This window comes from Neoarius graeffei, chromosome 7 (assembly GCF_027579695.1).
Source record: "Neoarius graeffei isolate fNeoGra1 chromosome 7, fNeoGra1.pri, whole genome shotgun sequence".
Classification (NCBI taxonomy): domain Eukaryota; kingdom Metazoa; phylum Chordata; class Actinopteri; order Siluriformes; family Ariidae; genus Neoarius; species Neoarius graeffei.
In genome coordinates this window covers 61,043,035-61,183,984 of record NC_083575.1, presented here as the reverse complement: position 1 = coordinate 61,183,984, position 140,950 = coordinate 61,043,035, and the positions used below count along the sequence as shown (strand labels likewise).

At 41.3% G+C, this 140,950-nt stretch overlaps 8 protein-coding genes across 18 annotated transcripts in view; 4 read left to right on the top strand and 4 right to left on the bottom strand.

Annotated features, from left to right (window-relative positions):
• The first annotated feature begins 19,817 nt into the window (after window positions 1-19,817).
• On the top strand, window positions 19,818-26,878 carry tmx1 (thioredoxin-related transmembrane protein 1). Its single transcript, XM_060924983.1, has 8 exons — window positions 19,818-20,092; window positions 22,664-22,779; window positions 22,870-22,915; window positions 23,189-23,317; window positions 23,840-23,885; window positions 24,520-24,621; window positions 25,770-25,833; window positions 25,942-26,878. The coding sequence occupies exons 1-8, from the start codon at window positions 19,818-19,820 to the stop codon at window positions 26,124-26,126; spliced, it is 963 nt and encodes a 320-aa protein (XP_060780966.1). The 3' UTR covers window positions 26,127-26,878.
• A 5,881-nt stretch (window positions 26,879-32,759) lies between these two features.
• On the bottom strand, window positions 32,760-37,381 carry LOC132888717 (interferon-inducible GTPase 5-like). Its single transcript, XM_060924794.1, has 3 exons — window positions 37,193-37,381; window positions 33,951-34,506; window positions 32,760-33,841 (listed from the first exon to the last, which is right to left on the bottom strand). Exons 2-3 carry the CDS (start codon window positions 34,504-34,506, stop codon window positions 33,213-33,215), a joined length of 1,185 nt encoding a protein of 394 aa, XP_060780777.1. The 5' UTR covers window positions 37,193-37,381; the 3' UTR covers window positions 32,760-33,212.
• Window positions 37,382-50,747: 13,366 nt separating this feature from the next.
• Window positions 50,748-67,424, top strand: LOC132888716 (uncharacterized). Of its 2 annotated transcripts, none has more exons than XM_060924793.1 (5): window positions 50,748-51,471; window positions 64,523-65,552; window positions 66,048-66,143; window positions 66,251-66,364; window positions 67,101-67,424. In XM_060924793.1, exons 1-5 carry the CDS (start codon window positions 51,332-51,334, stop codon window positions 67,404-67,406), a joined length of 1,686 nt encoding a protein of 561 aa, XP_060780776.1. In that variant the 5' UTR covers window positions 50,748-51,331; the 3' UTR covers window positions 67,407-67,424. The 2 variants fall into 2 exon arrangements, with proteins under 2 accessions (XP_060780776.1, XP_060780775.1); XM_060924792.1 differs by having other exon boundaries at window positions 65,988-66,143.
• LOC132888512 (uncharacterized) lies at window positions 53,421-59,962 on the bottom strand. The gene is made up of 4 exons (XM_060924535.1): window positions 59,050-59,962; window positions 55,304-58,921; window positions 54,737-55,213; window positions 53,421-53,440 (listed from the first exon to the last, which is right to left on the bottom strand). Exons 1-4 carry the CDS (start codon window positions 59,960-59,962, stop codon window positions 53,421-53,423), a joined length of 5,028 nt encoding a protein of 1,675 aa, XP_060780518.1.
• A 5,811-nt stretch (window positions 67,425-73,235) lies between the features above and the next one.
• Window positions 73,236-79,751, bottom strand: LOC132888715 (interferon-inducible GTPase 5-like). Of its 2 annotated transcripts, none has more exons than XM_060924790.1 (3): window positions 79,573-79,751; window positions 76,371-76,929; window positions 73,236-76,261 (listed from the first exon to the last, which is right to left on the bottom strand). In XM_060924790.1, exons 2-3 carry the CDS (start codon window positions 76,927-76,929, stop codon window positions 75,633-75,635), a joined length of 1,188 nt encoding a protein of 395 aa, XP_060780773.1. In that variant the 5' UTR covers window positions 79,573-79,751; the 3' UTR covers window positions 73,236-75,632. The 2 variants fall into 2 exon arrangements, with proteins under 2 accessions (XP_060780773.1, XP_060780774.1); XM_060924791.1 differs by lacking the exon at window positions 79,573-79,751 and adding an exon at window positions 77,494-77,603.
• A 10,966-nt stretch (window positions 79,752-90,717) lies between these two features.
• On the top strand, window positions 90,718-100,969 carry LOC132889552 (uncharacterized). Of its 4 annotated transcripts, none has more exons than XM_060926189.1 (8): window positions 90,718-90,932; window positions 94,598-94,719; window positions 96,728-96,921; window positions 97,452-97,560; window positions 98,536-98,577; window positions 99,109-99,575; window positions 99,905-100,064; window positions 100,729-100,969. In XM_060926189.1, the coding sequence occupies exons 2-6, from the start codon at window positions 94,658-94,660 to the stop codon at window positions 99,368-99,370; spliced, it is 669 nt and encodes a 222-aa protein (XP_060782172.1). In that variant the 5' UTR covers window positions 90,718-90,932; window positions 94,598-94,657; the 3' UTR covers window positions 99,371-99,575; window positions 99,905-100,064; window positions 100,729-100,969. The 4 variants fall into 4 exon arrangements, with proteins under 4 accessions (XP_060782172.1, XP_060782170.1, XP_060782169.1 ...); XM_060926186.1 differs by lacking the exon at window positions 90,718-90,932 and adding an exon at window positions 90,943-92,760; XM_060926188.1 differs by lacking the exons at window positions 90,718-90,932; window positions 98,536-98,577 and adding an exon at window positions 90,943-92,760.
• Window positions 100,970-107,846: 6,877 nt separating this feature from the next.
• On the bottom strand, window positions 107,847-119,025 carry LOC132889551 (interferon-inducible GTPase 5-like). Of its 2 annotated transcripts, XM_060926185.1 has the most exons (4): window positions 118,692-119,025; window positions 110,997-111,140; window positions 109,875-110,433; window positions 107,847-109,765 (listed from the first exon to the last, which is right to left on the bottom strand). In XM_060926185.1, exons 3-4 carry the CDS (start codon window positions 110,431-110,433, stop codon window positions 109,137-109,139), a joined length of 1,188 nt encoding a protein of 395 aa, XP_060782168.1. In that variant the 5' UTR covers window positions 110,997-111,140; window positions 118,692-119,025; the 3' UTR covers window positions 107,847-109,136. The 2 variants fall into 2 exon arrangements, with proteins under 2 accessions (XP_060782168.1, XP_060782167.1); XM_060926184.1 differs by lacking the exon at window positions 110,997-111,140.
• A 14,707-nt stretch (window positions 119,026-133,732) lies between these two features.
• LOC132889550 (uncharacterized) overlaps window positions 133,733-140,950 on the top strand; it is a 7,883-nt gene continuing 665 nt past the window's right edge. Inside the window, exons 1-5 of one of the 5 annotated variants that reach the window (XM_060926183.1) lie at window positions 133,816-134,637; window positions 138,030-139,060; window positions 139,556-139,651; window positions 139,759-139,866; window positions 140,609-140,950. The exon at window positions 140,609-140,950 is cut by the window's right edge and continues 665 nt beyond it. In XM_060926183.1, coding sequence (XP_060782166.1) covers window positions 138,884-139,060; window positions 139,556-139,651; window positions 139,759-139,866; window positions 140,609-140,914 — 687 coding nt within the window. In that variant the 5' untranslated portion in view covers window positions 133,816-134,637; window positions 138,030-138,883 and the 3' untranslated portion in view covers window positions 140,915-140,950. The other 4 variants (XM_060926182.1, XM_060926181.1, XM_060926179.1 and 1 more) reach the window with 4 other exon arrangements.

The following is a 140,950-nucleotide window of genomic DNA, read 5'->3' as shown; positions in this document are numbered from 1 at the left end:
GTGTGTGTGTGTGTGTGTGTGTGCGCGCTTGAAGGATAAATAATGCAGTGTTTGGTTGGAGAATGGTTTTAAATTATTTAGAAAATATACTGGGAATCATGTGAGTGTTTTCAAAGAGGCGTGTGTGTGTGCGTGCGTGTGTGTGTGTGTGTGTGTGTGTGTGTGTGTGTGTGTGTGTGTGTGTGTGTGTGTGTTTTATGCAGTGTGGAAAGCATGTTGGGAATGTGCTTCTCTCTAATGTCTGAGCCTGTAGAGGGATTCCTGGATAATTAACTGCTTAATAATTTTTATTCTGATGGTGGAAAAATGGGTCAGTGAACTACTGCTCCAGCATGTGACCTGAAGTCCAGGAAGCTCTTCCTACCTGTACTTCTTAAAATCACTCACACCTGCTGCATTTTGGCTGATATATACACATGCACATTTATGTGATTCTTCCCAAGGTGCACTGGAAGCACTGGGAAATTTATAAATGCAGAAATTTTGATTTGTATGTTGACATAACTTGGGCATTCCAAAAGTACCTGTACTAGTCTAATAGTCTCTGTGAAAGCATTATGAACAACTTTTATCTCACACTCTATTGCAAAAGGTACTAAACACTACCTTTTAATGTACAAAACTTGGCACTGGGAGGGTGTTTTGAACTTGTAGTTACATGGGAAAGTGAGCTCAGTTAAGCTACCTGTGGACCACTGTTGTATCTCTGGGGATAAATTTACATTGTTTGGTCCTTGGAGAAGAAAAATGTGCCTACACCATACCGTTTATTCTGAATTAGTGATTAGAACATATATACCACACACACCACCAAACTCACACTATACTTATTTTACTGAAATTCTTCCATCACTTCCTTCCATTAAACATACAACCCCGATTCCAAAAAAGTTGGGACAAAGTACAAATTGTAAATAAAAACGGAATGCAATAATTTACATATCTCAAAAACTGATATTGTATTCACAATAGAACATAGACAACATATCAAACGTCAAAAGTGAGACATTTTGAAATTTCATGCCAAATATTGGCTCATTTGAAATTTCATGACAGCAACACATCTCAAAAAAGTTGGGACAGGGGCAATAAGAGGCTGGAAAAGTTAAAGGTACAAAAAAGGAACAGCTGGAGGACCAAATTGCAACTCATTAGGTCAATTGGCAATAGGTCATTAACATGACTGGGTATAAAAAGAACATCTTGGAGTGGCAGAGGCTCTCAGAAGTAAAGATGGGAAGAGGATCACCAATCCCCCTAATTCTGCACCAACAAATAGTGTAGCAATATCAGAAATGAGTTCGACAGTGTAAAATTGCAAAGAGTTTGAACGTATCATCATGTCTGTGAAGATTCTCAATCATCCAGGTCATAGTAAACTGTGGGTGGTAGAAAAGGGCAACTGGACTTGCTTGAAGATTCTTGAAAACGTTTCACCTCTCGTCCAAAAGGCTTCCTCAGTTCTGTCTGACTAATAGGGAGTATCAGATATTTATCCTCTCCTGGCTCAGAATCAGAATCAGAATTCTGATGACCAGCTCATCTAAGGTGTCACTGAGGCATCATGAGGCATCATGCATCCAGCGACCCACACCAACATGATGCCTCAGTGACACCTTAGATGAGCTGGTCATCAGAATTCTGATTCTGATTCTGAGCCAGGAGAGGATAAATATCTGATACTCCCTATTAGTCAGACAGAACTGAGGAAGCCTTTTGGACGAGAGGTGAAACGTTTTCAAGAATCTTCAAGCAAGTCCAGTTGCCCTTTTCTACCACCCACAGTTAACGTATCATCATCTACAGTGCATAATATCATCAAAAGATTCAGAGAATCTGGAAGAATCTCTCTGCGTAAGGGTCAAGGCCGGAAAACCATACTGGGTGCCCGTGATCTTCGGGCCCTTAGACGGCACTGCATCACATACAGGCATGCTTCTGTATTGGAAATCACAAAATGGGCTCAGGAATATTTCCAGAGAACATTATCTGTGAACACAATTCACCGTGCCATCCGCCGTTGCCAGCTAAAACTCTATAGTTCAAAGAAGAAGCCGTATCTAAACATGATCCAGAAGCACAGACGTCTTCTCTGGGCCAAGGCTCATTTCAAATGGACTGTGGCAAAGTGGAAAACTGTTCTGTGGTCAGACGAATCAAAATTTGAAGTTCTTTATGGAAATCAGGGACGCCGTGTCATTCGGACTAAAGAGGAGAAGGACGACCCAAGTTGTTATCAGCGCTCAGTTCAGAAGCCTGCATCTCTGATGGTATGGGGTTGCATTAGTGCATGTGGCATGGGCAGCTTACACATCTGGAAAGACACCATCAATGCTGAAAGGTATATCCAGGTTCTAGAGCAACATATGCTCCCATCCAGACGACGTCTCTTTCAGGGAAGACCTTGCATTTTCCAACATGACAATGCCAAACCACATACTGCATCAATTACAGCATCATGGCTGCATAGAAGAAGGGTCCGGGTACTGAACTGGCCAGCCTGCAGTCCAGATCTTTCACCCATAGAAAACATTTGGCGCATCATAAAACGGAAGATATGACAAAAAAGACCTAAGACAGTTGAGCAACTAGAATCCTACATTAGACAAGTATGAGTTAACATCCCTATCCCTAAACTTGAGCAACTTGTCTCCTCAGTCCCCAGACGTTTACAGACTGTTGTAAAGAGAAAAGGGGATGTCTCACAGTGGTAAACATGGCCTTGTCCCAACTTTTTTGAGATGTGTTGTTGTCATGAAATTTAAAATCACCTAATCTTTCTCTTTAAATGATACATTTTCTCAGTTTAAACATTTGATATGTCATCTATGTTCTATTCTGAATAAAATATGGAATGTTGAAACTTCCACATCATTGCATTCCGTTTTTATTTACAATTTGTACTTTGTCCCAACTTTTTTGGAATCGGGGTTGTATCTTTGGAGGCACCATATTTGCCTAATACACAGTTACTCTTCTCCCTAGTCTAGTTTCAATTTACAGGTGGGAGCTTTTCTATTTTGCATAATTGTGGAGGGTTTTCTAAACAGAAGGCTGTCTTCTAGCCGGCAAGTAATTACTGGTTCAATGTTGCAACCTCCAGGACCAGAATTATACATCCCTGGTGTAGAGGAATCAGGCAAATGAAAATAAATGGAGCATGATAGAGTGTGCGGTTAGAAATGTTTTGCTGTTTTGTTGAGCAAATACACAGTATGCAGCAGCATACAATTTGACCCTCCAGCACATCTTTTTTTTTAAACTTATTTTAGCTGTACAGATGCAAGCATGTTTACTGGAGAACAGCAGTTTAATTTGAATAAGAAGGCAGAAGGTTCAGTTATCTTTGCACACTTTCTTTCTTCCTTCCTCTCTGTCTGTCCTTCTACACATGCACACCCATGAACACATGAGTGCTTTACAGCATTTAAAAAAAAAATCCTGTTTGTCTTTGTGTCAGTCATTTTAGCAGATTGGCCACTCAAAACATAGCATGTTTACTGCATGTAAATGCATATGATTTCAGTAAATGGCAGTGTAAGCTTATGATCCTCTGCATTTAACATGAAGCTGTGCTCTTATTATTGTGAGCTACACACATACACAAAGTAGTTGGACTATTCCTATTACACACTATATATATGAATATAGTGAACTATGCATATAGTAAGCTATAGTAAACATTTAATAGTTTTATTGATCTGCTATAGTAAACATTTAATAGTTTTATTGATCTAGTAACTAATATACTGGTGCATAATAATCAAATATACCATGCACTGAGAGGATCCGGTTGAAATTATGGATTCTCTGAAGTGACTGGCATCGTACTATCTTGGGAGGGGCACAGCCCCAAAGAAAATGCCAGTCACCGAAGAGATTCCATAATTACTGGTGCCTCTCAGTGCACAGTATATTTGTTTTATATCCCTTGGCATAAACTCACTGGAGGCAGCCATGTTTGTTGTTTACGTCGGCGCAACCTTTGAGCTGCGCATATGCAATGTACCATGCTGTCGCCTACTTTATTAGGCATGATTGTGATATGTAGATCTACACACACAGAAATGCTCGCAGAGCCACAGCTGTGACTCCAGTCAGCTGTATACCTTGAAATTGTGATGTCAGTTCATGGTATATCCAGGATATACCGTGACTGACACACACCATAACCATTTTTTTTTTTGACATCATGAGATACATTGTTTAATCAATGGTGGAACTATTTTATGTCATGTAAGCCATCCCATCCTTGGCCAATCCCTGCATGGAAATTTTTTGACGAGAGATATAATGACTGATATACTGTGCATCACTCATACTGTAGTTCTTAGTGAAATCCTGAGTGAAAATCTCAACCTAAATTTAGACTAATAAAGAACTCCATTCTCAGGGTTGCTGAGAGTAAGAGATTAGCATTGGTTTTATTCCAATCATGCCATTCTAAATTAGCAAATAATAAATTCAGCTATTTAACTAATGACCATATCCCAAAAGGAATTCACTGAGAGATGTCGGTTGATAAATTAAATAAATGAGGTTGAGAGTAAATTGGGCTGAGTAGCCTGACTCTGAAAGCTTTTCCCACAAAATGGTCTCATGGTTATGAATTCAAATCCCTGCACTGGACAAGTGTTGAACCCTTGAACCCTTAATCAACCCTTAATCCCAAAATTGCTCATTTGTATCTTGCCTCAATTGTATGTCACTTTGAATATAAGCATAACTATAAATAAAATGTAAATTTGCATAATATGGCACAGGAAAGCACAAATGCCAATCTTTAATGGCATGCTTAAGAAGTGTTGCCCCCCCCGAGTCTAATACTGAATACTGAAATATTAATACTGAAATACTGAAATACTAATACTAAAAAGCAAATTATGGAGAGCACTGAGAAAATCAGTGTCTGCAGTCTTTTATCTCTTGGTGAGCTACACTGATGTAGAGAATTGGATTTCCAGGTTAGAAACTCCCTTATGGAAAATGCTTCAAAACACAAAAACCCATAACTAACAGCCACCTGTATTATTATCTCATCTCTATTATTATTATTATTATTATTATTATTATTATTATTATGTTTTTAATTCTTAAAATCTATACTGAACTGAAATCTTCAGGTGAAATTACCTCCATTCTCATGGAAAAACAGTGAATTGTAATTACTGCTGATGTTCCTTATAAACCATGGAACACAGAAGTGCATTACTGAAATTCTCATTACATTTCCTCGCTACATTTTTCACAACTCCCATGAATTTAGTATTGTTTTGCACATAAATGTATACAGCATTGTACTGTGTTACAATCACATGTCCTGTAATTTGTATATTTGCAGCTGTATATTGTATATACCCAGTAATGTCTAATAGATGAGAGGGCAAAATTATGTTTAGATAATATGTGCATAGTCTATCTACATTTAGTTTGCACTTTGAGGTAAAAAATTTTAGAGTAAACAATTCACCTTGTTTGTATTCATTACACACTTATTGATTGTATTTTAGCACTGTCGCCTCACAGCAAGAAGGTCCTGGGTTCGAGCCCAGCGGCCAGCGAGGGCCTTTCTGTGTGGAGTTTGCATGTTCTCCCTGTGTCTGCGTGGGTTTCCTCTGGGTGCTCCGGTTTCCCCCACAGTCAAAAGACATGCAGGTTAGGTTAACTGGTGGCTCTAAATTGACCGTAGGTGTGAATGTGAGTGTGAATGGTTGTCTGTGTCTATGTGTCAGCCCTGCGATGACCTGGAGACTTGTCCAGGGTGTACCCCGCCTCTCGCCCATAGTCAGCTGGGATAGTCTCCAGCTTGCCTGCGACCCTGTAGGACAGGATAAGCGGCTGCAGATAATGGATGGATGATTGTATTTTATGTGCTGCTTCTCAGTTCTGTTGCTGATGTGTTACAGATGCAACATGGGCTGAAAATTAGCCCATATGGAAAGACAAATCTAGAGTGCATGACAGATTTAATAAATGTACAGTCTGGGCTACAGAGAAATCAGCCTCAGCCTAGCTTCTTCATATATTTTGGAGTATTTTGTGATGTGCTCGGTTTCACAAAAATCCAAAATAATCTGTGTTTAGATGATAATAATACAGTGTAATGATATAGTGTATTTGTGGAACTGACATTTCTCAGTTTTGGCAAATAAATGATTCTGAAAGAGTTGCTTCAGAACCAGGTGGACTTCTGTACTGATCAAAAACCTGGAACACACATTTCAACAGGGAAACACTCTTTTGGAAAAGGCTTCTGTGTGTTAGGTTTAACAATACTCCACAACTCCTTTGTGAACAACATACAGTACCAGCCAAAAGTTTTGGACACACCTTCTAATTCAATGGTTTTTCTTTCTTCTTTCTTTTCATCCAGACTGTTTCCAGCCACAAGTCCAAAAGCCAGAGTCTGTCATGGTAAAGAGTTGTGTTAATGCCCTTGATAAAGGTAACTTACACTTCTGTGATGGCAGCATTAATGCGGAAAGATACACTGAGGTTTTGGAGCAACATATTCTGCCTTCAAGACAACATCTTTTCCAAGCATATTTCAACAAGATAATGCAAAATCACATTTTTCCACATATTACAATGGAACAGCTGCAGCAGGAGAAGGTGTCTGTCCCCTCTGTTCTCAATAGAGAATGTGTGCTGAATTTTGAAATGAAAAACATGACAGTGATGACCCTGTACTGTTGCACAACTTAAGACCTGTTTGCAGGAAAAATGGGACAAAATAACACCTCAGTGTATCTTTCCACATTAATGCTGCCAACACAGAATAACATTTCATCATTTGGTGTCTTCAGTCCCTAAACATCTTTTAAGAGTTGTGAGAAGGAATGGCAACATTACTAAGTGGTAAATGCTTTACTGTCCCAACTTTTTGTGTTGCAAGACTCAAAATTGAAATGTGTCTATTTTGAAAAAAAAAAGAGGTAAAACATCAAACAGCATGAGATATTGTTTTGAGTGCAATGTAGGTCAAAGATTATGGACAAGTCATTATGTTCAGTTTTAATTTCAGTTTCAATATCCTATCCCAACTTTTTGCATTGGGGTTGTGTGAGTATATATATATATATATATATATATATATATATATATATATATATATATGGCACTTGTATTTTTCATATTAACTACATCTGGGACACTGGATAACGTAATGCTCAATATCCTCACTTGTGAGGATATTGATGAATTGTTTTGATAAATTTGTGTAATTTTTGTTTGTGAATGTGTCTATATAATAAAAAGAACATCATACATTGGCTTGAAGATATGAAGTTTATTTTCTTGTGTTTGCTGTGCTCACTTGTGAAATATATTCACCATTCGAAGATAAACTTCATATCTTCATGCCATCATGTAATAGTCTCTCTCTCTCTCTCTCTCTCTCTCTCTCTCATATATATATAAAAAAATACAAAATTATATATATATATATATATATATATATATATATATATATATATATATATATATATATATATATATATAAAATTTTGTATTTTTTTCTATCCACATTCACTGGATATGAGCAATCACATGCTCTGATTGGCTACTCTACTAGTAGGCTATCAGCTCATACTAGTGCATCTCAAAAAATTAGAATATTGTGAAAAAGTTCAATATTTTCCATCAGTTATTTAAGAAAGTGAAAATGTTATATATTATAGACTCATTACACATCAACTAAAATCTTTCAAGCGTTTTTCTATTTTAATTTTAATTAGTATGGCATACAGTACAAAAACATAAAAAAACCTTCTCAAAATATTAGAATATTTCATTTCGAGTTTGAGTAAAACAGTATGAACACAGTGTATCTCTCGGTCTAGTTCAGTACACACAACCACAATCATGGGGAAGACTGCTGACTTGACTGTTGTCCAGAAGATGATCACTGATGCCCTCCACAAGGAGGGTAAGCCACAAAAGGTCATTGCTGAAAAGGGTGGCTGGAAAAGGTGCACAAGCAACAGGGATGGCCGCATTCACCTTGTTTGTATTCATTACACACTTATTGATTGTATTTTAGCACTGTCGCCTCACAGCAAGAAGGTCCGGGTTCAAGCCCTGTGGCTGGCAAGGGCCTTTCTGTGTGGAGTTTGCATGTTCTCCCCGTGTCCACGTGGGTTTCCTCCGGGTGCTCCAGTTTCCCCCACAGTCCAAAGATATGCAGGTTAGGTTAACTGGTGACTCTAAATTGACCGTAGGTGTGAATGTGAGCGTGAATGGTTGTCTGTGTCTATGTGTCAGCCCTGTGATGACCTGGCGACTTGTCCAGGGTGTACCCCGCCTTTCGCTCGTAGTCAGCTGGGATAGGCTCCAGCTTGCCTGCGACCCTGTAGAACAGGATAAAGCGGCTAGAGATAATGAGATGAGATTACTCCCTCTTTCAATTCCATTTTTTAACTCACAGTAGACCTAATACGTCATCATAGAAACCAGCAACCAAAAGTGGAGCAAGAGCAGATAAAGTTTGCTGGTGTTGTAACAGGGGTGTCCATTCCACCTACTGCAGTCTTTATTTCAGCTAAAAGTAACACCTGATCCAAATGATTCAGGTCCCCATCTCTATAAAAGAACATGACTGTAGGGTTAAAGCCAATCCTACATTGAGGGCACATATTTAACCCTAAGGTAAGATGAGCGTTTCATAATGTATTGTTTTCTAAAGACATCACTTACTGAATATTTTATATTTTCCAGGTGCACCTAATCCAGCTCAGTAGATAATCATGCACACCTTTATGATCTAGATGAGGTGTGTCATAAATTGAATTGATCATTGTCAGTGGATCCTTGTTTGTTGCTATATATGTCCAGATATACTTCCTTTACATAGGCAGTTATGTAAAACAATCTCATAATCCCATATCATGATACAATACCATGAATCAACAGAAGCAGCTTATTCACAAAGCCTCTGAGAGGTACATGTGGGTGACAAAGCACTGAGATGCAGTTACTTTAGTATGAATGGTTTATTTCTGTTTGCTTTTAGAGAATGCCTGATACTGAGAGAAGACAGTCCCTTGCATAACCATTAATGTGTGTGTGTGTGGGTGTGTGTCTGTCACAGGGAGAGAGAGAGAGGGAGAAAGTGATTAGAGGGAGTGAGTGGTTTCTCTGCCCACTTCTTCCTATTCACGCTGTCTCCATAGTTCCGGCGTTTTCTCTCCTCCTACCCATATCCTGTGAAACAAGCGTCTGTCCTACGTCAGTCAGCTTTTTTCTCTGTATTTCATTGCGCTCCAAATATGGCCATAGTTGAACAGATACAGATACTTAGTACATATATCATTTATTCACTATGTTCACCTAAATCTTTACTCTCCAGTAATTGCAGTTTAAGGAGATAAAACCCAAAAACATTAATTCTAAAAGAAAACCAATGATTCGTGCTTAAACTCATTAATCTTGGTCATATTCTTATTATTTCATTCAACGTGTGCTTCATTTGTTAGATTACATCACACATCACATCACATTATCTCTAGCCGCTTTATCCTTCTACAGGGTCGCAAGCAAGCTGGAGCCTATCCCAGCTGACTACGGGCGAAAGGCGGGGTACACCCTGGACAAGTCGCCAGGTCATCACAGGGCTGACACATAGACACAGACAACCATTCACACTCACATTCACACCTACGGTCAATTTAGAGTCACCAGTTAACCTAACCTGCATGTCTTTGGACTGTGGGGGAAACCGGAGCACCCGGAGGAAACCCACGCGGACACGGGGAGAACATGCAAACTCCGCACAGAAAGGCCCTCGCCGGCCCCGGGGCTCGAACCCAGGACCTTCTTGCTGTGAGGCGACAGCGCTAACCACTACACCACCGTGCCGCCCTTGTTAGATTATATTCTGATTATTTTTTTCTCTAAAAGCATTTGTTTTTATGTAGTTTAAAGCATTTACTCTCCCATGTTACACAAAGTAGATTCTTCACACTCTCACACTGTTTCGTATTAAAGCAAGGAAGGAAAGTCAGACACAAGAAAGCAAAACACATTAGCAAAGAAAGATTATGCAGCGCGAGGTCTCATGTCTGATCCAGTTTCTGTCGGTGACCCTCTGCCCCAACTGAGCAAGCACACTTTGCATTTTCTCTGCAGAAATGCAGTCTAGTTCCAGCTTGTGCTTTCTTTTTAGCATCATTGTGGCATTTACAGTGGCATGTAAAAGTTTGGGCACCCTTGCTGAAAATGTCTGTTACTGTGAATAGTTAAGTGAGCAGAAGATGAACTGATCACCAAAAGGCATAAAGGTAAAGACGACACATTTCTTTTCAGCATTTTATGCGAGATTTGTGTATTATTTTTGTTTTGTACAACTGAAGAGTGAAAAAGGAAAAGGAACACCATGCGAAAGTTTGGGCATCCTAATACATTTGAGTTCTCAGGTAACTTTTACCAAGGCTCCAGACCTTAAGTAGCTTATTGAGCTGTGGCTTGTTCAAATTCTCCCTTAGGAAAGGTCAGATGATGCAGATTTCAAAGCTGTATAAATTCTCTGACTCCTCAAACTTGTCCCTAAAATCAACAGCCATGGGCTCCTCTAAGCAACTCCCTCGCATTCTGAATAATGAAATAATTGATGCTCACAAAGCAGGAGAAGGCTACAAGAACGTAGCAAAGTGTTTTCAGGTAGCTGTTTCCTCAGATTGTAATGTTATTAAGAAATGGCAGTTAACAGAAACAGTGGAGCTCAAGGTGAGGTCTGGAAGATGAAGAAAACTTTCTGAAAGAACTGCTCGTTGGATTGCTAGAAAGGCAAATAAAAAACCCTGTTTGACTGCAAAAGACCTTCAGAAAGATTTAGCAGACGCTGGAGTGGTGGGTGCACTGTTCTACTATGCAGCGACACCTGAACAAATACAACCCCGATTCCAAAAAAGTTGGGACAAAGTACAAATTGTAAATAAAAACAGAATGCAATAATTTACAAATCTCAAAAACTGATATTGTATTCACAATAGAACATAGACAACATATCAAATGTCGAAAGTGAGACATTTTGAAATTTCATGCCAAATATTGGCTCATTTGAAATTTCATGACAGCAACACATCTCAAAAAAGTTGGGACAGGGACAATAAGAGGCTGGAAAAGTAAAAGGTACAAAAAAGGAACAGCTGGAGGACCAAACTACAACTCATTAGGTCAACTGGCAATAGGTCATTAACATGACTGGGTATAAAAAGAGCATCTTGGAGTGGCAGCGGCTCTCAGAAGTAAAGATGGGAAGAGGATCGGCAATCCCTCTAATTCTGCGCTGACAAATAGTGGAGCAATATCAGAAAGGAGTTCGACAGTGTAAAATTGCAAAGAGTTTGAACATATCACCATGTACAGTGCATAATATCATCAAAAGATTCAGAGAATCTGGAAGAATCTGTGCGTAAGGGTCAGTGCCGTCTAAAGGCCAATTTATGCTGACAATGCAGTCCTCGCAGATGGCGTCTGCGTAGCCCCCCCACCTTCGCAGATGCTCTGCCCTCACCTCCCAAAAATTGTGACCACCGCAGAAGCCTCGCAGACAGCGTCGCAGACAAGAGGGCTCTGATTGGTCCACTCTACATCCGCTGTACACGCACTTCCGCTTCCCTACTTTCCCGGTTTGTTTTGTTTTCATGACCGCCATTTTTAAAAAGACGAGCGAAGATGGAGCAGCACGAAGAGCGGTTGATTGAGGAAGTACGTACATCTATACGACTCCAGTTCTAGTCATTATAAGTAACCAGAGGATAAACACTCCACTAACCACACCCACCAACTACTCCTAGCGATTTCGTGACTTCGCGCCCCCTTGCGTTGTGGCGATGAATAACATCGCGCACGCCTATTCCTCCCCGCTCAACGATAAATTACAACTGTCTGCGAAAAGCTATCTGCGAAAGCCTTGTCGGAAGAGCATGCAGAGGCCCTAAGGGCCCGTGATCTTCGGGCCCTTAGACGGCACTGCATCACATACAGGCATGCTTCTGTATTGGAAATCACAAAATGGGCTCAGGAATATTTCCAGAGAACATTATCTGTGAACACAATTCACCGTGCCATCCGCCGTTGCCAGCTAAAACTCTATAGTTCAAAGAAGAAGCCGTATCTAAACATGATCCAGAAGGGCAGACGTCTTCTCTGGGCCAAGGCTCATTTAAAATGGACTGTGGCAAAGTGGAAAACTGTTCTGTGGTCAGACGAATCAAAATTTGAAGTTCTTTATGGAAATCAGGGATGCCGTGTCATTCGGACTAAAGAGGAGAAGGACGACCCAAGTTCTTATCAGCACTCAGTTCAGAAGCCTGCATCTCTGATGGTATGGGGTTGCATTAGTGCATGTGGCATGGGCAGCTTACACATCTGGAAAGACACCATCAATGCTGAAAGGTATATCCAGGTTGTAGAGCAACATATGCTCCCATCCAGACGACGTCTCTTTCAGGGAAGACCTTGCATTTTCCAACATGACAATGCCAAACCACATACTGCATCTATTACAGCATCATGGCTGCGTAGAAGAAGGGTCCGGGTACTGAACTGGCCAGTCTGCAGTCCAGATCTTTCACCCATAGAAAACATTTGGCGCATCATAAAACGGAAGATACGACAAAAAAGACCTAAGACAGTTGAGCAACTAGAATCCTACATTAGACAAGAATGGGTTAACATTCCTATCCCTAAACTTGAGCAACTTATCTCCTCAGTCCCCAGATGTTTACAGACTGTTGTAAAGAGAAAAAGGGATGTCTCACAGTGGTAAACATGGCCTTGTCCCAACTTTTTTGAGATGTGTTGTTGTCATGAAATTTAAAATCACCTAATCTTTCTCTTTAAATGATACATTTTCTCAGTTTAAACATTTGATATGTCATCTATGTTCTATTCTGAATAAAATATGGAATTTTTAAACTTCCACATCATTGCATTCCGTTTTTATTTACAATTTGTACTTTGTCCCAACTTTTTTGGAATCGGGGTTGTATGACCTTCATAGGAGAGTCATCAGAAGAAAACCTTTCCTGTGTCCTAGCCACAAAATTCAGCATCTGAAGTTTGCAAATGAACATCTAAATAAGCCTGATGCATTTTGGAAACAAGTCCTGTGGACTGATGAAATCAAAATAGAACTTTTGGGCCACAATGTGCAAAGGTATGTTTGGAGAAAAAATAGTGCCAAATTCCAGGAAAAGAACACCTCTCCAACTCTGAAGCATGGGTGTGGATCGATCATGCTTTGGGGTTGTGTTGCAGCCAGTGGCACAGGGCACATTTCATTGATTGAGGGAAGCATGGATTCGAATAAATACCAGCAAACTCTGGAAGCAAACATCACACCATCTGTAAAAAAGTTGAAGTTAAAAAGAGGATGGGTCCTACAATAAGGCGATGATCCAAAACACACCTCAAAATCTACAATGGAATACTGTACCTCAAGAGGCACAAGCTGAAGGTTTTGCCCTGGCCCTCTCAGTCCCCTGACCTAAACATCATTGAAGATCTGTGGATAGATCTCAAAAGAGCAATGCATGCAAGACAGCCCAAGAAACTTGTAGAACTGGAAGCCTTTTGCAAGGATGAATGCGCGAAAATTCCCCAAGTAAGAACTGAAAGATTATTAGCTGGCTACAAAAAGTGTTTCCAAGCTGTGATACTTGCCAAAGGGGGTGTTACTAAGTACTGACCATGCCAGGTGCCCAAACTTTTGCTTCAGGTCCTTTTCATTTTTTGGTATTTTACACCTGTGAATGATGGAAATAAAAATGTAATCTTGTGGAAAATATTAAAGAAATGTGTCATCTTTACCCTTATGCCTTTTGGTGATCAGTTCATGTTCTGCTCACTTAACTATTCACAGTAACCAACATTTTCAGAAAGGGTGCCCAAACTTTTGCATGCCACTGTATATGCTACAAAATGAGGCATACTTATTTAAAAACTGGTAAATCTGGCAAAATACTTGTAAAACCAGCAAAACTTTCTTTAGTAATGTAAACAGAGAATATAAACAGCTGAGTTGCTCAAAGAGCCCACTACCTGACGTCATCGCATACGTCACCACCGCAGGAAGCCCATCTGGCATTTTAAAGAAAATGTATTTTTCTCGAACACTATTTGGTCTCTGAAAATGGAGGGTTGATTTTTGAAATCTGTGACTACTTTTCTTTAAAATAAGTCTGAAAATAAATCCGCTGGAGGATCCCTTTAATAAACACCCCACACATATGCACACACACTGGCAGACAGAGCTTCAAATGATCTTATCACTCACGCAAGGTTTGTGCAGATACTGACGGTGCTTGACATCAATAATGTTTAATCATTAAGTGTGTGTGTATGTGTGTGGGACATATACAGTACAAAACAGAAGTTTGGACACACCTTGTAATTCAACTGTTTTTCTGTATTTTTATTAATTAAAAGACATTTTATGTCTTAAAGTAATGGTGGATGTTGTTTCTCTTAGTTGAGCGATTCTTGACATAATATGGATTACAACAGTTGAGGAATAGGGCTATTTAGTGTACTTTTATTATTTACTATTTACTGTTTGAGCTCAAACGCATTAAGAAGGCAAGAAATTGCGCTAATTAACTTTTGACGAGGCACACCTGTTAACTGAAACGCATTCCAGGTGACTCATACAGCCTGGTTCTTCTCAGCAGGTTTCAAGTCACCATCTTAAACTCTCTAACGCCACCAAGATAATGCCAATAGTGTGCAAAGTGTCATCAGGGTAAACACTGGCTACTTTGAAGAATCTAAAATATGAAACATTTTGTAACACTCTTTTTATTTACCACTTAATTCCATTTATTTATTTCGCGGTCCAAATCCTGTGCTCTGATTGGCTGGCGAGCGGGTCCGTATCCTACGGTATGGACCCCAGTTCCGGACCTCTGGCGACTCGCTCGTTCACAACAACAACAAACATAGCAGCATTTTTTGTCAACATTTATCTTTTTTATAAGATTTATTTATAAGACTATCAAAATCTTATACATTTTTGCCAGCATTTCTCAGGAGAATAGCATTAATTTTACAGCATGGATAGCGATAACGGCAGTGTTCACAGCGAAAGCGAGTTTTACTACCCTGAGGAAAAAGAAATAAAAGAAAACATTTCAGGAGAAAGCTAAAACCTCTAACTTGCTAACAGTTTGATCTCATTAGTTAATGACGCCCATTTTGGACCATGTTATCCTAATACATAATATTATGTTAGGTAAAAACTTTAAATCAGTACAATCTCTTCTTCAAAGTTTCACCAAATGGCTTTATTTATGCAATATAAAGGTCATAATACTGTATAACTTTGGTCGAGCAAAACCATGGCTGAATCCTGAACGACTCCTATTTGTATAAACAGGGGACTACATAGGCGGCAAAATGTAGGTTTTTTTCCTGCCACGGAAGTGCACTTGCATACTGAGGAGGAAGCAATTTGCATTACAGCCGTGAATGAGGATTCAAAATGGCGGCTCGGTTTTCTATTAGAATTTGGTAAAGAAAAAAAAAATATTATTTACCAGCTTAAGGTCGGTCCGTATGGTGAAATACCGTGACCTCAACCTTGAATACTGACCTCGGCCATTACTTTTACGACCTCGATCACGGTATTTCACGATACGGACCTCCCAGCTGGTAAATAACACACACAATATATATATATATATATATATATATATATATATATATATATACTCCATATGTTATTTCATAGTTTTGATGTCTTCAGTATTGTTCTACAATGTAGAAAATAGTCAGAATACAGAAAAACTTGTGAATAAGTAGATGTGTCCAAGCTTTTGACTGGTCCTGTGCATATATAGCCTACTGTCATGGACAACGTTCTGTACGTTGTGGTTGTACAAAAGGGGTGGTTCCTTTACTCTTCACTATATTTCTCATTACTCTCATAATTTTAGGATTGTTTTACACATAAATGTATATAGTGTTGTACTGTGTTACAGTCTCACGTCCTGTGATTTGTATATGTTAATCCCTAAGCCTGAGCCAGAAGTGTCCCTGAAAGAATGTTATTTACCAGCTGGGAGGTATGGTGAAATACCGTGACCGAGGTCTTGAAAGTACTGACCGAGGCCCTCTGGGCCAAGGTCAGGGTGTTTTCACCATACGGACCGACCTTAAGCTGGTAAGTAATATATATTTTTTCTTTACTAAATTCTAACAGAAAACGAGAGCACCCGAAAGGGAAAACCGAGCCGAGCCGCTAATTTTAATCCTCATTTACGGCTGTAATGCAAATTGCTTTCTCCTCAGGGCCTCTGCATGCTCTTGCGACAAGGCTTTCGCAGACAGCTTTTCGCAGACAGTTGTAATTTATCATTGGCGTGCGCGATGTTATTCACCGCCACAACGCAAGGGGGCGCGAAGTCGCGAAATCGCTAGGAGTAGTTGGTGGGTGTGGTTAGTGGAGTGTTTCTCCTCCGGTTACTTATAATGACTAGAACTGGAGTCGTATAGATGTACGTACTTCCTCGATCAACCGCTCTTCGTGCTGTATTTTGAATGTTTTTGGAAATAAAAAAAAAATAAAAAAAAACCGCTCTTCGTGCTGCTCCATCTTCGCTCGTGTTTTTAAAAATGGCGGTAGTGAAAACAAAACAAACCGGGAAAGTAGGGAAGCGGAAGTGCGTGTACAGCGGATGTAGAGTGGACCAATCAGAGCCCTCTTGTCTGCGAGGCTTCTGCGGTGGTCACAATTTTTGGGAGGTGCACGCAGAGCGTCTGCGAAGGTGGTGGGGGGGCTACGCAGACACCATCTGCGAGGACTGTGTTGTCAGCATAAATTGGCCTTCAGTATACAAGTGCACTTCCATGGCAAGAAAAAAACCCCCCTACATTTTGCCGCCTATGTAGTCCCCTATTTATACAAAACTGAGTCATTCAGGATTCAGCCATGTTTTTGCTCGGTTTTAGCAAATTACAGGTTTTAGCTTTCTCCTGAAATGTTTTCTTTTATTTCTTCTTCCTCAGGGTAGTAAAACTTAAGGCCAATTTATGCTGACAACGCAGTCCTCGCAGATGGTGTCTGCGTAGCCCCCCTACCTTCGCAGACGCTCTGCGCGCACCTCCCAAAAATTGTGACCACTGCAGAAGCCTCGCAGACAGCGTCGCAGACAAGAGGGCTCTGATTGGTCCACTCTACATCCGCTGTACACGCACTTCCGCTTCCCTACTTTCCCGGTTTGTTTTGTTTTCACGACCGCCATTTTTAAAAACACGAGCGAAGATGGAGCAGCACAAAGAGCGGTTGATTGAGGAAGTACGTACATTTATACGACTCCAGTTCTAGTCATTATAAGTAACCGGAGGATAAACACTCCACTAACCACACCCACCAACTACTCCTAGCGACTTCGCGCCCCCTTGCATTGTGGCGGTGAATAACATCGCGCACGCCTATTCCTCCCCGCTCAACGATAAATTACAACTGTCTGCGAAAAGCTATCTGCGAAAGCCTTGTCGCAAGAGCATGCAGAGGCCCTTAGTCTGACTAACGCAACTTCAAAGCTCTGCGAGCTATTGGTGTGGCAAAGATATTAAGCCCAACCGTTTCCCAAAGCGCGTGGTTGACCCGCCTCCCTGAAATGCCTCAGTTTGCTACTGGTCGAAGCCAGAAAAGGCTGTGACGAAGCTTAAACCAATCACATCACTCTTTCCTCTGACGTATGTGACGCAATGGAAACTGCTTGAGTAACAGGAAGAAGATAAATACCTCCAGGGCTGCTCTTTTCTCTGTTTTCAATGAAAACTTCCCGTTGAATGCTTTCAATACAGCATCTACCGCTGTGTCAAAGGCTTGCCGCTGCTCCATGTTCGTAATGTTTCTAGTGAATGAAGTACTTCCGGCATAGATTCTGTAAACAATCTATGGCTTCCGGTCGCAGTTCTACTACGTCACTGCCTTGAACACGCCTCTACCCAGGGCCGTTGGAGATGCTCAAAGTTGATTGGCTTCCGATTTTTCGGGAGCTTGGAAGAGCTGGAGATAGCTTGCCTTGCCAGACTAAGTTCGCAACAGGCCCCCGTGTTGCGTCACACTTAGGATGGGCGGGCCCAGGCTAAGTAAAACTCGCTTTCGCTGTGAACACTGCCGTTATCGCTATCCATGCTGTAAAATTAATGCTATTCTCCTGAGAAATGCTGGCAAAAATTTATAAGATTTTTGATAATCTTATAAATAAATCTTATAAAAGAAGATAAATGTTGACAAAAAATGTTACTATGTTTGTTGTTGTGAATGAGCGAGTCGCCAGAGGTCCGGAACTGGGGTCCGTAGTAGGATATGGACCCGCTTGCCAGCCAATCAGAGCACAGGATTTGGACTGCGAAAAAATATAGTTATATTAAGAATATATTCCAGGTTGCAAAGTGAAGCGATAGTTGGGCAGTGTAACAAAATTTTCATATCACAATACTTTGGCTTGTCTACCATAATCTATAAATGATCTATTATATGTATTACAACATATAGGTTTGTAGGTTAACAAAATGATACCATTTTCGTCAACAAAAACATTAACAATGTTTGACATGCATTGGAAAGAATTAAAAAAACCCTGCTATTCAATCAACAAGGAGCTGGTTTTCTGTACTGAATATTTTATTAGAAAACACAAAGCATATTAATATTAATATGTTAATTGATAAATGAATGAATTCATTCATTCATTTGGTGTAGTACTATTAATGTTTCAGCTTAAAAAAAGACACTTAAAGCCATCTGGCCTTTCAATTTCATAAAATTGGTGAAATTTAGTTCCCTCTGAAATTTGATCATTGTGATATATGTTTATTTCTGTAATATCTCACAAAATATCAGGCCATTCTGTGGCTAGCAAGTTATTTTATTTGAGGGGATTCCCTAATGTGCACGAAATCGCTCGCTTTGCGTAGTCAAGCAGACAGAGGAAGTCCGTGTGTGCATGCGCAGGTTTACCTGCTTCTTCTTCTTTTGGGTTTTATGGCAGCTACCATTTACAGGTTTACCTTAACTGTGCACTGACAGGTACATCATTCTGTCACTAAACGAACAGCTGATCACACTGAGGTGCTCGCTGACCGCTGATATTTATTAGTTTGGTCCTGCGTTTCCTTTCCTTCACAACATAACATTTTTTTCTCGCTTTCCATTACTGTAGTCAGTCGTTCATGTTTCATTCGCACACTCATGTCTTCTATTTTTCTCTCCTGTTTCAAATTTGTATCCCACAGTTCCTTGTGCAAACGGGGAACGGCCACCACGTGATGCATGATGTAGCATCTTGAATTGGGTTATGGTGAAGCAAGAAAAAATTAGCGGAGAATTTAGGGCCATGCGGCCCCAAATTCATTAATTGTCCCATTTAAAAAAAAAATAATAGAATTGGAAGTCTGTGATTCGAATTCAGTAGCTTTCGGTCCACTAAACAAAAATAATTGGGTGTCAGGGAAAATTCTTTTTATGACCTACACTTAAAATCTGAAAGGCAGTCTAGCTTTAATGCAATGAAATTCACCTAAATGAAGGAGCTTAAAGTGAAAACGCAAACCAAAAAAATAAAATATTTTTCCTCATTGCAGAGAGAAAGAAAACATAAACGACCATGGAGTGTTTTATAATAATAATAATAATAATAATAATAATAATAATAATATAGTTAGAACTGATGAGTTATAACTGTACTTTTTGGTTGTGCAGCCAGATGTCTGAGGAAAATAAAAATATAGTGCACTTCAAAGGACGTAGAAAGAAATCCTTTCCCCCTCATTTGTAGTGCGCTTATACAAGGACGCCATTTGAAATGCGGCCCATGTCACGTGGTTTACAGTTGGCTGGTAGCGACTGTCCAAAGCGGAAGTGTGGTCGAAGAATTAGCGTAAACATGGCGACTTTGGTGAGCGGCAAAAGAGGAAAAACAAGAACAATTTGCCAATTAAACTCACTCTCTATTTTGTACCCAGTCGTAGTACTTTACTGTTTGTCGGTGTTGCCTGTCGAGGCCAAGCAGGACAACCTGAGAGTGATTACGGATGGGAACTGGGAGGAAATCTTGACGGGAGAATGGATGATTGAATTGTGAGTTATCTGAAATTAGCTTGTATTAGCATGAGCTAGCTCAGGTTAATTTCTGGGCAGGCTAACCAGTTTCTCAGCGTCACACAGCCATTTTACACGTATCTTTATAAAAACTGAGCTATGGTTAAACTGTAGAAGATGGTGGAGTCTGTGTTGAGGGGGAAAGGAAATGACTTAAAGAACTAATTATCCCCAGGCACATTTGACAGATCATGACAATCCATTACAGATTGTGTAGTTTTGGTAGTCATACTGCTTCATTTGTCTCTGAAAGCCTTTGCTTTGATGCACTTTTCTGCACTGTGTTACCTGATTTAGCAGTGAGAGACTCATCTCGTGCAGAAACCACTTTTCCTACATGGTAGGCTTTGTAGTCTGAAGGACTAATATATAAAGTGATGCTATTATCAAAATAACAGTACAGCCCAAACTATTTGTTGATTTGTTAATTGGCGGCACGGTGGTGTAGTGGTTAGCGCTGTCGCCTCACAGCAAGAAGGTCCGGGTTCGAGCCCTGTGGCCGGCGAAGGCCTTTCTGTGTGGAGTTTGCATGTTCTCCCCGTGTCCGTGTGGGTTTCCTCCGGGTGCTCCGGTTTCCCCCACAGTCCAAAGACATGCAGGTTAGGTTAACTGGTGACTCTAAATTGACCATAGGTGTGAATAGGTGTCAGCCCTGTGATGACCTGGCGACTTGTCCAGGGTGTACCCCTCCTTTCGCCCGTAGTCAGCTGGGATAGGCTCCAGCTTGCCTGCGACCCTGTAGAACAGGATAAAGCGGCTAGAGATGATGAGATGAGCTTCACTAATTGCTTTACCCTGGTGAGTGTAGTGATGTATCCAGAACTTGTCTCACTGAGCATGAGGTGGAGACACGCTGAATGGGACTACATTCCCTCACAGGACAACACACACACATCTAAGGGCAATTTGTTTGTTTTATCTGTAACCGCTTATCCTGTGTGGGGTCGCGGGGGGCAAGCTGGAGTCTATCCCAGCTGACCATGGGTGAGAGGCGGGGTACACCCTGGACAAGTCACCAGGTTATCGCAGGGCTGACACAGATACAAACAACCATTCACACCCACGATCAATTTAGAGCCACCGATTGACCTAACCTGCATATCTTTGGACTGTGGGAGGAAACCCACGCAGACACTGGGAGAACATGCAAACTCCACACAGAAAGACCCTCGTCAGCCGCTGGGTTCGAACCCAGAACCTTCTTGCTGTGAGGCGACAGTGCTAACCACAACACCACCGTAAGAGCAATTTAGCATCGCCAACCCACCTACTGGCATATCTTTGGGATGTGAAAGGAAACTGCACGAAATGGATACAAATGGTACAGTCATGTGAAATTCCCCACAGACAGCCGCCTGAGCTCAGGATCAAACCTGGGGCCTTGGAGCTGAGAGGCAGCAAGTTTACCTGCTGTGCCACTCATTTTGATTCAAAATACATTGCAAAAAGCTAGCGTGCTGGGGTGGATGATAAACAGTTACAATAATTACAAAACTTAATGACTTCTGTGACGAAGCTCCGTATATAGGTTTGCTAACAAACTGCTAGCAAAACAATTTTGTTGCAATAAAAAGCTTTCACCGAATTCACTGAAACTTACAAGATGATTGCAACATTGTGAAGTTTTAAAGATTTAGTACAAAATTGTAACATCTGGCGGCACGGTGGTGTAGTGGTTAGCGCTGTCGCCTCACAGCAAGAAGGTCCTGGGTTCGAGCCCCGGGGCCGGCGAGGGCCTTTCTGTGTGGAGTTTGCATGTTCTCCCCGTGTCCGTGTGGGTTTCCTCCGGGTGCTCCGGTTTCCCCCACAGTCCAAAGACATGCAGGTTAGGTTAACTGGTGACTCTAAATTGACCGTAGGTGTGAATGTGAGTGTGAATGGTTGTCTGTGTCTATGTGTCAGCCCTGTGATGACCTGGCGACTTGTCCAGGGTGTACCCCGCCTTTCGCCCATAGTCAGCTGGGATAGGCTCCAGCTTGCCTGCGACCCTGGAGAAGGATAAAGCGGCTAGAGATAATGAGATGAGATGAGATTGTAACATCTAATTGGCAGTGTTCAGTCAGCATTTGTAAGTGTCTTAAGAATACTCATCTCATCTAGCCGCTTTATCCTTCTACAGGGTCGCAGGCAAGCTGGAGCCTATCCCAGCTGACTACGGGCGAAAGGCGGGGTACACCCTGGACAAGTCGCCAGGTCATCACAGGGCTGACACATAGACACAGACAACCATTCACACTCACATTCACACCTACGGTCAATTTAGAGTCACCAGTTAACCTAACCTGCATGTCTTTGGACTGTGGGGGAAACCGGAGCACCCGGAGGAAACCCACGCGGACACGGGGAGAACATGCAAACTCCGCACAGAAAGGCCGGCCCCGGGGCTCGAACCCAGGACCTTCTTGCTGTGAGGCGACGGCGCTAACCACTACACCACCGTGCTGCCTAAGAATACTCTCAATATCTAATATCTAAGCAACATTGTATTATGACAATTTTTTTCATGATTTTAATATTACATTTTCATATTGCCATGTGTGTGTGTTGCAGTTATGCGCCATGGTGTCCAGCTTGCCAGCAGCTGCAGCCTGTGTGGAATGAATTTGCAGACTGGAGTGAGGACCTTGGGGTCAACATGGCTAAAGTGGATGTAACTGAGCAGCCTGGTAAATTTCGTGCATAAACTCAGTTTTGCTGTTAGTGAGTGTGTGCAGACTTAAGAACTCATTTGCTTTCTATGTTTTATCTTGTTGCAGGATTGAGTGGCAGGTTTATCATCACAGCGCTTCCAACCATATACCAGTGAGTTCAGACTACTTGTGATATCTTTTTAAACAAAGGGAAAGCTGTGTGCTTATACTCTAGTGTAATGACTTTTTATATGCTGGAGTGTGTGTGTAGGGGTTAGTTTCACTTCCTGATGATGAGCCTGTTATAGCCACCTGTGACTCACACAGTCTGAGGAATTAGAGGGGTGTGTGTCTGCCTGCACCTGCCAGCATTATGACTGAGACTAAATGTATGAATCTTTTATGGTCAGCTGATATATTGCTTTGTATATTATGTACACAATAGCTGTAAAGATGGAGTGTTTCGGCGATACCAGGGTGCACGCACTAAAGAAGACTTCCTGAGCTTCATTGATGAAAAGAAATGGCAGAACATTGAGCCTATTTCCTCTTGGTTTGGCCCGTCCTCTTTCATGTAAGCGCCTTCCTAATGTGTGTGTCTGCGTCTGAGAGGAAATGTAATTTATCTGTTTCCTTTTAGGGCATTACAGTGGTTGCCAGTGATGTTGCCTCACAGCATGGTTTACAGCTTAAATTGCAACTTAAATTACAAAGAATGCAGCTTATTCTTAATTCTCCAATCTCATCAAGCATTACAGGAGCTGACTCAGGGCTATTATGATAGCAAGGAGGATAAAATAGTAAATGCATGGGGCATCGATAATTTTAGCATTTGATTGGGGGGGGGGTTGTTTGTTTTTTTAAAGAGGTTTTTCTTTCTTAGAATAAATGTTAAAGCTTAGATTTCTCTCATATTACCCATGTGAGATTGAGCTACAGGTTAACCACAGAGACTTTTTCATAACTTTGTTTAAGTATGCCAATAATTCTGTAACAGACTGAATAGCCTGTGTATTAATATTAGAATGAGTTGCTCACATTGTTATATGAAGGTGAAAGTTTTTGAGTAAATGGATGATTTTGCTCTGTCTTTTAGGATGAATATGATGTCTGCTCTCTTTAAGCTGTCCATGTTTATCAGGGTAAGAACAGTTTTGTTCTAATAGACAACATTTTCTATGGTCTCGTATGGTATTTTATAGTGAAAATGTGTGTTAATGGCATCATTTTTAGGCCAGTGCTTTGAGGTTTTTTTTTTTTAAATCCCTGCTCCGAAGGAGGGGGGTATACTGGTTTACCTCTGTCTGAAACACCCTTTTTCTCAGCAACCACAAATTCTAGCCACTTGGTACATGGTACCATACTTCAGGTTGGGGTTCTAGACTGTGTATACCGTTTTTCAGGTCTGTCGCACATCGACTTCCTGTATACCGACTGAATGTATTTACGAAACATATAGGGTGGAGTTTGATGCTATTTCAAGAAGCAAGATGCTATTTCAAAATGACAGTTTACCAGGATGCTGTTTGAAATCCCTGGGGAGAACACTGCTTTTACTTACTTGTTTCAGGGTTCATTATTTGTTGAAATCAACATTCATAATAAGTGTCCTATTCCTTCGATTGCTTGCATTCTGATAAGTGAGAGCGGGGGTATACGTAAGTGAGCAGTAGCTCACAATTGATCTTGTTTGTTTTTGTTTTTCCCCTCTCCTTCCCTGAACATTCATGTTAATGTTGTTTGTGAGTTGTAGTAACCATCATTCTGGTGTTACAGCAATGCCATACCTACCTAACAGAGCAAGTCGGAATTCCAGTCTGGGGTTCTTACATAATCTTTGGCTTAGTAACACTCTTCTCTGGACTCACCCTAGGACTGGTAAGATCACACACAGATTCGGTGGCATCCAACATTAGGGTTGTAACAATTCTTTAAAGGAAAAAAAAAACCCAAAACTTTAATTACTGAAAAGATTAAGTATTTAAATGCACTGAATATTAGTGATCTTAGAATGTGATACTGCCAAAGATGAGTATTATCAGAAGGATGACACTGTGTTCATGTCGCAAAAAGCATGAGTGGTGAAAATGGTCACTTGCATAAGAAGACAAAATCACAGAAGAGAAATCAATTTTTTTATCATAAACTTTTAGAAACAAAAAGTGACTGTGATGATATCAATAGGAATTTGGTAACTACTTATATAAATACTGTGTCGCTTCATGAACACTATCGCTGGGACACATTGGGATTTTTCAAACCCTTAGCTTTCAACTTTTAAAGCTGATGCTATACATGCTGACAATAATATAATTCTGAATACACATTATGGAAAAATAGTAAAACCTACTAATAAAATCTACAAAAAAAAACCCCAAACCAAGTAATGCAATTGGAAATTAAAGTAAACTTAAAATAACAATTATAGTAATAATACCATACATTGCCTGGATTTATTCAGATAATTTTTCCTACATAATTTTTGATAGATTTTTTGGGGGGGGGGTTGATAGACAAATGTGGATTTTCCCTCCGACAAATACATAAGTCTCATCTCATTATCTCTAGCCGCTTTATCCTTCTACAGGGTCGCAGGCAAACTGGAGCCTATCCCAGCTGACTACGGGCGAAAGGCGGGGTACACCCTGGACAAGTCGCCAGGTCATCACAGGGCTGACACATAGACACAGACAACCATTCACACTCACACCTACGGTCAATTTAGAGTCACCAGTTAACCTAACCTGCATGTCTTTGGACTGTGGGGGAAACCGGAGCACCCGGAGGAAACCCACGCGGAAACGGAGAGAACATGCAAACTCCGCACAGAAAGGCCCTCGCCGGCCACGGGGCTTGAACCCAGGACCTTCTTGCTGTGAGGCGACAGCGCTAACCACTACACCACCGTGCCGCCCACAAATACATAAGTGTTAGGAAATAAAATCTAAACTGTCAATTTGTTGCAACAGCCCTATATAACATGCACACACATGGCCTCTTCTAATCACCATCTTTTTTCCCCCTAGGTGCTGGTGTTTTTCGCTGATTATGTATTTCCATCACGCCGCTTTTCTTCAGCTTACTGCCAGAGTGAGTGTGTTAACTGTTGTGAGGCATCACTGGCACCTCAAATTACATTGTGTTTTGGTATATGATTTTAAGAATTAAGGATTTGCTTTGTGTTCTGTAATTGAGCAGAGAAGCATGCTATGGAGCAGGCACGCCTTCGGCAGCAGTTAGAGGAAGAGCAGGAAGCTGATGGGGAGGAAGAGGAGGATGAAGATGAATATGCTGGGAGTGCAGAGGAGTGGAGCATAGAAGGTGCGAAAGAGGATATTGTGAGGAGGAGAGCAGTGGGAGGAGGTGAGGAGGAGGACACCTAGAGACCTGGAGAGGAAATGTGAATAACAACACCAGACCAACCAAATCACTATGGAAACGCACGGCCATGCCAACATAGCAGGCCTCCTAATGACATCACTGATGATGTCAGAGCTCTCACTGTGTGTGTGTGTGTGCCCTGTATCCCTCCCTTCAGTTCCTCAATTCCACCTTTCTTTCCATTTGTGTGAGAGAGAAAGAAGGGAAGGACTGAGAGAGAAAGATGGGAGTAGAAGAGGCAGGCAGGGGCTATGACACAAATATGTTTGAGATTTTTTGTTTGTTTGTTTATGAAATGAGCATTTTGGCTTTTTATTGCCTGCCTATCTTTCAGCTGAACTAATACTTACCTACTTGAGCAGAGATGACCAATGGAGAATGAAAAAACTTTACTCTCTTTTTTGCTGCATTGTTAATATTTTATTCAGTTACTTAGTTTTTTTACATCTGACACTTCATTGAGTTTTTCATATCTGGAATTTGTTAGTATTGCATTCATATTAGCTTTTTTGATGTTTCTTTAAGGATAACATTTTGGCAGATCTGTTTTTGCTTCTGTAGATATTTGTGATGATTGCATTGAGACAAACTGATTCTTTAGAATGGTACAAATGTAAATGTGTGATGAACATCAATACGTCAGTTTTGAGGTGTGTGATGGTTCAACAGCTAAAGCATTTCTTTGCTGTTCTCCAGGAAAGATCCCATGCTGTACTGCGACTGTCCAAATAAATTTGACTTTCCCTGATCTATACATTCAGGATGCGTTTCTTCTGTTCCAATCAGTGATTGCTTTGTCTTTTATGAAGTTTGAGTAATTAATTACTTATCTTGTATAAAGCAAGATCCTGGTGTCTACCTGAGGGTCTGTGAAACATCATAAATTTGCAAAACAGGTATGTATTGAGCAATCAAACAGCATTTCATAAACCTTTCAATCTTTCAACAGGATACCAAAATTGTAGACTGATTTTAATTAATATAACTGGGATGTGATAACACAAATGGTTTATGGCTTGTTAATCAAGAAGATAAAATCCAATTTGAATAAAATAAAATATCAAATAATGGTAGACAAAATGATTGTGAATATTTCTTGTTTTATTTACTATCATATCAGTTGCAGCATGTGTATAAAAATGTAAGAATGAAAAATGACATCGTTTTAGTTCTAAACTCTGATTGCACTACATCCAAAGCCACTGTAAAATCCTCCATAAACACACTTGTGTCCACGTCACAAGAACTGAATTGTGTCTTCATATGCCAGGTTTCACTCCAATGAAATTATTACAGTTAAAGCTTATACGGCCTTTCGATTTCATACAATTGGTGAAATTTAGTTCCCTCTGAAATTTGATCATTGAGATGGATGTTAATTTCTGTAATATCTCACGAAATATCAGGGCATTCTGTGGCTGGGAAGTTATTTAACGTGAGGGGATTCCCGAGCAAATAACGTGCATGAAATCGCTTGGTTCATGCAGTCAAGCAGACAGAGGAAGTCTGTGTGCGCATGCGCAGGTTTACCTTGACCGTGCACTGACAGTTACATAATTTTGTCGCTAAACGAACAGCTGATCACACCGAGATGCTCACTGACTGCCGATATTTATTACTTTTGTCATGCATTTCCTTTCCTTTGCAATATAACGTCTTTTCGCTTTCCGTTACTGTAGTCAGTCTTTCAAGTTTCATTCATGTCGTCCATTTTTCTCTCCTGTTTCAAATTTGTGTCCCACAATGCTTTGCGCAAACAGGGAAAGCCCACCACATGATGCATGTAGTATCTTGAATTGGGTTATGGTGAAGCAGAAAAAAAATAGAGAATTTAGGGCCACATGGCCCTAAATTCATTAATTGTTCGATTTAAAAAAAATAGAATATTTGTAGCTTTCAGTCCACTAAACAGAAATAACTGGATGTCAGGGAAAATTCTTTTTAGAAGAACAAGCCTTTATTTGTCACATGCACACTCAAGCACACAGTGAAATTCATCCTCTGCATTTAACCCATCTGAAGCAGTGAAAACACACACAGAGCAGTGCAGCCATACTACAGTGGCCGGGGAGCAGTTGGGGGTTAGGTACCTTGCTCAAGGGCACTTCAGTCCAAGGCCGCCCCATGTTAACCTAACCGCATGTCTTTGAACTGTGGGGGGAAACTGGAGCAAACCCATGCAGACACGGGGAGAACATGCAAACATCACACAGAAAGGCCCCCGTTGGCCATTGGGCTTGAACCCAGAACCTTCTTGCTGCGAGGCGACAGTGCTAACCACTACACCACCGTGCCACCCTACACTTGAAAAATCTGAAAGGCAGTCTATGTTTAAGTCATTATTCTGTTAAAAAAAAAAAAAACACCCTAATCTTTACCTGTTATGTTGCTTAGGAACCCAGACTTACTCTTAATTGAATACATTGCATTGTGAAAAAAATGGTTGTTGCAAATGTTATGAATAATACATTTTATTATTTACTGAACACTCGATTTTATTCCATTGCTTTTGTTGCCATTTAATAAATGCAGTGAGCCACTCACGGGTACTTTGCGTTGTGCCCAAAAAAACCACCCAAATCACTGCAGCTCACACCCTCTCATGGATCACTGTTTGATTAAAACAACGAGTATAAAAAATAAAAAGTTTAATTAAAATTATGATGGCTAAATCCTCTGCTTTATGCAGGTCAGTAAAGGATTAATGCGCCATGAAATGTTACGTTATTCTAACAGACCATATTAGCGTGAGTATGCATGTAGAGTTTGTGACGTTTCAATTAGTTAATGTTTAAACGGGGCGGCACGGTGGTGTAGTGGTTAGCGCTGTCGCCTCACAGCAAGAAGGTCGTGGGTTCGAACCCCGGAGCCGGCGAGGGCCTTTCTGTGTGGAGTTTGCATGTTCTCCCCGTGTCCGCGTGGGTTTCCTCCGGGTGCTCCGGTTTCCCCCACAGTCCAAAGACATGCAGGTTAGGTTAACTGGTGACTCTAAATTGAATGTGAGTGTGAATGGTTGTGATGACCTGGCGACTTGTCCAGGGTGTACCCCGCCTTTCGCCCGTAGTCAGCTGGCTCCAGCTTGCCTGCGACCCTGTAGAAGGATAAAGCGGCTAGTGATGATGAGATGAGAGGAATGTTTAAACGACATTAATAAGTGGAAAAGTTTGCCCGCACGAACGCCATTTTGTGCCGAGTTGCACTAGTTAGAGTGGGAATAAGTGACATTAGGGCTCCTGTACATGATGTATTTCCAGCTAGTTATGATTTATGTATGTTAATATGTATTATTGTAAAAACGTAAAAATTTAAGTTTACAAATTTAATGTATCTTTGTTTACAAGCCTGCTGCCTGGTAATAAGTTCAAAAAATGTAACACAAGCACTTTGCTAGTCACACATTTCAGTGCTCTTTTATAGAAGCAAGGTATGTAGTCTGTCGTATTTAAAGGTGTATGATACACTACTGTAAAATTACACTACATGAAAGTGTTTTGATCCAGTTTATACTGTGAAAGGGAAAAGGAAAATGTAATGTATTTACAGGAACTGTTTATTGATATAAAATATAAATATGTGCTGATTAGGAAACAGAAGATGATGAGAGAAAATGTGTTAGAGATTGAAGTAGTGATTTAAGTGAGATAAAGGACTGAATCGGGAAAATGTAGAAATTGAAATACATAAAACTGAAATGAGGGAACCAGATGTGCGTTGTGCTCAGTGGCGGCTCCTGAATTTTTTTTTCAGGGGGGGCAATTTTCCCCCGTTATGTCTACACGGACCATAAATGTCCACAGGACTGAAGTAAATTGACCTAGGTAGCAAATCAATTGGCTGAACTTGTTTTTGCCTGGTAAATTCAGATATCAATATAAACAATATCTCTTCTCTCCACTAGGTGGCAACACTGAACAAGTTAAAGGTGGCAAACTAATGCCGCTTTTCCACTACAAACGCGGCTGAGCCGTGCCGTGCCGAGTCGAGCTGAGTCGAGCTGAGCGGGGCTGTTGGAGTTGCATTTCGACTACAACCGCGCTGAACCGTGCTGGCTGGAAGTGGGTGGACATATTGGGTGGAGTTAGCGAAAGTGGGTGGACGTCACGTGATGTCGTTAAGCAGCGCAAACAGTGACATCAGTGACAGTGGCGGAACAAGTCAGAGCCGGGCCGGGGGCGGGGCAAATGACCGGGCCCTTTATTAAAGCTTATCATAACATCATTTTAGGCTACAAAATGTCCGCAACTGCGGTGTTTACCAATTTCAACACTACCGGGTGCAACTATGTTATTTAGTACATCAAGTCCTTCAAACGAACATGTAACTCAGAAACAAAAAACATTAGGATACTGTACATGGCTCATAATAAAACATCAATAGCCTATACTGCGCACATTATTTGAAGGGCATACGAATGAGCGCTCAGAGGTTGCAACGGTGACAGGAAGAGTCAGAAATAAAAGGAGGGCGGTGCAAACCTCACTGAATGCACTGTGTTTACCAATTTCAACACTACGGGGTGCAACTATGTTATTTTGTACATTAAGTCCTTCAAACGAACATGTAACTCAGAAACAAAAAAACAGGTGACATACTGTACATGGCTCATAATAAAACATCAATAGCCTACTGCGCACATTATTTGAAGGGCATACGACGAGCCTTGCGCTCCGCGAACTCGTCCACGATGCTCTGTATGTCACTGATTCAGTGATCTTTTAAGCGGTAGTCTCACGACCCGAATAGTAAACAATAAACATGGAGGACATGGAGTCGTTAATGTTGCTGGTCTTGGTGCTGTGGCTTGTTGTCACCGACAACGCCAACAGATACTGGCAAGAGCGTATAGATGAGGCGAGGCGCATAAGGCTTCAGAAATTCTCGTAATTCGTAATTCTTCTCCTTCCGGGTTTGCGGTGTTTACAGATCCCAGCGCGCTCGCGGGGCGTGTGTGGGCATGTGAGGACACTCCTCCTCACCAATCAGTGCACAGGGGAGTGTCTGCTCACGCCCCCAACCTCACTCGGCACGGCTTGGCTCGCTTCAGCCCTACTCCAAAACGGTGCGAGTTTTAGGGGCTAAGCAGGGCTGAAACGAGCTGAGTCGTGCTGGTTTTTGGTAGTCGAAACGCGAGCCGTGTCGGGCTGAAGTGAGCTGAAAAAGGGCCATAAGGTAGCCTAGTAAACTAGACCCACCCGCCTAGCAGCCAAAAATATTTTTGCCTACGAGTGGCAAATATTCACATTTAGTCTGGCTTGCCAGGCTAAAACTAAGGAAGATTCATTGTGAAGCCTTCAAAGCAAAACATTTGGCATCACAATCAATTAATATTGCATTACTCATTTATTTTCTCATATTTTTCCAGTATTCTATAATAAGTAGACACAAATTCTTAATTATAAACATATTCTAATTTCTTCATTCTAAAGAATGCAATTAAAGTGGCAGGATATAAATCCAAAACAAGTGTTTATTTAAGTTTTGAAAAAGATGAAGAAAAGCATAACCATCAAACAAACATGTGCAGCTTAATTGTGTTTTTTTATATGGAATTGCACCATTTTAACAACAAATAATAATTCTAAATAAATTCTGCAGTTTTTTTCCCCCAAGAATTCCTCCAGAAAGCCATGCCTTAAAAGGAAATTTAAAGTATTACAAGCATGTCAATGAACACAAAAGGCTTTAGTTATTTAGCTATATACACACGAGGTTACACAAGGTTTTGTAGTCAGTGCAACTTGGCTTAACAAGTTGGAAAAAAGGTAAGGTGCTGCTGGCTCCAATGAACACATACAATATATAAAAACTGAAAATATGCTTAAATTTACACCAAGTCAGAGAGAACTTGAGGCTACTGAAATATTCCAAGCATGGCAATGTTAAACTGCCATTGGTAAAACAAAAACATGGCAATGTTAAACTGCCATTGGTAAAACAAAAACATGGCAATGTTAAACTGCCATTGGTAACACACACACACACACAAAAAAAAAAAATGTTTTGCCTAGTAAATTCAAATATCAGATATCATTGTACCGTCTGCTGTGCTGCTTCCAGGGTGGAAGAGAACGCAAGGGTAGCAAAAAAGAGCATTGACTACATCACAGCCAGCCAGCCAGCCAGCCAAGTTTTCCGGTGCTACCAGTTCTTGTTAAAACCTCTTGAGTAGGTCTTCTCCCACTTCGTAGACACTTGCTTGATGTTTAAATTCGGTTTAGGAGGTCCTAGCTGTTTGATTGCCATTTTCTCCTTATTGGTACGACGACTAAAGGGAACTTCTTTCAGAGACGCTATCGTATTGTTGCACTCAACACTCGCCATCTTCTTCATAGAATGTTCACACATTTCCCACGCAAGTTGCGTTTTCCAGCCCAAAATTATGTTCAAAACCCGGCAAAATGCACTTAAAACCGTCCAATCTGGCAACACTTGCGCGGTGCAACAGGCGTATGACGTAAGCACGCTGCTTGTGCGAGCACATAAAACCTAATAGAAAATGCATTGGGAGCAGGATTTTCGAAAAAAAACGTACGTACCATTAGTGTCAATGGGAGATTTTGGGGCAAATCTGAACCTGACAGAAATCGCCCCAAAAGGGTGTGGCTACACCAGGCGCGACCTTAGCCTGATTGGACAATGACATTACTGTTGCCGTGGTAGTAGGAATGATTAAAAAAAACCTCCCTCCCTGTTTGGGAGTGCGTCGCCCAAATCGCCTCTATTAACGAGCCGCCAGTGGTTGTGCTTATGTAACCGTGATGATATATGATGTTAAATAACTCATACAGAGAAGCAATCTGGAAAGGAAACAAGACGCACTGTGTCCTCATTCCTCTGCTTTACCGGCTTTATACAGGTCATATATTTGTTACTGCGGTTTCCCATCCCTGGGACTCATAACACCACTTACGGGTACTTTGTGTTATGCCCAAAAAACCACCCAAATCACTGCAGCTCACACCCTCTCATGGATCATTGTTTTAATCAAACAATAATTATAAAAAATAAAAAGTTAAATTCATATTATGATGGCTAAATTTTTTTGTGATAATTTACAATCGAGGTGGAATGGTACACTGCTTGCATTTTTATACTGCTGTTTGCAAAGCAGTCCTGAGCACATTGCGGGCATCTTCAGCAAGTTCATTCAGACAACGCTTCAGTATGAAGTAAACCGTAGCAAAGGACAGTGACCCAGCTGCCACTGATCCCAGAACAGGAATTAAACCCAGCCAGTACTCTGCTGCGTTTTCTACAGCTAAAAGGTTTGTACTTATCAGCAAATTAATAACGAAAGGACTGGTTATTTCTTGATTCAGAGGAGATTTAAGCACACATTTTAGCTCATCTACTGGTTTCCCTGATCTCTCAGAAAGCTTCTGTAAGGAGGCTGGGTCCAAACTGAAGGCATTGCGATATTTTCTAAGCTCGTACACCAAGATGGACACATCGACAATGATTGATAAACCAGGTATTGGCACAGCTGCAGCCCCGGCAGAGATCAGAGCCACCTTCCAAATTTTGCTCTGCAGTGCCGCCTTTTTCCTCTCGTTGATCTCCAGAGTGATGTTTGGAAGGGCCAACATCAGTACATCTCTCTTGTGCTCGGGAAGTTCCCTCTCCATGGTCTCCTCAAGACGGTTGAAATCATACAGACTGAGGTCGAAGCAAGAGATGAGGAAGACAGCAGGAGACTTTAGACCAATCTCTTCTAGACCTAAGATAAAAATGCAATTGTATTTTTAAAACTATTTTTCAAATGATCATTCATCATTACACTGTTCTAAAATGATTAATTAATGTAATGCGTAATCTAAAAAGTAAACCTTTAATGCAGTTGTCTCGGATAGCATTCAGTGTCTTTTCTTTGTTAAATGTCTTCTTTCGCTGTTCAGCCTCAATGTTGCAGTCAATCTTTGATCGAACAAAATAAAACTTCTTTTTCATTTTTACTATCTCTGTTGCCAAATTGGTGTGGCATTCTCTGAAACGATCTGCTGAAATGATGATGAAAAAATTATATTTTTCAAACTGAACCGCTTTGAGATATTCATCAGCTTTGAATCTGGGGGTTCCAATGCCAGGGAGATCCCACAATTTGACATTTGGGAATTTTGGGTGAGGGTAAGGGGTAGCCTTTGTAGTGGTCTCGACAACACCAATTTCTGCAGAGCCTTCATCTTCATCCCCTAAACCTCTGAAGGCATTGATAAATGTGGATTTTCCAGATCCAGACTCTCCTGTTACAGCAATGTTCAGTTCCACACGGTCTTGTTGTGCAAAGTAATCCTTAATCTTGCCAACAGCTGATGGCAGATCTTCATTGGCTAGTGACATTTTAATTTTGTCAATTTCAGCAGCATCAATAGTGGGCTCATCCATCTTTAAAAAACAACAACACATTTTAAAAACAACATACATAAACTGGTGTACACACAAACATATATGTATAGTGAAAATTATAAGGTAAGTATTGGGATGGAGAAAGTAAAATTGTGCAAATAAAAAGTCTCCACCTTTGTGATATAAAAACCAAGGCAATTCCTGTGAAAATCAAGTAGGGAAACAAAAAAGAACAACAAACAATAACCTTGTCGCATAAGTTTGCACACCCTTTTTTAATGGGGCATGGGGCACCACAGGCTGATGAAACCAATATAGAAATTTTTGGGAATAATTTGTAAAGATACATTTGGAACAAAAACAAGACAGCTTATCACCCAAAGAACGCCATACCCATGGTGACACATGGTGGTGGCAACCTTATGCAATGGGCTGTTTATCTGGGACTGGGGGTCTACTCAAGATAGAGGGAATTGTGGATAGCTCTAAGTACCAATCTGTTTAGGCCCAAAACCTATGGGCCTCTGTTGCAGGTCAAATTGAAGAAAAAAAAATTAACTTCCCAACACAAAAATGATCCAAAGCACAAACACAAGTTTACAAAGCTTCAGAAGAAGACGATGATCAGTGTTTTGGAATGGCCCAGTAAGAGCCCAGATCTAAATCCTGCTGAAAACCTCTGGAAGGACTTGAAGAGGGCTGTTCACAGGAGAGCCCCTCAAAATTTAACAGATCTGGAGCATTATTGCAAGGACGAGCAGAATGAAATTGAAAGTTGGTAGATTCCTATCCAAAAAGACTGAGTGCTGTATTACAAGCAAACTATAAGTTAAAGGGTGTGCACACTAATGCAACCAGGTTATTATAAGTTATAAAATCTATTATTTGCTTTTCATTTGAATTTTGTTCTTTTCTATATCAAAAGATCTGCCACAATTTATCATATTTCAGTTTTACATCACAAAATCTTGCAGTTTGATCAGGAGTGTACAGACTGTTTCAAAATGAAAACAAGAGAAAAGAATATGAGCAGGTACACAATCTACTATCGATGATGAAAACAATGTCCACATTTATTTTGGGGTTTTAACTAATGCTTTCAGAATGCTGTAAACAATACTGTTTAAATGAACACATACAAAAAGTATGGATATGTACAATGAAAATCCTTTGAATGTTTGCATGCTTCCAAGCACAGTAAAAATATTTTTTCTATTTTAACCCAATTTCATCAGACAGTGTACATTAACTCCAGCTATCATTCCATCTATAGCTTCTACTCTCTCTGATAGGGAAACACTTTATTGGGTGGTACTGCATAGGTTTTTTAAGGATTTCCTCACAAACCAAACAATTCTATAGGGCTTTCAATTAAACATTTTTTTAGAGTGCGGAACCTATGAAATAGTGTGAAAGATAACTCGTCTCTGAAAGCTTCAAAATTAGAGATACTAAGGATAAAAAAAAAAAAAAATTGCAGCATTTCTTCTGGCCAAGGATATCATACCTGCTGTAAAATGCTCTTAGTGCTGCATTTTTAGGTGTATTCATGTTTAACAAAGGAGGCCTGATATTTTTCACTTTACTGTTATATATAATTGTCATAGATGCACCTGAGTTTTTATTCAAAGATTGCTCTCATAATACTGATAACATACACGTGATTCCGTTACTGTCTGTGGTTCATTTCTTCCTGTTTTTCTAATTTCCCTTGGGATCAATAAAGTCTTATCTTATCTTATCTTATCTTATCTTATCTTATCTTATCTTATCTTATCTTATCTTATCTTATCTTATCTTATCTTATCTTATCTTATCTTATCTTATCTCGTTTTATCTTATATGTCTGGTATGAATAAACTGTGCACATTGCTGCCACCAATAGCAATTACAATCCCAGGATACTTTTTTATAATTCTCCTGTTTATCACAATTATAGTTTTCACGCTGTTGCTCAAACTCCATTTGTTGATGGTTGTGTGTCTCATTATGTCTTGTTAGTTACTGCAATTCTATATTTTCTAAGCCTTTTTTTTAACTTTTGTTTCAATTGTTATTTACTTAAAATCTTAACAGATTGACTTATAGAAACACTTCCCATAAGAAACAGTAATTTAATCATACCTTTACACAAGAGAATATATACTGAAGAGTCTGAAGTTAACATTTCATTGTGCTCTCTCTCTCTCTCTCTCTCTCTCTCTGTCAGAAGGAATCTGAAACTGTTTTGGATAGCTTTGCATCAAGTGGAAATCTTTTTTTTTTAATGTAGGCTATGAAATGACTTAACTGCTCATCAGGGATTATAAACAGTTAAATTACCTTTGATTATGACTCTTTGGTGTTATTGTTGTATATCATTTTTACTGCTCTTCCAACATTTTACAAGTAAAAACTGAAGCAAGCTTTTTAATCCTCTCAAACACAGTGTTCAGATATCCTGAGGGAGCCAGGAGGACTGGCTTTACCATGAATTTAAAATATTATGTTATTTGGCTTTAGGTATTTATTAGCTTATTAATTACAATGTCAACTTTTGGAGTGTTTGTGTTCAATAATATGGTTTTGTATATACAGTATTTTATACCTTTTCTTAGTGAGTCAAGCCTTGTTATTCTTGTTTTAATTTATTTCTCATTTGTGTCATTTAACTGAAAATATGAACATTCTACATATGTGTAGAAATACTTTACATAAGAACTCGTAAAAAGTAGTTTAATCCTACCTTTACACAGAAGAATAAAGGCCACAGGAAGAATCTCTGAGAAATGCTGTAGTACACTGGCAAATGGATGTTGTGAACAAAGCAGACAAAACTCGCTTGTGTTTCTTGTCATTCAGGTTTACCTCATCATCTGCTGAAGTTCAGAACAGGGTTTCTTTTTTCACTTTCACTTTAATATTATTTACTGGATGCTACGATATTATTTTTTACTATAAATAAATGAGCACCCCCCCAGAAATTCTAAAGTCATATATTTGGGAGAATAAACCCCTCAGAAGTGCTGAGATTAAAAGTCAGAAGTTCGGAAGATTAAAGGTCCCATGGCATGAAATTTTCACTTTCTGAGGTTTTTTAATGTTAAAATGAGTTCCTCTGACCTTCTTAAGTCACCCCAGTGGCTATAATTTCATAATGTGTAAACCAAACTATGCCCAACATTTGAGAATGGCGCGTTGATAAGCTCTTCCCTTTACTACGTCAGCAAGGGAGATGATCCCCACGCCCCCCCTCTGGATTCCCACCCACTGTATGGATTGCCCGCCCCGTTGTAGTGAGGAGACCATAGAGGACACAACAACATGGCATCACCTAAGCGAGCGAAACATGGAAATTGCACTGTACATGAATGTGACAACACAGAAAGGAGTCTGTTTTTACTGCCGACGGGAGAACCCCTGAAGATGCAGTGGCTTAATTTTATTTACTTCAATAATACGCCGTCGAGTCTACCTAAGACGGTGTATGTTTGTCGGAAGCATTTTCCTGAGGAATGTTTCCACAACTTGGGACAGTACAGGGCAGGTTTTGCACATCAACTGTCACTGAAGCCTGGGTCCATACCAAGCATCCCTGCCGCATCAGCCAACAAGTAAGTGTATTGAGGTTTTTCACCTGACATCACAGGGTCACGTGATGCCCCGGTGTCCGCCATTTTGAATGTCAAGCTAGCTAATGTCAACAACAGTAGCTAGTATGTTACTGTAGCAATGTTTACGTTCAGTCATTTGGATGACTGTTAAAACCTTTCAGTCTCAAGTTTTTCCTTTACTGTATTTACTAGTTTACTGTAATTATGATCCGGCAGCTATTTACACTGGATCCGGTGTAAATAGCTGCCGGAACCGACGTCCCAGCCTGCCCGAGTGCGCTCCGGCAAGCTCGGATGTCGGCTCCGGCAGCTACCGGTGTAAATAGCTGCCAGAGCCGACGTCCCAGCCTGCCCGAGCGCGTGCTCCGGCAAGCTCGGATGTTGGCTCCGGCAGCTATTTACACTGGATCCAGTGTAAATAGCTGCTGGATCATAATTACAGTAACATTTAACATTAATAACATTTTGTTTATCCTGAGGACCGAAAGTAAATGAAATTGTGAACAAACCTTAGCTGTAATAAAGATAGCGACCACCGGCTCCAGGGACGACCCGCTGATGTAGGCATGTTACCCAGCCCAGTGGCGATCCTAGAGTGATTTACTTTTTTTCGGGTTTTTTTTTTGGGGGGGACCTTTTTTTTTGGGACTGTTTTTTTTTCGCGCCCGCACGTTGGGCTCTGTATTAGCCAACAGAATGTTAACAGCTTTACATGGTCATTTAAACATTTCTCGTCGTGTGTTGTACGTCACGGACACGGCCCGTTATAAATTTGCTGCTACCAGAATGGCAATGATCAAGTCGTAATGTATTACTTAAGACTCTGTGTAATGTCATAGTAGTGTAGTACTATGGTAGTAAAGTCTTTTTGATGACTAGTACAATGTTCCGCTGGCGGGATTGTGCATATTATGGGGCTACGACAAGTTAGGCACACACACACACTGATGACGTCACCTGCGCTACTGCATGACGTCACCACGCCGCGAGATTTTGTTAAGCGCCATATTGGAAGACCAAGTACACATCTATGCAAGTACATACATTCATAAAACAAACTACACCTGAAATGTAGCCAGGGCCGGTTCTGCCCTAATCTGGACCCGGGTGCAACATCGCGCAAACCCCCCCCCCAAAAAAAAACACCAGTCTAAATCAGGACAACCATCACATAACTATAAACATTTTATATCAACTATTTTAACTAAATGGGCTATAATAAATAAGCCTGCAGGCAGCCACGGCGGGCTGCCTCAGAAAAGTAACCATTCAATGACACAACTGAAAGCCTGCAGCCACGGCGGGCTGCCTCAGAAAAGTAACCATTTGTCCTACCTTAAAATTCGTTTTGCATTTTCTGCCTCCTTTTTTGTATTTTCGACCCTGCGTTTATTTTCTTTCCTTTTCTGAAAACCCGATTTGTGTCCAGACATTTTGTTCTGCTACCAATGAACTAACTCGTCAGGTCTCGTCTCTCGAGTCCGCGATGAAGGGCAACAATTGATACATTTTTACAAACAACCAATAAACAGCCAATAGGGAGGTTGCAACGTTCAGGCTCTCCTTTGCTCACAGACACTCAGTAATGCACTTATTCTCTGTCTCCTGGCGGAAAGCTCCTTGGTTTGCTTGTGTCTCAATCACAGCTGGTATTCTGTAGAAAGACTTCTTTTCACCTTTCCCATCAGCTTTGTTGGAACACCCTAACACAGCACAAAAGTTTACCATTGTAGGTTTATGATGAATCAAGAGCCTCGTGGGTTTAAATTCCGTGTGCTGCCGTTATTTCCCCCTGATCACGAGTTTGTTGGTCTTCCAATATGGCGCAGGGTTTGTTTACTTCCGGTTTCCGGTGACGTCAGTGAAAAGGGTCTATTGGGCTTCCCCATCCAAAATGTTCACACACACACGCCCGTCTTGTTTTTTTTTTTTCGGGGTTTTTTTTGGGGGGACCTTTTTTTGGGGGGGGGACCGTTTTTTTTTTTTCATGCCCGCACTCGTGCCGCCCCCCCCCCCGCGATGCCGCCCCGGGCGGCTGCCCGGTCGGCTGCCCGGTCGGCCCGCCCCCAGGACCGCCCCTGACCCAGCCTGACACAAAATATTTGTAGGCATCCAAACTCTTGTACGCTTTCAGATCAATACCTGTGTATGGTGATGGGTTTTTAACGACATAGGTATACAGATCATGTGGGCCGAAGCCAGGTAAAGACGAGGGCTTCGTGTACTTCCGTACGTCAGTGAACAATCCTGGTGGAAGCAGGTAAACATCGTTCTCTAAGCCTGCTAACCTCAATTTTTGCAAATACCTCTCCCTCTGCTCGCCCTGTAAATGCCCTACGTCGCTGGATAGTGAAGGTGTTTTCTGCATCTCGCTCCTTTTTCTTTTATGTTTTTCGTTTATCGCCTTCCTCGCATTCAAACTGATTCGAGCCGTGCCGTCCAAAATGGCAGCATCACATGACTTGGTCACGTGGGTGAAAAACCTCAATAACTGCTAAGTCGTTTTGCCGTGTTTTAAAATCGGTGGGTTTGCAATGGCTACATTAGCTGTGCAGCTAACCACTTCCTGCAGTTAGCCAGGTACTCTGCGCTACCTCTGTTATAATAGCCAATCAAAACAGTTTTTACAAAGACACCCACATTCTTTTTTTTAAGTCACTCATTCATTTTATTTGTTTGTTTGTTCAGTAAAAACCCAAACATTTGTTGAATTTATTTTATTTCCTCGCGTCGCACCTTAATGACGTCAGCGCACGGTATTTTTCCCTGATTCTGGGCCGGGGTGTCGTGAGTGGCAGAGCAGCTCCATCGCTGCGATCCATTGAAAGTCAGCCCTAGATCCAATCTTTTGTCGGGAGCCGAGGTCGCGCGGGCGGCCCTCCAGCGGTACCGGCCGCCCGTGGAGGCAGCGGTTCTCCCAGGGGCGAGTTGGGGGGGAGGAAACGGCAAAGTCCCCACTCCTCCATGGTAAAACTGCTCAGTTTTACCATGGGCCTCAGGCTGAAAAAACCCCCGACAAAGTCCCAGTTTTACCATGGGCTCGAGTTGTACCTTTTTTTTTAGACAGGGCGGACGGACCAGGGCATTCGCCCGCCTGGCCGTGCCGGACGAGGAGCGCTCTCGGCCGGCTTGGGAGGCAGACGGCAGCCCCTCCCCCCATGGCACGCCCCTCCCCCCATGGCACGCTCCTCCCCCCATGGCACGCCCCCACCCTCTACCCTTCCCTGCCTCCATGCTTCTCATTAGCAAAACGACGCACGGGGAAAAGGGCTGAAATGGGGCTTTCTTCCAGGAGGCTATATCTACGTTCCGAGGGTTCATTTCGAGAAAGGCTGTGGATATAACATCCAGAAGCCTCCACGATCCCGTTTAAAGCATCAACAAACCACCATGCCATGGGTCCTTTAAGAAGTGACACATCTACGAGAGGAAAAACAACCCTCTCGTGCATCCTGTCTTCCTGTCTGCAGTGCATTCGGGGAAATGTAAGAGATTGAAGAGGAAAGACTACATTTCCTGTCAGAGTTCAGTTTGCATGAAACTTTGCAGTACAGTATTAAGTGCCAAACTGCCAATCAGTGGTTATGTTGTTATTATTATGTGCATTTTTTTATTCATAATAAGAGCAACAGTCATAGTCATATGCTTTGTAAGATGTAGATTTATATTTTAATGGAGTTTTTATTTTCTTCTATTTTCTAATTTCTAGTCCAGCAGATTTTTGTCTGAATGCCAAATGATATGACCATGTCTAGTTTTGAGTCATTTTAAAAGTCATATTGTTACAAAGTTACTTGGAATCTCATCCTGAAAATTTTAACTATTCTGTAAGAATAGTTGTGTTGTTAATTACTGAATTATCTTCTAGACTTATTATAAACATCATATAAAAATAGTCATTGTTGACATAATGTTTCACGAGTGTTATTATAGTATCTATATATGAGTACCAGTAAGTTGTAACCATCCTTAACACCCCCCACCCCACCCCCCAAAATACTTTTTTTCGAGACATGGAACTGACCTGTGTGTTTCTTGGGTATAACTTTAAGCATGTTTTCTTAAATCTTCTGATATTTTCTTGTAAATTATATTCAGTTTGTCGTGTAATTAGCAACTAATGTCTCGTGTAATTTGGCCTTTGAAGATCACAAAAATGTGCCTGGAAATAGCTGAGAAGCCATCTCCAGGCATCTAAAGCCCTTCAGCTTCTGGGGCCCAAAGGTGGGCCCCGGAACCCCAGCTGCATTGTTCTGGGCTTTTGACCAGTCATTTGGACAGGCTGAAATTTGGACGAATAGACAACATTTCAGACTTATCTGTCCGGTGACAGTCTGCTTAAAATTCCTTATTTCCCACACTGAGAAGAATCCATGCATCGAAAGTAAATCCAGCATCTCACTGGGCTGCGACAGCCTGCGACTAGGTGGAGACACAACAATTGTGATAAAATATGCGAATTCAGTTCTCACACTTCAGCCAGTATCTCACTTCACAGAAACTGACTTGAGAAGGGTTCGTAACGGCTTTGCGACACCAGTGACACATTTGCAGCTATTTTGAGAGAAATTTTGTCACACAAATTTTTTGAACATGTTCAAAATTTCAGCGACGAAGGAGCGACACTTTGCGACTCATGCGAGGAAATTGAGAAGCCCTGCGAATGTTTCAAGACACTTTTGAAACTCTCTCACGAATGACGTTCGCAATTTTTCGCAAGCTGTCACAGCCCAGTGAGATACTGGCTTAATGGGAAACTACTCTTGTACAGTAATTACACATTTATAAACAACAAAGACAAAAAAACCCCACAGCTAAACAAAGCTGTATGCTTTATCAACACTGAGCTCTATATAAAATCTGGAGAGCGCTTAGGCTTGTCAGAGTGAAGCCATCTGGCCGCCATCTTCCCACTCGCATTGCGTGTATTTGGCTTACATGTTAAACCATCGTATCTGATCAAATTTGCCCCAAGGAAAGTATTTCCTGACTTTTTCCCCCTTTCATTATCTCCTCTTATTTTCTTAACTTTACCCACATTCCCTACATATCTTTATAGCGCTCTCCTTCACTGTTATTGTTTTTTTTTCCTTTTTCAGTCCAGTATCTGATCTTTTTTTTGAACGGCTCTTTTTTCAGAGATTATTTCAGTTTTTGTTTCATGCAGTGTATCTTTCTCTTTCCTATCTATCTATCTATCTATCTATCTATCTATCTATCTATCTATCTATCTATCTATCTATCTATCTATCTATCTATCTATCACCTCACCTCACCCTACCCCACCCCACCCCACCCCACCCGGGACAAAGTCCACCAGGGGGCGCGGTGTTGTTTTCGGTCGGCTTTCTTTGTTTCTTTGTTTTTTTGTTAACGGTATTAAGGGGAAATGGCTGGACCAATCTTCATGAAACTTTCAGGATAGATGGGCATTGGTCTCAAATAGAACCTCCAACATTTTAAGGGTCATCCGGTCAAGGTCACCAAAAAGGTCAAAATCGTTTTTGTTGTGGCTACCGCCTCATATTGAGGTATTTCACTCACGTGACCAAGTCATGTGATGCTGCCATTTTGGACGGCACGGCTCGAATCAGTTTGAATGCGAGGAAGGCGACAAACGAAAAACAAAAGAAAAAGGAGCGAGATGCAGAAAACACCTTCACTATCCAGCGACGTAGGGCATTTACAGGGCGAGCAGAGGGAGAGGTATTTGCAAAAATTGAGGTTAGCAGGCTTAGAGAACGACGTTTACCTGCTTCCACCAGGATTGTTCACTGACGTACGGAAGTACACGAAGCCCTCGTCTTTACCTGACTTCGGCCCACATGATCTGTATACCTATGTCGTTAAAAACCCATCGCCATACACATTTATTGATCTGAAAGCGTATAAGAGTTTGGATGCCTACAAATATTTTGTGTCAGGCTGGGTAACATGCCTCCATCAGCGGGTCGTCCCTGGAGCCGGTGGTCGCCATCTGATTACAGCTAAGGTTTGTTCACATTTTCATTTACTTTCGGTCCTCAGGATAAACAAAATGTTATTAAATGTCATTGAAATAACTTCTTAGTCTGTTGAGACATGGCCCGTTATAAATTTGCTGTTACCAGGCAATGACCAAGAACTGTATTATTAGGGTCGGTGTCTGTGTTGTAGCAGTGTACTAGCAGCTAGCTGTTAGCACTAGCTAATGTCAACAACATAGTAGCTAGTATGTTACTGTAGCAATGTTTACGTTCAGTCATTTGGATGACTGTTAAAACCTTTCAGTCTCAAGTTTTTCCTTTACTGGATTTACTAGTTTACTGAGCTAGCGCTCTCCGGCCAGGCCGGGAGCCATCGCGCGCTCTCCGTCCGAGCCGGGAGCCATCGCGCGCTCTCCGTCCGAGCCGGGAGCCATCGCGCGCTCTCCGTCCGAGCCGGGAGCCATCGCGCGCTCTCCGTCCGAGCCGCGAGCCATCGCGCGCTCTCCGTCCGAGCCGCGAGCCATCGCGCGCTCTCCGTCCGAGCCGGGAGCCATCGCGCGCTCTCCGTCCGAGCCGGGAGCCATCGCGCGCTCTCCGTCCGAGCCGGGAGCCATCGCGCGCTCTCCGTCCGAGCCGCGAGCCATCGCGCGCTCTCCGTCCGAGCCGCGAGCCATCGCGCGCTCTCCGTCCGAGCCGGGAGCCATCGCGCGCTCTCCGTCCGAGCCGGGAGCCATCGCGCGCTCTCCGTCCGAGCCGGGAGCCATCGCGCGCTCTCCGTCCGAGCCGCGAGCCATCGCGCGCTCACCGGCCGAGCCGCGAGCAATCGCGCGCTAGCTCAGTAAACTAGTAAATCCAGTAAAGGAAAAACTTGAGACTGAAAGGTTTTAACAGTCATCCAAATGACTGAACGTAAATATTGCTACAGTAACATACTAGCTACTGTTGTTGACATTAGCTAGCTTGCCGTCCAAAATGGTGGACACCGGGGCGTCACGTGACCCTGTGACGTCAGGTGAAATACCTCAATAGAGGCGCTACGCACTATGTCATCGTGCTGTAAGAATGTAAGAGTGTAACAACCATGCACTACGCATGCGCATATACGTGTTCTGATTAAAATGGCCAGTGAATGAATACAGTTCGGTTCACCATTTCAATAAATGGACGAGACTAAAGAAATTGCTTTCAGACATGTTCATGCTTATGACAGAGGGAAAATGCATTCCACTGAGCTCTAGGACCAGGCCATATCCGGGAAATAAGAGTTTCAGTCATGGCAACAGTGTGTGTGTGTCGGCCTCAGTTCGGAAGTTTCAGTCTCGAAAACTGTAAGATTTAAGAGTAGAATAATATAAAGTACAGACATTTGGTATATTTTACTTCTGTGATTTTTAAATTGTTCATTTTTGCATTATGCTTCATTTTTGTGGCTACTGCTTCATAGAGTAAATATACAGTATATGCTATATTTACTGTATGAACAGAGTATCAGAAAACAATTTTATTTATCAGCAGTAGCCACATGTACCCATAGGGTACCTATTTTTTTTTTCGTGATATCTTCCTTCCTATTCATCAAAAGTGTGACTGGGTGAGGTTTGTTTTGCCTGGCAACACTTATTATCTCATCTCATTATCTCTAGCCGCTTTATCCTGTTCTACAGGGTCGCAGGCAAGCTGGAGCCTATCCCAGCTGACTACGGGCGAAAGGCGGGGTACACCCTGGACAAGTCGCCAGGTCATCACAGGGCTGACACATAGACACAGACAACCATTCACACTCACATTCACACCTACGGTCAATTTAGAGTCACCAGTTAACCTAACCTGCATGTCTTTGGACTGTGGGGGAAACCGGAGCACCCGGAGGAAACCCACGCGGACACTGGGAGAACATGCAAACTCCGCACAGAAAGGCCCTCGCCGGCCCCGGGGCTCGAACCCAGGACCTTCTTGCTGTGAGGCGACAGCGCTAACCACTACACCACCGTGCCGCCCTACACTTATTATTATTATTATTATTATAATACCAACACAAAGTCTCTGCAATACTTCATTTCTATTGAGGACAGTTGTTGAAACAGGATTATTTTCTCATGTTATTTGCCATTTTCACTTCATTCTCACAATCATGTCTTAACGGTATTTATTGGTCATATTGGTCGCAAGCTTCATGAATATTGTGACAGTGAATTATGTGACCAATAAATACTGTTAAGACATGACTGTAAGAATGAAGTGAAAATGGCAAATAACATGAGAAAATAATCCTGTTTCATCAACTGTCCTCAATAGAAAGGAAGTATTGCACAGACTTCGTGTTGGTATAACAAACAAACAAACAAATAAATAAAAAGGAAGAAGAAATATATGAAAGAGAAAAGTACATTGTATAAGAGAAAAACTGAAATAATCTTTGCTGAAATATTTACAGTGATAAAAGAGCTGTTCTAAAAAAAGATCAGTGACTAGACTGGAAAAGGAAAAAAACAATAACAGTGAAGGGGAGAGTTGTAAAGATATGTAAGGAATGTGGGTAAAGTGAAGAAAATAAGCGGAGATAATGAAAGGGAAAAAAAGTCAGGTGATACTTTTCTTGGGGCAAATTTGATCGAATACGACGGTTAAACATATAAGCCAAATACACGTGATGTGACTGGTAATATGGCGGCCAGATGGCTTCACTCGCCTCTACAGCGGTGAACAGGCTCTGAGCTCTCCAGATTTTATATAGAGCTCAGTGGTTATCACCCATTGCACCCAGAAGCGCAACAATCAATCATGTGCTTCCCAGCTGCAATGCATTCTGGGAAATGCAGTTGAAAATCTCTTCGTGCTTTATTATTTTATATTGCGCGATCAAGGAAGAAAGACTGCATCTCTCTCTCTCTGTTCAGCTGTGGTAGTATCTGTGGTGTGTTGACATCGATCCAACTTTACAAAGTGAAGTCAGAGAGAATTGAGGCAGAGCCACTGATCTCGCCAAAGATCTGGATTGCTCATTGGCCAGTCAGAGTGTAGCCATCTGGCGGCCATATTACGTACCAAGCACATCGGATTGGTCCGGTTATATCTCTGCCTCAGAAGCTACAAAAAACTGGACATATTATTCATCTAATTGTTGAGAAAAAAGCACACAAACTGGACATGCTATTAATACACGCATGTGTATGTGTACGTGTGTGTGTGTGTGTGTGTGTGTGAGAATGATTGATTTTTGTGAGGGTGTTTGTATTTTAATCATAATGTAGTTTTCAATACATTTTATCATCATGGATACATTCAGGAAGATTACTGCAGATTTTATTATTATTATTATTATACTACCAAATAGAAAATACATGCGGGCGGCATGTATAGTAGCTAACCACTACATGCGGGTGTAGTGGTTAGCGCTGTCGCCTCACAGCAAGAAGGTCTGGGTTCGAGCCCCGTGGCCGGCGAGGGCCTTTCTGTGCGGAGTTTGCATGTTCTCCCCGTGTCCGCGTGGGTTTCCTCCGGGTGCTCCGGTTTCCCCCACAGTCCAAAGACATGCAGGTTAGGTGTGTTACGACTGTAGGTGTGAATGTGAGTGTGAATGATTGTCTGTGTCTATGTGTCAGCCCTGTGATGACCTGGCAACTTGTCCAGGGTGTACCCCGCCTTTCGCCCGTAGTCAGCTGGGATAGGCTCCAGCTTGCCTGCGACCCTGTAGAACAGGATAAAGCGGCTAGAGATAATGAGATGAGATGAGAAAATACGTGCATAACAGAGTAGAAAGCAAAGTGTACATTACAACATGACAGAACAATTCTGGTTTACACAGAAATGGAGACAGCATGTGGGTCAGGGTCCACAAAAGTAAAGTCATTTCCTGTTGCCTGGAGGCATGTGAACTCTCAACTGCTGTTCCAGATCAGCAAGAAAAAAAATATATAAACAAATACATTCTATTGCACAGAATGAAAAATGAAATGAAACTAATCTGGAGAGTTACATGGAGATATTATAAATTAACTATTTAGAAACAGATTCATACCAATCTGTAGCTACAGTATACTTACAAATTATGTGTAATCAATCAATAATATAATAATACAATTAAACAAGTCCCATATTAATTACAATTTACTGCATAATTATAACAAAAGCAAATTATCCTAATACTCCATTTATTAGAAAACATTTCCATTCAAATTATTATTGACAAAACATTAAAAAAATTGACATAAATTTCAAAAAACCTAAATAACATCAGGCAATATCTATTTATAACTGTCAAACAAAAATAAGATCAATATTACAATTCAGCAGTATAAAAAAGCCAGTGTGTATGAAAGAAAATGATATGTGAGATATTCGTGTGAGCACTGAGGAATAATCTATAAGTTATTAAACTCTTTCAGGATCGATTCATGTGCGATATGAATTATGTGACCAATAAATACTGTTAAGACATGACTGTGAGAATGACGTGAAAATGGCAAATAACACGAGAAAATAATCCTGTTTCAACAACTGTCGTAAATACAAAGGAAGAAGAAATATATGAAAGAGAAAGATGCACTGTGTAAGAGAAAAACTGAAACAATCCCTGTAAAAATAATTACAGTCGCCAAAGAACCATTCAAAAAAAAAATATCAGAGACTGAACTGGAAAAAGACAAAAACCCAATAACAATGAAGGGGCATAATGTTCAATAATATGGTTTTGTATATACAGTATTTTATACCTTTTCTTAGTGAGTCAAGCCTTGTTATTCTTGTTTTAATTTATTTCTCATTTGTGTCATTTAACTGAAAATATGAACATATGTGTAGAAATACTTTACATAAGAACTCGTAAAAAGTAGTTTAATCCTACCTTTACACAGAAGAATAAAGGCCACAGGAAGAATCTCTGAGAAATGCTGTAGTACACTGGCAAATGGATGTTATGAACAAAGCAGACAAAACTCACTTGTGTTTCTTGTCATTCACACTGAAAAAAAGGCATTATTGGGGTTGTAGAATTTGCATATATTTAATGTATGAACCTTACATGATTTATTCGTGTTCCCTCTGGACATAAACAAAATCATGTGGACCTAACTTATTCTTTGAGCATGTCAAATCCATAAGTTTTTGTCATGTTGGGGGTGAAGGAAAAAGTTATGTTTACTCAGCTCCGCCTACTGAACATGCAGGTGCACGCCCTGGCACATGTAGCTGAGATGAAGTTAACGGAATTGGCGTTTTTCATATTACTGGCTCTGAAGACATTGCAGGGTGGCATGTGAAGATTTGCTCCACAATTTAAGGTAAAAGCACTTGATTCTTAATCTTGAGTGGCTTATCCGAATATTTTATCAAGCATGTGTTTTTTACAAGCAGATAGTTGCCCTATCTAATAACATAGCACAAGGATATAACTCTCGGGATTGTGGCCTTTGGTGTGGTGTCGTCGTCGTATGCGAATGGTGTGTATTTTACCCTATTGACATGTTTTATAGCGAATTAATTTTATCCTCTGGAAACTGTTATGCTACTTTAGAGCGTGGAAAGTGTAGCCTGTCTCTAAGCTAGCTAGTTGTTGTTGGCGCCAAGGAGGCATGTCTGTCTACCAAGAGTAATGTATTGAAAACCCTTTGAAAACTTGCTTTTATTTTGTGAAAAACATAAGTGTAAACCCTTAAACTGCACAGGTTGCTCTACACAACTTTGTGTTTGTGTACGAAGACTGTTAAACGCGTGCAGAGTGCAGATTGTATTGTAAGTGAGGGCGTTGTGAATTTAGTGAAGGCTAGTGAACGTTAGCAGGGTTAACTATGCTAATCCTCGGCACAAAAGGCAAGCCCACGTTTTGCATTTTCTGTGGGATGTAGTGTAGTTAGTCCTTGTACTGTCTTCAATTAGCACAGGGTGAACATAATTTATGGACAAAACGGTGACGGCATTAAAAGAAGAATAAAAACGAAATCGCTAAAGCAGGCATGAAAATGGCACACGTGTCCACTGAAAAGAATTGTGAATGTCCAAGTCTGAAGGATTTTGATGCTAGTTGGTTAGAGATTTACACCACACTTAGGTTAAAAGCTCAGCTTATTATAGCACTATTACAGCACAGTAATGCTAATTGGACAGAATAAGGAATGGTAAACTTAATTAATGGTTATGCTTAAATACATTTTGAAATGTGTTTATATTGTTGTGTGTTTGTTGTGTGTCTGTGTTCATTTACTGCAGGGATGGGCAACTGGCGGGCCGCATGCGGCCCGCCTCTGGCCCGCCTCCTTACTCAGTGCGGCCCGTAGATCATTTATTAATTATCAGGGAAAAAAATTAACCGCGGCCTTTTTTTTTTTACAGTTGTAATTACACTGTTGACCGATAGAGGGCGCTTCCCTTAGCTCGCGGTGCGAAAGGAAGCCACGTCATTACGTCGCTGCATACGCCATGTACGTCGTTGTATACATCATGTACGTCGTTGTATACGTCATTACGTCACTGTATACGTCAGTTACGTCGCTACGTTTGCATAAACCTTGGCGCGAATATCAAAGCAAAAACAACACGGAAGAAGCAGCAACAACAACAATAATAATAATAATGGATGACTTCGCGTTTGTACAGCTGCTGCTTCTCGTCGCTTAAAAATGGTGATCTTTCGCGGTCTTGTTATTGTTGTTGGTCTTAACAACTCCGCCCCCCCGCTGATGTAAGCGGTTCTTTCCTCTGGGCCAGCAGAGAGTTGGTGCTAGCCTGGAACCAGTTTTTCTGGCCCCAGAGCCAGTTCTTTGTCATTGGAAACAGAAAACCCGGTTCCAAACTAAGCACTGGCCCCGAACCAGCCCTGGAACTGCTTTGGTGGAAAAGGGGCAACACATGTTTGGGAGCACTTACATTTGTGAGAGCAGCTTTTCAACAATGAAGCACATTAAGTCAAAAGAGAGGAACAGATTCACGGATGATGCTCTTTTTCATTTGATGCGGATTGGATGCACAAAGATTGACATTGATATCCAGTCTATTGTGCGCCAGCAGGCAAAACCACAAGTATCTCATTAAGTTGCACTTAATGTTGGGCTGCTGTGTTTTTAGTTTTGTGCCTCATTGAATTTGAGCCCTTTGCACTTTGTTTCTTTTAAAACAAACTTGTGTTTGTCGTTTAACAAGACGAGCATTATGTTAAAAATGCATTTCAGTGTGGAAAATATTAAATAAATGTATGTTGGTTCAATAAACATACAGACATAAGAATATACAAATATTTTGTTCTTATTTAAAATTATTTTGTAACTTCTCTCATATCTGATTAGTTGAAGTGTGCGGTCATGTGGCCCTCTGATGGTGGTGATGAAAAATTGTGGCCCTCTTTATCATGCAAGTTGCCCATCGCTGATTTACTGTATTGGACCAAATATTAATCCCTTTCTCTTTCTCACAGTAAATGTGGCAGTGCAAGGCATGTCCGTCAGCTGTTCAAAGTAGGTCTGATCTTCTTGCCCATTACAAACTCCATCATCCCCACTTTGGCTGCACCACAAACTACCCCTGCACATATACAGATTGTCCCTGTACTTTTAAAACATGGAACACTCTGATTGTCCATCAAAGTAGAGTGCACGGCACACAAGTTGTTCAGACTTTAGATGAGTTAACTACCTTCTCTTGTCATATATGTAAATGTTGCAGTTTGCCCAACGAAAGGGAGTATTTCATTCACATCAACACACACCTGAAGAAAAATGAAGTTGTGTCTTGCATGTTCACAGACTGTAATTTTCGAACAAGTGTTTATGGCACATTTAAGTCACACAAGAGTCGCCACCATAATCCACATAGCATAGCTGATTTTAGACCTGAAATTGTGAAGAGAACTACTGTACCCTCAACATCATCTGATTTGGGTGTGGCAGAGGGTGTAGAAGAGATTGTTCCACCTGTAGAGCAAACAATCCCTCACAGTCAAGTTCCAAATACACTTCAGAAGCAGCTTGCTGCAGCTTTATTGAAATTGGAACATTTGGTGCATGTGCCTGGTACAGCAGTTGATGATTTTTTACAGGACCTCCACTTCTTACTAACCACTGCATCAGCTTCACTCTTTCAGGACTTATTAAATACAATATTTGAACGTCACAACCTACAGGTTGATGACTCGGTGGTAACTGAAATAGTCACAGCAGCGATATCTAATCCTGTTCATAAAGCCATTGAAAAGGGTGGCACACTCAGTACCACATATCAACGATAACCTACTATAACCTACTATAAGAAAGAATTCAGCATTGTGGAACCAGTTACTTATACACTAGACCACAAGAAAAAACACACTTTTCAGTATGTCCCCCTTCTTAAGTCTTTGCAGAACACACTGAACTGCCAGGTGATACTTGATAAAGTCATTGACAACCATAGAGGTCAGCGGGAAACTCAGCTCAAGCCTTTGTTTGAATTAAGGTCCCCTGAAGATGGTGTATATTTCAGGAGTAATGCTTTTTTGAATTCTGATGAATTGAGATTATCATTGCGCCTGTTTGTTGACGACTTTGAAACTTGCAATCCATTGGGGACTTCTCGAAACAAACAGAATGTAACAGTGGCACATTAACGATAAAATTTAGTATTTACTCGACTACGCCACCTAGGGTGGGGGAGGACCACCTAGGAAAATAAAATTACCCCCCCAATTTAATAATACCAGGACACAGGTTCAAAACACTCTTAGGCAGGAGTCAAGTTCAAGTTCATATCAAGTTCAAGCTCATTTATTCTTTTCACAGGGTATAAAACGTTAAGAGCAGTGTACAATAAATACAGGTTGACTGATCAGGCCAAACCAGTTTAATAACAATGTTCAAGAATAGAAACGAGTTCACGTATGTACACCTTGAGTCAGTCATACACCAATCAGAGGGCTACAATATTCCATACACATAATACATCCAGTAGCCTAACAAATCAACATCATAAAAATACATACAAGTGTGCAACAATGCAGGTGGTTGTGCAAAAGCCAGCTACAAGAGAAGTCAAGATGATAAGTATGGCACTAACCCTAGTGTGATACCCTAAGGCATATAATTACAGAGAGAATGTGGCCAACCACATTCACACGGCACACACACACGGCACGGCACGTACGGGAGGGGGGACTGCCCCCAATGTCACAGAACACCCTGGTACGGGGTGGGGCAATAGTGCTACTCTTACAAGGGTGGCACAGGAATGAGGCTAGCCAGTAGCAGCACGGTAAAAAGGGACAGCAGAAGACCAAGAAAAACCACACGAAAATAAAAGAAAACACACTTCAACTAAAACTAAGAAACACTACAAACAAATAATCATAAACACTGCAGACAAATAACAATAATCACCCAAGTGCACAGCGCGATGGAAAAGTGAGAAAATCCGCCACCTGAAGTCCGGCGTGCTATGGCGATGCCTCTGCACCTGCCCAGAGGAGAGAGAAAGAGAAGACACTCAATGGCAAGTATTACAGATTCTACTGCGTGGTACTGATTACATACACCATAAGGAGCAGATGTGACTTAACTTTGTATAGCAGTAGAGAGGGGGGCTAAGCCAGCCTCACGATGGCAGGGAACGATATGTACAATAGCCTCCCGTGCCGTGCCTAGGGTAAGACACTCACAACCACACACGCACACACACACACACACACACACACACACACACACACACACACACACACACACACACACACATACTGTGACAAAGCCTCACAGATACACAAACAGGAGACTGGTGCCCCAGCTCCGGACGAAGGGCCAGAGAAAACAATAAAATAAACAAAACAAAATTAACCAAAACAACAAAAATCAATCAAATCAAATAATCAGCAGTCCAAAGTAGGATGGGCAGGTGAACCGGAAATGGCAAAATTGCTACGGCGACAAAACAGCAACCCCCCATGGCTGCATTACAATCCCCCTGCAATAGACAGACACCCAGTAAGAACTAGCACTGTAGATAATTGGTGATTTGCTAACCAAGAGGAAGAAATAAGTAGCCCACTCACGGCATAGATCCACGTTTCGGTCACGTCACACTAAGACCACACACTAAAAGAAGTGAGGGCAAATTAGTGACCAATGGTGTCGTAATAATCGATGTGACGAACACAAAAATAGAGCCGACTTACCTTTCACTGACTGTGGTCAAACCCACATGAGCCAACCCCTCGGCCACTCCAAACCCAACGATTTAGTAACAGCCAAGCAGGTCTGCAATAGGGCCCAGGCGATGGGGCGAAACGCCAATTCACAAAGAAGTTGTACAACAAGCACAGATGCAGTAGCTAAACGCGCTGAAGTGAAAATAGATCCACAGCAGGGTGCAGTTCCAACATGGATGTGACTAGAAGCGGGATATAGTCGCAAAGTCAGCTCCCGAACCACTAGACAATACAGTGAGCGGACATATCAAACAGTACTAATATTAAATGCCTACCTGAAAGCACCGAACCTCCCGGATAATGTTCCCAGCCAGCAGCAACCCACACACCAGCCGGCGTTGTTTTTGCTCCCAGCACAACAGCAGGACGGAAAGAGACCAACGTCACGTCCCAGAGCCAAATTTATCAACGTAAAAGTCCCTGGTACTCACGGCTCAACCAACCACAAAAAGGAGCAAGTAACTAGTCAGCTTCAGATTGGAGGGCATTGCCCAATCTGTCACATTCTACCCCCCCTTCTTGTGTTGGCACCCCGACGACAGCCGGCGTACCCACAGGACTGTTAGCCCCTGGAGCGGTGGAGCTAGTTTCAGCCATCGAGGGTGGAGAAAGCAGTTCGTTTGGCCGAATTACCGACCTTGGAAGGTGGTGCACATTGGAGTGCTGTCCTGCTGTGGAGCGGGAAGTACGTCGCTGGGCTGCTGAGGTTGTTCCCAACTCAGCATCGCCGGTTACAGCACCAGAGGAAGACGCCAAAGCTTGGGGTGGGGACCCAAGCACTGGATGAGCGACAGCAGTGAAAGGGTCATGGTCCGCAACTTGAGGTGGGGACCCACGGGTTGGGGATGCAACCACGATCGGTGGTGGGTCACGGATCACGAGTACGAGTTGTTCCTCCCCCTGTGACTGCTCACCAGGGGGAGCAGCAACACTCGAAGATGGAACCTCGGGCAACGGTGCGGCGTAAGCCAAGGGGAACTGTGGTTTCAACTGATCACGATGGACATTATGGGCTTTCTGGAGATTGCCTACTGGTGCGATGGTATAAACAGCTCCGTTCCCCGTGGGTGCTCGGAGTACCTAATACGAGTCTGAGCTCCAATGATCCTGGATCTTACATCGACCCCTGACGCTATGATCCCTCATGTAAACCAGTTGGCCCTCCCTTAGAGGACCCTCCTGAACCTGACCATCATGACGGTCCTTCCGCCGATCCGCTGCAGCCACTAGCCGGTCTCGAGCCCCTTGGAAGGCCAATCTCAGCCTAGTTTGATGTTCGAGAATCCAATTCTGGACTGTCCCTGGCACTGGCTCGGGAACCCTCCCCAGAAGGAAGTCAATAGGAAGGGTGGGCTCTCGTCCAAACATAAGAAAGTACGGAGACTCTCCTGTAGTAGGATGAGGAGTGGTGTTATAGCAGTACACTACCTGCGGAAGACACGACACCCAGTCATGCTTTCGAGTGGTGGGTATGGTCCGGAGCAGGTTATGGAGGGTCCTGTTAAACCGCTCACATTGTCCGTTACCTGAAGGATGATACGGGGTGGTCCTGGATTTCGCGACACCGTACAGCTCACAAAGCTGCCGAATAAGCCCGCTCTCAAACGACCTGCCCTGATCGGAGTGAATGCGACTCGGCACCCCGAACCGATAGAACCACTTGTGCAGCAGTACCTGGGCCACAGTTTGGGCCCGCTGGTCACGAGTGGGCACAGCTTGTGTGTACTTGCTAAATACGTCAGTCATGACAAGTACATTTTCCACCCCATTCGTTGTTAGCTCCAGCTGGGTGAAATCGATTGCCAGGATTTCGTTAGGCCTGGAAGCGAGAAGGTGGCCCATGAAGCTGTATGAAGCAGAACCAGAATCTTTCGCCAGCTGGCACCGGCTACATTCCCGGCACCATTGCTGGATGTCCGACAACAGACCCGGCCAGAAACAACGCAGCCGCACCAACTCGGCTGTGCGCTCCACTCCCTGGTGGCCGTGATCTTGGTGAAGCTGCTGTAGGACCTCCCCTTGAAGGGTAGCGGGCAAAAGAACCTGAAGAAATTCCTCCTTCCCGTCCAGCCTGAAGACTCGACGATATAGTACACCCTCCTGTTCCACCAGACGAGACCATTGCCTCACAAAGCCCAATACTCGCTTTGAAGCCACCAGTCTCTCCTCTGGTGTGGGTAGAGTGCCCCTCCGCCAGAACATTAGCAAAGACCCCAACACAGGGTCAGCTTCTTGGAGGAACTGAATCTCCTGAGCTGAACGTTGGGGGAACACGGACATGGAGCACTGTGTTACTGACTCCAATGGCAACACCGGCAGTTGCTGCAAGGCAGTAGGTACGACGGTGCCCGGCAACACATACTCTCCCAGACTGGCCCCAGACATATACTGTCTGGATAGGGCATCGGCGTTCTTATTGCTACGGCCCGACCGGTACTTAATCTCAAAATTGAAGGCAGCCAGCTGGGCAGCCCACCGATGTTCTGTGGCCCCCAACTTGGCGGAATGCAGGTAGCTCAGAGGGTTGTTATCCGTAAATACTACACATTGCTGGCCCAGGAGGTATTCTCTAAATTTTTCGGTCATGGCCCACTTGAGTGCGAGAAATTCTAGCTTCATAGAGCTATAATTACTCATATTACGCTCCGTGGGCCTAAGACCTCTGCTGGCATAAGCCACCGGACGGACGGCCCCATCCTGTTCTTGGGAGAGAACGGCGCCAAGGCCACTGTGGCTGGCGTCAACCTCTAAAATGAAAGGCTTGGAGAAATCGGCATAAGCCAGGATGGGTGCGGAGACCAGCCTAGCCTTCAGAGCCTCAAAGCTATCCTCGCACTGCCCTGTCCAAGCGGTCCCCAAGTCCTGGCTAGCCCTCCGCTTGCCTTTCCCATTGGAGAGGTCAGCAACCAACTTGTGCAGCGGGCCGGCCAGTTTAGAGAAGCCCTCCACAAACCGGCGGTAATATCCCACAAAGCCAAGAAAAGACCTCAATTCGGAGACATGACTGGGACGCTTCCAAGTTGCCACTGCTTCGATCTTTGCTGGATCGGTAGCGACCCCTTCATGGGATATCACATGTCCAAGATAGTTAACCTGTCTTCGGAAGAAAGCACATTTTTCCAGCTTGGCCTTTAACCCCTCATTATGAAGACGGCCCAACACTGTCTCCAGACGTTGCAAGTGCTGTTGGACGGAAGAGGAGAAGATGATAATATCGTCCAGGTAAAGTAGGAGGGACTGGCACTGCTGGTCCCCAAACATCCTCTGCATGAGGCGTTGGAAGGTACCCGGAGCATTACAAAGCCCAAAAGGCATCCTGTTCCATTCGAATAGACCAAATGGGGTACAGAATGCCGTTTTGGGCCTGTCCTGCTCCGAGACCGGGACCTGGTTATAGCCACTAGCCAGGTCCAGCGTGGAGAACCACTGGGCCCCAGCTAGGGCATCCAGGCTCTCCTCAATTCGAGGTAGGGGGAAGGAGTCCTTCCGTGTCTTGCTATTCAGCAAGCGGTAATCTACGCACATGCGCAGGCTACCGTCTTTCTTTTTAGCCAAGACAATGGGCGAGGCATACGGACTGCTACTCTCCCGAATGACCTGCGACTCCACTAGCTGATTTATATGGGCCTTGACTGCATCATAATCTGAAGGTGGAATACGCCGGTATCGCTGCCGAACAGGGGCTTCGTCCAATAACGGAATGCTATGAAACACTAGCTGTGTACATCCCAGGTCACCCTCATGGGTGGAGAACACTGTGTGGTAACGAGTCAACAGGCTCCTAGCCTCAACCTGCTCCTGTTCTGACAGGGCAGACAGGTCCACGTTAGCCAGCCGATCCGCAGGATCCACTGATGCTACTTGGGAGGAAAGCGCCACCCAAGCAGATGGAACCTCTGAAACTCCAGCGGGCAGGCTGACTATCTCGGCACTGGTGAGAGACCCCAAGTTGGCACGTGGGCAAAGCAATACATTGGTCACCCCAACGTTCACCACAGGTACGAATGCGGTGCCCTGATGTACCTGCACTAAACAGGGTGAAGCCAGCAACCCAGCCGGCAATCCCGACTCTAATGGCTCAAACAGCGTGGTCTGACCTGAAAGCTGCTCGGAACAGGTGCTAGCCATGAACCGCATAGTCCCACTGCCGATCCGGACTGCCTGTGGACCCCTCACACGAACAGCCCCAGATCGAACTGATGGGACATGAACCGCGGCTTGGTGGCAACGCTGTAAAGCCTCGATGACAGGACCTGGGGCCCGGGAGACAGACGGAGAACGAAACAATGCCAGACCATGGGCGCCGAAAAGTTCTTGGTAGCACCGGCTGATCACATCCATTCCGATGACCCCAGGGACACCGGGTGGACCGCCCTGTAGATCCTTCACAATCAACACTCCGCACCGTGGTACTACCTTGCTGCACAAAACGACATCCAATTCCAAGTAGCCTATATAGGGAATAGCTAGGCCCTTGGCAGCCTTCAGTTGTAGCCAATGGCAAGACTGCAGGCGCTCCTGACCCCAAGGCTTGAATTGACGCAAAAAGAAACTTTCGGTGACTGTGGACACCATTGAACCAGTGTCCAACAAGCAGGGAACCGACACCCCACCAATGACAACATCAAGAGTTGGACATGATGACATGAGAGTGGAGACCTCACCTCGGGAGGAGCCAGCAAAGACCCCAACTGAGCTGTGGCTCGGCAGCTCAGTGGGTTTCAGTTTCCCGACTGCTGGGAAGAAAAGGGAGCCCCTCCCACGTTGGAGGGTTGCCCAGAACTCGAATGGGCTCGCGGCCGGAAAGGAACTCTTGGTCCATCGCACTCTCTCGCAAAATGCCCTGGTTGCTGGCACCTCCTACATATCAAAGGCCCAGTGCGTGGGGGGCGACTCTGCACTGGTGCCTGCTGTAGGGAAGCCACTGCTTGTGTTAGCCAATCTAGCTGCTCCTGTTGCTTTTTGAAGAGTTCTTTCCACTCGGAATCACTGGTTGCTGCGGGCGCCGAAGAGGCTATGGGGGAACGGCCTTGCATGCCATATTGTACGCCATAAGCAGCTGGCAAGGAAAAGCTTCGCGCCCTAGCTCCACCAGGAAGTCCTTCCTGTTCCCACCTGATGGCTTCTTTACGCGCTTCCAAGAGTGTTGCTTCAGGTGTACGCCGAGCGAACTGCTTCAACTCTCGATGAAGGCTATTGTCCAAAACATGTTCGATAAATTGATCACGAAGAAGAACTTCAGAGTTGGGCACACCATTAGGCGCACGTCTCTGAACCTGATCCATTAAATCCATAAGGGCTAAAGAAAATTCTTGTAACGTCTCACCCTCCTGCTGTTGCCAGGAGAAAAAGGCTTGCTGTAGTGTTACATAGGATTGGCTACAACCATAAAGCTCTCGCAAAACATCCAAAATCTTCTCAGAGTCTCTTCGCTCGGTAGGAGGGCGGTACTTGATCTCATCTTTCACCTCACCTTCTAAATGATCATAAATGAAGTCAGCCTGATCAACGAGAGGCAACCGTTTAGACCGCATACAAGCCTGCACTTCTTCAATCCATTCGACAATCTTAAGCCCTGTCCTACCATTAAATTTTGGACACTTACGGTCTCTAGGGATGACTACAACGCGCTCTGCACCCACCTGAGGTATTGGAGTAGGCTCTGCAGCTGCCTTCTGTGGTTGTCCCGAGTCAGTAGCTGGCCATTGACTGAGGCGCTCATTTTCAGCAGTCAACTGGGCAATCCGGTCTCTCAATTGTTGCATTTCCTCCTCCATCTCAACAATACCACCAATACCAACAACCCAACCCCCTACCTCAAAGCAGTCTCAACTGGCCTAATGGGAAGTTGCTGTTCTGCTGCCAAACCAGACCTCGAGCCACGCCGGTCCACGATCCCCGCTCCTGATAAACAAAAAAAAAACAAATTAAAGTAACACCAGCACTCAATACACTCGTTTCAATTTCTGCCTTAAGAGTGCAATCCTGCTGACTACGCCAGTTGTAACAGTGGCACGTTAACGATAAAATTTAGTATTTACTCGACTACGCCACCTAGGGTGGGGGAGGACCACCTAGGAAAATAAAATTACCCCCCCAATTTAATAATACCAGGACACAGGTTCAAAACACTCTTAGGCAGGAGTCAAGTTCAAGTTCATATCAAGCTAATTTATTCTTTTCACAGGGTATAAAACGTTAAGAGCAGTGTACAATAAATACAGGTTGACTGATCAGGCCAAACCAGTTTAATAACAATGTTCAAGAATAGAAACGAGTTCACATATGTACACCTTGAGTCAGTCATACACCAATCAGAGGGCTACAATATTCCATACACATAATACATCCAGTAGCCTAACAAATCAACATCATAAAAATACATACAAGTGTGCAACAATGCAGGTGGTTGTGCAAAAGCCAGCTACAAGAGAAGTCAAGATGATAAGTATGGCACTAACCCTAGTGTGATACCCTAAGGCATATAATTACAGAGAGAATGTGGCCAACCACATTCACACGGCACACCCACACGGCACGGCACGTACGGGAGGGGGGACTGCCCCCAATGTCACAGAACACCCTGGTACGGGGTGGGGCAATAGTGCTACTCTTACAAGGGTGGCACAGGAATGAGGCTAGCCAGTAGCAGCACGGTAAAAAGGGACAGCAGAAGACCAAGAAAAACCACACGAAAATAAAAGAAAACACACTTCAACTAAAACTAAGAAACACTGCAAACAAATAATCATAAACACTGCAGACAAATAACAATAATCACCCAAGTGCACAGCGCGATGGAAAAGTGAGAAAATCCGGCGTGCTATGGCGACGCCTCCGCACCTGCCCAGAGGAGAGAGAAAGAGAAGACACTCAATGGCAAGTATTACAGATTCTACTGCATGGTACTGATTACATACACCATAAGGAGCAGATGTGACTTAACTTTGTATAGCAGTAGAGAGGGGGCTAAGCCAGCCTCACGATGGCAGGGAACGATATGTACAATAGCCTCCCGTGCCGTGCCTAGGGTAAGACACACACACGCACACACACACACATACTGTGACAAAGCCTCACAGATACACAAACAGGAGACTGGTGCCCCAGCTCCGGACGGAGGGCCAGAGAAAACAATAAAATAAACAAAACAAAATTAACCAAAACAACAAAAATCAATCAAATCAAATAATCAGCAGTCCAAAGTAGGATGGGCAGGTGAACCGGAAATGGCAAAATTGCTACGGCGACAAAACAGCAACCCCCCATGGCTGCATTACAATCCGCCTGCAATAGACAGACACCCAGTAAGAACTAGCACTGTAGATAATTGGTGATTTGCTAACCAGGAGGAAGAAATAAGTAGCCCACTCACGGCATAGATCCACGTTTCGGTCACGTCACACTAAGACCACACACTAAAAGAAGTGAGGGCAAATTAGTGACCAATGGTGTCGTAATAATTGATGTGACGAACACAAAAATAGAGCCGACTTACCTTTCACTGACTGCGGTCAAACCCACATGAGCCAACCCCTCGGCCACTCCAAACCCAACGATTTAGTAACAGCCAAGCAGGTCTGCAATAGGGCCCAGGCGATGGGGCGAAACGCCAATTCACAAAGAAGTTGTACAACAAGCACAGATGCAGTAGCTAAATGCGCTGAAGTGAAAATAGATCCACAGCAGGGTGCAGTTCCAACATGGACGTGACTAGAAGCGGGATATAGTCGCAAAGTCAGCTCCCGAACCACTAGACAATACAGCGAGTGGACATATCAAACAGTACTAATATTAAATGCCTACCTGAAAGCACCGAACCTCCCGGATAATGTTCCCAGCCAGCAGCAACCCACACACCAGCCGGCGTTGTTTTTGCTCCCAGCACAACAGCAGGACGGAAAGAGACCAATGTCATGTCCCAGAGCCAAATTTATCAACGTAAAAGTCCCTGGTACTCACGGCTCAACCAACCACAAAAAGGAGCAAGTAACTAGTCAGCGTCAGACTGGAGGGCATTGCCCAATCTGTCACAAGAAGCTTTGTGGAATTTATTGGGTTTTAGGCAACCTACCACCTGGTTCCCACTCATCATTATCATCAATATTTCTTACAGTACTTTGCAAGAGTGTTGATGTAAAAACATATGGTTTTGACAAAGTGTTAGAACCTCTCCTGCGAGATGTGAAAGTACTGGAAGACTTTGGCGTGTATGTACCTTTGTTAGGCAAGTGTCTTAAAGGCACACTACATTGTGTCGTGGCAGATAATTTAGGTGCACACAGTATCGCAGGCTTCGTTGAGAATTTTTCAGGCGAATATTTCTGTCGGTTTTGCACTGCAAAACGTGGTGAAACACAATCCAGCCCTTTGACATCTGGTGCTTTAAGCCTCAGAACGAAAGAGTGTTATACTTCTCACGTTAAAGCTGCTCTTGAGACTAATGTGCATTGCTGTGGAGTGAAAAGAGAGTGTGTTTTGACAAAAACCCTGTCTCATTTTCATGTCGTCTCTGGATATCCTCCAGATGTTGCACATGATCTTCTTGAAGGGATTGTTCCCGTCGAGCTTGCATACTGCTTGGGGTCAATGATATCAAAGAAGCTTTTTACACTGCATGATTTGAATCAAGCTATCTTGGCTTTCCCTTATAAGTGGTCAGATAAAACAAACAAACCCCATGTGCTGCCACAGAACATCTCTAGTCGGAAAAGTATTGGTGGAAATGCTCACGAAAATTGGTGCCTTTTACGGCTCCTGCCATTTTTGATTGGCTCCTTTGTTCCAGATGATGAGCCGGCATGGCTGGTATTAATGGATCTCAAAGACATTGCTGAGCTTGTTTTTGGCCCAGTACACAACGATGAATCAATTTCATACCTTCACAGCAAAATAATTGAGCACAGGACCAGATATAAGGCATTGTTCCCTGATGTTCAACTCCTTCCAAAGCACCATTTAGTAGAGCTTTATCCTGTCTTGATGAGGAATTTCGGCCCTCTAGTTGTACTCTGGACACTTCGATTTGAAGCGAAACATGGCTTTTTCAAGCAGGTTGTGAAGCACACACATTGCTTTAAGAATGTGCCACTGACTTTGGCCTCGAAACACCAATATATGCTTGGTTTTCACATGAATTCCCCCTCATATGGTCAATCTACCCTTGATGTACCCCATGTGTCCACTGTACCAGTCAGTGTCCTGAAGGAGGACGTGGCACAGGCTTTTAGGGCAAAATTTCCCAGTGCATCTGTGGTGCACCTTGCCAAGAAGGCATGCAGCAGTGGCATACTCTATGAAAAAGGGATGATAGTAACTTATGGATCAGTAAGTGGATTGACAGAGTTTGCTGAAATCATTCAGATGTGTGTTGAAAATGAACAGCTGCTCCTCTTTCTCAAATTACTTTGTGGGTGGTATAATGGGCACTACAGAGCCTTTGAGCTGAGTGTGTCACCAGCAAGAGAATTAAAGTTTGTGACTATCACTGACCTCTGTGACCCTTATCCATTGGCTGATTACTTTGTTGGATCAAGTCGCATGGTTGCGTTAAAAAGACATATCCTCATTAAAGGTTAGTTGAATTTAAGTTTTGTTATATAAATGCCCTTTTACTTTATCTTTTTGTTGCAAGTCTTCACATTGCAGTTGAATTTATGTGCAATATTGATTGTTAAGAATTTGGGGAGACCTGGGGCAGTAGCAATGCGATGGTTTCCACATGCAGGTTTTCTTCACTAGAAACAAGTTATAGTGATACTTATACATGCTTAGTTGGATTCCTATTGCAGACAAAAAGCAAACAGATTGCATAAGCGCTTCAGGATGTATTGAAATAAAACTAAGCTACATTCGTAACCACATATTGCACACCATTCCACAGGTAGAATGCTGTACTAATCATTAAAAAGACTTTAAAACAGTACTACACTACTACGACATTAGAGTCTTTAGTAATACATTACGAACTGGTCAATGCCATTCTGTTAACAGCAAATACTGTATATAACAGGGGCCTTATCTTAATGCATTAAAAACAATCATTTTATTAAAACTGGATTTACACTGCATTTGTAATGTGTTACAACCATCCCCAACCAATGTTGCAACTGTCTCCAGTACTGTGGGCAACTGCAACATTTGCCAACTTGCATTCAAATACAAATTGTGAAGAATATAGATGTAAGGTTATTGTATGAAAAAAAAAATCCAAAATGTTTGAGTAACAGAACCAAATGCAAAAAGTGTTGCAACTGTCTCCGGTCAACCCAACCTTATTAACAAGGATGGTGTCTTTCTACGTATTTAACTGTTCATATTTTTTATTGTCTTGGCAGACTGGCCATGAGTTCTCCAGCAATACTGAAAATTGTTCTGGCGGACAACACGTGCCAAAGATTGACATTCCCAAGTGGACTTCCTGGAGCAATAGAGGACCTGGTTTGTGAAGTAAAGAGACAGTGTGGTTTAACATCCAATTTCAGACTACAGTTCATGGACCCACTGTTTGGGAATGACTTTATGAACCTTACTTCCATGAATGAAGTACAAGATAGAGGGACAATTAGAATAGTTCCAGATACTTTCATGTGTATGAATACTACTCGCCCCATCTCCACTGCTGCTCCCTCCACGATTTCTGATTTTGAGGGGCCCTCATCCCCATCGCTTAGCAGTGCTGACACGGATGTAATCTCTTCCCCAGATTCTGAGCCATCTCGGTCAAGGTCACTTTGGCCTTCCACCTTCCACTGCCCGATGTTTTCTTACGATGCTGAATTGAAACTCCAGAAGGCAAATGCAGTGTACAGGGAGACGCGTACTTTGCTTTGTGCAGACGCAGACCCGAAACTTAAATCAGACATTCTCCATGGACTAACTCAAGAAATAGTCAAGTATGGTGTTTCTGCCACGGATAGGCAGTTTAGCATGGTTGGGAAAGCGCTCATTTCCAAGCACCCTTGCCTAGCTGAGGAAAACTCATTCACTGGATATGCAGGGTGGAAAATTAGCCTGAAGAACAAACTGGCAATGTACCATTCTCGTTTGAGGAAACTGGGATGTCCAGAGGTAATGATCAACTCTGTTCAGAGGACACCAGGAGTCAAAACAAGTCCTGCTCTTGGCATTAAAAAACCGAAGAGATCTGAAGTCAACTACTGCCCAGCTTACCCTACAGGAGAAAATGATATGTCCCTTGAGAAACTTCGAGTGGAACTTACGTACGACGTTCAGACGAAAAATAGCAGAGAGATAAAGATGAAAATGGAGAAGACTTTTGCTTACCGGAGAAAAGAAGTCGTTTGCAATGCACCCATGATCCATGAGGTCCAGCAAAGATGGCCAGCCCTCTTTGATGTACACGAGGTAAGGCAATATAACTGCAAACTGACTGATTCTGAAATGAAGTTGGCTAAAGCAAACGTGGTTCATGGAAATGGGTTGTGTTTAGTACAATTTGTGTGCATTGTTAGTATGTATCAATTTCCTTTACAAATAACTGTGAAAATTAAGGTTGGTTGGGAGATGCTGGAAAAACCTTTGAGCAAGATGAATTTGAAAACATGTTTCTGTAGCCTCCCTGAAGGCTCACCTTCAGGGGAGAGATGTGGAACATGCATGGCATTATTCAAAAATCTTGAATGGGATGCTCAAAACTATTGGATAGTGTTTTCTGACTTGTTCATTCCACAGGAGGCTAACAATTCTTTGTGTCTGAGCATTTCATTAATGGGGTGAAATTAGAGTTTGAGGGGGATTCAAGCAATAATACCAGTATGCCTCTTTGTTCATTGTTTTCAGATCAATGCCGAATTCAAACGGATTACGACAATACCCTTACAGTCCAAATTTCTTTCGCAGTTAGACATACTATCTGACAAGCTTGTGAAGCTTTTCAAGAAGAGAGCTGGCCAGATTGGCACACATCTAAAGAGAGTTTTGTCATCAATTACTCAGGTAAGAATAGCCTCACTATTGTGGGATGAAAATTGCAGTGATGTGTGTAGTGAAGTAAATGGTTTGTCTGATAAAATGTTGTTGTTCCCTCATCCCTCTTTACTTAGGATGGTGATGGTTATGCTGATGCTGACGATGTTGATGTTGGGCGGGAGTGCCTGCTGAAAGCGCTGTACATTTACCTCAATGAGGACCCGAGCAATCTTATTCGAGAACTTGTGGTAAGTGTAAATTGTCCCATTTTTTAGACTGACTCTAAAAAAAAGTAGTCAGTTAACATTTTGGGTTATGTTTGGCTTTCTGCAAAGTTGCACAGCGTCCGCTTTAGTGGCCCCTGTGTTTACAAACTTAAGCCCATCATCAAATGGCTGATATCCCTGTAAAGCCAAGACCCTGTAGAATTTTGTTGATGGAACTACTCAAGTATTGATTTTCAATTCACCCCTGGAGATGCCCACATTTCTGTCCAGTTGACCTGCATTGTCTTGGAAACACGCGTGAGAGTCACAGGTCCAGTGAGGCTATATGTCAAAGGGCATCTTTTTTGTTATGATGGGCCCAGCCTAACGCCACAAGTTGGGTAGCTAATGTGGTTTTCAAATTCACCAATATCTCTCTCTTTATTTCACTATTGCCCATGCACAGGGAAGAGATTGTGGACATTTGGCACAATATGCAATACACACTTCACATGTTAGCACCGGTGATATTTATTCTGTTTTTATAGTTTTATGTCCTCTGAATACAGCTGAGCATACACACATCATTTAATTTCTATAATGTCCCATTAAAAGATGAGAGGGTGTGCACTCACTTCTGGCGGGGGGGGGGGAGTAAAGCTGATCCAATCCGTTATAGAAACGGAATGCTCTATGGAAGTTCAATGTATGGATATGTTTTTAATAGATTTGTTCTCATTCTCCCATTCTCACTATATCATTTTATCTTACTTTGCAGGAAGAAGATGAAAGTCAGATTCAGAGAGCAATGGAAGAAACAACGGTGGGGATTTTTGTCGTGAAGCGCCACATCTTCGACCATCCTGACATTGGGATCATCCTGGAGGGGCAGCAGGTATTGCTGGAACTGGACAATGTGGCTTTAGCAGCAGCAACGCTGTTTGGGCTCATTTATGCTTTAAATCTGGATTACCCTAAAGAACTCAAATATACATTTGAGGTTCTGCAGAAGATCATCATGGAGCTGGAGGGCACCATCATGTCAAAAAAATGCCAAGCCCTGTTAAAAAGACTCCAACTGTGATGCTTCTTTCTTCCAATTGCTAAAACACAATTTTGTGAGTTTCGCTATTGTGCAGTAAGTTCTGTTTTTCTGTGTAAGCAATCGGAAAGAAACTTGAATACTTAATACTGAACGTGAATACAAAATGTTTTGTTATAGCTAAATAAATCAATGGAATTTTGCACAACTGATTGGAAGGAAGAAAAATATGTTCACAAAAGAAACCTTTTTCTCCACATTTTTCTGTTAAGCAGACATTGAGCTTAAAAACTTGCACATCTGCAGGCATGTATTTTTTTTCCTTTTTTTCTCTAATTGTGGGGAAAACAGCAATGTATACAGCAGCTGCGGCCTTTCTACCTCTCTCTTTCTATTTGCATTCCTGTGTTCAACTTTTGATGGCATTGCACTTGTATTTTCAGAGGACTTCCTGGACTGGATATTTAAATCAGTCTTTCCCCACCAAAGTGTTGTAGGCATTAAAGTGTGTATGTGTTAAAATCATTTTCTTTCAGTTGGTTGCAATGTCTTGCAATTTTTAAGTGAACGGAATATGTAAAGTTTGCCTGCAGACGTTTGCCATTTTCTTGGGAAATGCATTGAGGTTGCTATTGGGCTTTATTTTACGTTTATGTTTCACCTAGGGTCTGGAAAATGCGTTAATGTGTGACATTTTTTTGTGTTAAGCAGACATTGAGCTTAAAATATGCACATCTGCAGGTATGTACAGTATCTCTCTAATTTTTGTTCAGATTAGGGGATAACAGTAATGTATACATTGGTTGCGGCCTTTCTACCTCTTTCTGTTTGCGTCCTGCTCAACATTTAAAGGCATTGCACTGTCTTGTATTTTCAAAGGACTTCCTGGACTGGATAATTTAATATCGGTCTGTCGCTGTGGAAGTGTTGTAGGCCTTTTTTCAGTTTGTTGCAATGACATGCAATTTTGAAATGTGCAAGGCAAAGGATATGTTTAAAAAAATCCACAATTGTTGCCATTACCTTGGGAAATGCCTTCAAGCTTTTAAAGGGCTTTATATTTCTTTTTCAACTGGTTACAAGGCCATGTCAGTTTGACATCTCATCAGCTGCGTGCAAATGGTTAAATAAATGTTCGTAATTTCTACTCCGGTTGTGGTTGATTGTATGACCTTATTGAGGAAGATGATGTTTTAGAAATAATGTTAGTTTGACATACAATAGTTTTTAAAACATAGCATGAAAAAATCTTCTACATCGGTTGCACACATAAACATTATGTCCGTCAAAACAAAAAAAATCATGTTTGACTGATAAAAATCTTGTACATCGGTTGCACATACAAAAATTATGTCCGTCAAAACAAAAAAAATCATGTTTGACTGATAAAAATCTTTTGCATCAGTTTCACATATAAAAATTATGTTGATCAACACAAAAAAATTTTGTTTGACTGAACATGACTTAATTGGTCTTAGTGGATATGATTTTAATAAGTGCAACCGATGTACAAGATTTTTTTGTGTTAATTTAACAGGCCATTTTTTTCAGTGCAGGTTTACCTCATCTGCTGAAGTTCAGAACAGGGTTTCTTTTTTCACTTTCACTTTAATATTATTTACTGGATGCTACGATATTATTATTTACTATAAATAAATGAGAAACCCCCCAGAAATTCTAAAGTCATACAGGCATGTGAAAAAATTAGGACACCTCATGAAATCCTGTGTATTTTAAAATATATTTGGACATATGGGTATTTAATGTAAATTTTAATTAAAATGAGGGATCCAAGTAATATAACTAAACAATAAAAAAATAAGAAAAGCCTTTTTAAAACTTTCTGTAAAATTTAATTAAAAAATAATGCAATTTCTGGTGAGGAATAAATTAGGACACCCCCCTATATTATCCCTCTTAAAATGTTGAAAATCCCAAACAGGTGCATCACGTCAGGTGCACATGATTAGTACATCGTTACCCAGCATTTGAATGGAGCCTTGCCCTATTTAAACCTCAAATTTAGTTTGGTGTGGCCCTGACAGTTGGGATGTTGAGGTGAGCGCCATGGTGAGGTCTAAAGAGCTTCCTGATGCCCTCAGAAAGAAGATTGTGGCCGCTTACGACTCTGGTAAAGGATTCAAAAAGATTTCAAAAGCATTTAACATTAGCCATTCCACCATTCGCAAAATTATTTACAAGTGGAGGACATTTAAAACAACTGCCACCATGCCAAGATCTGGCCGTCCGAGCAAGTTTACCCCAAGAGCAGAACGCAAGATGGTCAAAGAGGTCCTGAAAAATCCTAAAGTGTCATCAAGGGAATTACAGCAGGTTCTGGCAACTGTCAATGTGAAAGTGCACGACTCTACCATCAGAAAGAGACTGCACAAGTGTGACTTGCATGGGAGGTGTGCAAGGAAGAAACCTTTGCTCTCTAAAAAAAACATCAAGGCCAGACTGAAGTTTGCCAGAGAGAACATAGACAAAGACCACGACTTCTGGAATAAGGTTCTTTGGACAGATGAGTCTAAAATTGAATTATTTGGACACCAGAACAGAAGACATGTTTGGCGTAAACCAAATACAGCCTTCCAAGAAAAGAACCTCATACCAACTGTAAAGCATGGAGGGGGCAGTGTCATGGTTTGGGGATGCTTTGCTGCAGCAGGACCTGGCCAACTCACCATCATAGAATCCACCATGAATTCTACTGTGTATCAGAGGGTGCTTGAAGAAAATGTGAAACCATCTGTCAAAAAATTAAAGCTGAAGCGTAACTGGATACTGCAACAAGACAATGACCCAAAGCATACCAGCAAATCCACCAAGGACTGGCTAAAAAAGAAGAAGTGGAGAGTCCTGGAATGGCCAAGTCAAAGCCCTGATCTTAATCCCATCGAAATGCTGTGGGGTGACTTGAAACGGGCTGTACATGCAAGACACCCCTCAAACATCTCACAGCTAAAAGAATTCTGCATTGAGGAGTGGGCCAAACTTTCTCCTGATCGATGTCAGAGACTGGTAAAAGGCTACAAAATGCGTCTCGTTGAAGTTATATCAGCCAAAGGGGGCAACACTAGCTACTAGGGGGTAGGGTGTCCTAACTTTTTCCTCCATTGAAATACATACTTTATTTTTTTTCTTTTTTTGGATTTGTCAAACAATGTTCATTTTTGTTGTTAAATTGCAATCAAATCACTTTCTTTTTGAAAAATACATAAAAACATGCCTGGATATTGGTATGTGTACCATTTCTAAATAAAAAGCTGATTATTTAATGGGGTGTCCTAATTTTCTCACATGCCTGTATATTTGGGAGAATAAACCCCTCAGAAGTGCTGAGATTAAAAGTCAGAAGTTCGGAAGATTAAGAAGTGACACATCTACGAGAGGAAAAACAACCCTCTCGTGCAACCCGTCTTCCTGTCTGCAGTGCATTCGGGGAAATGTAGGAGATTGAAGAGGAAAGACTACATTTCCTGTCAGAGTTCAGTTTACATGAAACTTTGCAGTACAATACTATGTTAAGTGCCAAACTGCCAATCAGTGGTTATGTTGTTATTATTATGTGCATTTTTTTATTCATAATAAGAGCGACAGTCATAGTCATATGCTTTGTAAGATGTAGATTTACATTTTAATGGAGTTTTTATTTTCTTCTATTTTCTAAGTTCTAGTCCAGCAGATTTTAGTCTGAATGCCAAATGATATGACCATGTCTAGTTTTGAGTCATTTTAAAAGTCATATTGTTACAAAGTTACTTGGAATCTCATCCTGAAAATTTTAACTATTCTGTAAGAATAGTTGTGTTGTTAATTACTGAATTATCTTATAGACTTATTATAAACATCATATAAAAATAGTCATTGTTGACATAATTTTTCACGAGTGTTATTATAGTATCTATATATGAGTACCAGTAAGTTGTAACCATCCTTAACACCCCCCACCCCACCCCCCAAAATACTTTTTTTCGAGACATGGAACTGACCTGTGTGTTTCTTGGGTATAACTTTAAGCATGTTTTCTTAAATCTTCTGATATTTTCATGTAAATTATATTCAGTTTGTCATGTAATTATCAACTAATGTCTCGTGTAATTTGGCCTTTGAAGATCACAAAAATGTGCCTGGAAATAGCTGAGAAGCCATCTCCAGGCATCTAAAGCCCTTCAGATTCCGGGGCCCACCTGAGCGTTTTGGCTTTTTATTGCCTGCCTATCTTTCAGCTGAACTAATACTTACCTACTTGAGCAGAGATGACCAATGGAGAATGAAAAAACTTTACTCTCGTTTTTGCTGCATTGTTAATATTTTATTCAGTTACTTAGTTTTTTACATCTGACACTTCATTGAGTTTTTCATACCTGGAATTTGTTAGTATTGCATTCATATTAGCTTTTTTGAGGTTTCTTTAAGGATAACATTTTGGCAGATCTGTTTTTGCTTCTGTAGATGTTTGTGATGATTGCATTGAGGCAAACTGATTCTTTAGAATGGTACAAATGTAAATGTGTGATGAACAATACGTCAGTTTTGAGGTGTGTGATGGTTCAACAGCTAAAGCATTTCTTTGCTGTTCTCCAGGAAAGATCCCATGCTGTACTGCGACTGTCCAAATAAATTTGACTTTCCCTGATCTATACATTCAGGATGCGTTTCTTCTGTTCTAATCAGTGATTGCTTTGTCTTTTATGAAGTTTGAGTAATTAATTACTTATCTTGTATAAAGCAAGATCCTAGTGTCTACCTGAGGGTCTGTGAAACATCATAAATTTGCAAAACAGGTATGTATTGAGCAATCAAACAGCATTTCATAAACCTTTCAATCTTTCAACAGGATACCAAAATTGTAGACCGATTTCAATTAATATAACTGGGATGTGATAACACAAATGGTTTATGGCTTGTTAATCAAGAAGATAAAATCCAATTTGAAGAAAATAAAATATCAAATAATGGTAGACAAAATGATTGTAAATAGTTCTTGTTTTATTTACTATCATATAAGTTGCAGCATGTGTATAAAAATGTAAGAATGAAAAATGACATCGTTTTAGTTCTAAACTCTGATTGCACTACATTCAAAGCCACTGTAAAATCCTCTATAAACACACTTGTGTCCACGTCACAAGAACTGAATTGTGTCTTCATATGCCAGGTTTTACTCCAATGAAATTATTAGTTAAAGCTTATACGGCCTTTCGATTTCAGACAACTGGTGAAATTTAGTTCCCTCTGAAATTTGATCATTGTGATGGATGTTTATTATCTGCAATATCTCTCAAAATATCAGGCCATTCTGTGGCTGGGAAGTTATTTAATGTGAGGGGATTCCCGAGCAAATAACGTGCATGAAATCACTTGGTTCATGCAGTCAAGCAGACAGAGGAAGTCTGTGTGCGCATGCGCAGGTTTACCTTGACCGTGCACTGACAGTTACATAATTTTGTCGCTAAACGCACAGCTGATCACACCGAGATGCTCACTGACTGCCGATATTTATTACTTTTGTCATGCATTTCCTTTCCTTCGCAATATAACGTCTTTTCGCTTTCCGTTACTGTAGTCAGTCTTTCACGTTTCATTCATGTCGTCCATTTTTTCTCCTGTTTCAAATTTATATCCCACAATGCCTTGTGCAAACGGGGAAAGCCCACCACATGATGCATGTAGTATCCTGAATTGGGTTATGGTGAAGCAGGCAAGAATAGCAGAGAATTTAGGGCGACATGGCCCTAAATTCATTAATTGTTCTATTTTTTAAAAAAAATAGAATATTTGTAGCTTTCAGTCCACTAAACAGAAATAAATGGATGTCAGGGAAAATTCGTTTTAGAAGAACAAGCCTTTATTTGTCATATGCACACTCAAGCACACAGTGAAATTCATCCTTTGCATTTAACCCATCTGAAGCAGTGAAAACACACACAGAGCAGTGGGCAGCCATACTACAGTGCCCGGGGAGCAGTTGGGGGTTAGGTACCTTGCTCAAGGGCACTTCAGTCCAAGGCCGCCCCATGTTAACCTAACCGCATGTCTTTGAACTGTGGGGGGAAACTGGAGCAAACTCACACAGACACGGGGAGAACATGCAAACATCACACAGAAAGGCCCCCGTTGGCCATTGGGCTTGAACCCAGAACCTTCTTGCTGCGAGGCAACAGTGCTAATCACTCACCATGCCACCCTACACTTGAAAAATCTGAAAGGCAGTCTATGTTTAAGTTTTTGTTCAAAAAAAAACAAGCAAACAAAAAAAAACCCCACCCTAATCTTTACCTGTTATGTTGCTTAGGAACCAAGACTTACTTTTAACTGAATACATTGCATTGTGAAAAATGGTTGTTGCAAATGTTATGAATAATACATTTTATTATTTACTGAACACTCGATTTTATTCCATTGCTTTTGTTGCCATTTAATAAATGCAGTGAGCCACTCACGGGTACTTTGCGTTGTGCCCAAAAAAACACCCAAATCACTGCAGCTCACACCCTCTCATGGATCACTGTTTGATTAAAACAACGAGTATATATCTGTGAAGATTCTCAGTCATCCAGGTACATGTACATAGTAATCTGTGGTTGGTAGAAGAGAGCTGGACTGGATGCAGCCATCAGAATTCTGATTCGGATTCTATGATGATCCATGAGAGGATAAATACCTGATACTCCCTATTAGTCAGACAGAACTGAGGAAGCCTTTCGGATGAGAGGTGAAACGTCTTCAAGAATCTTCAAACAAGTCCAGTTGCTCTCTTTTACCAACCACAGATTACTATGTACCTGGATGACTGAGTTTCTTCACAGATATGTTTCTATGCACTTTGGGATGAGTTCCCTTCGACTGGTGCGGGAGTATGAGAGGACTTCAGAAAACTGGCAGACATCTTAGCCAGAGAGGATCATTCATTTTTGTCAACCTGGAACGGCCATCACTGAACAGAGGTGGGTGTCTAAGACATCTTTTATGAGCCACCTACAATGCAGCCATCAGCATTCTGATTCTGATTCTATGATGATCCATGAGAGGATAAATACCTGATACTCCCTATTAGTCAGACAGAACTGAGGAAGCCTTTTGGATGAGAGGTTAAACGTTTTCAAGAATCTTCAAGCAAGTCCAGTTGCTCTCTTCTACCAACCACAGATAACGAGTATAAAAAATAAAAAGTTTAATTCAAATTATGATGGCTAAATCCTCTGTTTTACCTGCTTTATGCAGGTCAGTAAAGGATTAATGCGCCATGAAATGTTACGTTATTCTAACAGACCATATTAGTGTGTGTATGTAGAGTTTGTGATGTTTCAATGAGTTAATGTTTAAACAACATTAATAAGTGGAAAAGTTTGCCCGCGCGAACGCCATTTTGTGCCAAGTGCGACTGCAGTTGCACTAGTTAGAGTTGGAATAAGTGACATTAGGGCTCCTGTACATGATGTATTTCCAGCTAGTTATGATTTATGTATGTTTACTGTGAATATGTATTATTGTAAAAATGTAAACATTTAAGTTTACAAATTTAATGTATCTTTGTTTACAAGCCTGCTGCCTGGTAAATATAAGTTCAAAAAATGTAACACAAGCACTTTGCTAGTCACACATTTCAGTGCTTTACAGAAGCAAGGTATGTAGTCTGTCGTATTTAAAGGTGTATGATACACTACTGTAAAATTACACTACATGAAAGTGTTTTGATCCAGTTTATACTGTGAAAGGGAAAAGGAAAATGTAATGTATTTACAGGAACTGTTTATTGATATAAAATATAAATATGTGCTGATTAGGAAACAGAAGATGATGAGAGAAAATGTGTTAGAGATTGAAGTAGTGATTTAAGTGAGATAAAGGACTGAATCGGGAAAATGTGAAATTGAAATACATAAAACTGAAATGAGGGAACTAGATATGCGTTGTGCTTATGTGACCATTATGATATATGATGTTAAATAAATCATACAGAGAAGCAATCTGGAAAGGAAACAAGACACACTGTGTCCTCATTCCTCTGCTTTACTGGCTTTATACAGGTCATATATTTGTTAATGCGGTCTCCCATCCCTGGGGCCCATAACACCACTTACGGGTACTTTGTGTTATGCCCAAAAACCACCCAAATCACTGCAGTTCACACCCTCTCATGGATCGTTGTTTTAATCAAACAATGAGTATAAAAAATAAAAAGTTAAATTCGTATTATGATGGCTAAAGTTTTTTTGTGATAATTTAAAATAGAGGTGGAATGGTACACTGCTTGCATTTTTATACTGCTGTTTGCAAAGCAGTCATGAACACATTGTGGGCATCTTCAGCAAGTTCATTCAGACAACGCTTCAGTATGGCGTAAACCGAAGCAAAGGACATTGACCCAGCTGCCACTGATCCCAGAACAGGAATTAAACCCAGCCAGTACTCTACTGCGTTTTCTACAGCTAAAAGGTTTGTACCTCTCAGCAAATTAATAACGAAAGGATTGGTTATTTCTTGATTCAGAGGAGATTTAAGCACAGATTTTAGCTCATCTACTGGTTTCCCTGATCTCTCAGAAAGCTTCTGTAAGGAGGCTGGGTCCAAACTGAAGGGATTGCGATATTTTCTAAGCTCTGACACCAAGAAGGACACATCTACACTGATTGATAAACCAGGTATTGGCACAGCTGCAACCCCGGCAGAGATCAGAGCCACCTTCCATATTTTGCTCTGCAGTGCCGCCTTTTTCCTCTCGTTGATCTCCAGAGTGATGTTTGGAAGGGCCAACATCAGTACATCTCTCTTATGCAGGGAAAGTTCCCTCTCCATGGTCTCCTCAAGACGGTTGAAATCATACAGACTGAGTTCGAAGCAAGAGATGAGGAAGACAGCAGGAGACTTTAGACCAATCTCTTCTAGACCTAAGATATAAATGCAATTGTATTTTTAAAACTATTTTTCAAATGATCATTCATCATTACACTGTTCTAAAATGATTAATTAATGTAATGTGTAATCTAAAAAGTAAACCTTTAATGCAGTTGTCTCGGATAGCATTCAGTGTCTTTTCTTTGTTAAATGTCTTCTTTCGCTGTTCAGCCTGAATGTTGCTGTCAATCTTTGATCGAACAAAATAAAACTTCTTTTTCATTTTTACTATCTCTGTTGCCAAATTGGTGTGGCATTCTCTGAAACGATCTGCTGAAATGATGATGAAAAAATTATATTTTTCAAACTGAACCGCTTTGAGATATTCATCAGCTTTGAATCTGGGGGTTCCAATGCCAGGGAGATCCCACAATTTGACATTTGGGAATTTTGGGTGAGGGTAAGGGGTAGCCTTTGTAGTGGTCTCTACAACACCAGTTTCTGCAGAGCCTTCATCTTCATCCCCTAAACCTCTGAAGGCATTGATAAATGTGGATTTTCCAGATCCAGACTCTCCTGTTATAGCAATGTTCAGTTCCACACGGTCTTGTTGTGCAAAGTAATCCTTAATCTTGCCAACAGCTGATGGCAGATCTTCACTGGCTAGTGACATTTTAATTTCTTCAATTTCAGCAGCATCGATAATGTCATACTCATCCATCTTTAAAAAACAACAACACATTTTTAAAAACAACATACATAAACTGGTGTACACACAAACATATATGTATAGTGAAAATTATAAGGTAAGTATTGGGATGGAGAAAGTAAAATTATGCAAATAAAAAGTCTCCACCTTTGTGATATAAAAACTAAGGCAATTCATGTGAAAATCAAGTAGGGAAACAAAAAAGAACAACAAACAATAACCTTGTCGCATAAGTTTGCACACCCTTTTTTAATGGGGCATGGGGCACCACAGGCTGATGAAACCAATATAGAAATTTTTGGGAATAATTTGTAAAGATACATTTGGAACAAAAACAAGACAGCTTATCACCCAAAGAACTCCATACCCATGGTGACACATGGTGGTGGCAACCTTATGCAATGGGCTGATTATCTGGGACTGGGGGTCTACTCAAGATAGAGGGAATTGTGGATAGCTCTAAATACCAATCTGTTTAGGCCCAAAACCTATGGGCCTCTGTTGTAGGTCAAATTGAAGAAAAAAAAAATTAACTTCCCAACACAAAAATGATCCAAAGCACAAACACAAGTTTACAAAGCTTCAGAAGAAGACGATGATCAGTGTTTTGGAATGGCCCAGTAAGAGCCCAGATCTAAATCCTGCTGAAAACCTCTGGAAGGACTTGAAGAGGGCTGTTCACAGGAGATCCCCTCAAAATTTAACAGATCTGGAGCATTATTGCAAGGACGAGCAGAATGAAATTGAAAGTTGGTAGATTCCTATCCAAAAAGACTGAGTGCTGTATTACAAGCAAACTATGAGTTAAAGGGTGTGCACACTAATGCAACCAGGTTATTATAAGTTATAAAATCTATTATTTGCTTTTCATTTGAATTTTGTTCTTTTCTATATCAAAAGATCTGCCACAATTTATCATATTTCAGTTTTACATCACAAAATCTTGCAGTTTGATCAGGAGTGTACTGACTGTTTCAAAATGAAAACGAGAAAAGAGTATGAGCAGGAACACAGTCTACTATAGATGAAAACAATGTCCACATTTATTTTGGGGTTTTAACTAATGCTTTCAGAATGCTGTAAACAATACTGTTTAAATGCACACATACAAAAAGTATGGATATGTACAATGAAAATCCTTTGAATGTTTGCATGCTTCCAAGCACAGTAAAAATATTTTTTCTATTTTAACCCAATTTTATCAGACAGTGTACATTAACTCCAGCTATCACTCCATCTATAGCTTCTACTCTCTCTGATAGGGAAACACTTTATTGGGTGGCACTGCATAGTTTTTTTAAGGATTTCCTCACAAACCAAACAATTCTTTAGGGCTCTCAATTAAACATTTTTTTAGAGTGCGGAACCTATGAAATAGTGTGAAAGATAACTCGTCTCTGAAAGCTTCAAAATTAGAGATACTAAGGATAAAAAAATTTGCAGCATTTCTTCTGGCCAAGGATATCATATCTGCTGTAAAATGCTCTTAGTGCTGCATTTTTATGTGTATTCATGTTTAACAAAGGAGACCTGATATTTTTCACTTTACTGTTATATATAATTGTCATAGATGCACCTGAGTTTTTATTCAAAGATTGCTCTCATAATACTGATAACATACACGTAACATATACTGTCTGTGGTTCATTTCTTCCTGTTTTTCTAATTTCCCGTGGGATCAATAAAGTGTTATCTTATCTTATCTTATCTTATCTTATCTTATCTTATCTTATCTTATCTTATCTTATCTTATCTTGTTTTATCTTATATGTCTGGTATGAATAAACTGTGCACATTGCTGACACCAATAGCAATTACAATCCCAGGATACTTTTTATAATTCTCCTGTTTATCACAATTATAGTTTTCACGCTGTTGCTCAAACTCCATCTGTTGATGGTTGTGTGTCTCATTATGTCTTGTTAGTTACTGCAATTCTATATTTTCTAAGCCTTTTTTTAAACTTTTGTTTCAATTGTTATTTACTTAAAATCTTAACAGATTGACTTATAGAACACTTCCCATAAGAAACAGTAATTTAATCATACCTTTACACAAGAGAATATATACTGAAGAGTCTGAAGTTAACATTTCATTGTGCTCTCTCTCTCTCTCTCTCTCTCTCTCTGTGTGTCAGAAGGAATCTGAAACTGTTTTGGATAGCTTTGCATCAAGAGGAAATCTTTTTTTTTTTTTTAATGTAGGCTATGAAATTACTTAACTGCTCATCATGGATCATAAACAGTTAAATTACCTTTGATTATGACTCTTTGGTGTTATTGTTGTACATCATTTTTACTGCTTTTCCCACATTTTACATGTAAAAACTGAAGTAAGCTTTTTAATCCTCTCAAACACAGTGTTCAGATATCCTGAGGGAGCCAGGAGGACTGGCTTTACCATGAAATTAAAATATTATGTTATTTGGCTTTAGGTATTTATTAGCTTATTAATTACAATGTCAACTTTTGGAGTGTTTGTGTTCAATAATATGGTTTTGTATATACAGTATTTTATACCTTTTCTTAGTGAGTCAAGCCTTGTTATTCTTGTTTTAATTTATTTCTCATTTGTGTCATTTAACTGAAAATATGAACATACCGTATGTGTAGAAATACTTTACATAAGAACTCGTAAAAAGTAGTTTAATCCTACCTTTACACAGAAGAATAAAGGCCACAGGAAGAATCTCTGAGAAATGCTGTAGTACACTGGCAAATGGATGTTGTGAACAAAGCAGACAAAACTCACTTGTGTTTCTTGTCATTCAGGTTTACCTCATCATCTGCTGAAGTTCAGAACAGGGTTTCTTTTTTCACTTTCACTTTAATATTATTTACTGGAGGCGGCACGGTGGTGTAGTGGTTAGCACTGTCGCCTCACAGCAAGAAGGTTCTGGGTTCGAGCCCCGTGGCCGGCGAGGGCCTTTCTGTGCGGAGTTTGCATGTTCTCCCCGTGTCCGCGTGGGTTTCCTCCGGGTGCTCCGGTTTCCCCCACAGTCCAAAGACATGCAGGTTAGGTTAACTGGTGACTCTAAATTGACTGTAGGTGTGAATGAGAGTGTGAATGGTTGTCTGTGTCTATGTGTCAGCCCTGTGATGACCGGGCGACTTGTCCAGGGTGTACCCCGCCTTTCGCCCGTAGTCAGCTGGGATAGGCTCCAGCTTGCCTGCGACCCTGTAGGACAGGATAAAGCGGCTAGAGATAATGAGATGAGATTATTTACTGGATGCTATGATATTATTATTTACTATAAATAAATGAGAAACCCCCCAGAAATTCTAAAGTCATATATTTGGGAGAATAAACCCCTCAGAAGTGCTGAGATTAAAAGTCAGAAGTTTGGAAGATTAAGAAGTGACACATCTACGAGAGGAAAAACAACCCTCTTGTGCAACCTGTCTGCCTGTCTGCAGTGCATTCAGGGAAATGTAGGAGATTGAAGAGGAAAGACTACATTTTCTGTAAGAGTTCAGTTTACATGAAACTTTGCAGTACAGTATTATGTTAAGTGCCCTATGTTAAAAGTCATATTGTTATAAAGTTACTTGGAATCTCATCCTCAAAATTTTAACTCTATTCTGTAAGAATAGTCTCATCTCATCTCATCTCATTATCTGTAGCCGCTTTATCCTGTTCTACAGGGTCGCAGGCAAGCTGGAGCCTATCCCAGCTGACTACGGGCAAAAGGCGGGGTACACCCTGGACAAGTCGCCAGGTCATCACAGGGCTGACACATAGACACAGACAACCATTCACACTCACATTCACACCTACAGTGGTGATTGAAAATTTGTGAACCCTTTAGAATTTTCTATATTTCTGCATAAATATGACCTAAAACATCATCAGATTTTCACACAAGTCCTAAAAGTAGATAAAGAGAACCCAGTTAAACAAGTGAGACAAAAATATTATACTTGGTCATTTATTTATTGAGGAAAATGATCCAATATTACATATCTGTGAGTGGCAAAAGTATGTGAACCTTTGCTTTCAGTATCTGGCGTGACCCCCTTGTGCAGCAATAACTGCAACTAAACATTTCCGGTAACTGTTGATCAGTCCAGCACACCGGCTTGGAGGAATTTTAGCCCATTCCTCCGTACAGAACAGCTTCAACTCTGGGATGTTGGTGGGTTTCCTCACATGAACTGCTCACTTCTGGTCCTTCCACAACATTTCGATTGGATTAAGGTCAGGACTTTGACTTGGCCATTCCAAAACATTAACTTTATTCTTCTTTAACCATTCTTTGGCAGAACGACTTGTGTGCTTAGGGTCATTGTCTTGCTGCATGACCCACCTTCTCTTGAGATTCAGTTCATGGACAGATGTCCTGACATTTTCCTTTAGAATTCGCTGGTATAATTCAGAATTCATTGTTCCATCAATGATGGCAAGCCGTCCTGGCCCAGATGCAGCAAAACAGGTCCAAACCATGATACTACCACCACCATCTTTCACAGATGGGATAAGGTTCTTATGCTGGAATGCAGTGTTTTCCTTTCACCAAATATAACGCTTCTCATTTAAACCAAAAAGTTCTATTTCGGTCTCATCCGTCCACAAAACATTTTTCCAATAGCCTTCTGGCTTGTCCACGTGATCTTTAGCAAACTGCAGACGAGCAGCAATGTTCTTTTTGGAGAGCAGTGGCTTTCTCCTTGCAACCCTGCCATGCACACCATTGTTGTTCAGTGTTCTCCTGATGGTGGACTCATGAACATTAACATTAGCCAATATGAGAGAGGCCGTCGGTTGCTTAGAAGTTACCCTGGGGTCCTTTGTGACCTCACCGACTATTACACGCCTCGCTCTTGGAGTGATCTTTGTTGGTCGACCACTCCTGGGGAGAGTAACAATGGTCTTGAATTTCCTCCATTTGTACACAATCTGTCTGACTGTGGATTGGTGGAGTCCAAACTCTTTAGAAATGGTTTTGTAACCTTTTCCAGCCTGATGAGCATCAACAACGCTTTTTCTGAGGTCCTCAGAAATCTCCTTTGTTCGTGCCATGATACACTTCCACAAACATGTGTTGTGAAGATCAGACTTTGATAGATCCCTGTTCTTTAAATAAAACAGGGTGCCCACTCACACCTGATTGTCATCCCATTGATTGAAAACACCTGACTCTAATTTCACCTTCAAATTAACTGCTAATCCTAGAGGTTCACATACTTTTGCCACTCATAGATATGTAATATTGGATCATTTTCCTCAATAAATAAATGACTAAGTATAATATTTTTGTCTCATTTGTTTAACTGGGTTCTCTTTATCTACTTTTAGGACTTGTGTGACAATCTGATGATGTTTTAGGTCATATTTATGCAGAAATATAGAAAATTCTAAAGGGTTCACAAACTTTCAAGCACCACTGTACGGTCAATTTAGAGTCACCAGTTAACCTAACCTGCATGTCTTTGGACCGTGGGGGAAACCGGAGCAACCCCACGCGGACAACATGCAAACCCCGCACAGAAAGGCCCTCGCCGGCCACGGGGCTCGAACCCAGAACCTTCTTGCTGTGAGGCAACAGCGCTAACCACTACACCACTGTGCCACCCTGTAAGAATAGTTGTGTTGTTAATTACTGAATTATCTTATAGACTTATTATAAATATCATATAAAAAAAGTCATTGTTGACATAATGTTTCACAAGTGTTATTATAGTATCTATATATGAGTACCAGTAAGTTGTAACCATCCTTAACACCCCCCACCCCACCCCCCAAAATACTTTTTTCTAGACATGGAACTGACCTGTGTGTTTCTTGGGTATAACTTTAAGCATGTTTTCTTAAATCTTCTGATATTTTCTTGTAAATTATATTCAGTTTGTCGTGTAATTAGCAACTAATGTCTCGTGTAATATGGCCTTTGAAGATCACAAAAATGTGCCTGGAAATAGCTGAGAAGCCATCTCCAGGCATCTAAAGCCCTTCAGCTTCCAGGGCTCTAAGGTGGGCCCCAGAACCCCAGCTGCATTGTTCTGGGCTTTTGACCAGTCATTTGGACAGGCTGAAATTTGAATGAATAGACAACATTTCAGACTTGTCTGTCCGGTGACAGTCTGCTTAAAATTCCTTATTTCCCACACTGAGAAGAATCCATGCATTGAAAGTAAATCCAGCATCTCACTGGGCTGCGACAGCCTACGACTAGTTGGAGACACAACAATTGCGATAAAATATGCGAATTCAGTTCTCGCACTTCAGCCAGTATCTCACTTCACGGAAACTGACATGAGAAGGGTTCGTAACGGCTTTGCGACACCAGTGACATATTTGCAGCTATTTTGAGAGAAATTTTGTCACACGAATTTTTTGAACATGTTCAAAATTTCAGCGACGAAGGAGCGACACTTTGCGACTCATGCGAGGAAATTGAGAAGCCCTGCGAATGTTTCAAGACACTTTTGAAACTCTCTCACGAATGACGTTCGCAATTTGTCGCAAGCTGTCGCAGCCCAGTGAGATACTGGCTTAACGGGAAACTACTCTTGTACAATAATTACACATTTATAAACAACAAAGACAGAAAAACCCACAGCTAAACAAAGCTGTATGCTTTATCAACACTGAGCTCTATATAAAATCTGGAGAGCGCTTAGGCTCGTCATAGTGAAGCCATCTGGCTGCCAACTTACCACTCGTATCGCGTGTATTTGGCTTACATGTTAAACCATCGTATCTGATCAAATTTGCCCCAAGGAAAGTATTTCCTGACTTTTTCCCCTTTCATTATCTCCTCTTATTTTCTTAACTTTACCCACATTCCCTACACATCTTTATACCGCTCTCCTTCACTGTTATTGTTTTTTTTTCCTTTTTCAGTCCAGTATCTGATCTTTTTTTTGAACGGCTCTTTTTTACTACTATAATTATTTTTACGGAGATTATTTCAGTTTTTGTCTCATGCAGTGTATCTTTCTCTTTCATATAGTTCTATCTATCTATCTATCTATCTATCTATCTATCTATCTATCTATCTATCTATCTATCTATCTATCTATCTATCACCTCACCCGGGACAAAGTCCACCAGGCGGCGAGTTGTTTTCGGTCAGCTTTCTTTGTTTCTTTGTTTTTTTGTTAACGGTATTAAGGGGAAATGGCTGGACCAATCTTCATGAAACTTTCAGGATAGATGGGCATTGGTCTCAAATAGAACCTCCAACATTTTAAGGGTCATCCGGTCAAGGTCACCAAAAAGGTCAAAACCGTTTTTGTTGTGGCTACCGCCTCATTTAGAGGCGCTACGCACTATGTCATCGTGCTGTAAGAATGTAAGAGTGTAACAACCACGCACTACGCATGCGCATATACGTGTTCTGATTAAAATGGCCAGTGAGTGAATACAATTCGGTTCACCATTTCAATAAATGGACTAGACTAAAGAAATTGCTTTCAGACATGTTCATGCTTATGACAGAGGGAAAATGCATTCCACTGAGCTCTAGCACCGGGCCATTTCCGGGAAATAAGAGTTTCAGTCATGGCAACAGTGTGTGTATGTCGGCCTCAGTTCGGAGGTTTCAGTCTTGAAAACTGTAAGATTTAAGAGTAGAATAATATAAAGTACAGACATTTGGTATATTTTACTTCTATGATTTTTAAATTGTTCATTTTTGGATTATGCTTCATTGTTGTGGCTACTGCCTCATAGAGTAAATATACAGTATATGCTATATTTACTGTATGAACATGGTATCAGAAAACAATTTTATTTATCAGCAGTAGCCACATGTACCCATAGGGTACCTATCTTTTTTTCGTGATATCTTCCTTCATATTCATCATAAGTGTGACCGGGTGAGGTTTGTTTTGCCTGACAACACTTATTATTATTATTATTATACCAACACAAAGTCTCTGCAATACTTCCTTTCTATTGAGGACAGTTGTTGAAACAGGATTATTTTCTCATGTTATTTGCCATTTTCACTTCATTCTCACAGTCATGTCTTAACGGTATTATTGGTCATACTGGTCGCAAGCTTCATGAATATTGTGACAGTGAATTATCTCATCTCATCTCATTATCTCTAGCCGCTTTATCCTGTTCTACAGGGTCGCAGGCAAGCTGGAGCCTATCCCAGCTGACTACGGGCGAAAGGCAGGGTACACCCTGGACAAGTCGCCAGGTCATCACAGGGCTGACACATAGACACAGACAACCATTCACACCTACGGTCAATTTAGAGTCACCAGTTAACCTAACCTGCATGTCTTTGGACTGTGGGGGAAACCGGAGCACCCGGAGGAAACCCACGCGGACACAAGGAGAACATGCAAACTCCGCACAGAAAGGCCCTCGCCGGCCACGGGGCTCGAACCCAAGACCTTCTTGCTGTGAGGCGACAGCGCTAACCACAGTGAATTATGTGACCAATAAATACCGTTAAGACATGACTGTGAGAATGAAGTGAAAATGGCAAATAACATGAGAAAATAATCCTGTTTCAACAACTGTCCTCAATAGAAAGGAAGTATTGCACAGACTTTGTGTTGGTATAACAAACAAACAAACAAACAAACAAACAAACAAACAAATAAAAAGGAAGAAGAAATATATGAAAGAGAAAAGTACATTGTATAAGAGAAAAACTGAAATAATCTCTGTTGAAATATTTACAGTGATAAAAGAGCTGTTCTAAAAAAAGATCAGAGACTAGACTGGAAAAGGAAAAAAAACAATAACAGTGAAGGGGAGAGTTGTAAAGATATGTAAGGAATGTGGGTAAAGTGAAGAAAATAAGCGGAGGTAATGAAAGGGAAAAAAGTCAGGTGTTACTTTTCTTGGGGCAAATTTGATTGGATACGACGGTTAAACACATAAGCCAAATAAACGCGATGTGAATGGTAATATGGCGGCCAGATGGCTTCACTCGCCTCTACAGCGGTGAACAGGCTCTGAGCTCTCCAGATTTTATATAGAGCTCAGTGGTTATCACCCATTGCACCCAGAAGCGCAACAATCAATCATGTGCTTCCCAGCTGCAATGCATTCTGGGAAATGCAGTTGAAAATCTCTTCGTGCTTTATTATTTTATATTGCGCGATCAAGGAAGAAAGACTGCATCTCTCTCTCTCTCTGCTCAGCTGTGGTAGTATCTGTGGTGTGTTGACATCGATCCAACTTTACAAAGTGAAGTCAGAGAGAATTGAGGCAGAGCCACTGATCTCATCAAAGATCTGGATTGCTCATTGGTCAGTCAGAGTGTAGCCATCTGGCGGCCATATTACGTACCAAGCACATCGGTTTGGTCCGGTTATATCTCTGCCTCAGAAGCTACAAAAAACTGGACATATTATTCATCTAATTGTTGAGAAAAAAGCACACAAACTGGACATGCTATTTATACACGCATGTGTGTGTGTACGTGTGTGTGTGAGAGAATGATTGATTTTTGTGAGGGTGTTTGTGTTTTAATCATCTCATCTCATCTCATTATCTCTAGCCGCTTTATCCTTCTACAGGGTCACAGGTAAGCTGGAGCCTATCCCAGCTGACTACGGGCGAAAGGCGGGGTACACCCTGGACAAGTCGCCAGGTCATCACAGGGCTGACACATAGACACAGACAACCATTCACACTCACACCTACGGTCAATTTAGAGTCACCAGTTAACCTAACCTGCATGTCTTTGGACTGTGGGGGAAACCGGAGCACCCGGAGGAAACCCACGCGGACACGGGGAGAACATGCAAACTCCGCACAGAAAGGCCCTCGCCGGCCACGGGGCTCGAACCCGGACCTTCTTGCTGTGAGGCGACAGCGCTAACCACTACACCACCGTGCCACCTGTTTTAATCATAATGTACAGTTTTCAATATATTTTATCATCATAGATACATTCAGGAAAATTACTGCAGATTTTATTATTATTATTATTATTATACTACCAAATAGAAAATACATACGGGCGGCATGTATAGTAGCTAACCACTACATGCGGGTGTAGTGGTTAGCGCTGTTGCCTCACAGCAAGAAGGTCCGGGTTCGAGCCCCGTGGCCGGCGAGGGCCTTTCTGTGCGGAGTTTGCATGTTCTCCCTGTGTCCGCGTGGGTTTCCTCCGGGTGCTCTGGTTTCCCCCACAGTCCAAAGACATGCAGGTTAGGTTAACTGGTGACTCTAAATTGACCGTAGGTGTGAATGTGAGTGTGAATGGTTGTCTGTGTCTATGTGTCAGCCCTGTGATGGCCTGGCGACTTGTCCAGGGTGTACCCTGCCTTTTGCCTGTAGTCAACTGGGATAGGCTCCAGCTTGCCTGCGACCCTGTACACTGTAAAAAAAAATTAGTCAAGCCAACTTAAAAATGAAATGCAACCTGCTGCCAAAGGATTTTGAGTAAACTCAACTCCAGGCCAAATACTTATGCTGACTTGCTCTTTTAAGTTGACACAGATGAGTATTTAATGTTGACCTTACTTTATTTAGCAAGTTCAGTGCATTCAATTTGTGATGTTGAAATAAATTGAAATAATCATTCCAATTAACTTGGAAAAGCAAGTTGGCACAAAAAACATTAAGTTATCCTAAATTATTCTTTTTTTTTAAAGATTTTTTGGGGCTTTTTCCAACTTTATTGGATAGGACAGTCTAGAGACAAGAAACGATCAGGAGAGAGAGACAGGGAGGGATTGGGAAATGACCTTAGGTCAGAATCAAACCCAGGTCCCCGGATTTATGGTATGGCACCTGAGCCACAACGCCCCAAAATGTTCTTTTAAGTTCACATAGAAGAGTATTTTATGTTGAGTTGACTTGGCTTGCCTTTAGAAGTTCAGTCCAACAAATTGTTTAGTTGAAATAAATTGAAATAATAATGCCAATTAACTTAGAAGAGCAAGTTCGCACATCATGGTTCTAAGTTGAGTTTAATCAAAATCCTTTGGCAGCAGGTCGCGTTACATTTTTAAGTTGGCTTGACTATTTTTTTTTACAATGATTTAGTGTGCAATACATTTTTTATTTAACACAAACCTCTCAACACTTAAGTTCTACTTCACTTTGCCTATTATTACACAAACAGAAACAAATACCGACATACAAGGAGGGAATTCCCTGGCCTCTGTTGAGGAAAGCTTAGTCTATACTCCTATAGAGAGCGTGCACGTGACGTCACGAGGTCACGTGATATTTGTTTATCTGCCATCTTGGACGGCATGGCCGCGCATAGAACTTAGACGAACCCATTCTAATTATCAAGTGTGTGGGAGTAGATCTTTTGAGAATGGTTATATCTTGTTCAGCATTTGGTTGTACCAATAGACAGGGCCAAAAGGAGGGCCTGTCATTTTATAGATTCCCCGCAGACGAGGAGAGACGCGCAAAATGGGTGTCCGCTGTGCGAAGAGAAAACTGGTAACCCAGTTCTATCAGCCGAATTTGTAGTGAACACTTCATATCAGGTAGGTGTAATCTTCTAATACATTTATATCTGATATTGAATAATAATTCTGCACAGATAAAGATAGCAGTGATTTGTGATATCTTTTTTCAGACAAAAACATACATATTTACAACCCTGTCATTATCTGGAACTGAGTTTAGATTTCGAACATTCTTACAATAAAATGTCCTGCATAGTCTCTTTATGATAAACGTCTTAATGCCACTTACCCGTGAGGTTATCAAGTAGACATTCTTCTTTGGAACCTTCCAGAGGTATAGTTGGGATACCCATCCCGCAACAAAATATTTATAAGCTTCCAGGCTCTTGTAAGCTTTGAGGGCTTTGCCAGTGTAACACGATTCACGATTAACAAGAAAATTGTAAATGTCGTGGTAGGCCAGATCGGGCAAATCGCCGGCACCGCAGCTCCGAATTTCCCTGAACAAGGATTGCGGCAAGTTGTACGGATCTGCAATCCCCAACCTGGAACACTTTTCCATGTAACGCTGCCTCACGTCACCTTCAAGATGCTGAACAAACTTAGACAAGTTATCGCGCGATGTACAGTGATGCTTGAAAGTTTGTGAACCCTTTAGAATTTTCTATATTTCTGCATAAATATGACCTAAAACATCATCAGATTTTCACACAAGTCCTAAAAGTAGATAAAGAGAACCCAGTTAAACAAATGAGACAAAAATATTATATTTGGTCATTTATTTATTGAGGAAAATGATCCAATATATGTGAGTGGCAAAAGTATGTGAACCTTTGCTTTCAGTATCTGGTGTGACCCCCTTGTGCAGCAATAACTGCAACTAAATGTTTCCGGTAACTGTTGATCAGTCCTGCTCACCAGCTTGGAGGAATTTTAACCCATTCCTCCATGCAGAACAGCTTCAACTCTGGGATGTTGGTGGGTTTCCTCACATGAACTGCTCGCTTCAGGTCCTTCCACAAAATTTCGATTGGATTAAGGGCAGGACTTTGACTTGGCCATTCCAAAAGATTAACTTTATTCTTCTTTAACCATTCTTTGGAAGAATGACTTGTGTGCTTAGGGTCATTGTCTTGCTGCATGACCCACCTTCTCTTGAGATTCAGTTCATGGACAGATGTCCTGACATTTTCCTTTAGAATTCTCTGGCATAATTCAGAATTCATTGTTCCATCAGTGATGGCAAGCTGTCCTGGACCAGATGCAGTAAAACAGGCTCAAACCATGATACTACCACCACCATGTTTCACAGATGGGATGAGGTTCTTATGCTGGAATGGAATGTTTTTCTTTCTCCAAACGTAACGCTTCTCATTTAAACCATAAAGTTCTATTTTGGTCTCATCCGTCCACAAAACATTTTTTCAATAGCCTTCTGGCTTGTCCACGTGATCGTTAGCAAACTGCAGACGAGCAGTAATGTTCTTTTTGGAGAGCAGTGGCTTTCTCCTTGCAACCCTGCCATGCACACCATTGTTGTTTAGTGTTTTCCTGATGGTGGACTCATGAACATTAAAATTATCCAATGTGAGCAAGGCCTTCAGTCACTTAGAAGTTACCCTGGGGTCCTTTGTGACCTCACTGACTATTACACACCTTGCTCTTGGAGTGATCTTTGTTGGCTGACCACTCCTGGGGAGGGTAACAATGGTCTTGATCCTGCAAACACATACAGTTGGGGCCCACATGGGCCTCATTTGGGCTAGGTGGGCTTTGGCTGGACATGGGCTTCGAGTGGGCTTTGTTGTTGGGCCCCACATGGGCAATGGGTGGGCATTAAATGGGCTAAATTAAGCATGGGCAATAAGTGGGCTTTGTTGTTGGGCCCCACATGGGCAATGGGTGGGCATTAAATGGGCTAAATTAAGCATGGGCAATAAGTGGGCTTTGTTGTTGGGCCCCACATGGGCAATGGGTGGGCATTAAATGGGCTAAATTAAGCATGGGCAATAAGTGGGCTTTGTTGTTGGAGCCCACATGGGCAATGGGTGGGCATTAAATGGGCTAAATTAAGCATGGGCAATAAGTGGGCTTTGTTGTTGGAGCCCACATGGGTAATAGGTGGGCAGTAGATGGGCTAAACTAGATGGGCTGTAAGTGGGTTCCAGCAAGGCTCCAATTCAACTCCAATTCAATTTAATTCAAAAACACAAAGAATTTTACTCTCATACCTACCAGTTGAGATGTAATAAAATAATCTTTTTTAAAAATCGCGAAATTAATTACAATTAAAAATAAAATTTCTCAATTTTAGAGCATAACAGATAAAGTTTGCTATAACCTAAACGAAAACAACTGTTATGATTGGCTTGTTCTCTCTCACACTCACAGAGAACAAAAGCCAATCATAACAGTTGTTACAAGAGTGTGAGAGAGAACAAAAGCCAATCATAACAGTTCTTACAAAAGTACCCGCATCTGTTCTATTTTATCGAAAGCACATGTTCATCGTCGCTGCGCTTCAAAAATACGTTTCTCTTTCGTATCGGCTTTACTCAAAGCGAGACGAAGCTTCGGGCGCCATCTTGTTTTCTGCTTTTTTGGTGACCACCCACTCTCATCCCTGGTTAGAAGAGTGTCTGGACAAGCACGTGTGTAGCTGAACAAAAGGTTGGTAAAATCATTCTGCATAATAATACGAGTATAGACGCTAGGCTTTGGCAATAACTATCTTTTTTTTTTTACTGTTAACCAAAAGGACTCCTCACGTCTTGGAATTCTTTTTGTTTGCAATTTATCTGAGCACTTGCAGCTATTACCTGTGGATGAGTTGAAAACAAAAATGGCTTTGTTGCCATTTCAAGACTGGATACGTGGCATTGCCACTCTTGCACTAAAGTGCTGTTTATTTTTTATTTATATGTGTATTTGTGGGGCGGCACGGTGGTGTAGTGGTTAGCGCTGTCGCCTCACAGCAAGAAGGTCCTGGGTTCGAGCCCCGGGGCTGGCGAGGGCCTTTCTGTGTGGAGTTTGCATGTTCTCCTCGTGGGTTTCCTCCGGGTGCTCCGGTTTCCCCCACAGTCCAAAGACATGCAGGTTAGGTTAACTGGTGACTCTAAATTGACCGTAGGTGTGAATGTGAGTGTGAATGGTTGTCTATGTGTCAGCCCTGTGATGACCTGGCGACTTGTCCAGGGTGTACCCCGCCTTTCGCCCGTAGTCAGCTGGGATAGGCTCCAGCTTGCCTGCGACCCTGTAGAAGGATAAAGCGGCTAGAGATAATGAGATGGGGGTCGTCGAGTTGGAAAGACGGATTTTGGCAGCAGGAGTGAGGAGTGCATGATTCGCTTGTGATGCGCAGACGGAAGGAGCGAAAGGGATTGAAGAAGGCTGCAGCAGTAGTAACACCAAGCTTTGGTTATCCTACGATTTATCATGGATGCATTCTGATTTTGGGATGGGCTTCTCTGATAGTATGGATAGTGCAGGGGAGGAATTTCAAATTGTGGGTAAATCCAAAAAACAAGGGAGCAAACGCACAAGAGAGAGACACAGTAGGTCTAGCACAGGGAGTGATGGGGAGTTGCAGCGCCCAAAAATAAGGAGAGATGGGGAGTTTGTGGTAATTGTGAAATTGAAAGGCACTGGGACAACCTTGAACAAAATACAGTTGGCTGAACATTTGGTGAAAGACATAGGTAACTTCCAATACGCGAAATCTCTTGCCAATGGGAGGATTTTAGTGGTCTGTCATTCCAAATCTCAACAGGAACGTGCACTTGCTATAACATCTCTGAACAAGTGCGATGTGGAGGTTTACGCACCGGGGACAGGCTCTAAGACTAAAGGTGTGATCTATGGGGTGCCTACTGAGCTATCAGATGAAGATATCTTGGGTAAAGCGAAAGGAGCAGAGGTCTCCGAAGTAAAGCGCTTCCAAATAACGAAAGATAACATGAGAGTGGCCAGCCAAACAGTCTTATTAACATTTGAGTCAGAATCTATCCCCAGGCGGATTGAAATTGGGTACTTGATCTTTCAAGTTAAGCCCTACATTAGACCCCCGCTGCGATGCTTTAATTGTCACACATATGGACATGTGGCGGCTGTATGTAGAAAGAAAAGAAAGTGTGGTAAGTGCGGGGGAGACCATAACTATGAGGATTGTGCGTCAGCTTTATGCTGTCCGAACTGTGGAGAAGCGCATAGTGCAGGCTTTAAAGGGTGCCGCTTCTATGCGAACGCCGTAGAAGTGCAAAAAATTAGAACTTATGAACGCGTGTCATATGCTGAAGCTGTGAAAAGAGTGGGTCATGCTAACCGCCCCTCTCAACAACCTGCTAGAATCTTCACTCCTCCGAGCGATAGCCTTATCATTAAGAAAACTGATTTCCTGGCTTTTATCACTGACGTGCTTACTGGGCTTAAGTTTTCTAAGGTGGTTAAAAAGTCAGATGTGATCCGGATTGTTTCATTGTCAGCAGCGAAATATCTGCAGGTGAATATATCCCCTGAGTCTTTGTTTGAACTAATTAAGGATAAAGAGGGCTGCCCCGTGGCGTCCCAGAGCAGTGTAGGAGGGGAAGGGTAAATGTCTTTTAGTGTCCTGCAATGGAATGCCCGTAGCCTAATTGCGAATGGCCAGGAATTAAAAAAGTTTGTTACCAGCGAAATTGAGTGCCATGTTATCTGTGTTCAGGAGACATGGCTCAAGCCCACTTTAGATTTTGTGATTCCTGGCTTTGTGTCTGTTCGCAAAGATAGGATTAATAGGCAAGGGGGAGGCTGTGCGACATTTATTAAGGCCGGAATAGCATATAAAGTTGTGCCAATAGAGACCACCTTAGAATTAATTGTAACAGAGATTTGGAGTACCGCTGGAAGAATTTCTCTTCTCAATTTTTATAACCCTTGTCTATGTTTGAGTGCGATTGAATTTGAAGATGTTATGAGGCAAGTACGCCCTCCTTGCATATGGGCAGGGGATTTTAATGCGCATAATGTACTGTGGGGGAGTAACAGGACTGATGGTAATGGGGAAATAATTGAGAATTTTATGCAGGATTTTAACTTAGTGTGCCTCAATGATGGGCACCCTACAAGAGTGCAACTAGGCAGCTTAACCCCTTCATGCATAGACCTAATGATAGTCTCTGGTGAGCTGGCGGGTAAGGGCAAGTGGGAAGCACTTGACCCATATAACCTGGGCAGTGACCACTTCCCCACTGTAGGTGCCTTTGGGTTGAGGCTGCCCGTTGAGCTGGACACAGTGGGAGGGAGGTTTAATTTTATTAGAGCAGACTGGGAGAAATACGAAATGTTGTGTGATGAATTTCTACCTGGAGTTCTAGATGGCTCAGTAGATGAGTGGAACAGTGGACTTTCATGCCTGATGTTGGCAGCAGCAAATTCTGCAGTTCCCAAAAAGGGTGGGGGAGGCCAGAAGAGGATGGTTCCCTGGTGGAACAAGGACTGTGATGAGGCAATCAGGAAAAGGAATAAAGCCTTTAGAACTCTGAGGAGATTCCCCACTCCTGATAATCTTGTGCAGTATAAATACTATAGGGCCCTGGTTAGAAGAGTGGTTAAGTCTGCCAAGAGAAGTAGCTGGAGAGAATACTGTTCTTCCCTCTCTGGGGAAACCCCCATCTCCCAACTATGGTCCACTGTGAGGAAAATGAATGGCATAAGAAGGAAGGTTGATCTACCTGTTTTAGTATATGAGAGTGAGATGGCAGTGACACCTGTAGAGAAGGCTAATCTTCTGGTGGAAACTTTTAGGAAAGTGCACAGCTCTGACAATTTAGACGAACAAAGTAGGGGGATGAGGGATCAGTCTGTGAGAGGATATGTGTCTCCTCAAGAGCCAGGGCTTGAGGAGTTCAATGTTTTCTTTTCCCTTGAGGAGTTGAAGCGAGCTATAGCTGCAGGAAGAAATACCGCTCCTGGAAAGGACAACTTGCATTACGTAATGTTTAATCATGTCTCTGACGTCCTTCTAGATAAACTCCTCAGTCTTTTGAATGAAAGCTGGAAGTTAGGTAGGCTGCCAAAAGTGTGGAAGCATGCTGTAATCGTGCCTGTCCTGAAGCCAGGGAAAGATCCTAGTTCCCCATCCTCATATAGGCCTATAGCACTTACCTCTGTTATGTGTAAGCTGATGGAGCGAATGGTGACTGATAGATTGGTCCACTTCTTAGAAGTGAAGGGGGCTTTAGCTGACCACCAGAGTGGCTTTAGGAGAGGCAGGGGTACTGTTGATAATATAGTTGCTTTGGATTATGAGATTAGAAGAGCTTTTGTTAATAAAGAATCCCTAATTGCCGTCTTCCTAGATATTGAACGGGCGTACGATATGCTGTGGAGAGAAGGCCTCCTTGTCAAACTGCTCAAGTATGGTGTCAATGGAAGGCTGTTTAGCTGGATTAAGAATTTCTTGGAAGATCGAACTATCCAGGTAAGGGTTGGGGATGTTATGTCAGCTACTGTGTTGGTGGAAAATGGAACTCCGCAAGGGAGTGTAATTAGTCCCGTGCTTTTCAATGTCATGATTAATGATATATTTTTAGATCTTAATCAAGGGACTGGGAGGTCTCTGTTTGCAGATGATGGGGCTCTCTGGGTTAAAGGAAGAAATGTCCCTTTTATTTTACGTAGGCTACAGGGAGAGTTGAACGTTGTGGAAAAGTGGGCAGGAAAATGGGGTTTTAAAATTTCTGTCTCTAAATCCAAATATGTGTTTTTTAGCCGCACTAGGAAGAAATGGGACATGTCTTTAACTCTCTATGACTCTCCCATTGAGAGGGTAGAAAGTTTTAAATACTTAGGAGTATGGTTCGATAGCAAGCTAAATTGGAACATTCACATCTCTAAAGTAATTGCTAAAACTGTCAAGGTCATTAATGTGATGAGGTGCTTGACTGGCTACTCTTGGGGGGCAGAAAAGGGTACCCTCCTCACCATCTACCAAGCTATGATCAGGTCAATTTTTGATTATGGTTGTCAAGTGTATGGAGCTGCTTCCAACTCTGCTCTGAAAAGACTTGATGTTATTCAGTCAAAGGCTCTTAGAGTCTGTTGTGGTGCGTTTGCCTCCACATCAACTTCTGCACTGCTTGTTGAGACAGGAGAGAAGCCTTTAAGGCTAAGACGGATCCAGCTCACACTTCATTACTGGAACAGACTCAGAGAAAGAACCAGCCTCTGCCCTGCCAGTCCCATTTTGACTGACTGCTATGAATTTACCTCTGGTCAGGTGAAGGGTCAGCCCTTTCTGAAGCAATGTATGCCATGGGCCAAGGATTTTAACTTGTTTGATATGGTCCCAGTTAAAAGTACATTCTGGGGACCTATCCCAGCCTGGCTCCTCCCCCCTGTCCAAGTGGACCTTAGGCTACACGAGGATAAACACAACGAGGATGTTGAATTCTCTAGTGACTCTGCTTCAGAGTATATTCAGAATAAGTGGGGCTCCGCTCTTCAAATTTATACTGATGGATCTAAAGATCCTGAGTCAGGAAGGGTAAGCTGTGCTTTCTGTATACCCCAGCTCAGTGTCAAATATGGATATAGGCTCAGTGATAATATGGCTGTTTTCACAGCAGAGTCTATGGGCATTCTAAAAGCTCTGCAATGGGTAGTGGAGGCACAGGCTAAAAATGTGGTTCTGTGCTCTGACTCCTTTTCACTCCTCCAGTGTCTTAAAACGTATTATTCCAACGCTCGGCCTGATTTGATTTCTGACATTCTCTTACTGATGAACAGCCTACATTTGAGTGGTTGTGATGTGTCCCTCTTGTGGGTTCCAGCCCACATAGGAATTAGTGGGAATGAGGTGGCTGATAAGCTGGCAAGGGAATATTTAAGTATTAACGATATTACGTTGGCAGTTGGTCCAGGAAGGACTGAACTGAGGAGCCAGCTTATGGGAAATATTTTCCAGACATGGCAAGCTGAATGGGACAAAGATTTAAAGGGGAGACACCTGTACTCTATTCAGCCTTCAGTAAACACACTCTGTACACTATCAGGGGGTAGGTCTCAGCAAGTGGTCCTGACTCGTCTCAGACTAGGGCATTATGCCTTAAACTCTGTTACATCTGATCCATAAACACAGTGACGGTCTATGTGAAGTATGCAGAGTCCCTGAGACAGTTCCCCATGTTTTATTAGAGTGTGTGCTATACTGTGAATTTAGGCGTATATTGGTTATTGAATTATCTCAGCTTGGTGTTACTACTGTATCCCTTAACTCTCTGCTTCAGTTAAAGGATTCGAAAGTCACTTCAAGTCTAGTTAGATTTCTAAAAGCATCTGGAGTATACACTAGAATCTGAGACTGAATGAACTTGCAACGACGTGTAATATCCTGTAGGCGGCGGTAATACACCGGATGGTGTCTAACCCGCCAGTATTTCCTGAAGAAGAAGAAGAAGATGAGAGATGTGTATTTGTTTTTTTTTAAGCATGTTACCTTTCGCTGTAGTGGAGTTTTCAAATCACGGACTGGCAGTTATAGCAACCAAATTGTTTACTGGGCCTGAGGAGGATGAATGCTATTGGCCACCAGCAAAGATGAACTCGACAAGGGCAGCCATAAAGCAAAAGGACCCTTGCACTGACTGGGTGACACACGAAGTGACCGTGAAGAGAAAAGCTGGTAATGTGCCCATGTGTATTTTGTATTATATTATCTTACAAGATGAGTTCATTGTAGATTTTGTTTAAAGGTGCACTATGAGTTCCTGCATTATCACTTCCGTTGACATTCCATGTAAATACCTAAAATGCTATACGAAACGGTACTCTCAAATTCCGGCAACTAAATCAACTTTGCTCACTGCCCCCACCAATATGTGCACACTCACTAACCCCCACCCCCTCCCCTGACCATGTTGTTGATTGGCTGGAAGTGGTTTGTTATGTTTTGGTGCACAGCCTGTGGCCCTAGTGTTTGTTTGATGTGTACAACCCCCTTGTTGCCTCCCAAGGCAAGTTTTTGTTTGTTTGTTTGTTTGTTTGTTTTCTTCAAATTTTTCATGTGGCTGGCAGAAAACTGATCAAGGGGAGTTGCTCTACAGTTCGATACAAAAAATGAAATTGTGTTAAAAACCATGCAAGAACTCATTTTCCACCTTTAATTTTGCTCTGAATGAAACTAATTGCCACTGATTTGTCTGTCTCCCACAGCAACATATGAAATTGCTCGCTCAAAGTTAGTGGAATATGAACAGAATACAGATGTATCAACCGAGCCTGAGTCTACAGAGAATATGGGCAGAGGGAAGCGCAAAAGGAGGTGAGGCTATTTGAATTATAGAGAACAGTAGAATGAACAAATATATGATTAACTAATAAATAATAAATGTAATCACTTAAAGTAACAAGGGGGAAAAGTGAGAACAACCATCACATTTTTGCAAATATTCTGTTAAATCTTTTCATGGGACAGCACTAGAAATGAAACATACAACTTAAAGAAGGCAGTGTACAGCTTGTATAACAACAGAAATTTGTAGTCTTCTGAAAATCTCAACGTAATGTTAATGCTGAAACAGCTGGAAACGAAATTAAGTACACCCCACAGCGAACATCTCCTAATTATGCTCATACATACTGTCAATATTTTGTGTGAGCACCATTATTATGAACTGCCTTAACCTGTATGGCCTTGAAATTCACCAAAGATGCACTGGTTTCTACTGTAATCCTTTCCCACTCCTTTGTGATGACATTTCAGAGCAGGTGGATGTTAAAAGACACCTTGTTTTTCTCTAACTTCCACTTTAGGATGTGCCACAGGTGCATACATGTCAACCTATACGGAATGTCCGTATTTTATACGGATTTGATTCAATAAACGTAGTATACGGGCGTATAAATAAAGTTATACGGATTCTTTAAAAAAACTTCAATATTTATTTAGAGCTATAATCGATTCCCACGATGATAAAAGAGCGCATAACATTTACAAACGTACTGTACACCACAGACAGCCAGTAAAGAGTCTTATGAAATCACGCGTTGTCTTGTGGTAGCGAGACTTCGTTCCACTTTTGATCATGCGCACACCGCATTGCGAGAATCCCGCCAACCGTGAAGTCATAGACATATAAACATAGATGCTGCCTTCTGCGTAGAATCATGCGTCATCCTCGCCGCCATATTGGATGTGGCAAAGTGGAGATTCTTCAACCGTCTCTGGTATAGCGTCTAGACAGTAGCCGAGAATAAAGATGCCTCATTTATGTGCTGCGTTTAACTGTACCAACAGGTTTACCGTCCAAACGAGATCACATGAGATTACCTTTCACAGGTGAGACTGGAAAAATACTTTTCATTGTATTTGGTCATTATAACGTAATTTTACGAACAGATTTTCCTGACTTTGTGGCTAATATGAAGTTTCGCGTATAATAGCCGCTCGGTGAAACCTGTCTCCAAACAGGGAAGTATTTCCTTCGTAACTACGCTGATAACACTTTGTGTTTTTGTCAAACGTTGGAGCTTTGTATTCATTCTGCAGGTTTATTGTTATTAATATTGAATAAAAAGTAACTGGGATATATCATTAAGTATCATTCAAATTTTAGGTAAATTATTTTAATTTGCATCTTGTACAGATTTTATAAGGGAAATACGGATTTTGGAGGTTGGTTATACAGGTTTGATTGACCAAAGGTTGACATGTATGCAGGTGCTCAATTTGTCACTAACTTAAACTTATGAAAACTGTTTTTTAAATTTTATTTTTCCTTTATATAAGCTAATGCTTTAGTTAAAGTAGTTATAGTTTAACTGAAATGCTTTAACTTATTGATTGTGCTTGATTATTATACATGTTTAGGCAAGTGGTCATGTCCAGCGAGGCTGAAGATGAGGATGACGACGACATCAACAATCAGGCATCTCCATCACCTCTGAGGCCTCCATCTACTCTGAGATGTATGCAGACCCCTCTCCTCCCCCCCACGGGTCTCTGCAGACCCCCCTCCACCCACCCACAGGTCTCTGCAGACCCCTCCACCCACCCACAGGTCTATACAGACTCCTGCACCCCCTGCTCCCACCCACGGGTCTTCAACCCCAAGACGAGACATTCGGGATAGCATGTTTGTTCGCATTTTGACCCTGCTTGAGGAGGTGAAAGACACACAGAGGAACCATGGGAGGATTCTCCAGGCACTTCTCCAAGATCGACACAACATTGCCAACCCCGTTTGTTCTACTCCAGAGGGTTTCCCCCTCAAGACGGTTAATGAAGTCGACTGCATGGAAGAAAAACTGGCAAACCCCACCTTCATGTCAGAACTGGTATGTATGTTAAATGTATTACAGTATGTGGACTGAATCAACCTGTTGCCCTGTTGTTTCACGTTGCCAAGTGCTGTTGAAAGTTATGAGAACAGTGTGAAAGAGTGGTCTGCACACTGGGTATACGCTCCAAAAACACTTTATTATTTAACTATAAGGCAACATTTCAATCCACTAGTGGGGTCTTCCCACTCTTTCACACTGTATCTACTATGTGCGCACCCTAACTTTCAAATATCCATGCATCTGGCAGTTCTTTCGTGTTGAGAGGTTTACTCCAGTGAGGAATATAGATTGACCTGCCTTGTATTGCCTTTGTTCCCTCTCAGATTGCAGCTGTGGCGGACATTGGAGGGGGCACTGTTGACGGGGCCACGAGAAGGATGATGGTGTTCCTCATTGACCACAACCTATCCAGACAGTACAACTTCGTGGGGAGAAATAGCAAGAGAGGATTCAAGCCCCTCAAGCTGTTTGAAGTAATTTATGGTAGGTGTGCATATAGATAATGTTTAAGTTGTACAATATTAGAAAGAGATCATAATACCAAACATGTTTATTGAACTGTAAAGGCAACTACAGGTGTGTGTAATGGTGGGCATAGGTGATGTCTGGGGTGTAATAGTTAGGAATGCAATGGTTCTTGTTTTTTTATTGAACTGAATGACACACCCCCTACGGCTCAATACGCAGACATGAAACGCGATATTTCGATATGTTATTAAAATATTACTCCGCTACACAGTTTTCCTAAACTTAGAATAGAATAGAATGCCTTTTATTGGAAACAAATAACGGCTAGAAACATTTCACTTAATGTCTGATGAATCTGTTTAATGTATGAGCTTCGCCTTATACATTGAATTACTGAAATTAAAGGAGAAGTTTGGTGTGAATCAGTCATTAGCCTGGTTGTTTGAGGTCAGCAAGTGCTGTCAGGAAAAAGAACAAGAAAATGTGATGCAACATAGACCGCATACATACAGATAACCTTCAATGAACCTTAACAACTGGGCTATTGATTGATTCACACTAGATTTCTCCTTTAACAAACTTCCACAATATTCAATTTTTTGAGAAACTCTGTTGCTTCTGCAAACCTGGCTGAGAGTTGTCACATGAAGTAAGTCACTGCTATATTTGTGCCTTGCAGGAGCCTTGAAGAAGAATGCAATGACCAGTCAGATCACCAGAAAGGACGCAGAGAAGGCGGTCTCGAAGTGGCTGATTGGTGCTAGGGACCGGGGGGGGGGCAATCGACAGGCCCGTCAGGCCAGAGAGGCAGCCCCTCAGGAAATTTAAATTGTATTTATTTATTTTTTTTTTTCTCAGTGAATTCTGTAATAAAAACTTAGTTTTTATTTTTTGTAAATAGCAATAAAAAAGTAATTGTATTACTAGCCTTTTTGTCATTGTTGTTTGTGTAAAGAACTGTACTATGGGCTGACTGTAAAATAAGCCCCCATAATAGTTATTACCTTAAAGGGTACAATCAGGGACCCATAATGAGCCCACATGGGCCCACTCAGTGTGGGCCCCACATGGGAGAAACCTGGGTTGCCCAAGTGGGTTTTAGCTAGGGCCCATGTGAAACCCACCTTCAGCCCAACTGGGCTTGCCCACATGGGGCCACCATGGAACCCCCGGACAAAACTGACTGGAGCCCAGCTGGGCAGCCCATATCCAACCCATATGGGCCCCACAAGGGTGTGTTGACAGGGGAATTTCCTCCATTTGTACACAATCTGTCTGACTGTGGATTGGTGGAGTCCAAACTCTTTAGAGGTGGTTTTATAACCTTTTCCAGCCTGATGAGCATCAACAACGCTTTTTCTGAGATCCTCAGAAATCTCCTTTGTCTGTGCCATGATACACGTCCACAAACATGTGTTGTGAAGATCAGACTTTGATAGATCCCTGTTCTTTAAATAAAACAGGGTGCCCACTCTCACCTGACTGTCATCCCATTGATTGAAAACACCTGACTCTAATTTCACCTTCAAATTAACTGCTAATCCTAGAGGTTCACATACTTTTGCCACTCACAGATGTGTAATATTGGATCATTTTGCTCAATAAATAAATGACCAAATATAATATTTTTGTCTCATTTGTTTAACGGGGTTCTCTTTACTTTTAGGACTTGTGTGAAAATCTGATGTTTTAGATCATATTAATGCAAAAATATAGAAAATTCTAAAGGGTTCACAAACTTTCAAGCACCACTGTAGATGGGGTATTTTCCGAATTTTCTTGGGGATTACTCCCTGGATCCATTACGCTCGCGCAAGGTAAACAATCCTGAAGCTGTCCAATATGGCGGAGTAAGCACGGACGGGCCACGTGACTGCACATCCTCTATACAACGTCTCGTGTCAGTTTCCACGGACTTCTCACTCCATCCGACTGCTGAAACTTTCGAACTTGTGAAGTGCGCATGCGCAGTGGCATTGGTTAAGGGGCGTCAATCAGCACTTGAATATATAAAGTTCACTTAACTTAATTTTTCAATTCCTATGAACTTGTGGCGAAGGAAATGCGTCTCAACTATTTTTTTTAGTTACTTGAACAATTAGAAAGGAAATTTGTTCATTCAACTTAGAATCCTTTTTTCACTCAACAATTTTGCAAGTTACATTTTTTACAGTGTAGAACAGGATAAAGCGGCTAGAGATAATGAGATGAAATGAGAAAATACATGCATAACAGAGAAGAAAGCAAAGTGTACATTACAACATGACAGAATAATTCTGGTTTACACAGAAATGGAGACAGCATGTGGGTCAGGGTCCACAAAAGTAAAGTCATTTCCTGTTGCCTGGAGGCATGTGAACTCTCAACTGCTGTTCCAGATCAGCAAGAAAAAAATATCTCATCTCATCTCATTATCTGTAGCCGCTTTATTCTGTTCTACAGGGTCGCAGGCGAGCTGGAGCCTATCCCAGCTGACTACGGGCGAAAGGCGGGGTACACCCTGGACAAGTCGCCAGGTCATCACAGGGCTGACACATAGACACAGACAACCATTCACACTCACATTCACACCTACGGTCAATTTAGAGTCACCAGTTAACCTAACCTGCATGTCTTTGGACTGTGGGGGAAACCGGAGCACCCGGAGGAAACCCACGCGGACACGGGGAGAACATGCAAACTCCACACAGAAAGGCCCTCGCCGGCCACGGGGGTCGAACCCAGGACCTTCTTGCTGTGAGGCGACAGCGCTAACCACTACACCACCGTGCCGCCCAGAAAAAAATATATATAAACAAATACATTCTATTGCACAGAATGAAAAATGAAATGAAACTAATCTGGAGAGTTACATGGAGATATTATAAATTAACTATTTAGAAACAGATTCATACCAATCTGTAGCTATACTTACAAATTATGTATATCTCATCTCATTATCTCTAGCCGCTTTATCCTTCTACAGGGTCGCAGGCAAGCTGGAGCCTATCCCAGCTGACTACGGGCGAAAGGCAGGGTACACCCTGGACAAGTCGCCAGGTCATCACAGGGCTGACACATAGACACAGACAACCATTCACACTCACATTCACACCTACAGTCAATTTAGAGTCACCAGTTAACCTAACCTGCATGTCTTTGGACTGTGGGGGAAACCGGAGCACCCGGAGGAAACCCACGCGGACACAGGGAGAACATGCAAACTCCACACAGAAAGGCCCTCGCCGGCCACGGGGCTCGAACCCGGACCTTCTTGCTGTGAGGCGACAGTGCTAACCACTACACCACCGTGCCGCCTAAATTATGTATAATCAATCAATAATATAATAATACAATTAAACAAGTCCTACATTAATTACAATTTACTGCATAATTATAACAAAAGCAAATGATCCTAATACTCCATTTATTAGTAAACATTTCCATGCAAATTATTATTGGCAAAATATTAAAAAAATTGACATAAATTTCAAAAAACCTAAATAACATCAGGAAATATCTATTTATAACTGTCAAACAAAAATAAGATAAATATTACAATTCAGCAGTATAAAAAAGCCAGTGTGTACAGTATGAAAGAAAATGAGATGTGAGATATTAGTGTGAGCACTGAGGAATAATCTATAAGTTATTGAACTCTTTCAGGATCGATTCATGTGCGATATGAATTATGTGACCAATAAATACTGTTAAGACATGACTGTGAGAATGATGTGAAAATGGCAAATAACACAAGAAAATAATCCTGTTTCAACAACTGTCAATACAAAGGAAGAAGAAATATATGAAAGAGAAAGATGCACTGTGTAAGAGAAAAACTGAACCAATCCCTGTAAAAATAATTACAGTAGCAAAAGAACCATTCAAAAAAAATTATCAGAGACTGAACTGGAAAAAGAAAAAAAACCCAATAACAATGAAGGGGTGTACTATAAAGATATGTAAGGAATGTGGGTAAAGTTGAGAAAATAAGAGGAGGTAATGAAATGGGAATAAAGTCAGAAGATACTTTTCTTGGGGCAAATTTGATTGGATATGATGGTTTAACACAATCAATCAATCAATCAATCAATCAATCAATCAATCAATCAATCAATCAATCAATCAAATTTTATTTATATAGCCCTTTACAATAACCAAAAGGTACCCAAAGTGCTTTACATCAAAGCCATAAAACAGAACACCAAAACACATAAAAACACAGGTTTTGACTGCGGAAGGTGCCACCGTACTGCAGATTACCAAAAGCCTTTCAGAAGTACATGAAATAAAACAGATGAAACGAAGCACCCCTCAAAAACAAGACTCCCCTAGTCAGGATTGTATGCCAATCTAAAAAAGTAGGTCTTCAACTTTGATTTAAAAAGGCCGGGATCAATAGTGGTGCGAATGTCGGGGGGCAGATTGTTCCACAGTCTGGGAGCAGCGACAGCAAAAGAACGATCACCCCACTGTTTATATCTCGACCTTGGAACTTCTAACCAGAAGCTGACCCGAAGAACGCAGGGCCCTACCATGATCACGAATAGTTAAAATCTCAGACAAGTAAGAGGGAGCCAGGCCATTGATGGCATTAAAAACAAACAGAAGTTTAAAATCAATTCTAAAACGGACTGGAAGCCAATGGAGTGACGACAACGCACGAGTAATGTGTTCACGTCTAGACGTGCTTGTTAAAAATCGGGCCGCAGCGTTCTGTACAAGTTGAAGGCGTAAAATTGAAGACTGGCTAAGGCCAACATACAGGGCATTACAATAGTCCAGTCTCGAACTGATAAATGCATGAATTGCCTTTATCATAAGCCAAAGACATGCGATGTGAGTGGTAATATGGTGGCCAGATGGCTTCACTCGTCTGTACAGCATGTATTGGTAAATGAGCTCTCCAGATATTTTACATGGACATCAGTGGACAGAATGAAAGCCACTAACATATGACCACTTCCTTATTTGACTTTTGAATTGGAAGGGGAGAATGATCCCCTTTATGCAGACCACAAAGACCCAACACCATTCAAGTCAATGAAGCAGTCTGTTTGTGATGGTTCCTTGACCAAAAAAAAAAATTCAGTCCCTCGTAACTTAGTGACTTTGTCTCTGAACATCTGCATGTTTTTTCCTCTCACAGATTTATGACTTCATCATCTTAGAGAATATGAGACGTTTTTCTCATAAATTTCCGACTTTAATCTCAGATATTCCAAATTTTTTTCTTGGAATATTTCCCTCTCCCTGACCCTATTATTATTATTATTATTATTATTATTATTATTATTATTATTATTTATACTGATGTTTCTAAAGTAGTCATGTAGGCATCTTCAGCGAGCTGATTAAGCCAAAGCTGCTGTATGAATTTAATAGTAACAAAGGACAGTGGCCCAGCTGCCAGAGATCCCAGAACAGGAATAAAACCAATTTAGTACTCTGCTGCTGATTCTACAGCAAAACAAGATGAGTCTGTCCTCAGCCAAATAATAACCAGGTCAATGGTTATTCCTTGATTTAGGGGAGACTTCAGCCCAGATTTTAGGTGTGAGGAAGAGAGCAGTGGGAGGAGGTGAGGAGGACGACACCTAGAGACCTGGAGAAGAAATGTGAATTACAACACCAACCAAATCACTATGGAAACACACGGCCATGCCAACATAGCAGGCCTCCTAATGACATCACTGATGATGTCAGAACTCGCTGTGTGTGTGCCCTGTATCCCTCCCTTCAGTTCCTCAGTTCCACCTTCCTTTCCTTTTGTGTGACAGAGAAAGAAGGGAAGGACTGAGAGAGGAAGATGGGAGTAGAAGAGGCAGGCAGGGGCCATGACACAAATATGTTTGAGATTTTTTTGTTTATGAAATGAATGTTTTGACTTTTTATTGCCTGCCTATCTTTCAGCTGAACTAATACTTACCTACTTGAACAGGGATGACCAATGGAGAATGAAAAAAAACTTTACTCTCTTTATTTTGCTGCATTGTTAATATTTTATTTTGTTACATCAGGTACTTCACTGAGTTTTTCATATCTGAAATTTGTTAGTATTTATGGCAGCAGGGGCATGGTCACGCATCAGTTTGTGAATGGAGGATGAGGCCGGGAAAGGTGAGTTGTAGATTGAGCACACCTTGGCAGATCTGTTTTTGCTTCTGTAGATGTTTATGTGATGATTGCATTGAGACGAACTGATTCTTTAGAATGGTACAAACGTAAATGTGTGATGAACATCAATACCTCAGTTCTGAGGTGTGTGATGGTTCAACAGTGAAAGCTTTTGTTTGCTCTTCTCCAGGAAAGATCTCATACTGTAGTGTAGTGCCCTCCAGCAGGCAGTCTGTAACAATAACATGCAACATAGCTGGAAGATAATAAACGTAATCAGTGGGAAAACCAAAATAAACCCTGCATCGAAGGTCAAAAAATGGGATGGCACTCAAGCCAAAGGCTTACATGAACTGTTTGAAGAATGGCGCTTGTATTTTGAAGATCTCCTTAATGTTAACAGTGAAATATTAAGTGACATGGACATCCCTGTTGTCGACTGTGATTTAGCAATTTCAGCTGATGATTTCACTCTTCAAGAAGTAAAATCTGCCTTAGAGAGCCTCAGCAATGGCAAAGCTTCTGGCTGTGACTCAGAGATATGTACAGAGGCACTGAGGTATGGTGGAGACACTCTTCACCCTCAAGTTGTTATTATCTGTAATCTTGTATTGCGTACTGGGAAAGTTTCCATTGAGTGGACAAGAAACCTTGTTCTGCCGACACCCAAAAAAGGGGAAATAAGCCGTATGGACAGCAACCGCGGCATAAGCCTAATGTCCGTTGCAGCCAAACTCTACAACAGGATACTCCTCAATTGAATATGTGGGGGTTTTGATGGTGCATTGAGGGTAAACCAGGCAGGGTTTTGACAATTGAGAGGCGGTGCTGAACACATTCACATCTTGAGAAGGATCATAGAAGGTGCAGCAGATAAAAACCTTCCTCTCATTGCAACATTCATAGACTTTAAGAAAGCATTTGACAGTGTAAACAGAAACGTAATGCTAAAAATCCTCAGAGCTTATGGTGTTCCTGAAATCATCGTTGATGCAATCAATGTTATGTACAAAGACTCCATTAGATCAGTCATCATTGATGGTAATATGTCCTCTGAGCTTAGTGTGACAACTAGGTTTCTTCAAGGGAACACTTTGGCACCATTCCTGTTTGTTGCTATCTTGGACTTTGTTGTCACTCAGAGTAGGCCAGAAACTCACAGCTTTACCATAACACTCAGGAGATCCAAGCGCAACCCTGAGGTAAAGCTCAGTGACATGGAATTTGCAGATGACATCGTGTTACTAGAAAAGAACATTGAAGACGCACAAGAACCAAACCCTCCAGGATTTCGCAATTTGCAACTTCAACGCAAATTCAACCAATCCCTGCGAATTCAGGGTGGTGTTGCAATTATATCCAATCACCGCAACTTTCCTGCAAATTTGACCAATCGTTGGTGTCGTCTTGAGGTGACCTTCCGCCTTACTTCCGTGTATACGTTCAAGAGAAGCAGCATGTGCGCAGTGTTGCCAGATTGGGCGGTTTCCCGCCCGATTGGGCGGTTTTAAGTGCATTTTGGTGGGTTTTGAACATATTTTGGGCTGGAAAACGTCAGCAGTATCTGGCAACACTGCATGTGCGAGTCAGTGTTTATGTAGGCTTAAATTCTGTTACTGAAAGTGTGTTATGTTTACAGTGAAGGACTGTGTGCACTTTACATTTTTTTTACTTAATACAAGAAATTAATGGATGCCAACATTTTTGCCAAAATGGTATTTTATTTTCCATTGTTTAGGTAGCTTCAGCATCATACTGTGAGATTCTGTTCAAATTGTTTTTTTTCTTCTATGAAGCCTGAGCCATTTATTTTATTAGTTTATAATTATTGTTTAATTTAGTCTTCAGGAGAGACTGCCTGCCCACAGTACTAGTATTAATAGTTTTTTTTTCTTACATGAAAGCTGAGGCAGTTATATTATATTTTAAGGTAACTTCATGTCGTGCTGTGAGGTTCTATGCACTTTAACTTTTGAACCAACAGGTGCATTTGGATAAGTAAAGCCTATTTTTCTGCATTTTTGTAGTCCTGGTAATCTTTTATATTGGTAAAGTTGTTTGCAGGACCATTTCTCAGTGTCTTTTTGTTTTTTTTATCAATAGTTTTTCAGTAATAACTTAATATTTAACATATCACTCAATTTTAATCACAAAAAGAGAAAATCGCAACAATTTCTCGCAACTTTCACTTCCTCCCACAATGTAATTGCAACAAAAACCTAAAAAAACACCGCAACTTTCATCGCAATTTTTTGGAAAACCCCTGCAACATCAGACATTTTAGCCCGCAACAATCACAAAAAAGGCCCGCGGAATCCTGGGGGGACTGAAGAACAAGTAAACTCACTAGCCACCTCTGCCAAGCAGGTTGGTCTATCCATCAGTACAGACAAGATGGAGGTATTCACAAAAAACATTCAGCGTACCCACAAACTCCACGTCAATGGTATCGAACTTCACTTTGTGAATGAGTTCAAGTACCTTGGCTCATACGTATCAGGCAGTCTGGCAGACTTAAAGCGGTGTAAGAGCAAAGCTTAGGGTGCCTTCTGGACTCTTGAAAGATTTTGGAAGTCAATAGCCGCTATCAAGCTGAAGATATCTCTGTTCAAAGTGTCAGTTCTTAGTGTTTTGCTCTACAGTTGTGAGACTTGGGTCCTAACATCTAATCTTTTTGAAATCCTTGATGTCTTTCAAAAACATTGCCTCCATATTGTGATGAATATCAAATGGCAGGAGCCTATCAGCAATGAAGACCTGTATGCTAAGGCTCAAGAGAAACAACTGTCCTTAGCAGTCAAGGAGAGACAGCTACATTGGCTAGGTCACCAGCTCTGTCATCCTGAGACAGATCTACTTACACCCTCTCATGGATCATTGTTTTAATCAAACAATGAGTATAAAAAATAAAAAGTTAAAGTCATATTATGATGGCTAAATTTTTTTTGTGATAATTCACAATAGAGGTGGAATGGTACACTGCTTGCATTTTTATACTGCTGTTTGCAAAGCAGTCATGAGCACATTGTGGGCATCTTCAGCAAGTTCATTCAGACAACGCTTCAGTATGAAGTAAACCGTAGCAAAGGACAGTGACCCAGCTGCCACTGATCCCAGAACAGGAATTAAACCCAGCCAGTACTCTACTGCTGATTCTAAAACGACAAGACTTGAACTTGTCAGCAACTTAATAATGAGATCCTTGGTTATTTCTTGATTCAGAGGAGATTTAAGCACAGATTTTAGCTCATCTACTGGTTTCCCTGATCTCTCAGAAAGCTTCTGTAAGGAGTCTGGGTCCAAACTGAAGGCATTGTAATATTTTCTAAGCTCTGACACCAAGAAGGACACATCTACACTGATTGATAAACCAGGTATTGGCACAGCTGCAACCCCGGCAGAGATCAGAGCCACCTTCCAAATTTTGCTCTGCAGTGCCGCCTTTTTCCTCTCGTTGATCTCCAGAGTGATGTTTGGAAGGGCCAACATCAGTACATCTCTCTTGTGCTGGGGAAGTTCCCTCTCCATGGTCTCCTCAAGACGGTTGAAATCATACAGACTGAGTTCGAAGCAAGAGATGAGGAAGACAGCAGGAGACTTTAGACCAATCTCTTCTAGACCTAAAATAAAAATGTAATTGTATTTTTAAAACTATTTTTCAAATGATCATTCATCATTACACTATTCTAAAATGATTAATTAATGTAATGTGTAATCTAAAAAGTAAACCTTTAATGCAGTTGTCTCGGATAGCATTCAGTGTCTTTTCTTTGTTAAACGTCTTCTTTCGCTGTTCAGCCTCAATGTTGCTGTCAATCTTTGATCGAACAAAATAAAACTTCTTTTTCATTTTTACTATCTCTGTTGCCAAATTGGTGTGGCATTCTCTGAAACGATCTGCTGCTATGATGATGAAAAAATCATATTGTTCAAACTGAACCTCTTCGAGATATTCATCAGCTTTGAATCTGGGGGTTCCAATGCCAGGGAGATCCCACAATTTGACATTTGGGAATTTGGGGTGAGGGTAAGGGGTAGCCTTTGTAGTGGTCTCTACAACACCAGTTTCTGCAGAGCCTTCATCTTCATCCCCTAAACCTCTGAAGGCATTGATAAATGTGGATTTTCCAGATCCAGACTCTCCTGTTATAGCAATGTTCAGTTCCACACAGTCTTGTTGTGCAAAGTAATCCTTAATCTTGCCAACAGCTGATGGCAGATCTTCATTGGCTAGTGACATTTTAATTTCTTCAATTTCAGCAGCATCGATAATGTCATACTCATCCATCTTTAAAAAACAACAACACATTTTTAAAAACAACATACATAAACTGGTGTACACACAAACATATATGTATAGTGAAAATTATAAGGTAAGTATTGGGATGGAGAAAGTAAAATTGTGCAAATAAAAAGTCTCCACCTTTGTGATATAAAAACTAAGGCAATTCATGTGAAAATCAAGTAGGGGAACAAAAAAGAACAACAAACAATAACCTTGTTGCATAAGTTTGCACACCCTTTTTTAATGGGGCATGGGGCACCACAGTCTGATGAAACCAATATAGAAATTTTGGGGAATAATTTGTAAAGATACATTTGGAACAAAAACAAGACAGCTTATCACCCAAAGAACGCCATACCCATGGTGACACATGGTGGTGGCAACCTTATGCAATGGACTGTTTATCTGGGACTGGGGGTCTACTCAAGATAGAGGGAATTGTGGATAGCTCTAAGTACCAATCTGTTTAGGCCCAAAACCTATGGGCCTCTGCTGCAGGTTAAATTGAAGAAAAAAAAATTAACCTCCCAACACAAAAATGATCCAAAGCACAAACACAAGCTTACAAAGCTTCAGAAGAAGACGATGATCAGTGTTTTGGAATGGCCCAGTAAGAGCCCAGATCTAAATCCTGCTGAAAACCTCTGGAAGGACTTGAAGAGGGCTGTTCACAGGAGATCCCCTCAAAATTTAACAGATCTGGAGCATTACTGCAAGGACGAGCAGAATGAAATTGAAAGTTGGTAGATTCCTATCCAAAAAGACTGAGTGCTGTATTACAAGCAAACTATAAGTTAAAGGGTGTGCACACTAATGCAACCAGGTTATTATAAGTTATAAAATCTATTATTTGCTTTTCATTTGAATTTTGTTCTTTTCTATATCAAAAGATCTGCCACAATTTATCATATTTCAGTTTTACATCACAAAATCTTGCAGTTTGATCAGGAGTGTACTGACTGTTTCAAAATGAAAACGAGAAAAGAATATGAGCAGGTACACAATCTACTATAGATGAAAACAATGTCCACATTTATTTTGGGGTTTTAACTAATGCTTTCAGAATGCTGTAAACAATACTGTTTAAATGCACACATACAAAAAGTATGGATATATACAATGAAAATCCTTTGAATGTTTGCATGCTTCCAAGCACAGTAAAAATATTTTTCTATTTTAACCCAATTTTATCAGACAGTGTACATTAACTCCAGCTATCATTCCATCTGTAGCTTCTACTCTCTCTGATAGGGAAACACTTTATTGGGTGGTACTGCATAGGTTTTTTAAGGATTTCCTCACAAACCAAACAATTCTTTAGGGCTCTCAATTAAACATTTTTTTCGAGTGCGGAACCTATGAAATAGTGTGAAAGATAACTCGTCTCTGAAAGCTTCAAAATTAGAGATACTAAGGATAAAAAAAAAAATTTGCAGCATTTCTTCTGGCCAAGGATATCATATCTGCTGTAAAATGCTCTTAGTGCTGCATTTTTAGGTGTATTCATGTTTAACAAAGGAGGCCTGATATTTTTCACTTTACTGTTATATATAATTGTCATAGATGCACCTAAGTTTTTATTCAAAGATTGCTCTCATAATACTGATAACATACATGTGATTCCGTTACTGTCTGTGGTTCATTTCTTCTTGTTTTTCTAATTTCCCTTGGAATCAATAAAGTGTTATCTTATCTTATCTCGTTTTATCTTATATGTCTGGTATGAATAAACTGTGCACATTGCTGCCACCAATAGCAATTACAATCCCAGGATACTTTTTATAATTCTCCTGTTTATCACAATTATAGTTTTCACGCTGTTGCTCAAACTCCATCTGTTGATGGTTGTGTGTCTCATTATGTCTTGTTTGTCTGTGAAGATTCTAAATCATCCAGGTCATAGTAAACTGTGGGTGGTAGAAATGGGCAACTGGACTTGCTTGAAGATTCTTGAAAACGTTTCACCTCTCGTCCGAAAGGCTTCCTCAGTTCTGTCTGACTAATAGGGAGTATCAGATATTTATCCTCTCCTGGATCAGAATCAGAATTCTGATGACCAGCTCATCTAAGGTGTCATTGAGGCATCATGTTGGTGTGGGTCACTGGAGGCTGGGTGTGAACGGCGAGTCATTAGGGTGATCAAAGGATTGCCCGTTAGGGTAATCAATGGCAAGCTGACTCTCTCTGTCCTCCTGTGAGTCACCGAAAACAGCTGGGTCCTGGCGTACACCCAGCCGTCTGGGAAGAGTGTCCAAGACCGCATTGTAGATGGTTGATAAATGATGTCTTAGACCCCCACCTCTGTTCAGTGATGGCCGTTCCAGGTTGACAAAATGGCTTCTTTAACTCCTCGCTCATACCAATGATCCTCTCTGGCTAAAATGCATACGTTACAATCCTGAAATGAGTGTCCTTTGTTGTTAAGATGAATGTAGACAGCCGAGTCCTGGCCTGAGGAGCTGGCTCTCCTGTGTTGAGCCAAGCGCCTGTATAGCGGTTGTTTTGTTTTCCCCAATATACGAGTCCGTGCAATCCTCACTGCACTGAATTGCATACACTACGTTGTCCTGTTTGTGTCTGGGTATTCTGTCCTTAGGGTGGACCAGTTTCTGCTTCAGGGTGTTACTGGGTCTGAAATGTACCGGAATGTTGTGTTTGTAGAAGATCCTCCTGAGTTTCTCAGATAGACCAGAAATGTAGGGAATGACAATGTTCTTGCGTTTGTTCCTGTTATCATCCTTGTCAGTTATGTTCCTTTTTATGCTCTTTAGGAAAGCCCAGTTGGGATAACCGCAATTCTGAAGTGCTTTCTTGATATGATTCTGCTCCTTCTCTTTTCCCTCTAACGTTGTAGGAATGTTCTGAGCCCTGTGTTGCAAGGTCCTAATGACCCCCAATTTATGTTCCAGTGGGTGGTGAGAGTCGAAAAGAAGGTACTGGTCTGTGTGTGTGGGTTTCCGGTAGACCTCGATACTAAGGCTTCTGTCTTGTCTAATGTGTACAATCAAAATCCATGAGGTGGAAGCTTTCTCGAAACACATCAATGCAGTGGATAGCAACATCAACTTCACTCGAGAGGATGTCAGTGGGAATAATCTAGCCTTCTTGGATTGTGATGCACACATTCTTGGATTGTGATGTACACATTCTTCTACAAACACAACAGTCCGGTACATTTCAGACCCAGTAACACCCTGAAGCAGAAACTGGTCCACCCTAAGGACAGAATACCCAGACACAAACAGGACAACATAGGCTACATCCACACGACAACGGCAACGAGATGTTATTTAAAAATATATCGCGTCCAAATGGGCAACGATCAGTAAAATATCAGGTCCATATGGCAACGCAACGCTTGCTGAAAATGATGCAATACACATGCCACACCTCTAGGGGCGCTGTAAGACGGTCCCTTCGGAGACACCAGAACAATAGAAGAAGTAAGGACGCATGCGCATAAACTATTATGCGCGAGACTTCATATTAGCCACAAAGTCAGGAAAATCTGTTCGTAAAATTACATTATAATGACCAAATACAATGAAAAGTATTTTTCCAGTCTCACCTGTGAAAGGTAATCCCATGTGATCTCGTTTGGACGGCAAACCTGTTGGTACAGTTAAACGCAGCTAATCTTTATTCTCCGCTTTGACCTATCCAATATGGCGGCGAGGATGACGTATGATTCTACGCGGAAGGCGGCGTCTTTAATGGTCCGGAATATATTGAATACTACACGTTGATGGATTAATTTGTTGTTTCTCACCGGTGAAAGGTAATCCTATGTGATCTCGTTTGGACGGTAAACCTGTTGGTACAGTTAAAGGCAGCGCATGAATCTTTATTCTCCGCTTTGACCTATCCAATATGGCGGCGACGATGACGTATGATTCTACGCGGAAGGCGGCGTCTTTAATGGTCCGGAATAAATTGAATGCTACACATTGATGGATTAATTTGCTCCTCTACGCCCTTTTTGAGGAATGTATTGTCGGACTTAAACCAACATCTGAAGAGGTGAGATCGCTCCTTTTTTTCCCTATTTTTGCTGGCGGGATTGACTCTGCCCTAAGGGCAGAGTCTCTCTCTCTCTCTCTCTCTCTCTCACTTTGCACCATTACACAATAAATATTCACAGTGAAAATATTTTGTAAGCGCGTTTCATGAACCAAGTTATAGGATTTGTTGACAACTCGCATCGCATCGCAATGAGAAGATCATTGGCACTACTGGTGTTAAGAATCAGACCATTTCATAAATGAATATTTTGCTGTAGAGCTGCAGTGTTTGTACAATTGCATGTTTTTGCTTCACTATTACTGTCACTATTCTGCTTCTTGCATTACTACTGTGAACTAACACTGAACATAATAATAATAATAATAATAATAATAATATCCAAGCTCGTGTTTCACTCTCACTAGTGCTCTGTAAGGCTTTTTCCTGGTGATATCCTGGTGATATTCGTTACACTTCTACCCGGCGTGAAGCACTCACAGTCATGTGGTTGTGACGTCATCGTAAACAAATCCGTTCTACTCATCCAGATGACTTCACAATGGCAACGTTGCCAGATCTTTCCACTCTGGAACCCGTTCTCAAAAAGATTGCGTTTTGGGCACCCAAAACGCCGGTGCCGTGTGGACGCCAGGCCTAAACGATAAGCAATTGTATCGGAGTCACCTGAATCTGTTGCCGTGTGGACAGGGCCATAGTGTATGCAATTCAGTGCAGTGAGGATTGCACGGACTCGTATATTGGGGAAAACAAAACAACCGCTATACAGGCGCTTGGCTCAACACAGGAGAGCCAGCCCCTCAGGCCAGGACTCGGCTGTCTACATTCATCTTAACAACAAAGGACACTCATTTCAGGATTGTAACGTATGCATTTTAGCCAGAGAGAATCGTTGGTATGAGCGAGGAGTTAAAGAAGCCATTTTTGTCAACCTGGAACGGCCATCACTGAACAGAGGTGGGGGTCTAAGACATCATTTATCAACCATCTACAATGCGGTCTTGGACACTCTTCCCAGACGGCTGGGTGTACGCCAGGACCCAGCTGTTTTCGGTGACTCACAGGAGGACAGAGAGAGTCAGCTTGCCATTGATTACCCTAACGGGCAATCCTTTGATCACCCTAATGACTCGCCGTTCCCACCCAGCCTCCAGTGACCCACACCAACATGATGCCTCAATGACACCTTAGATGAGCTGGTCATCAGAATTCTGATTCTGATCCAGGAGAGGATAAATATCTGATACTCCCTATTAGTCAGACAGAACTGAGGAAGCCTTTCAGACGAGAGATGAAACGTTTTCAAGAATCTTCAAGCAAGTCCAGTTGCCCATTTCTACCACCCACAGATTGTCTTGTTAGTTACTGCAATTCTATATTTTCTAAGCTTTTTTTAAACTTTTGTTTCAATTGTTATTTACTTAAAATCTTAACAGATTGACGTATAGAAACACTTCCCATAAGAAACAGTAATTTAATCATACCTTTACACAAGAGAATATATACTGAAGAGTCTGAAGTTAATATTTCATTGTGCTCTCTCTCTCTCTCTCTCTCTCTCTGTGTCAGAAGGAATCTGAAACTGTTTTGGATAGCTTTGCATCAAGTGGAAATCTTTTTTTTTAAATGTAGGCTATGAAATGACTTAACTGCTCATCATGGATCATAAACAGTTACATTACCTTTGATTATGACTCTTTGGTGTTATTGTTGTATATCATTTTTACTGCTTTTCCCACATTTTACATGTAAAAACTGAAGCAAGCTTTTTAATCCTCTCAAACACAGTGTTCAGATATCCTGAGGGAGCCAGGAGGACTGGCTTTACCATGAAATTAAAATATTATGTTATTTGGCTTTAGGTACTTATTACCTTATTAATTACAATGTCAACTTTTGGAGTGTTTGTGTTCAATAATATGGTTTTGTATATACAGTATTTTATACCTTTTCTTAGTGAGTCAAGCCTTGTTATTCTTGTTTTAATTTATTTCTCATTTGTGCTAGGGGGCACAATGATATCTAGAGGGGGGATTATTAGCAATGTCATACATTTAACCCTTTGTGTGCCATATAATCTCTCTCTCTCTGTGTCAGAAGGAATCTGAAACTGTTTTGGATAGCTTTGCATCAAGTGGAAATCTTTTTTTTAAATGTAGGCTATGAAATGACTTAACTGCTCATCATGGATCATAAACAGAGAGAGGGGGCACATTTGGTGTAGTGGTTAGCGCTGTCGCCTCACAGCAAGAAGGTCCTGGGTTCGAACCCCGGGTCCGGCGAGGGCCTTTCTGTGTGGAGTTTGCATGTTCTCCCCGTGTCCGCGTGGGTTTCCTCCGGGTGCTCCGGTTTCCCCCACAGTCCAAAGACATGCAGGTTAGGTTAACTGGTGACTCTAAAAATTGACCGTAGGTGTGAATGTGAGAATTGACCGTAGGTGTGAATGTGAGTGTGAATTGACCGTAGGTGTGAGTGTGAATGGTTGTCTGTGTCTATGTGTCAGCCCTGTGATGACCTGGTGACTTGTCCAGGGTGTACCCCGCCTTTCGCCCGTAGTCAGCTGGGATAGGCTCCAGCTTGCCTGCGACCCTGTAGAAGGATAAAGCGGCTAGAGATAATGAGATGAGATGAGATGAGATTTGTGCTAGGGCGTAATTTTGGGTAGGGACGCTAGGGACGTGTCCCTACCAATATTCAGCCGCTACTGTGTAATCACGATCAATAAAACCGATGTCCTAACCTGAGCAATGATTATATGGCACACAAAGGGTTAAATGTATGACATTGCTAATAATCCCCCCTCTAGATATCATTCTCTGATTAGCTACCTGTTTCTCACTAACTTACATGGTTGGCTATCCCAGCTGTCACTCCATCTGCTGTAAAAGCAGCACATTTCCCACAGCAGCCGTGACTACCAGCCCATCAACCCCCCGTATCTCACACGTACACACCTGACCTACCCCACGCACCCCCCACTCTCCGTCAGCCTACAAATTGAGCTGGACTTCGATGTCCATGCATGCTTGCCCTACGACTCGCATGCTGACTTGAGTATCATGGATGACGGCCCCCCTCCCAAGAAACGAGACATTCGTTCATTCTTCTTCAAAGTCAAGAATGTAAGTGCAGGGTTTCCATCGAGCTTTAAAAACGCAACAAAATCCTTTTGATGTATGGAAACCCTTCATAAAAGTATTGCTGCGGCTCCTTAGGCAGGTTTAGCAACGTGACAGGACGCATCAGAGCTAGGCTACTGCATAGCTGCAGAGAAAAGGAATGCTGGAGCAATGTAACTTGGTGTTAGATAATATCCTCGATGAATGAATGTTAAATTTATAGACCTAATGGTTTTACAGAATGCAAGTAGTCAGATGTAGGCTACTGCAGGGCCATGCAGATGTGCAACTTGCATTTCAGAATTAACAGCGTGACAGCAGCTGAGTCTGCTGCGTTCACCGTTTTACGGAGACCTCTTTCTACTACTACGAGGCTAGGCGAGATACAACAAATCCATGGTCCTTTACTGCCACCTACAGACGAATATTGGTAACTGCAGCATGAACATAGAAGTCACAAGCACATCTGCAGTGAAAATCATAACACACGTTACGAACACAGAAACAGGCAACAAAAAGACATAATATGGAAAATGGAGGTGCAACAAAAAGACAAAAAAATGGGGGGTATACTACAAATGCAATACTAATGTAATCATAATCATGCTATAATAGGCAATCACTAAATTATATATCCTGAGCTTATCCTGCATGAGTAAAGCTGAGAACTCTGAAGTTGCCTCCTTGACTTTCATTACATGACGTTACATTTAGCTGACGCTTTTATCCAAAGCGACTTACTGTTACTATTTTGGTACAGGGTATTGGTTACAGTCCCTGGAGCAATGTTGGGTTAGGTGCCTTGCTCAAGGGCACTTCAGCCATGGATGGAGATGTAGGGAGAGGTAAGGGTGGGATTTGAACCTGCAACCCTGGGATCCAAAGACCAACTCCCTAACCATTATGTTAGGGAGTTAACCTATAAGATCTGCATGACATGAAATTATGATTGCTAATGGAAAAAAAAAACCACCTTTCGGAAGCTCTGCCTTGGATCACTTTTGTGTCCCCACCAATGTCAAAATCAAAGTTACTCCCTTGCATTTGTCATTTAACTGAAAATATGAACATATGTGTAGAAATACTTTACATAAGAACTCGTAAAAAGTACTTTAATCCTACCTTTACACAGAAGAATAAAGGCCACAGGAAGAATCTCTGAGAAATGCTGTAGTACACTGGCAAATGGATGCTGTGAACAAAACAGACAAAACTCGCTTGTGTTTCTTGTCATTCAGGTTTACCTCATCATCTGCTGAAGTTCAGAACAGGGTTTCTTTTTTCACTTTCACTTTAATATTATTTACTGGATGCTACGATATTATTATTTACTATAAATAAATGAGAAACCCCCCAGAAATTCTAAAGTCATATATTGGGGAGAATAAACCCCTCAGAAGTGCTGAGATTAAAAGTCAGAAGTTCGGAAGATTAAGAAGTGACACATCTGTGAGAGGAAAAACAACCCTCTCGTGCGTCCTGTCTTCCTGTCTGCAGTGCATTCTGGGAAATGTAGGAGAGTGAAGAGGAAAGACTACATTTCCTGTCAGAGTTCAGTTTACATGAAACTTTGCAGTACAGTATTATGTTAAGTGCCAAACTGCCAATCAGTGGTTATGTTGTTATTATTATGTGCATTTTTTTAAATTCATAATAAGAGCGACAGTCATAGTCATCTGCTTTGTAAGATGTAGATTTATATTTTAATGGAGTTTTTATTTTCTTCTATTTTCTAAGTTCTAGTCCAGCAGATTTTAGTCTGAATGCCAAATGATATGACCATGTCTAGTTTTGAGTCATTTTAAAAGTCATATTGTTACAAAGTTACTTGGAATCTCATCCTCAAAATTTTAACTCTATTCTGTAAGAATAGTTGTGTTGTTAATTACTGAATTATCTTATAGACTTATTATAAACATCATATAAAAATAGTCATTGTTGACATAATGTTTCACGAGTGTTATTATAGTATCTATATATGAGTACCGGTAAGTTGTAACCATCCTTAACACCCCCCACCCCACCCCCCAAAATACCTTTTTTCTAGACATGGAACTGACCTGTGTGTTTCTTGGGTATAACTTTAAGCATGTTTTCTTAAATCTTCTGATATTTTCTTGTAAATTATATTCAGTTTGTCGTGTAATTAGCAACTAATGTCTCGTGTAATTTGGCCTTTGAAGATCACAAAATTGTGCCTGGAAATAGCTGAGAAGCCATCTCCAGGCATCTAAAGCCCTTCAGCTTCTGGGGCCCTAAGGTGGGCCCCGGAACCCCAGCTGCATTGTTCTGGGCCTTTGACCAGTCATGTGGACAGGCTGAAATTTGGACGAATAGACAACATTTCAGACTTGTCTGTCCGGTGACAGTCTGCTTAAAATTCCTTATTTCCCACACTGAGAAGAATCCATGCATTGAAAGTAAATCCAGTATCTCACTGGGCTGTGACAGCCTACAACTAGTTGGAGACACAACAATTGCTATAAAATATGCAAATTCAGTTCTCACACTTCAGCCAGTATCTCACTTCACGGAAACTGACTTGAGAAGGGTTCGTAACGGCTTTGCGACACCAGTGACACATTTGCGGCTATTTTAAGAGAAATTTTGTCACACAAATTTTTTGAACATGTTCAAAATTTCAGCGACGAAGAAGCGACACTTTGCGACTCATGCGAGGAAATTGAGAAGCCCTGCGAATGTTTCAAGACACTTTTGAAACTCTCTCACAAATGACGTTTGCAATTTGTCGCAAGCTGTCGCAGCCCAGTGAGATACTGGCTTAACGGGAAACTACTCTTGTACAATAATTACACATTTATAAACAACAAAGACAAAAAAAAACACAGCTAAACAAAGCTGCATGCTTTACCAACACTGAGCGCTATATAAAATCTGGAGAGCGCTTAGGCTCGTCAGAGCGAAGCCATCTGGCCGCCATCTTACCACTCGCATCGCGTGTATTTGGCTTACGTGTTAAACCATCATATCTGATCAAATTTGCCCCAAGGAAAGTATTTCCTGACTTTTTTCCCCTTTCATTATCTCCTCTTATTTTCTTAACTTTACCCACATTCCCTACATATCTTTAAACCGCTCTCCTTCACTGTTATTGTTTTTTTCCTTTTTCAGTCCAGTATCTGATCTTTTTTTTTTGAACGGCTCTTTTTTACTACTATAATTATTTTTACGGAGATTATTTCAGTTTTTGTCTCATGCAGTGTATCTTTCTCTTTCGTATAGTTCTATCTCTCTCTCTCTCTCACCCGGGACAAAGTCCACCAGGGGGCGAGGTGTTGTTTTCGGTCGGCTTTCTTTGTTTCTTTATTTTTTTGTTAACGGTATTAAGGGGAACTGGCTGGACCAATCTTCATGAAACTTTCAGGATAGATGGGCATTGGTCTCAAACAGAACCTCCAACATTTTAAGGGTCATCCGGTCAAGGTCACCAAAAAGGTTAAAATAATTTTTGTTGTGGCTACCGCCTCATATAGAGGCGCTACGCACTATGTCATCGTGCTGTAAGAATGTAAGAGTGTAACAACCACGCACTACGCATGCGCATATACGTGTTCTGATTAAAATGGCCAGTGAGTGAATACAATTCGGTTCACCATTTCAATAAATGGACGAGACTAAAGAAATTGCTTTCAGACATGTTCATGCTTATGACAGAGGGAAAGTGCATTCCACTGAGCTCTAGCACCGGGCCATTTCCGGGAAATAAGAGTTTCAGTCATGGCAACAGTGTGTGTTTGTCGGCCTCAGTTTGGAGGTTTCAGTCTCGAAAACTGTAAGATTTAAGAGTAGAATAATATAAAGTACAGACATTTGGTATATTTTACTTCTATGATTTTTAAATTGTTCATTTTTGGATTATGCTTCTTTTTTGTGGCTACTGCTTCATAGAGTAAATATACAGTATATGCTATATTTACTGTATGAACATGGTATCAGAAAACAATTTTATTTATCAGCAGTAGCCACATGTACCCATAGGGTACCTATTTTTTTTTCGTGATATCTTCCTTCATATTCATCATAAGTGTGACCAGGTGAGGTTTGTTTTGCCTGGCAACACTTGTTATTATTATTATTATTATTATTATTATTATTATTATTATTATTATTATACCAACAGAAAGTCTCTGCAATACTTCCTTTCTATTCAGGACAGTTGTTGAAACAGGATTATTTTCTCATGTTATTTGCAATTTTCACTTCATTCTCACAGTCATGTCTTAACGGTATTTATTGGTCATATTGGTCGCAAGCTTCATGAATATTGTGACAGTGAATTATGTGACCAATAAATACTGTTAAGACATGACTGTGAGAATGAAGTGAAAATGGCAAATAACATGAGAAAATAATCCTGTTTCAACAACTGTCCTCAATAGAAAGGAAGTATTGCACAGACTTCGTGTTGGTATAACAAACAAACAAACAAACAAACAAACAAACAAATAAATAAAAAGGAAGAAGAAATATATGAAAGAGAAAAGTACACTGTATAAGAGAAAAACTGAAATAATCTCTGTTGAAATATTTACAGTGATACAAGAGCTGTTCTAAAAAAAGATCAGAGACTAGACTGGAAAAGGAAAAAAAACAATAACAGTGAAGGGGAGAGTTGTAAAGATATGTAAGGAATGTGGGTAAAGTGAAGAAAATAAGTGGAGGTAATGAAAGGGAAAAAAAGTCAGATGATACTTTTCTTGGGGCAAATTTGATCGGATACGATGGTTAAACACATTATAAGCCAAATACACGCAATGTGAATGGTAATATGGCGGCCAGATGGCTTCACTCGCCTCTACAGCGGTGAACAGGCTCTGAGCTCTCCAGATTTTATATAGAGCTCAGTGGTTATCACCCATTGCACCCAGAAGCACAACAATCAATCATGTGCATCCCAGCTGCAATGCATTCTGGGAAATGCAGTTGAAAATCTCTTCGCGCTTTATTATTTTATATTGCGCGATCAAGGAAAAAAGACTGCATCTCTCTCTCTCTCTCTGCTAAGCTGTGGTAGTATCTGTGGTGTGTTGACATCGATCCAACTTTACAAAGTGAAATCAGAGAGAATTGAGGCAGAGCCACTGATCTCGTCAAAGGTCTGGATTGCTCATTGGCCACTCAGAGTGTAGCCATCTGGCGGCCATATTACGTACCAAGCACATCGGATTGGTCCGGTTATATCTCTGCTTCAGAAGCTACAAAAAACTGGACATATTATTCATCTAATTGTTGAGAAAAAAGCACACAAACTGGACATGCTATTTATACACGCATGTGTATGTGTACGTGTGTGTGTGTGTGTGTGTGTGTGTGTGAGAATGATTGATTTTTGTGAGGGTGTTTGTATTTTAATCATAATGTAGTTTTCAATACATTTTATCATCATGGATACATTCAGGAAGATTACTGCAGATTTTATTATTTTTATTATTATACTACCAAATAGAAAATACATGCGGGCGGCATGTATAGTAGCTAACCACTACATGCGGGTGTAGTGGTTAGTGCTGTCGCCTCACAGCAAGAAGGTCCGGGTTCGAGCCCCGTGGCCGGCGAGGGCCTTTCTGTGCGGAGTTTGCATGTTCTCCCCGTGTCCGCGTGGGTTTCCTCCGGGTGCTCCGGTTTCCCCCACAGTCCAAAGACATGCAGGTTAGGTTAACTGGTGACTCTAAATTGACTGTAGGTGTGAATGTGAGTGTGAATGGTTGTCTGTGTCTATGTGTCAGCCCTGTGATTACCTGGCGACTTGTCCAGGGTGTACCCCGCCTTTCGCCCGTAGTCAGCTGGGATAGGCTCCAGCTTGCCTGCGACCCTGTAGAACAGGATAAAGCGGCTAGAGATAATGAGATGAGATGAGAAAATATGTGCATAACAGAGAAGAAAGCAAAGTGTACATTACAACATGACAGAATAATTCTGGTTTACACAGAAATGGAGACAGCATGTGGGTCAGGGTCCACAAAAGTAAAGTAATTTCCTGTTGCCTGGAGGCATGTGAACTCTCAACTGCTGTTCCAGATCAGCAAGAAAAAAAATATATAAACAAATACATTCTATTGCACAGAATGAAAAATGAAATGAAACTAATCTGGAGAGTTACATGGAGATATTATAAAGTAACTATTTAGAAACAGATTCATACCAATCTGTAGCTATACTTACAAATTATGTGTAATCAATCAATAATATAATAATACAATTAAACAAGTCCCATATTAATTACAATTTACTGCATAATTATAACAAAAGCAAATTATCCTAATACTCCATTTATTAGAAAACATTTCCATGCAAATTATTATTGACAAAACATTTTAAAAAAATTGACATAAATTTCAAAAAACCTAAATAACATCAGGCAATATCTATTTATAACTGTCAAACAAAAATAAGATCAATATTACAATTCAGCAGTATAAAAAAGCCAGTGTGTATGAAAGAAAATGAGATGTGAGATATTCGTGTGAGCACTGAGGAATAATCTATAAGTTATTGAACTCTTTCAGGATCGATTCATGTGCGATATGAATTATGTGACCAATAAATACTGTTAAGACATGACTGTGAGAATGACGTGAAAATGGCAAATAACACGAGAAAATAATCCTGTTTCAACAACTGTCGTAAATACAAAGGAAGAAGAAATATATGAAAGAGAAAGATGCACTGTGTAAGAGAAAAACTGAAACAATCCCTGTAAAAATAATTACAGTCGCCAAAGAACCATTCAAAAAAAAAATATCAGAGACTGAACTGGAAAAAGACAAAAACCCAATAACAATGAAGGGGCATAATGTTCAATAATATGGTTTTGTATATACAGTATTTTATACCTTTTCTTAGTGAGTCAAGCCTTGTTATTCTTGTTTTAATTTATTTCTCATTTGTGTCATTTAACTGAAAATATGAACATATGTGTAGAAATACTTTACATAAGAACTCGTAAAAAGTACTTTAATCCTACCTTTACACAGAAGAATAAAGGCCACAGGAAGAATCTCTGAGAAATGCAGAAGTACACTGGCAAATGGATGTTGTGAACAAAGCAGACAAAACTCGCTTGTGTTTCTTGTCATTCACACTGAAAAAAAGGCATTATTGGGGTTGTATAATTTGCATATATTTAATGTATGAACCTTACATGATTTATTCGTGTTCCCTCTGGACATAAAAAAAAATCATGTAGACCTAACTTATTCTTTGAGCATGTCAAATCCATAAGTTTTTGTCATGTTGGGGGTGAAGGAAAAAGTTATGTTTACTCAGCTCCGCCTACTGAACATGCAGGTGCACGCCCTGGCACATGTAGCTGAGATGAAGTTAACGGAATTGGCGTTTTTCATATTACTGGCTCTGAAGACATTGCAGGGTGGCATGTGAAGATTTGCTCCACAATTTAAGGTAAAAGCACTTGATTCTTAATCTTGAGTAGCTTATCCGAATATTTTATCAAGCATGTGTTTTTTACAAGCAGATAGTTGCCCTATCTAATAACATAGCACAAGGATATAACTCTCGGGATTGTGGCCTTTGGTGTGGTGTCGTCGTCGTATGCGAATGGTGTGTATTTTACCCTGTTGACATGTTTTATAGCGAATTAATTTTATCCTCTGGAAACTGTTATGCTACTTTAGAGCGTGGAAAGTGTAGCCTGTCTCTAAGCTAGCTAGTTGTTGTTGGCGCCAAGGAGGCATGTCTGTCTACCAAGAGTAATGTATTGAAAACCCTTTGAAAACTTGGTTTTATTTTGTGAAACACATAAGTGTAAACCCTTAAACTGCACAGGTTGCTCTACACAACTTTGTGTTTGTGTACGAAGACTGTTAAACGCGTGCAGAGTGCAGATTGTATTGTAAGTGAGGGCGTTGTGAATTTAGTGAAGGCTAGTGAACGTTAGCAGGGTTAACTATGCTAATCCTCGGCACAAAAGGCAAGCCCACGTTTTGCATTTTCTGTGGGATGTAGTGTAGTTAGTCCTTGTACTGTCTTCAATTAGCACAGGGTGAACATAATTTATGGACAAAACGGTGACGGCATTAAAAGAAGAATAAAAACGAAATCGCTAAAGCAGGCATGAAAATGGCACACGTGTCCACTGAAAAGAATTGTGAATGTCCAAGTCTGAAGGATTTTGATGCTAGTTGGTTAGAGATTTACACCACACTTAGGTTAAAAGCTCAGCTTATTATAGCACTATTACAGCACAGTAATGCTAATTGGACAGAATAAGGAATGGTAAACTTAATTAATGGTTATGCTTAAATACATTTTGAAATGTGTTTATATTGTTGTGTGTTTGTTGTGTGTCTGTGTTCATTTACTGCAGGGATGGGCAACTGGCGGGCCGCATGCGGCCCGCCTCCTTACTCAGTGTGGCCCGTAGATCATTTATTAATTATCAGGGAAAAAAATTAACCGCGGCCTTTTTTTTTTTACAGTTGTAATTACACTGTTGACCGATAGAGGGCGCTTCCCTTAGCTCGCGGTGCGAAAGGAAGCCACGTCATTATGTCGCTGCATACGCCATGTACGTCGTTGTATACGTCATGTACGTCGTTGTATACGTCATTACGTCGCTGTATACGTCAGGTACGTCGCTACGTTTGCATAAACCTTGGCGCGAATATCAAAGCAAAAACAGATGATGGTTGGGAGGAGTAGGAGGAGTTTTGTGGCGGCCGGCAGGCTTGGTGGTAATTGCAGTTCTTGGAAAGTTTGTGGTATTACATAACACAGCATCGTTTTTTTTTTGTTTGTTTGTTTGTTTGTTTATTAGGATTATAGTAGTTTGAGTGGAGGGGGTATTTTGCGGGAGTATCGGCCGACGGCCTGTATAGGTCCGGTAGACGATACACTTGCACAATATTCTCTACCATGGCGTGTAGTCAGGAAGAGGAGGATTGCGGGAGCATGGATGATTTAGATGGGGATGGTAGTAGTTGGCAATTAAGGAAAATGCATAAAGCCAAACGACTGAGAGTTAAGGTTCTGAGGAGAGATGGAATGTTGTTGAGGTTTGAAGATGGTGGAGTTAAAAACATGGATCCAATAAAGCTGACAAAAATAATTAAGAATCAGGTTGGAGAGGTTAAATATGCTAGGATTCTAAATGATGGCAATTTATTAATAGGATGTATGTCTGAAGAGCAAGTTGGGAGGGCTGAAAAGTTGCAAGCTATTGGAAAAGCAAAGGTAGTGAAGGTGGCTAGAGTTGGTGATCAAGGGAGTAAAGGTGTGATTTATGGGATTCCCTTGTCAGTGGAGATCAAGGAGCTAGTTTGGCATCTAAAAGAAAGGTGTGACGCTGTTCAGAGTGCAAAGCGGTTAACTAGGGGATTTGAGAAAGCAGAAACTGAGTCGATTTTAATTCAGTTTAGTACTAAAGAGATGCCTACAGAGCTTTATTTTGGATTCATGAGATACAATGTGAGAGAATTCATCTACAAGCCAATGAGATGCTTCAAGTGTCAAAAATTTGGTCATGTTGCTAAAATGTGTAAAGGGGAGAAAAGATGTGCAAAATGTGGTGGGGCTCATGATTATGGAGAGTGTGTTGAAGGAACTACTCCTAAATGTTGTAATTGTGGAGGACGTCATAGTGCAGCTTATTGGGGGTGTGAAGTAATGAGAAGGGAGACAGAAATTCAGAATGTGAAAATGAAAAGCAAAGTTACCTATGCAGAAGCAGTTAAAAGGGTGGAACAGTCAAGGACTAATGGAAGAAGCATTAGAGGGGAATTAACCACAGATAAAGAATGGTTGGTGAGACAAGAAATTGTTAAAGAGAAGGAGAAAAAGGAATGTGTGGAAAAGAGAGATCTAGTTATCTTTATTGCAGGGGTGATTAATGCAACAGCTGAAGTTAAGTACAAAACAGAGAGAATTCAAATTATTGCCAAAGCAGCGACTCAACATCTGGGTATGTTGGGTTTAAAATGGGAGGAGATCAGAGATGGCCTTAAGGCCTCTGCATGCTCTTGCGACAAGGCTTTCGCAGATAGCTTTTCGCAGACAGTTGTAATTTATCGTTGAGCGGGGAGTATAGGCGTGCGCGATGTTATTCACCGGCACAACGCAAGGGGGCGCGAAGTCGCTAGGAGTAGTTGGTGGGTGTGGTTAGTGGAGTGTTTATCCTCCGGTTACTTATAATGACTAGAACTTTTTTTTTTTAATAATGACTAGAACTGGAGTCGTATAGATGTACGTACTTCCTCAATCAACCGCTCTTCATGCTGCTCCATCTTCGCTCGTGTTTTTAAAAATGCCGGTCGTGAAAACAAACCAAACTGGGAAATTAGGGAAGCGGAAGTGCGTGTACAGCGGATGTAGAGTGGACCAATCGGAGTCCTCTTGTCTGCGACGCTGTCTGCGAGGCTTCTGCGGTGGACACAATTTTTGAGAGGTGCGCGCAGAGCGTCTGCGAAGGTGGGGGGGCTACGCAGACACTGTCTGCGACGCTATCTGCGAGGACTGGGTTGTCAGCATAAATTGGCCTTTAGTGTGGCATCAGCAGGCCAGGAGGGAAGTAGTGTGGGATGATCATACCGGTTATGTTACTCTTACAATGGAATGCAAGGAGTTTGTTAGCAAATGGCCAAGAGTTTAAACAGTTTATAGACAACAGGAGTGTGGTTCCAGACATAATGTGTATTCAGGAAACATGGTTAAAACCTAGGTTTGATTTTGGTATATCTAACTATATAGCTATTAGGAGGGATAGAGAGGAAGGGAGTGGTGGGGGCTGTATTACCTTTGTAAAACAGGGTATGCCATATAGGGTGTTGGGTATAGGGAAGGAACAAGAGTATGTGGTAGTTGAAATATGGACAGATAATAAGAAAATAGTAGTAATTAATTACTATAACCCATGTAGGCAAATACAGTTAAAAGAGCTAGAAGAAATAGAAGGGCAGGATAGAGATAATGTTATTTGGTGTGGCGATTTTAATGCTCATAATACATTGTGGGGGGGAGATAGGATAGATAATAATGGGCAGGTGATTGAGGAGTTAATGGATGAGAAAAATTTAGTTTGTCTGAATGATGGTAAAGGTACTAGGTTTGATATTAGAACTGGGAAAGAGTCAGTACTAGATCTGACAATTATATCTAGCAGACTGGCATCAAAATGTGAGTGGGAAGTACATGGAGGAAGTACTATGGGAAGTGATCACTACCCAATTATATGTAAGCTAGACATTGATGTAAGGATGAGTACAGATGACAGTCATGGGAAATGGATTTTTAAAAAGGCAAACTGGGAGAAGTTTATGGAAACTAGTGATTTGCACATTAGTTCAGTCCAGTTAACAGATGATATAGAAAGGAATGAAATGGAGGTGCGTCAGAGTATTTATATGGCTTCAGTGACTGCAATACCAAAAAGCTCAGGAAAATTTATAAAAAGAGCAGTTCCATGGTGGAATGCTGAATGTGAAGAGGTTGTGAAGGATAGGAACAGAGCCTTCAGGAGGTTAAAAAGAACACATAACTTTCAGCATCTAATTCAGTATAAGAAGTCTCAGGCAGTAGTTAAAAGGACGATAAGACAGAGGAAAAGAATATATTGGAGAGAGTACTGTAGTTCAGTTGGAAGTAATGTTAGTATTAACGATGTATGGGGAATGATTAAAAAAATGGAGGGTAATAGGAGGGAGTGGAATTATCCCGTTCTTACAGGTGGAGTTCAGTTGGCTATATCAAACCTGGAAAAAGCAGAAATGATGGTTAATACTCTGAGTAAGATACATAGTTCTGTTAATTTATCTGAAGAAGAAAGAAGGGGAAGGGAACAAACAAGGAGTATTTATGCTGGGGTTATACAAAAGAAAGGAAAATTAGAGGATAAATATAATGTTCCTTTTACAATAAGAGAGTTAAGAAATGCCCTGGATGGATGTAAGAACTCGGCTCCTGGTAAAGATGAAGTGTGCTATAATGTGTTAAGACATTTAAGTGATAAGAGAATTGAGGTTGTTTTAAAGATGTTTAATAAAGTTTGGGAGCAAGGAAAGATTCCTGCAGGATGGAAGGAGGCTGTTATTGTTCCAATTAGAAAACCAGGAAAAGATGCTAGTAATCCAGCAAATTATAGGCCTATAGCTTTAACTTCTCACTTGGGTAAATTGATGGAAAGAATGGTTAATTGTAGGTTAATACACTTTTTATAGAAGAAAGGGGTTTGATGGTGAGCTGTCAGAGTGGTTTTAGGAAGGGGAGAAGTACTGTTGACTCAATCGTATGTCTTGAGGATGAAATAAGGAAAGCACAAGTAAAGAGAGAAACTGTTGTGGCAGTGTTTTTAGATGTAGAAAAGGCCTATGATATGCTTTGGGTGGAGGGACTTTTAATTAAAATGCATTTATTAGGGATTGGGGGAGGCGGCACGGTGGTGTAGTGGTTAGCGCTGTCGCCTCACAGCAAGAAGGTCCTGGGTTCGAGCCCTGGGGCCGGCGAGGGCCTTTCTGTGTGGAGTTTGCATGTTCTCCCCGTGTCCGCGTGGGTTTCCCCCACAGTCCAAAGACATGCAGGTTAGGTTAACCGGTGACTCTAAATTGACCGTAGGTGTGAATGTGAGTGTGAATGGTTGTCTGTGTCTATGTGTCAGCCCTGTGATGACCTGGCGACTTGTCCAGGGTGTACCCCGCCTTTCACCCGTAGTCAGCTGGGATAGGCTCCAGCTTGCCTGCGACCCTGTAGAAGGATAAAGCGGCTAGAGATAATGAGATGAGAATGAGATGAGGGGTTGGGGGAAACATGTTTAATTGGGTAATGGACTTTTTAACTAATAGAAGCATCCAGGTGAAAATAGGGAAAGATATGTCAAGATGATGTTTGGTTGAAAATGGAACTCCACAAGGAAGTGTTATTAGTCCATTGTTATTTAATATAATGATTAATGATGTTTTTTCTAATGTTCAGCCAGGGATGGGGAGATCTCTATTTGCTGATGATAGTAGCCAGGGCTTTGAACCGGTTCAAGGAACGAAAACGAAAACCGGGAACTTTTTCTATTTCACATGGAACAAAAACGAAACCAGAAACTTTATTATTTTTTATGTTCCGGAACAGAAACGCTTATTAAAAATAATGGTAACCGGTTAATACTGGTTTTTATTTCGTTCCTCAAAGTTTCCGTAGCCTACAAATAAAATAGCCATTCTTCTCCTGCGCAAGTTTCTATGACCCGCTGGGGTTCACTTCCTGTGTGACGTTCGCTGATTGAATGGAGAGAGCGGGAAGGTGGACTGCTATCACGTCTCCACGTGATAATAAGTGAATTACTGAGCGTCTAAGCAAAGAAGAGCCTGAACGTTGCAACCTCCCTATTGGCTGTTTGTAAAAATGTATCAGTTGTTGCCCTTCCCACGGGAATCATCGCGGGCTCGAGAGACGAGACCTGACGAGTTAGTTCGTTGGTAGCAGAACAAAATGTCTGGACACAAATCGGGTTTTCAGAAAAGGAAAGAAAATAAACGGAGGGTTGAAAATACAAAAAAGGAGGCAGAAAATGCAAAACGAGTTTTAAGGTAGGACAAATGGTTACTTTTTAAGGCAGCCCGCCGTGGCTGCAGGCTTTCAGTTGTCATTGAATGGTTACTTTTCTGAGGCAGCCCGCCGTGGCTGCGTGCAGGCTTATTTATTATAGCCCATTTAGTTAAAATAGTTGATATAAAATGTTTATAGTTATGTGATGGTTGTCCTGATTTAGACTGGTGTTTTTTTTTTTTTTTTTGGGGGGGGGGGGGGGTGTGCAATGTTGCACCCGGGTCCAGATTAGGGCAGAACCGGCCCTGGCTACATTTCAGGTGTAGTTTGTTGTATGTATGTATGTACTTGCATAGATGTGTACTTGGTCTTCCAATATGGCGCCTAACAAAATCTCGCGGCGCGGTGACGTCATGCGGTAGCCCTCTATAGGGCCTGACTAGCCTTTGGTAACACACTAAACGAATTATCTTTCATTTTTGGCACTTTTTCTGTTTGTGTAGATGGGAAGACATACTGAGAATCCAAATCGCCAACATTTGAAATAATAATTGTTTTGAATTATTTCTTGTCTTATTTAATGAAGGTTGTAATAGAATTAGCCTACATTTGGCTTAAGCCGGATGAGACAGAGACATAACTTTATAGCCATTTGTTAAACAGCTGACAGGGAACGTAATTAACCGTTCCGGGAACGAAATTTTTTTGTTCTAACCGGTTCGGGAACGTCTATTTAATGGTGGAACCCAAAACCGGAAACGTTAAAATTCCGTTTCTGTTCGGAACGAACCAATAGGAAAAAAATTCTGGTTCAAAGCCCTGATAGTAGCTTGTGGAAAAGGGGGAAAAATGTGAAGTACACCCTGAAGAAGGTTCAGGAAGCTTTAACCTTAGTAGAAGACTGGGGTAAGAGATGGGGTTTTAGATTCTCTATTGAAAAGACTAAAGTAATGTTTTTTACTAGAAAGAAGGTACCTGGAAATATGCAACTACAGCTGTATGGTAGACCATTGGAAAGGGTTAAGAGTTTCAAATTTCTTGGTGTTATTTTTGATGCAAGACTTACCTGGAGAGATCATATTTCAAAAATAATAGACAAAAGTAAAAGAGTCATGAACTTAATGAGATGTCTTGCTGGAACAGAATGGGGAGCAGATGTAGCATCTTTGAAGCAGATTTATGTTTATTTAATTAGGTCAAGAATTGACTATGGGTGTTTAGTGTATGGTTCTGCAGCCAAATCCGTTTTAGCTGGATTAGATGTAGTTCAAGCTAAGGCGTTGAGAATATGCACGGGAGCTGTACGATCTTCTCCAGTGTGCTCGCTACAAGTGGAAACAGGTGAAATGCCACTTGGTTTAAGAAGAAGGCAGCTTCAAGCTAACTATTGGGTCAATTTGATGGGTCAGAGATGTGATCACCCTGTAAAATGTGTAATTGAACCATCATGGGAGAGGGAGGTGGCAAGACTCTCAAGTTTTGGGTGGTCTGGAGAAATCGTAGCACAGGAATTGAACATTCTTAATAAGAGCTTTTGTTCAGTAGTAATGTGGCCTTTAATTCCTGTATGGCAATTGGAGGGTCCAGAGATTGACTTGAAGTTGCTTGAAATTAAGATGGAAAATCCTGAGGTAGACTTGGCATTTGAATTTCAGTGTCATGTAAGAGAAAGATATGAGAACCATATATTAATTTTTACTGATGGGTCAAAAGACCAAGAAACAGGAGCTACAGGGTCAGCCTTTTTTGTTCAGAGTTTTAATTTTCAAGCTTTTAAAAGAACCTCAGATTTTTTAAGTGTATTTACTGTGGAGCTCTATGCAATCCTAATGGCAATACAGTGGGCTGAACAGATACAGAATCAGAAAGTACTGATATGTAGTGACTCTGTGTCAGCTATTAGGTGCATTGGAAAAGGTTCATCAAAAAGCAGACAGGATCTCATTTATGAGATTTTACTGATAATTAGTGAGGTGAAAAGAAGAGGGATAGAGGTGTCGTTTATATGGGTCCCAGCTCATGTAGGTGTCACATCTAATGAAAAAGTGGATAAATTAGCCAAGAAAGCTTGTCAAAGAGAGTCCATAGATGTAAATATAAAGTTATCAAAATCAGAGGGCAAAAGTATTGTGTGGCAAGAAACAATTTTAAAATGGCAACAGAGTTGGCAACAAGAAACAAAGGGTAGGCATCTATTCTCAATTTCTAGTAGAGTAACTGACTCAGTTGGTTGTAAAAGAGGGAGTAATCGAAAGGAGGAAGTTATTTTTGCAAGGTTGAGAATTGGGCATACATTTTTAAATAGCATTTTGTTTTTATTGGGAAACCATCAGAATGGTCTGTGTTCTTGTCAGGAACCTGAGACAGTTCATCATGTCATACTCTTTTGCAGAAATTATGACAGTCAAAGACAGGAACTGCTCACACAGTTGCATGGACTTGGTTTGGAAGAGGTGACGTTGAAAAGCATTTTAGAAATAGGATCAAGTGGAAAGGGAAGACGATTTTTCTTAAAGTTTTTATTGGACAGGGCTATATAGTAGGATATAGTGTAATTGGGCCTTAAGTAGGCATCAATCCTATAGATGGCAGCAATGCAACTATTTGGATGCCGGCTGCCGTAAAACTCCAAAGAAGAAGAAAGCAAAAACAACACGGAAGAAGCAGCAACAACAATAATAATGGATGACTTCGCATTTGTATAGCTGCTGCTTCTCGTCGCTTAAAAATGGTGATCTTTCGCGGTCTTGTTATTGTTGTTGGTCTTAACAACTCCGCCCCCCCGCTGACGTAAGCGGTTCTTTCCTCTGGCCCAGCAGAGAGTTGGTGCTAGCCTGGAACCGATTTTTCTGGCCCCAGAGCCAGTTCTTTGTCATTGGAAACAGAAAACCCGGTTCCAAACTAAGCACTGGCCCCGAACCAGCCCTGGAACTGCTTTGGTGGAAAAGGGGCAACACATGTTTGGGAGCACTTACATTTGTGAGAGCAGCTTTTCAACAATGAAGCACATTAAGTCAAAAGAGAGGAACAGATTCACGGATGATGCTCTTTTTCATTTGATGCGGATTGGATGCACAAAGATTGATATTGATATCCAGTCTATTGTGCGCCAGCAGGCAAAACCACAAGTATCTCATTAAGTTGCACTTAATGTTGGGCTGCTGTGTTTTTAGTTTTTTGCCTCATTGAATTTGAGCCCTTTGCACTTTGTTTCTTTTAAAACAAACTTGTGTTTGTCGTTTAACAAGACGAGCATTATGTTAAAAATGCATTTCAGTGTGGAAAATATTAAATAAATGTATGTTGGTTCAATAAACATACAGACATAAGAATATACAAATATTTTGTTCTTATTTAAAATTATTTTGTAACTTCTCTCATATCTGATTAGTTGAAGTGTGCGGTCATGTGGCCCTCTGATGGTGGTGATGAAAAATTGTGGCCCTCTTTATCATGCAAGTTGCCCATCGCTGATTTACTGTATTGGACCAAATATTAATCCCTTTCTCTTTCTCACAGTAAATGTGGCAGTGCAAGGCATGTCCGTCAGCTGTTCAAAGTAGGTCTCATCTTCTTGCCCATTACAAACTCCATCATCCCCACTTTGGCTGCACCACAAACTACCCCTGCACATATACAGATTGTCCCTGTACTTTTAAAACATGGAACGCTCTGATTGTCCATCAAAGTAGAGTGCATGGCACACAAGTTGTTCAGACTTTAGATGAGTTAACTACCTTCTCTTGTCATATATGTAAATGTTGCAATTTGCCCAACGAAAGGGAGTATTTCATTCACATCAACACACACCTGAAGAAAAATGAAGTTGTGTCTTGCATGTTCACAGACTGTAATTTTTGAACAAGTGTTTATGGCACATTTAAGTCACACAAGAGTCGCCACCATAATCCACATAGCATAGCTGATTTTAGACCTGAAATTGTGAAGAGAACTACTGTACCCTCAACATCATCTGATTTGGGTGTGGCAAAGGGTGTGGAAGAGATTGTTCCACCTGTAGAGCAAACAATCCCTCACAGTCAAGTTCCAAATACACTTCAGAAGCAGCTTGCTGCAGCTTTATTGAAATTGGAACATTTGGTGCATGTGCCTGGTACAGCAGTTGATGATTTTTTACAGGACCTCCACTTCTTACTAACCACTGCATCAGCTTCACTCTTTCAGGACTTATTAAATACAATATTTGAACGTCACAACCTACAGGTTGATGACTCGGTGGTAACTGAAATAGTCACAGCAGCGATATCTAACCCTGTTCATAAAGCCATTGAAAAGGGTGGCACACTCAGTACCACACATCAACGTAAAACCTACTATAAGAAAGAATTCAGCATTGTGGAACCAGTTACTTATACACTAGACCACAAGAAAAAACACACTTTTCAGTATGTCCCCCTTCTTAAGTCTTTGCAGAACACACTGAACTGCCAGGTGATACTTGATAAAGTCATTGACAACCATAGAGGTCAGCGGGAAACTCAGCTCAAGCCTTTGTTTGAATTAAGGTCCCCTGAAGATGGTGTATATTTCAGGAGTAATGCTTTTTTGAATTCTGACGAATTGAGATTATCATTGCGCCTGTTTGTTGACGACTTTGAAACTTGCAATCCGTTGGGGACTTCTCGAAACAAACAGAAGCTTTGTGGAATTTATTGGGTTTTAGGCAACCTACCACCTGGTTCCCACTCATCATTATCATCAATATTTCTTACAGTACTTTGCAAGAGTGTTGATGTAAAAACATATGATTTTGACAAAGTGTTAGAACCTCTCCTGCGAGATGTGAAAGTACTGGAAGACTTTGGCGTGTATGTACCTTTGTTAGGCAAGTGTCTTAAAGGCACACTACATTGTGTCGTGGCAGATAATTTAGGTGCACACAGTATCGCAGGCTTCGTTGAGAATTTTTCAGGCGAATATTTGTCGGTTTTGCACTGCAAAACGTGGTGAAACACAATCCAGCCCTTTGACATCTGGTGCTTTAAGCCTCAGAACGAAAGAGTGTTATACTTCTCACGTTAAAGCTGCTCTTGAGACTAATGTGCATTGCTGTGGAGTGAAAAGAGAGTGTGTTTTGACAAAAACCCTGTCTCATTTTCATGTCGTCTCTGGATATCCTCCAGATGTTGCACATGATCTTCTTGAAGGGATTGTTCCCGTCGAGCTTGCATACTGCTTGGGGTCAATGATATCAAAGAAGCTTTTTACACTGCATGATTTGAATCAAGCTATCTTGGCTTTCCCTTATAAGTGGTCAGATAAAACAAACAAACCCCATGTGCTGCCACAGAACATCTCTAGTCGGAAAAGTATTGGTGGAAATGCTCACGAAAATTGGTGCCTTTTACGGCTCCTGCCATTTTTGATTGGCTCCTTTGTTCCAGATGATGAGCCGGCATGGCTGGTATTAATGGATCTCAAAGACATTGTTGAGCTTGTTTTTGGCCCAGTACACAACGATGAATCCATTTCATACCTTCACAGCAAAATAATTGAGCACAGGACCAGATATAAGGCATTGTTCCCTGATGTTCAACTCCTTCCAAAGCACCATTTAGTAGAGCATTATCCTGTCTTGATGAGGAATTTCGGCCCTCTAGTTGTACTCTGGACACTTCGATTTGAAGCGAAACATGGCTTTTTCAAGCGGGTTGTGAAGCACACACATTGCTTTAAGAATGTGCCACTGACTTTGGCCTCGAAACACCAATATATGCTTGGTTTTCACATGAATTCCCCCTCATATGGTAAATCTACCCTTGATGTACCCCATGTGTCCACTGTACCAGTCAGTGTCCTGAAGGAGGACGTGGCACAGGCTTTTAGGGCAAAATTTCCCAGTGCATCTGTGGTGCACCTTGCCAAGAAGGCATGTAGCAGTGGCATACTCTATGAAAAAGGGATGATAGTAACTTATGGATCAGTAAGTGGATTGACAGAGTTTGCTGAAATCATTCAGATGTGTGTTGAAAATGAACAGCTGCTCCTCTTTCTCAAATTACTTTGTGGGTGGTATAATGGGCACTACAGAGCCTTTGAGCTGAGTGTGTCACCAGCAAGAGAATTAAAGCTTGTGACTATCACTGACCTCTGTGACCCTTATCCATTGGCTGATTACTTTGTTGGATCAAGTCGCATGGTTGCGTTAAAAAGACATATCCTCATTAAAGGTTAGTTGAATTTAAGTTTTATATAAATGCCCTTTTACTTTATCTTTTTGTTGCAAGTCTTCACATTGCAGTTGAATTTATGTGCAATATTGATTGTTAAGAATTTGGGGAGACCTGGGGCAGTAGCAACACGATGGTTTCCACATGCAGGTTTTCTTCACTAGAAACAAGTTATAGTGATACTTGTACATGCTTAGTTGGATTCCTATTGCAGACAAAAAGCAAACAGATTGCATAAGCGCTTCAGGATGTATTTAAATAAAACTAAGCTACATTCGTAGCCACATATTGCACACCATTCCACGGGTAGAATGCTGTACTAATCATTAAAAAGACTTTAAAACAGTACTACACTACTACGACATTAGAGTCTTTAATAATACAGTACAAACTGGTCAATGCCATTCTGTTAACAGCAAATACTGTATATAACAGGGGCCTTATCTTAATGCATTAATAACAATCATTTTATTAAAACTGGATTTACACTGCATTTGTAATGTGTTACAACCATCCCCAACCAATGTTGCAACTGTCTCCAGTACTGTGGGCAATTGCAACATTTGCCGACTTGCATTCAAATACAAATTGTGAAGAATATAGATGTAAGGTTATTGTATGAGAAAAAAAATCCAAAATGTTTGAGTAACAGAACCACATGCAAAAAGTGTTGCAACTGTCTCCGGTCAACCCAACCTTATTAACAAGGATGGTGTCTTTCTACGTATTTAACTGTTCATATTTTTTATTGTCTTGGCAGACTGGCCATGAGTTCTCCAGCAATACTGAAAATTGTTCTGGCGGACAACACGTGCCAAAGATTGACATTCCCAAGTGGACTTCCTGGAGCAATAGAGGACCTGGTTTGTGAAGTAAAGAGGCAGTGTGGTTTAACATCCAATTTCAGACTACAGTTCATGGACCCACTGTTTGGGAATGACTTTATGAACCTTACTTCCATGAATGAAGTACAAGATAGAGGGACAATTAGAATAGTTCCAGATACTTTCACGTGTATGAATACTACTCGCCCCATCTCCACTGCTGCTCCCTCCACGATTTCTGATTTTGAGGGGCCCTCATCCCCATCGCTTAGCAGTGCTGACACGGATGTAATCTCTTCCCCAGATTCTGAGCCATCTGGGTCAAGGTCACTTTGGCCTTCCACCTTCCACTGCCCGATGTTTTCTTACGATGCTGAATTGAAACTCCAGAAGGCAGATGCAGTGTACAGGGAGATGCGTACTTTGCTTTGTGCAGACGCAGACCCGAAACTTAAATCAGACATTCTCCATGGACTAACTCAAGAAATAGTCAAGTATGGTGTTTCTGCCACGGATAGGCAGTTTAGCATGGTTGGGAAAGCGCTCATTTCCAAGCACCCTTGCCTAGCTGAGGAAAACTCATTCACTGGATATGCAGGGTGGAAAATTAGCCTGAAGAACAAACTGGCAATGTACCGTTCTCGTTTGAGGAAACTGGGATGTCCAGAGGTAATGATCAACTCTGTTCAGGGGACACCAGGAGTCAAAACAAGTCCTGCTCTTGGCATTAAAAAAACCGAAGAGATCTGAAGTCAACTACTGCCCGGCTTACCCTACAGGAGAAAATGATATGTCCCTTGAGAAACTTCGAGTGGAACTTACGTACAACGTTCAGATGAAAAATAGCAGAGAGATAAAGATGAAAATGGAGAAGACTTTTGCTTACCGGAGAAAAGAAGTCGTTTGCAACGCACCCATGATCCATGAGGTCCAGCAAAGATGGCCAGCCCTCTTTGATGTACACGAGGTAAGGCAATATAACTGCAAACTGACTGATTCTGAAATGAAGTTGGCTAAAGCAAACGTGGTTCATGGAAATGGGTTGTGTTTAGTACAATTTGTGTGCATTGTTAGTATGTATCAATTTCCTTTACAAATAACTGTGAAAATTAAGGTTGGTTGGGAGATGCTGGAAAAACCTTTGAGCAAGATGAATTTGAAAACATGTTTCTGTAGCCTCCCTGAAGGCTCACCTTCAGGGGAGAGATGTGGAACATGCATGGCATTATTCAAAAATCTTGAATGGGATGCTCAAAACTATTGGATAGTGTTTTCTGACTTGTTCATTCCACAGGAGGCTAACAATTCTTTGTGTTTGAGCATTTCATTAATGGGGTGAAATTAGGGTTTGAGGGGGATTCAAGCAATAATACCAGTATGCCTCTTTATTCATTGTTTTCAGATCAATGCCGAATTCAAACGGATTATGACGATACCCTTACAGTCCAAATTTCTTTCGCAGTTAGACATACTATCTGACAAGCTTGTGAAGCTTTTCAAGAAGAGAGCTGGCCAGATTGGCACACATCTAAAGAGAGTTTTGTCATCAATTACTCAGGTAAGAATAGCCTCACTATTGTGGGATGAAAATTGCAGTGATGTGTGTAGTGAAGTAAATGGTTTGTCTGATAAAATGTTGTTGTCCCCTCATCCCTCTTTACTTAGGATGGTGATGGTTATGCTGACGATGTTGATGTTGGGCGGGAGTGCCTGCTGAAAGCGCTGTGCATTTACCTCAATGAGGACCCGAGCAATCTTATTCGAGAACTTGTGGTAAGTGTAAATTGTCCCATTTTTTAGACTGACTCTAAAAAAAAAAAAAAAGTAGTCAGTTAACATTTTGGGTTATGTTCGGCTTTCTGCAAAGTTGCACAGCGTCCGCTTTAGTGGCCCCTGTGTTTACAAACTTAAGCCCATCATCAAATGGCTGATATCCCTGTAAAGCCAAGACCCTGTAGAATTTTGTTGATGGAACTACTCAAGTATTGATTTTCAATTCACCCCGGAGATGCCCACATTTCTATCCAGTTGACCTGCATTGTCTTGGAAACACGCGCGAGAGTCACAGGTCCAGTGAGGCTATATGTCAAAGGGCATCTTTTTTGTTATGATGGGCCCAGCCTAACGCCACAAGTTGGGTAGCTAATGTGGTTTTCAAATTCACCAATATCTCTCTCTTTATTTCACTATGGCCCATGCACAGGGAAGAGATTGTGGACATTTGGCACAATATGCAATACACACTTCACATGTTAGCACCGGTGATATTTATTCTGTTTTTATAGTTTTATGTCCTCTGAATACAGCTGAGCATACACACATCATTTAATTTCTATAATGTCCCATTAAAAGATGAGAGGGTGTGCACTCACTTCTGGGGGGGGGGGGGGAGTAAAGCTGATCCAATCCGTTATAGAAACGGAATGCTCTATGGAAGTTCAATGTATGGATATGTTTTTAATAGATTTGTTCTCATTCTCCCATTCTCACTATATCATTTTATCTTACTTTGCAGGAAGAAGATGAAAGTCAGATTCAGAGAGCAATGGAAGAAACAACGGTGGGGATTTTTGTCGTGAAGTGCCACATCTTCGACCATCCTGACATTGGGATCATCCTGGAGGGGCAGCAGGTATTGCTGGAACTGGACAATGTGGCTTTAGCAGCAGCAACGCTGTTTGGGCTCATTTATGCTTTAAATCTGGATTATCCTAAAGAACTCAAATATACATTTGAGGTTCTGCAGAAGATCATCATGGAGCTGGAGGGCACCATCATGTCAAAAAAATGCCAAGCCCTGTTAAAAAGACTCCAACTGTGATGCTTCTTTCTTCCAATTGCTAAAACACAATTTTGT

Excerpts from the sequence above, each read along its gene's own strand:
- LOC132888512 (XM_060924535.1), bottom strand. The coding sequence starts at position 59,962 with ATGGAGGAGGAAATGCAACAATTGAGAGACCGGATTGCCCAGTTGACT. Across the intron at positions 58,922-59,049 it reads ACGCACTGGGCCTTTGATAT|CAGTCGGGAAACTGAAACCC; the intron begins GTAGGAGGTGCC and ends TTTTCTTCCCAG. Across the intron at positions 55,214-55,303 it reads TCATAGCGTCAGGGGTCGAT|GCAATCTCCAGAAAGCCCAT; the intron begins GTAAGATCCAGG and ends TCGCACCAGTAG.
- LOC132888717 (XM_060924794.1), bottom strand. The coding sequence starts at position 34,506 with ATGGATGAGCCCACTATTGATGCTGCTGAAATTGACAAAATTAAAATG. Across the intron at positions 33,842-33,950 it reads CCGAGACAACTGCATTAAAG|GTCTAGAAGAGATTGGTCTA; the intron begins GTTTACTTTTTA and ends TTTTTATCTTAG.
- LOC132888716 (XM_060924792.1), top strand. The coding sequence starts at position 51,332 with ATGGTGGTGATGAAAAATTGTGGCCCTCTTTATCATGCAAGTTGCCCA. Across the intron at positions 65,553-65,987 it reads CCCTCTTTGATGTACACGAG|ATCAATGCCGAATTCAAACG; the intron begins GTAAGGCAATAT and ends CATTGTTTTCAG. Across the intron at positions 66,144-66,250 it reads TTTTGTCATCAATTACTCAG|GATGGTGATGGTTATGCTGA; the intron begins GTAAGAATAGCC and ends CTCTTTACTTAG.
- LOC132889551 (XM_060926185.1), bottom strand. The coding sequence starts at position 110,433 with ATGGATGAGTATGACATTATCGATGCTGCTGAAATTGAAGAAATTAAA. Across the intron at positions 109,766-109,874 it reads CCGAGACAACTGCATTAAAG|GTCTAGAAGAGATTGGTCTA; the intron begins GTTTACTTTTTA and ends TTTTTATTTTAG.
- LOC132889552 (XM_060926186.1), top strand. The coding sequence starts at position 91,702 with ATGCATTCTGATTTTGGGATGGGCTTCTCTGATAGTATGGATAGTGCA. Across the intron at positions 94,720-96,727 it reads TGGAAGATCGAACTATCCAG|CATGTTACCTTTCGCTGTAG; the intron begins GTAAGGGTTGGG and ends TTTTTTTTTAAG. Across the intron at positions 97,561-98,535 it reads AGAGGGAAGCGCAAAAGGAG|GTTTACCGTCCAAACGAGAT; the intron begins GTGAGGCTATTT and ends CTGTACCAACAG.
- tmx1 (XM_060924983.1), top strand. The coding sequence starts at position 19,818 with ATGCGGCCCATGTCACGTGGTTTACAGTTGGCTGGTAGCGACTGTCCA. Across the intron at positions 22,780-22,869 it reads GGATGTAACTGAGCAGCCTG|GATTGAGTGGCAGGTTTATC; the intron begins GTAAATTTCGTG and ends ATCTTGTTGCAG. Across the intron at positions 23,886-24,519 it reads AGCTGTCCATGTTTATCAGG|CAATGCCATACCTACCTAAC; the intron begins GTAAGAACAGTT and ends CTGGTGTTACAG.
- LOC132888715 (XM_060924790.1), bottom strand. The coding sequence starts at position 76,929 with ATGGATGAGTATGACATTATCGATGCTGCTGAAATTGAAGAAATTAAA. Across the intron at positions 76,262-76,370 it reads CCGAGACAACTGCATTAAAG|GTCTAGAAGAGATTGGTCTA; the intron begins GTTTACTTTTTA and ends TTTATATCTTAG.